Source organism: Stegostoma tigrinum, chromosome 29 (assembly GCF_030684315.1).
Source record: "Stegostoma tigrinum isolate sSteTig4 chromosome 29, sSteTig4.hap1, whole genome shotgun sequence".
NCBI classification, from domain to species: Eukaryota; Metazoa; Chordata; class Chondrichthyes; order Orectolobiformes; family Stegostomatidae; genus Stegostoma; species Stegostoma tigrinum.
Genome location: NC_081382.1, coordinates 2,244,303 through 2,388,481, shown reverse-complemented (window position 1 = coordinate 2,388,481; position 144,179 = coordinate 2,244,303). Strand labels below are relative to the sequence as shown.

Sequence of the window (144,179 nt, the reverse complement as noted above, 5' to 3'; positions counted from 1 at the left end):
ACCTTCGACTCATTTAGATGTTGATTATTTATCAAATTCTCCAGTAACTAAAGCTAAATCAATGCCTGAGGTGATTCTCCAGCATTTTACAAAGAGATAATATTCAGGAGTACATTCTAGCAATTTCTAAACAAGTCGTGTATTCTTGGTCATTGCTGGGTGTAAAGTTGAAGCCTTAAGCTAATATCAACACAACTTGATTCTGGGAGGCAGCACAGCAAAGAATCTAAAATCCAGACGCTAAATAACAGATTCACAGAATTGTCATGGGGCAGAAAGGAGGCCATTCAGCCCGCCCATATATGTGCCAGCTCTCCAAAAGAGCATCAAGACCAAGTGTCTTTCTCCTGCCTTTTCCTCAAATCCTGCAACATTGTTTAATTTGAAACAATAATCTCATATCCTGCTGAATGCCTCATTTGAAGTTGCCACCAGCCCACCTGCAGGCAGTGTATTCCATACCCAAATTACTCTCTGGGTGAAAAATAAACAAGAGTAACAGAGATAACAAAGTGTGGAGCTGGGTGAACACAGCAGGCCAAGCAGCATCTTAGGAGCACCAAAGCTGACGTTTCGGACCCACACCCTTCATCAGAAACAAACAAGAGTAAACCCTCTTTGTGTGATTGCAGATGATCACTTGCTTTAGCTGAAAAAACAAGGTCTGCAAACCTGCATCTTTTTCTGAAGTCAGCATAACATTTCTGACTAATTGTCTCTGAACTTTGTGTCATGAATTTCAGATCAAAGTGCAGCTGTAAAGTGGGAGATAACCCGAGGGACCACCAGGATACTGGGAAGTGATGCAATGCCCCACTACTGGGTGCAGCAGCAGCTTAGGTACAGTTCGTCACAGTGGGTGAGAGGTTTGACACAACCCATTTTGAGAGCCCCTTTCACAATCTCAGGATGCCCCAGAGAATCTCATGGATAATGGGCTATATTTTAAGTGTAGACATTGATGGATCACAGGAGAATTATCAGCCAATATGCATACACAAGCTCCTAGAATGACAATGTGCAAGTTGGGTTTCTAGAGTTATCTCAGGTCCCCTGAGCTTGACCTAAGGACAATAAGTGGAACATCCAGAGGAACGATAGATGAGGACTCAAGTGGGGTTGGACAAGGTTCCCCCAATGTTGACTTTTAGAGTTAAGGCTCACAGATGAGGATTTGGCAGAGGTACAGGGCGCTGGTACAGCCCATGGAACCAGTAACTCAGAAAGTCAATATCTTCAGGGGAGGAACAGTGAAGCAGAGTCAACTTTGCGTAAAGGCAGATTCCACCACAAAGTTGTGTGTTCATCACAAATACAATCAGACTGTAACAAAGTTCAGTGTTGGTAATAAAGTGATTGGAAGATGGAGCCCTCTAAGAACCTGCAAGTTAAGGAGTGCAAAGATAATTAGGTACAAGTTATACAGCCTTGAACACATTTCAAGGACATGGCCAGCAATACTCTTTAAAGTTTACTGTGTTGTTTTGCAACTGCTCAGAATCCTTGGATAGTACCAACTTCCCAAAACTTTCAGTATTGAAGATTTTCCTCATCTCAGCCACAAGCCCTTGAATTTCCTGCCACACCTCCCTTACATGTACCTTCTTCACCCAGGTTTTGATGGCCTGGCTTCATTGTGGCTGTATGTAACTTTCCCTACAGCCATCTAAACATTAATGGATGGTTTCCATTCTCAGTTCAAACTGATTTTGCTGAATATTCTCGCTTGCCCTCATGTGCTGCTGCTACAAGTGGTGTCGAGAGGCATTGAGGGACTGAGTAATCATTTCCTATTCTGAAAGGCTGAGTGAATAACTTGGCTTACTAATGAACAGCTTGGATTAATTTATATCCGTCTCACATCATTATTGAGGTCTCAAATCAACTCCAGAAGGATGCAGCAGTGTACAAATGATTCCAGTGAAATGTAGTGGGGTTTGAATGAAATTCAGCAACATACATGTAATGCTGGCAGGATGCAGTGGAGTAGGTAATTCCAGTGTGTTGAGCAAGTTGAAGTGGGATCTGAATCATTCCAGTGGAATGCAATGGGATAGAAGTGATTCCAGTGGAATGCAGAGGGATATGGGTGATTTCAGTGGATACAAAGGGGCCTGAATTATTCTAGTGGTATGCAGAGGAATACAGGTGATTCCAGTGGAATGTAGAGGGGCCTGAATGATTCCAGTGGAATGCAGAGTGGCCACAGGTGATTCCAAAGAACAAAGAAAATTACAGCAGAGGAACAGGCCCTTCGGCCCTCCAAGCCTATGCTGATCAAGATCCTCTGTCTAAGCCTATCATCTATTTTCTAAGGGTCTGTATCCCTTTGCTCCCTGCCCATCCATATACATGCCCAGATACATCTTGAAAGACACTAATGTGTCTGCGTCTACCACCTCCGCTGGCAACGTGTTCCAGGCACCCACCACCCTCTGTGTAAAGAACTTTCCACGCATAACTCCCTTAAACTTTCCTCGTCTCACTTTGAACTCATGACCTCTAGTAATTGAGTCCCCTACTCTGGAAAAAAGCTTCTTGCTATCCACCTTGTCTATACCCCTCATGATTCTGTAGACCTCAGTCAGGTTTCCCCCTCAATCTTCGTCTTTCTAATGAAAATAATCCTAATCCACTCAACCTTTCTTCATAGTCAGCACCCTCAATACCAGGCAACATCCTGGTTAATCTCCTCTGCACCCTCTCCAAAGCATCCACATCCTTTTGGTAGTGTGGCGACCAGAACTGTACGCAGTACTCTAAATGTGGCCAAAACAAAGTCTTACACAACTGTAGCATGACCTGCCAACTCTTGTACTCAATACCCCGCGCAATGAAGGAAAGCATGCTGTATGCCTTCTTGACCACCCTATTGACCTGCGTTGCCACCTTCAGGGAAAAATGGACCTGAACACCCAGATCTCTCTGGACATCAATTTTCCCCAGGGCTTTTCCATTGACTGTATAGTTTGCTCTTGAATTAGATGTTCCAAAAGGCATCACCTCACATTTGCCTGGATTGAACTCCATCTGCCATTTATCTGCCCAACCTCGGATCTATCTAAATTCTGCTGTAATCTCTGACAGTCCCCTTCACTATCTGCTACTCCCCAATCTTCATGTCATCTGCAAACTTGCTAATCAGACCATCTGTACGTTCCTCCAAATCATTTACGTATATCACAAACAACAGTGGTCCCAGCACAGATCCCTGTGGAACACCACTGGTCACAGGTCTCCAATCTGAGAAACCCCCTTCCACTACTACTCTCTGTCTCCTGTTGCCTAGCCAGTTTTTTATCCATCTAGCTAGCACACCCTGGACCCCATGTGACTTCACTTTCCCCATCAGCTTGCCATGAGGAACATTATCAAATGCCTTACTGAAGTCCATGTATATGACATCTACAGCCTTTCCCTCATCAATCAGCTTTGCCACATCCTCAAAGAATTCTATTGAGATGGTAAGACATGACCTTCCCTGCACAAAACCATGTTGCCTATCACTGATAAGCCCATTTTCTTCCAAATGGGAATAGATCCTATCCCTCAGTATCTTCTCCAGCAGCTCTTCCACCACTGACGTCAGGCTCACTGGTCGGTAATTACCTGGATTATCCTTGCTACCCTTCTTAAACAAGGGGACAACATTAGCAATTCTCCAGTCCTCCGGGACCTGTGGAAGGCAGATGGGTACAGGTGATTCCAGTGGAACGCAGATGGGTACAGATGATTCCAGTGGAACACAGAGGAGCATGGGCGATTCCAGTGGGATACATGTGATTGCAGAGCGATACAGGTGATTTCAGTGGAATACAGAGGGATACAGGTAATTCCAATGGAATGCTGAGGCATCTGAATGAATTCAATGAGATACAAGTCATTCCAGTGGGATGTATTGGAGTCTGAATAATTGCAGCAGGATGTGTGAGGTACTAGTGATTCCAGTGGGATAAAGCCGATAAGCTGTGTGTGTTGCTGAACTACTTTAGTCCTACATATTCACTCATTTCTCTTGGCGTGGTGTAGCTGCTTCAACATTCCTTTTAATGTGGAAGGTGAACTGAGAAAAAAAGTGGGATAGTGAGTGTGGCTATTCAATTCCTTGGGCCTGTTCTGCCATTCAGATCAACAGTACAGCAATTATCATGGGAATTTTAACCGATATACAGACGGGAAAAACCAGGTGGGAAAGGGCAGTCTGGAGGAGAAATTCATTGAATCATTTTGGGACAACTTCTTAGTCCAACATGTTATTGCATTAACCAGACAGCAGGCTACACTGCTAGTAGGAACTGCTGATGCTGGAGAATCTGAGATAACACGGTATGAAGCTGGATGAACACAGCAGGCCAGGCAGCATCAGAGGAGCAGGAAAGTTTGACGTTTCGGGTTGAGACCCTTCTTCAGAAAATGAAGAAGGATCTCGACCCGAAACATCAAACTTACCTGCGCCTCTGATGCTGCTTGGCCTGCTGTGTTCATCCAGCTTCATACCATGTTACAGCAGGCTACACTGGAGCTGGTTTTGATCAACAAGATAGGATTAATTCCTTATCTCAGAGTGAAAGCACTCCTGGGTAGCAATGATCATAATATTATTGAATTTTACAAATAGTTTAAGGGAGAGGAATGGGGTCTAAGACTATTATGTTGAGTTTATATAAAAAAAGTGCAAAGGTTATGAAAGCAGAGCTAGCAAACATGAACTGAAAATTTAGTTGAATGCATTGGTCAATATAAATGCAGTCGTGATCATTTAAGGGGACATTCCAGAAATTGTAGAATATTCCAACAAATAAGAAAAATTCCGCCATCCACTGTTAACTAAAAAAGTGAAAGAAAATATCAAACTCAAAGAAATGGTAATTCTGTAAAGATAGATGATAGGTCTGAAGATTGGACAGGATTTCAAAAACCACACAGAATAACTAAAAGATCAATGAGGAGGGAAACATTACAGCATGAGTGTAAGTTAGCTAAAAATACAAAAACACAGAAAATATTTTTCTCAGATAGATTAGAAAAGAGTTGAAGTAAATGTTGGTCCCATAGGAAATGACTCTGGGAATTAGAGAATGGAAGAGAAAGAGATGGCAGATGAATTGCACAGATATGGCGTTGGTCTTCACCGGAGAGGATATAAGTAGTATCTCAGAAATAGTTTAAAATCACAAATTGAAAGGGAGAAAGAAATGCAAGAAAATTACATTCACCAGGGAAGTGGTCATAGAATCTTTGATCCCTTTTCTACATAGAAAATAGAACAGTGCAGCACAGAAACAGGCCCATTTGCCCACACCGTGGTGCCGAACATGAAACCACATTAATCCCTTCTGCCTGCCATTGGACCATATGCCTCCATTCCTTGCATATTCGTGTGCTTATCTAAATGCCCCTACTGTATCTGCCCCCACCACCACCTCTGATTGTGTGTTCCAAACTCCTACTGCTCCCTATATAAAAAAAACTTTCCCCTCACATCTCCTTTGAATTTTCCCCTTCTGACCTTAAATACATGCTCTCTAGTATTCGATGTTTCAATTCTGGGAAGAAGATTCTGACTCTCAGCCCTATCTATGCCTCTCATAACTTTATGAGCTCCTATCAGTTCTCGCCTCAACCCCTGCCACTCCACAGAAAACAACCTAGGCTGTCTAGTCTCTCCTTTTAGCTCATACCCTGTAATTCAGGTAGCATCCTGGTAAACCACTTCTGCGCTCTCTCCAAAATCTGCACAACTTCCCTGTAATGTGGCAACCAGAATTGAACGCAATACTCCAAGTGTGGCCTAACCAACATTTTACAAAGCTGCAACATGACATCCTGACTCTTGTACCCAATTCCCTGACGAATAAAGGCAAGTATGCCATATGCCTTCTTTACCACCCTATCTACTTGCGTGGCTACTTTCAGGGAGCAATGGACTTGAACCCCAAGATCCCTCCATACACCAATGCTGTTCAGGGTCCTGGCATTAACCATATACTTTTCCTTAACATATGATCTCAAAAATGCAACACCTCACACTTACCCGGATAAAACTCCATCTGCTATTTCTCTGCCCATATCTGCAACTGATTTATATCCTGCTTTATCTTTCGACAATCTTCTACACTAACCACAACAACTCCACCCATCTGTGATAACAAAGTGTGGAGCTGGATGAACACAGCAGGCCAAGCAGCATCTTAGGAACAGGAAAGCTGTTGTTTTGAGCCTAGACCCTTCATCAGAAAGGGTCTAGGCCCGAAACATCAGCTTTCCTGCTTCTAACATGCTGCTTGGCCTGCTGTGTTCATCCAACTGCACACCTTGTTATCTCGGATTCTCCAGCAGCTACAGTCCCTATTATCTCCACCGATCTGTGTGTTGTCTGCAAACTTAGTAACCCACTTATTCACATTTTCATCAAAGTAATTTATATACCACAAACAGCAGCAGTCTCAGAATGGATCGCTACTGAACACCACTAGTCATGGATCTCCAGCGAGAAAAACACCCTCCCACCACTATCTGTCTTCTTTGAGAAGCCAATTCTGAATCAAAGCAGCCAATTCACCATGGATCCCATGCATCTTAATCTTCTGGATGAGTCTACCATGAGGGACTTTATCAAATCTTACTAAAATTCACGTAGACAACATCCACTGCTCTACTCTCATCGATTACCTTCTGTGCTGTATCATTCGTTGGTTCTATAGTTCAGGGAACCTTAAAATCATACAATACAGAAGAGGCTCTTCAGCCCATCAAGTCTGCACTGTCAAAAATATACCACCCATACCAGTCCCACATTTCCACACTGTTATCAATGTAAGTGACACTTTAAATGCTCATCCAAATATTTTTTAAAAAGTTGAGGTTTCTCCCAGGCAGGGCATTCCAAATCCCTACACTCTCCCCCACCCTCAAATCCCCTGTAAACCTTGTGCTTTTCACTTTATTGACCCTTCAACTAAGGGGAACAGCTGCTTTCTATTCACCCTGTCCATCCGACTAATAATCTTGTACAACTCTATCAGGGGCCCCCCCTCAGCCTTCTCTGCTCCAAAGAAAACAATCCAACCTCTCTCCATAACCGAAATGTTCCATCCTAGGCAACACCTTGTAGAATCTCCTTTGGTGACCAGAACTGCATACAGTACTCCAGCTGTGGCCTAACCATAGTTCTGTACAGCTCCAACATGACCTTCCTGAGCTTATAACCTATGCCATTACAGAAAAAGGCAATATGCTTTCTTAACTCCAATATTAACCCATCCTGTCGCCTTCAGGGATATGTGGACAAGCATCCGGAGCTTCTCGATGTCCTGTCATTCATTCAATACTCCTTTGTCTTGTTACTTCTTCCAAAGTGTATCACCTCATTTACCAGGGTTAAATTCCCTCTGCCACTGATCTGCCCATCTAACCAATCCATTTATATTCTCCTATAACCTGAAACCTTCCTCCTCCCTATCAATTACCTCGCCAATCTTTGCGTCATTTGGAAACTTATCATCCCCTCATATTCTCATCTACTTCATTTAGGAATATCACAAATAGTAAAGCACCCAGCATTACTCCCTGTGATACGCCACTGCACACCAACTCCAGACACACAAACAGCTTTCTACCACCACCCTCTGTCTCCTGCTGCTAAGCCAACTCTGGACCCATTTTGCCAAGTTATCCTGGATCCCACATGCTTTTACCTTCTTTCAAAGACTTGTCAACATGCACATAAACTACATCAACTGCCCTACCCTTATCTAAACATGTGGTTCTTTTAGATTGTAGAATAGCTAACATTCAAAAGGGAGGGAGGCAGAAAGCAAGGAACTACAGCCTAGTTTATTTAGCTGCTGTCAGAAGCTATTATTAAGGTAAAGCCACCATAAACATAGTGAACCACAGGTTTACTTATTAGAGATAACTAGTGGTGGTTTAACCAGAGGGTCAATATGCCTCAGGCAAGGGTACAGGTTGAATCCATCATGACACCTTACCCATTGTGCTGGGTGACAAATATTTCTACAAGATGCTCCGCAATTTCCTCCCAAACTTCCAACATCTTGGGGTACACTAGAACAGGTTCCAGCCAGTGACAGAATTGAATGCACACTGCTGGCATTATTCTGAATTTCATCCTAGCTATCCAAGTTAATTGACACTAAATGAATATTTAGCGTCAGTTTTTACTGTGGAGAATGTGTGCCAGAAAACTCAGGGAAATAAACATTGATGCTTTGAAACCAGCTCACAGTACAGAAGTGGAAATGCTGGAGATCTTAGAAAATGCAAATATTATGGTGGATAAATCTCTGGGACCTGATCTAGTGTATTGCAAGATGTTATGGGAAGTTAGGGAGGAAATTATAGGGCCTTTTGCAGAAAATTTGTGTCATCCAGAACAATGGAGTATATGCCGCATGACTGGAGAGTGTGTCTTTGTTAAAGTGATTAAGGAGAAGCCTGAGAATTATAGACCTGTGAGTCTTACTTTGGTGGTGGGTAAGCTGTTGGAAGTGATTCTGAAAGATAAGATTTATATGTATTTGGAGAGGCAAGGAATAATTAGGGATAGTCAGCATGGTTTCGTGCAAGGGAAATCTTATCTCACAAACTTGATTGCATTTTTTGAGGAAGTAACCAAGAAAATTGATGAGGGCAAAGCGGCAGACTTTGTTTACGTGGACTTTCGTAAAGGTTCCACATGGTAGAATAAGATAGAACAGTATAGCACCGGAACAGGTCTGTGCACAACATTGTGCCGAACATGACACCAAATAGAACCAATCCCTTCTGCCCATCGATGATCCATATTCCTCCTTTCCTTCCACATTCATGTGCTTATCTAAAAGTCCCTTAAACAGCCCCATTGTATCTGCCTCTAACACCAGCCCTGACAGTGCATTCCAGACTTCTACCTTCTGTGCGAAAAACATGCCCCTCAAATCTCCTTTGAACTTTCCCACTCTCACCTTAAACGCATTCCCCTTAGTATTAAGCATTTCAACTACAGCAAAAGGATTCCGACTGTCAAACCTATAGAATTTCATAGAATCCCAACCGTGTAGACACAGGCCATTTTGCCAACAGGGCCACACTCACCATCCGAACAGCATGCCACTAGACCCAACCCTGTACCCTATCCCTATAACTCTGCACTTCCCATGGTTAACCCACCTAACCTGCACATTCCTGAACACTATGGCAATTTAGCATGGCCAATCCACCTACCTTCGACATCTTTGGATTGTGGGAGGAAACCAGAACACCCAGAAGAAACCCATGCAGACACGAAGAGAATGTGCAAACTCCACACAGACAGTCATCTGAGGGTGGAACTGAACCGAAGATCCTGGTGCTGTGACGCAGCAGTACTAACCACTGAGCCATTGTGCACTGCCTCTATGCATCTCATAATTATGTAAATTTCTATCAAGTCTCCCCACAGACTCTGCCACTCCAAAGAAAATAACGCAGGTTTTTGTAGTCTCTTCGTATAGCTCATATTCTCCAATCCAGGTAGCATCCTGGTAAACCTCTTCTGCACCCTCTCCAAAGCCTCCATATCCTTCCTGTCATGTGGTGTTAAAGAACTGAATGCAATATTCTTAAGTGTGGCCTAACCAACATCTTATAAAGCTGCAATATGATATCTTGAATCTGGTACTCAATTCCCTGTCCAGTAAAGGCAAGGATGGTTATATGCCTTCCTTACTACCCTATCTACATGCGTGGCCACTTTCAGGGTGCTATGAACTTGAACCCCAACAGAATTGATGTACAGAGGGATGTTAAGGGTCCTGCTATTAACTGTATTCTTTTCCTTAACATTTGACTTCCCAAAGTCTAGCACCTCATATTTACCCAATTAAACTCCACCTGCCATTTCTCTGTCTATATCTGCAACTCATCTATATCCCATTGTATGCTTTGACAACCTTCTATACTATCCACAACTCCCCCAATCTTTGTCTTGTCTGCAAACTTACTAATTCACCCATCTACATTTTCATCCAAGTCATTTATATGAATCACAAATAGCAGAGTCCCAGTATGGATCGCTGCAGAACAACACTATTCACGGACCTTCCAACAGAATAACATCCTTCCACCAACAGCCTCCGCCTTCTATGGGCAAACCAATTCTGAATCCAAGACTAATTAGTAAAGTTAGATAACATAGCATTCAGGGTGAGTCTACTAATTGGATACAAAATTGGCTTAATGGCCAGAGAGAGTGATGGTAGAGGGTAGTTTTCAGACTGGAGGCCTGTGGCCAGCAGTGTTCCACAGGGATCAGTGCTGGGTCCACTTTTGTCATAGATTCATAGAGCTGTACAGCATGGAAACAGACCCTTCAGTCTAACTCGTTCATGCTGACCAGATATCCTGAACTAATCTAGTCCCATTTGCCAGCATTTGGCCAGTTTCCTTCTAAACCCTTCCTATTCATATACCCACCCAGATGCCTTTTAAATGTTGCAATTGTACCAGCCTCCACCACTTCCTCTGGTAGCTCATTCCATATAAGCATCATGGACTGCGTGAAAAAGCTGCCACTTAGGTCCCTTTTAAATCTTTCTCTTCTCACCTTAAGCTTATGCCCTCTAGTTGTGCACTCCCCTGCCCCAGGGAAAAGACCTTGGCTATTCACCCTATCCATACTCATGATTTTTTAAACCTCTAGACAGTCAGGCCTCAGTCTCCAACATTCCAGAGAAAATTCAGCCTCTCCCTACAGCTCAAAACCCCCAACCCTTTTAAACTTTTCCGAACTCTTTCAAGTTTCACAACATCCTTCCTATAGCAGGGAGGTCAGAATTGCACGCTGTACTCTAAAAGTGGCCCAAACAATGTCCTGTACAGCTGCAACATGACATCCCAACTCCTATACTCAATGCACTGATGAATGACAGCAAGCATACCAAACACCGTCTTCACTATCCAATGTAACTGAAACTCTACTTTCAAGGAACTATGAACCTGGATTCTAAGGTCTCTTCTGTTCAGCAAAACACCCAAGGACCTTACCATTAAGTGGCTAAGTCCCACGCTCATTTGCCTTTCCAAAATGCAGCAGCTCACATTTATCTAAACTCTATCTGCTGCTACTCAGTCCATTGACCGATCTGGTCAAGGTACTCTGAGGTAACTGTCTTCACCATCCACTACAGTCCAATTTTCATGTCATCTGCAAACTAACATTGTACCTCCTACATTTGCATCTAAATCATTGGAAAAGCAACCCTCCACCACCACCCTCTGTCTTCTATCTTTGAGCCAGCTCAGTATTCAAACAGCTAATTCTCCTTGAATTCCATGCGATCTAACCTTGCTAACCAGTCTACCATGAGAAACATTGTCAAACACCTTACTAAATGTCTTTATAAACAATGCCCACCGCTCTGTCCTTGTCAATCCTCTTCATTACTTCTATTAATAAAAAACTCAATCAAGTTAGTAAGACTCTATTTCCCAGGCATGAAGCCACGTTGACTATCTCTAATCAGCCCTTGCTTTCCAAATACATGTAAATCCTCTCCCTCAGGATTCCCTCCAACAATTTGCCCATCACTGATGTCAGGTTCACCATTCTATAGTTCCCTGGTTTTTCCTTACCATCTTTTTAAAATAGTAGCACCACGTTAGCCAAACTTCCATCTTCCGGCACTGTCTTTCTGGCTATCGATGATACAAATATCTCAGCAAGGGATCCTAGCTTCCCCGATAGTTCAAGGGTACACCTCATCAGATCCCAGAGATTTATCCACTGTGATGCGTGTTAAGATGTCCAGCACCTTTCCCCTGTAATACGCACAATTTCACGATGTTGCTATTTATTTCCCCATGTTCTCTCTCTCTCTTCCATACCCTTCTCCACAATAAACTCTAATGCAAAATAAGCACCATTTATGTAAATGATTTAGATGAGAATATAGAAGACATGGCCAGCAAGTTTGCAAATGACACCAAAATTGGTGATATAGTGCTCAATGTTAGCTAAGATTACAAAAAGGTGTTTATCAGTTGGGCCAATGGCTGAAGAGTGGCAGAAAGAGTTTAATCTGGATAAATGCGAGGTATTGCATTTTAGTAAAAATAACAAGGGCAGGACTTATATAATTAAAAGTAGACCCTTGGGTAGTGTTGTAAAGCAGGGAGATCTAGGGGTTCAGGTACATAATTCTTTGAGTTTGTATCACATATTGATAGGGTGCTTAAGGCAGCATTTAGCACACTTGCCTTTATTGCTCAGATCTTTGAGTATAGGAGTTGGAGCATTGTGTTGAGGTTGTACAGGATGCTAGTGAGGCCTCTTCTGGATTAGTGTGTTGGTTCTGGTCACCTGTTATAGAAAGGATATTATTAAATTGGACAGGGTTCAGAAGAAATTTACCAGGATGTTGCCGGGAATGGAAGGCTTGAATTGTACGGAGAGGCTGGACAGGCTGGGATTTTTTTCCCCCCCACTGGAATTTTGGAAGTTGAGGGGTGACCTTATAGAGGTTTATAAAATCACAAGGGGTATACATAAGGTGAATGACAGATGTTTTTCCCCCCCTAGGGTGGGTGATTTCATGGCTATAGGGTATTTTTTAAAGGTGAGAGGGAAAAGATGTAAACAAGGGGCAATTTTTTTTTTACATAGTGGTTTGTGTCATTTGAACTTCAAGGAAGTGGTGGATGCTTAAGAGACATTTGTTTAAATGTTAGAGACATTTCTTATTCATGAGTTTATCTAAATATTTGGAGGGATATAGGCAAAATGCAGGCAGATGAGTCTAGTTTAGTTTGGGATTACAGTCAGCATGGACAGGTTCGATCGAACAGTTTATTTCTGTGTTGTATAACTCTACCTTGAGCATATTTGAGAACCTGTCATAATCAGAAGAAGCCAACTTTTTTTGTAAAGGGAAATCACTTCTAACTAATTTATTGAAATTCTTTGAAGTAACTTGAGCTTTTGACAATGGGAAACGAATGCATACATTGAACTCCAATTTCCAGTCAGCATTTGATAAGACGCTACATTAAAGATTACTGTGGAAAACTAAAGCTCAGTGTTAGGGGTTACAGATTAGCATGGATAGAAGACTGGCTGGTTCACAGGAAGTAGACAGTAGGAATAATAGGTCTCTTTTCAGGCTGGCAGGACGTTATAAGTAGTGTGTAACTGGGGTTGGTGCTGAGGCATCAGATCTTTACAGTTGTATAAATAATTTGAATAAAAGGACTAAAGGCTCAGTAGTTAAATTTGCTGATGACACAAAGACAGCAGAAAGGTAAGTTGTGAAGAGGATATTAGGAGCCTACAAAGGGATACACAAGTTGCGGGTGAGCAAAGATCTGACAAATGGAGTGCAATGTGGCAAAGTGCGAAATTGTCCATTTTGGTAGGAAGAATTTAAAAGCCTATCATCTAAATGGTGGAAGTTGTAGAGAAGTGGATGCTCCAGTGTATTAATTATAGAAGCTTAATTTGCAGGTTCAGCAAATAATCAGGAAAGCTAGTAGAGTGTTATGGTCTATTGCAAAGGGACTCATATGCAAGGCCAGGGTGGTTATGCTTCAATTACACAGAGCATTGGTGAGACCACATCTAGAGTACTGAGCACAGTACTGCTCACCATACATATCTTAAGAATATTACTGCACTAGGAGCAGTTTCAAGGTTTACCGAACTAATACCTAGAAAGGGCAGACTGCCTTATGAAGAAAGATTAGGCAGACCAGGCCTGCATCCTCTGGAGTTTAGAAATAATTAAAGGTGACTTAATTGAAATATATAAGATCCTGAGGGTATTTGACTGGCTAATGTCAGAAGGATGCTTCCTCCTGTGGGAGGGTTTAGAAACGCGGGTTTGTAGTTTAAAAATAAGGGGTCACCAGTTTAAAACAGAGATGGGGTAAAAAATTTCACCCTGAGGGTTGTAAGGCTTTAGAATCCCTTACTCCAAAGGCAGTGGATGCAGAATCTTTAAATACTTTTAAAGGCAGAGGTAGACAGATTCTTGATTAGCAAGGGGATGAAAGATATCAGGGATATGTAGGAATATAGAATTGAGGTTAAAATCAGGTCAGCATAGTCTTACTGAATGGTGGAACAAGCTCGACTGCTGAGTGGCCTACTCATGTTCTTTTTCAGGTGTACATTCAATCATATTTTGCTGATCTGAATCTTAACTCTACCTAACTGATTTAGTCCCATTGACTCAGTAACATTTAATAAAGTGATCCATCTCAGATTTGACATCTTCTGCCTCACCAGCTGTTTGGAGAATTCCAGATTTCCACTAGACTCTATGCAAGTACATGCATCAGGCCAAACAATGTAACAATTCTGGCATTTTGAACTGCCTGGTTCAAATTTAAAGGTCTCGCTCCCTTATTCCAGATCCTCCCATCACAGGAAATGGAATCATTTAATCATCTTAAGCAGCTCAATGGGATCATCCTTTAATCTCACGTTCAGGGAACACTAATCTCATCTGTAACCTGTGCGCCCAGTTTAATCTTTGAGCCCCCGATCTCATTCTAAGGAATCAATACGGCATCCTGCCCAAGGCACTGGGTCCAGGGCTGGACACAGTCTTTCCAGCTGCAGGCTGGAGAAGAGCTCTGTAAAACTGGAATGCAATTTCAAGCTTTTAACTTGCATCTCCATCAAGCTGGAATTAAACTTCCATCCACCTTTCTCATTCTAGTTTGTATCTGCTCACTTGTTTTTAGTGATTTCTGCACTTTGGCCCATATATCTCTGCTTGCCCACAGGTGTGAACTTCTCCCCATTGAGGAAACCCCCTTTCTTGCCACCAAAATGGATGAGGTCCCACTTTCCCAAATCGAATGCCATCTGCCAAAATTTGAGTTACTCACCAAGTCTATTGTGTGTGGGTCTGGGGTTTTGATTGTAAATACTTATCTCCACACCGACAGAGACCAATGTACCCTGCCACAGTTCAGGAAAGTTCAGTGATAATTTACTTTAATTCAGATTGCAAACAAACATGATCAGTGCATCTCCAACAAGAGGCTTCAGAGCCAAGGGAAATAAGTTGAACCGCTGCCAAGGCTCCATACACTAGAATAGCTGCATGGCAGTCAGGCCCAGGCCACATGTCAGTAACCCTCATTCGCCCAGGTCACATTGTAGTCTAGATACTTGGTTTTCAGGATCTCTGTTGTGATTTCATGCTTTGCACGTCCATAACCCTGTGCACAAAAGAACAAGATGTTGTGATAAACTTATTACTCAGTTCCTGAGACAGAAATCCTTTACAAATTTGGACAGTTAAGGATATACCATATGATGTATTGCATTTACTTCCTAAAAAAGTTGATTCAAAGGTTCCACTCATTTGATTCAGCAGCTTTTCAGTGAGTTACTCTGCCCCATGGCCAAACTCTTTCCTGAGGTTCTGACTGTGTCCACAGTCTACTCTCAAGAGAAACAGCCTCAAGAAATGCCCATATCAGAAACCCATCCACCCTCCCAGGTCTCCTCACTACCCAGCAACCTCAATGAACCCCCCACTCAACTCCAAACACTGTCCCCCATCATGACCACCCCCATTACCAGTGGGACAGGGCAAAGGAGAAATGATCAATCTACCAGCTGAACAGGCGCTCCATGTTGCTAAATGTTCAACACCATTCTCCCCTTCAGACAGATCTCAAAACCGCACAATCTTGGTCTCAGCTCTGTCCTCTGCAAAGGTATCCTCAGCTTTCTGACCCACAGGCCACAAATCAGTGAGGATAAGTAACTGCACCTCCTCCACAATAACACTCAACACTGGAGCCCCCCCCAAGGATGTGTCCTGACCCCCCCTACTGTATCCCTTATACACCTATGACTATGTTGCCAGATTCCAAATGAACACCATCTACAAGTTCGGATATCTAACAAGAATGAGTCAAAACACACAAGGGAGATAGAAGGCTTGGTGATGTGGTGCAATGAAAACAAATCTCTTTCTCACTGTCAGCAAAACTAAAAAACTGATCGAATTAAGATAGGAGGAAAACACACCCCCATCTACATCAACGGAACTGAATTGAGAGGGTGAAGAGCACAAAGTTCTTCAGAGTGACAATAACTGACAACCTGTCCTGAGATTCTCACGCAGATATGTCAGTCAAGAAGGCACAACAACGCCTCTTCGTCCTCAGGTGGCTCAGGAAATTTGGCATGTCTATAAAGTTCCCGCACCAACTCTACAGATGCACCATTGAAAGCTTACTGTCCGGGTGCGTAATGACATGCTACGGCAACTGCTCTGCCTGGATCATAAGAAACTACAGAAGGTGGTGTGCACAGCCAGGACCATCACGGAAGCCAACCTTCCATCCATGGACTCTATTTATATGGCTTGCTACCGCAGAAAGGCAGCCAACACCATCAAAGGCACATCGCACTCTAGTAATGACTGCCTACAACTTTTTCCATTCGGCATAAGATACAGAAACCTGAACATACACACAAGCAAGTTCAGGAACAGCTTCTTTCCAGCTGTTATCAGACTGTTGAATAGGCTCTAGCCTCACAATGTAATCTGCAATATAACCTGTATGCCTCTAAGTATTTTTGATTTGCCCATTCTTTGCTTTCTGTGAACTGCCTGTACCACTCATAAACAAAGCTTTTCACTGTACTTCAGTAAACTTGACAATAAAAATCAATCAGGTCATCAACTCAGTCATTTTAGAAGAGCTTACATGATTTGAATGGAGTGGTCAGCTGTATCATAACCAAGTTAGCTGATGACATGAAAATAGGAAACCAGCTGGTGAGGTTAGGAGGAGTTTCAAAGAGATAATGGAGAGGATCAATGAGTCAGTTAAAAATATGTGGGAAAATGCAAATTTTTGCAAGAAGAATAGAAAAACAGTATACTGCTTAAACAGAGAGAAAGAGACTACAGAATACTGTAGCACAGAGGAATCCGGGTGTATTTGCTCATAGAAAATAAAAAGTGCAGGCCATTCAGCCCTTTAAAGGTTGTTCTATAATCACAGCTGATGTTCTACATCAAAGTCATTTCTCTATCTCCATAATGTCTTGATATCTTTGATCAAAGCTAGTTAGGAAGCAGATACAGCAAGTAATCAAGAAGGCAAACAGCAGGTTGGAATAGGGATGGGCTATGTAAGTGAGAGATCTTTCTACAACTAAACAGCATGTTTGTTAAGACCTCACCTGGAGTACCATGTAGAGTTTTGGTCTTCTTACTTAAGTTGGAATATACTTGCACTAAACCATTTGTGAGAATGTTCACTCTGCTCATTCCTGGGATGAAAAGTTAAATCTCTACTCAAATGAGAATTAGAGCTGAGCTTATTGAAACTTAGAAAGAGAGTGCAGTCTAACAGGGTATATGCTGAGAGGATGTTTTATCTGTAGAACTGTCAAGAGCTGGGCACGCAATTCAAAGCTAATTTATAAAGTTGGAAATGAGAATAAATTTCTTCAGGGGTCACCAGTCCTGTACACACTGACTGTTCACATACATCCGTCTCCATCCTAACAACGCACATACGCCTCACCCTCCCAGAACACACTCCACCCTGAATACTGGAACAACCTCCTGCGCTCTCTTCATAATGGGATCACCCCAATGATTATGTCTGACAATGAACACTCCCTGTTGACATAGACTCTGCAGCACCTCTGACATATTGTCCCCTGTCAGTGCTGTAATAAACTACACGTATGCCCTTTGTACTTACCATGGAGTATCCGTACACGTGGATTGTCTTCTTGGCGCTGTTATGGTTAATACGACCACCGCCTTGGCACTCACACTGCAGACCATGCTTCTGAATCCAGCTAGACACTTGCTCATAGATATCAGCTGTAGTTATGATGAAGCACAAAACCATTTCATGACTGTTGTGTATTTTGTAAGTATAGTGGACTGTCACTTTACTGGTCCTTCTTGAACAGTTACAGTGATTGGAGGACTGTATAATTCACTGCAAATATTTCCAAAAAGGCTTCATGAAAGCTCCTTCCACACCAGGGGAGTGGTCACAATTATACACGATCCAGATCCTAATTTGTAAATAGCACGTATATATACAATCCCCAGATTCAGACAGCTGACAACAATTGATAAGGCATTATCAATTATTCCAAATCTTTTCCTCAATCACTTGGAATATCTTTGATAAAACTGCTTTGATTGCTTCAATTCAGCCATATTCAGAGTTTCTGATAAACACTCCCACAGTGCATTTCCTCTAAAAGTTGCCTGTTTTCATCAACTCATTTCACAGCTCAGAAGCATACACGTTCACCTGCTCCATTCAGTCCACTGCTGTTTGTACTTTTTAAATGTGGTTTATTATTTCATCATAATTTTCATTGATTTGTTGTCAGTGACATTTTAGGAAGTTGAACGTTATCACCGAATTTTAATTTGAAGAAAAAATACCAACACCAACTAAGCTAAATGTTATTCGCCAACCGGTTTGAATTCTGATTTTTCCAAATTCTCGCCCTATTAGATTCATTTATTTTCCAGCTTAAAGAAACCCCCTTATTCTCTCTCTCATTGGAAATCTTATTCATACTAAGGTGCGTCCATTAAACCCAGGTGAGTACATAAAGACACATCACAGTTGGCACAAACTGTGTCAAATGCGATATGGGAGCCTCTGGCTCAATGAGGAATCTATCCAAATGGCAATGAGTAGGTTATTTCAATAAACGTTTAAGTGTGGGTTAGACACTATTTCTCCATAAACAATAACAAATTCAATGTCCAACTACACTGGCACTTTTCCACAGACTCCCACTGATGAACTGGCTTAATGCGTTAACCCAATAATGACACTAAACAGGCTGGCCCAGTCAGATACTCCAATTCAAAGAGCTGAGAGAAGTTGCCAGGGTAAAACAAGGTCAGATAGGATTTGCTACTTCTCTTTCCTCCTCTGAAACACAGAGCCTGTTCCTGTGCTGTACAGTTCTTCAGCCTACGACGTTGCGCTGAACGTGACACCAAATTGAACTAATCTCTTCTGCCCACCCTTGGTCCATATCCCTCCATATTCGTGTGCCTATCTAAAAGCGCCTTAAACACTCTTATCGTATCTGCCTTCACCACCTGGTAGCACATTCCAGGCACTCACCACTGTGTAAAAGACTTGCTCATCACAGCTCATTTGGACTTCCTCCCTCTTACTTTTAATGCAAGCCCTCTAGTACTAGACATTTCAACTCTGGGGAAAAAATTCTATCAGCCCTTCCTATGCATCTCAATTTACAAATTTCTGTCAGGTCTCTCCTCAGCCTCTGCCACTCCAGAGAAAACAATCCTAGGCTGTCCACCCTCTCCTTAGAGCTCATACCTTCCAGCACAGGTAGCATGCTGGTAAACCTCTTCTGCACCCTCTCCAAAGCCTCCACATCCTTCTTGTAGTGTGGCAACCAGTTTTGAACACAACATTCGAAGCGTAGTCTCACCAAAGTGTCAAAGCTGCAACATCACTTCCTGACTCTTGTACTCAATTCCCTGACCAATAAAGGTAGGCTTTCATTACCACCCAATCTACTAGAGCTGCCGCTTTTAGCGAGCTATGGACTTGAAGCCCAAGATCTCTCTGTTGTGTTTGTGGTCCTGCCATTAATTATATACCTTCTCAAAATTTGACCTCCCAAAGTGCAACACCTCACTCTTATCTGGATTTCACTCCATCTGTCATATCAGCAACTGATCTATATTCCGCCGTATCCTTTGACAACCTTCTACACTATCCACAACTCCACCAATCTTTGTGTCATTAGTCATTGGCCTCCAGCAGAAAAACACCCTTCCACCACTACCCTCTGCCTTCTATTGGGAAGCCAATTCTGAATGCAAGCAGCCAAGTCACAGTGAATGCCATGCATCTTAATCTTCTGGATGAGCCTACCATGAGGGACTTTGTCAAAAGCCTCACTAAAATCCATGTAGACCACACCCACTGCTCTACCCTCAATTATCTTCGTCACCACCTCAAAGAAAAATTTAGTTACTAAGTCATGACCTGCCCTGCACAAAGCCATACTAACTGTCCCCAATTAGGTCATCTTTTTCCAAACGTGTGTAAAGCTTATCACTGAGAAATTTCTCCAATAGCTTCCCAACCACTGATGGGAGGCTCACCAGTCTATAGTTTCGTGGATTATCCTCATTTCCCTTCTTGAGCAGGGAAACAGCATTAGCTACTAGCCAGTCCTTCAGGACCATTCAGTAGCTGGCAAGGGTACAAAGATCTTGGTCAAGGCCCTAGCAATCTTCTCCCCTGCCTCTCTCAATAAACATGGGATAGACTCCATTGGTCCGAGGACTTATCCAATTTAATGTTCTTGAAGAGATCCAACACTACTACCTTCTTTAACTTTGACTTTAACTTTCCCAATATCGACTCCTTTAGTCCCAATGTGACTCCTTTAGTCGTCCAATTGCCACAGCATATTAACATGCCACACATTAGTCTCACTAACTTCCATAACCTTTTCCCAACTGAATTTGGGCGCAAGGTGCCCATATAGGATCTTGCCCACATCCTCTCACTCCAAGCACAAGTTCATTCTTTTATCCTTCAGTGGTCCTACCTTCTCTCTAGTTATCCTCCTACTCTTAATAGGTGTACAAAATGCCTTGGCATTCTCTTTAACCCTACTTGCCAAGGTCATTTCATGGCCCCTTCTTTGCTCTCATTATTCCCTGCTCAAGTTGTTTCCTGCTTTATATTCATCATGGGCTCTGTCCAATTTTAGCTTCTAAACATGCTTCCTTTCACTTTTTGAGTAAATTCATAACCTACTTCATCATCTAAGGGTCCCTTACCTTGCCATCTTTATCCTTCCTGCTTAGTGGAATATGCCGGTCCTGAACTCTCATCAGTATGACTTTTGAACAATTCCCACATATCAAATGTAGTCTTGCCTGCTAACAGCTCTTCACAATTAGCACTCCCTTGCTCCTGCCTAAAACTGACATAATTTGCCCTCCCCCAATTTACTACCTTCCACGGTCCTGACTTATCCTTATTTGATAACTCTCTTAAAACTTAGGGGGTTGTGATCACTGTTTCCAAAATGCTCTCCTACTGTAAAGTTAGTTACCTGGCCAGGCTCATTACCCAGTAGAAGGTCCTGTGGCCCCTCCTCTAGTTGGGCTATCCACAAAAGTTTTCAGGAAATCCTCTCAAATGCACCTAATAAATTCTGACCTGTCTAAGCCTCTTGCTCTAAGGGAGTCACAGTCGATATTGGGAAAGTTAAAGTCACCTACTTTGATAACCCTGGATAATAAAATGTGAGGCTGGATGAACACAGCAGGCCAAGCAGCATCTCAGGAGCACAAAAGCTGATGCTTCGGGCCTAGACCTTTGGGTCTAGGCCCGAAACGTCAGCTTTTGTGCTCCTGAGATGCTGCTTGGCCTGCTGTGTTCATCCAGCCTCACATTTTATTATCTTGGAATTCTCCAGCATCTGCAGTTCCCATTATCTCTGATACTTTGATAACCCTATTGTTGTTGCATCTTTCCATAATGTGCCTACATATCTGTTCCTCAATATCTTGGTGGCTGTTGTGCGGCCTACAGTGTAACCCCATCACTGTTTGCGCATTTCTTATTTTTGTGTTCTACTAATATTGCCTCAGTGGATACGTCCTCTACTATGTTCTCTGAGAGCTAGTGCGATTTTGTCCCTGATTAGTAATGCAACTCCTCCACCTCTCACCTCCCTCTCCACCTCATCTAAAACATCGAAACCCTGGAACGTTGAGCAACCAATCAACCCTCTCTCACCCAAGTCTCGAATGGACACAATATCATAGTCCCATGTACTGATCCAGGATCTAGGCTCATCTGCCTTACCCATAACAGTCTATGCATTGAAATAAACACACTAAAGACAATTTGGATTTGATAAAATTTGTACAGTTTTGTTAAACTAATGGAGAAACTGATGAGAGCTGTGATCAATTAATTTTCAAGGCTTTCAACAAAGTATTCCTGGTCAGGAGACCTGATGATGAAAATAAAAATCCATAAATTAAAAGAGGTAATAACTAAATAGATTTAAAATTGGTGGAGACACTTGGTTGAACAGGAAGGTGAACAGTTGTTTTTCAGACTAAGGTAAGGTACCCAGTAGTTATCTTTTGGGTTCAGTCCAAGCGACCGTTACTGTTTGATAGATCTGAATGACCAGCATCAGAGGCACTGAGCACAAGTTCAAAACCTGCAGCTAATATAGCTTGAAAGTGAGGAAAGTGACTGAAATGAGCAGTGAAATGCCAATTAATCCACACAAATGCAAATTGCTGATTTTGGGGTGGAGACTGAGAAGAAGTGGTAGAGCCAAGTACAATTACAACAAGACATTTAGACAGGTATATGGATAGGAAAGGTACAGATAGCTATAGTCCAAACGTGGGTAAATGGGTAGTTTAGAAAACCAGGTCAGCATGGACAAGTTGGATTGAAGGGACTGTTTCCATGCTGCATGACTGTATGCAACTTAGAACAAACAGGACAATCTAAAGGGCCAACTGGAGCTAAGAGTCCTGGGCACGCAGATCAAACGCAGACCGTTAGGCAGAATGTTAAGGCTTGAGAGAGGGTGTAGAAATTTGCTAAGATGCTATCAGGGATGAGTTTTCAGTTATGTGGAGAGTTAAGAGAAAGTGGAGTTGCAGGCCATAGAGCAAAAAAAAAGTTAGACAAGTTGACAGTGGCATTCAAAATCTTGTAGTAGTTTTCAAGATTTTCTTTGTACCAAGCAGTAATGGAAGGCTTGGTAATCATTGGACACAAGGTTTACGACACTGATAAACATGTCAGAAGGCACAAAGGAACCGTTTTTGATACAAGCTGTGATCTAGAATGTTATGCCTGAAAGGGCAGAAACAGATTCAATAGGAACTTTCAAAAGGGATAAATGCTTGAAGGGGAATTACGAGACACAATGTAATAGTGCCTCCACAGGGTCCCTTCAAACATTCCTGAGTGACCAATATCACTGCACGGTGCATCCTGACACCCAAACTGCTGCCGTGCATTCAACTCGCCACCTCCCCATTTGCCATCAACTGGGCAGCATTGAAAATTTGCTGTATTGGATATAGCCAGCCATTCAGTCCATCATGCCTGTTCTGGTTGAGCAAGTGTCATCTATCCTCTCTGATGAAGGGTCTAGGCCCGAAACGTCAGCTTTTGTGCTCCTGAGATGCTGCTTGGCCTGCTGCGTTCATCCAGCTCCACACTTTGTTATCTTGGATTCTCCAGCATCTGCAGTTCCCATTATCACTGTCATCTATCCAATTCCCATTTCTCAGCTCTTAGTCTGTATCTTAGGATTTCAGGTACATATCCTAGTATTATTAAATTGTGGCAAAGGTCCCTAAATTTAGTACCATTCAGACAGGAGATCCTGCCCCAAACCCCTCCTCCCAAAAGCCCAATCTATCCAGTCATTGCTTAGATCTAACATCACCCCTAGAAATCTCCTCTATAATTACTTCAACAGGATCATATCTTTCCGACCAAACCATCCATCTCACCGATTCCTCTCTCCTACCCAGTTTCCTGACTCTGCTCCACTTTCCACTCCTCATTGCCCCTCTCTACCATTGCACATCTCTCCCCCTCATTCCCCCCCTCACCTAATTCCCTCCACCCCACTCCTTCATTCCCTTTATCCAACCCTGTCCACTTTCCCACCCTCTTCCCTTCCTCACCCCTCATTCAATCCCCTTGAAGGAGAACAAGATAGAGGCAGACTAGGGGCTGAGCTCAGGATTTGGCTGCTTCCATTATCCTTCCTTCATTTTTTTTCTTTTTACTTTTGCACTTTTCTTTTAAAGGCTAGAGAGTGGTGAATGGATGAAGAAGGCTCTAGCAGCAGCCATGCCAGGCACGGGTCCACCCTAGCCTAAGGTCTCCCAGCGAGCAAAGAGCAGCTTCCATGCTGACTCCCCTGGCCTGGACTCACAGGCAAGCCTGATGCACTGGTTCTGCAGCTAGGTCTGGGCACCTGAAGGAGCGGAAGCATCAGTGAACAGGATGGATGGTGGATCAGCGACAGTGTCTGAAGGAGTGTCAAGTGGGGAAACACGGAGCTTCTCCGTGGCCCAACACAGTGGTGCGCTGCTGCAGTGGTTGTGTCCCAGCATGGAGGTCTTTTTCATCTTTGGCATCCAGGTATTCCAGCCACCTGCATGGCGGTCTCAACCCAGCTACATCTTCAGGGTTTTCCATCGTTACTTACTTGGCTTTCCCCAAGCCCAGGAGCTGTTGACTGCGCACTGATGGACTTTATTTTGATTTTACTTTTTAACCTATTTATGCCCTCCATCATGAATACAGGCATTGTAGTACAGGGGCATAAAGCTTTTCATTGTGTTTTTCATGTAAAAACATATGTAATGATAAAGTTCTATTTTTTTCACTAGAGCATTGGATGTTGAGGTTTATAAAATAATGAGGGGCATGGACAAGGTGAATAACCAAGGGCCTTTACCCCTAGGGTCAGGGGATCCAAAACTAGGGAGCCATTTTTTAAGGTGTGAGGAGAAAGATTTGAAAAAAGACACGAGGGGAAATTTTGTTTTATATAGAGAGTTGCGTGTGTTTGGAATGAACTTTCAGAGAAAGTGGTGGATGCGGGAACACATACAACATTTAAAAGACGTAAGTACAGGAATGGTAAAGATGTTCAGGGATAATGGGTGGGGAGCAGGCAGATGGGTCTAGTTTAGTTTGGAATTAGGGTCAGCATGGAGTGGATGGCCCGAAGGGGGCTGTTTCCGCGCTATTCGTTCCCTCTCCCTCCTATTTACCGTGATACTCGGCCGAAGCCCAGCCGCGGACGATGGTCTTCTCCTGGGGGTTGTCACTTTCGCTCCAGACACGAATGAGGACGTATTTAAAGACGCCGCCCGGATCGATGAGGACATCCTCGAGCTCCGCCAAAGTGAGCGCCATAGAACCGCCACAGTGCGAGACACCGCTACTGCACAATGAGCATGCGCGTGGCCGGCACAGGCGTTATGCATATCGAGCATGCGCATGTCCGGCAGGGACATTGGACGAAGTGCATGCGCGTGACCGGCGAGGACGTTATGCTCACCAACCATGCCTGGTGACCGGGACGGCGGTAATCATAACGCGCATGCGCTTGATCGGCACGGACACGTTCACACAACGCGTTCCACCAATCGGAGAGGTGGTTATGAACACCGAGTATGCATATGCGCGGCACGGCCGTAGACACAAAGAACACGGGCTTCAGGCATAGTAACAACTACCGATGCTGGAGTCAGAAATAGCACAGTGTGGAAACAGAGATGACAGTGTGGAGCTGGAGGAGGACAGCAAACAGCACCAGCCGAAGGCATACTGAGCACGCGCACTGTCGCCGCTCCGGACCCCACTCACAACCTCCACTAAGCATGCGCATTATTTCTACACTCTCTGGGTAATTCCTAACATTGGCCAAAGGGGCGGTGCTGATAGAGGGACCCAGCGCTAACTCCCACACAACATACCCAGCTCCCACAGGTACACACCCAACCCCCGGTACAACATACCCAGCTCCCCCTCTCCCTATTTATTCCAGAACCCTCTCCACATCCCCCTCTCTGATGAAGGGTCTCGGCCCGAAACGTCATCTTTTGTGCTCCTGAGATGCTGCTTGGCCTGTTCTGTTCATCCAGCTCCACACTTTGTTATCTTGGATTCTCCAGCATCAGCAGTTCCCATTATCACTTATACACATGTTGTACCAGGGGTTGGGTTTGCACCTGTGGGAGCTGGGCATGTTGTACCGGGGATAATGGGAACTGCAGATGCTGGAGAATTCCAAGATAATAAAATGTGAGGCTGGACGAACTGGGCTGGTTTAGGGATGCGGTGGGGGAAGGGGAGATTTTGAAGCTGGTGAAGTCCACATTGATACCATTAGGCTGCTGGGTTCCCAAGCGGAATATGAGTTGCTGTTCCTGCAACCTTCGGGTGGCATCATTGTGGCAGTGCAGGAGGCCCATGATGGACATGTCATCTAGAGAATGGGAGGGGGAGTGGAAATGGTTTGCGACTGGGAGGTGCAGTTGTTTGTTGCGAACCGAGCAGAGGTGTCCTGCAAAGCGGTTCCCCAAGCCTCCGCTTGGTTTCCCAATGTAGAGGAAGCCACACCGGGTACAGTGGATGCAGTATACATCGCCACAATGATGCCACCCGAAGGTTGCAGGAACAGCAACTCATATTCCGCTTGGGAACCCTGCAGCCTAATGGTATCAATGTGGACTTCACCAGCTTCAAAATCTCCCCTCCACCCACTGCATCCCAAAACCAGTCCAACCTGTCTCTGCCTCCCTAACCTGTTCTTCCTCTCACCCATCCCTTCCTCCCACCCCAAGCCGCACCCCCATCTCCTACCTACTAACCTCATCCCACCTCCGTGACCTGTCCGTCTTCTCTGGACTGACCAATCCCCTCCCCACCCCCCACCTATACTCTCCACCTATCTTCTCCTCTCTCCATCTTTGGTCCGCCTCCCCCTCTCTCCCTATTTATTCCAGAACCGTCACCCCATCCCCCTCTCTGATGAAGGGTCCAGGCCCGAAACATCAGCTTTTGTGCTCCTGAGATCCTGCTTGGCCTGCTGTGTTCATCCAGCCTCACATTTTATTCCCCCGGTACAACATGCCCGGCTCCCACAGGTACAAACCCAACCCCCGGTACAACATGCCCGGCCCCCACAGGTACAAACCCAACCCCCGGTACAACATGCCCGGCTCCCACAGGTACACACCCAACCCTCGGTACAACATGCCCGGCTCCTACAGGTACACACCCAACCCCCGGTACAACGTACCCAGCACCCACAGGTACAAACTCACCCCCTCCACACAACATACCCAGCACCCACAGGTACAAACTCACCCCCTCCACACAACATACCCAGCTCCCACCGGTACACACCCAACCCCCCCCACACAACATACCCAGCTCCCACAGTGAAAACCCCCCACACAACACACCCAGCTCCCATAGTGAAAACCCTCCACACAACATACCCAGCTCCCACAGTGCAAACCCCTCCCTCACACAACATATCCAGCACCCACAGTACAAACCCCTCCCCCTACACACAACATACCCAGCACCCACAGTACAAACCCCCACAGAATATACCCAGCACCTACAAAACCAACTCCCCCACATAATGTATACCCAGCATCCACCATACAACCCCCCCCAACATACCCAGCACCCACAGTACAAACCCCCACAGAACATACCCAGCACCTACAACACCAACTCCCCTACAAAATATACCCACCACTCCCACATAACATACCCAGCGGTCACAGCGCCGACCTCCCACATAATATTGAGGTTGTTGACTTGCTTGCCGAGCTGGCTTGTTCTTGTTCAGATGTTTTGTCGCCATGCTAGGTGATATCATCAGTGAAGCCTCTGATGAAGTGATGTTATTCTTCTCCACTTGGAATTTATACAGTTTGGTCCATTATGGTAAGTAGTATCATTTCTGGTTTTAATCAGCATGGGTTTGTATATGGGCTCCAATTCTGTATGTTCATTGATTGCAGTTCTGGTGGAGGACCATGCCTTTAGGAATTCCTATGTAGTCTATGTTTGGCTTGGGCTTCTGTGGTTACCTTGTCCCAGTTAAACTGATGGCCTTCATTGTCTGACTGTACTGATATTAAGGAGAGTTTGTCGTGCCATTTTGCTGCGAACTGATGTTCGTGTATCCTGATGGCTAGTTTCCTTCCTGTCTGTCTGATGTATTTGTGGCAGTTGTTGCATGGTATTTTGTAAATCATGTTGGTTCTGCATGTTGTGGGAATGGAACCTTTAATCCTTGTAAGTATTTGTCATAGAGTGGCTGTGGGCTTGTGGGCCCCATGATTCCGAGTGGTCTTAGGAGTCTTGTCAATTCTGATATGTTCTTGATGTAGGGCAGTGTGGCCAGTGTGTAAGGGAATACTGTGTCCTCCTGTTGTTGTCTGTTTAATCGGTATCTGTGAATGAAGTTGTGAGGATGTCAGTTAATAGCGAGCATTTTGTGTAGGTGCTCTTCCTCTTTTGTGCATAGTTCCTCCCACATAACTCACCCAGAACACCGACCACCAACATAACTCACCCAGCACCCACAACACCGACCACCTACATAATATACCCAGCACCCGCAACACTGACTGCTCACATAATATACCAGGCACCACCACCTACATAATATACCCAGCACCCGCAACACTGACTGCTCACATAATATACCAGGCACCACCCACCTACATAATATACCCAGCACCCGCAACACCGACTGCTCACATAATATACCAGGCACCACCACCTACATAATATACCCAGCACCCGCAACATTGACTGCCACGTAATACATCCAGCACCCACAATAGCTACCACCCAAATAATATACCCAGCACCCACAATACCAACCCGCCCACATAATATACCCAGCACCACAATACCAACCACACAATAACACACCCTACACTCATAATATCAACCACCCAAATAACACACATAGCGCCAAAAACCCACCCAACACACAGATCTCACTGGATCTGAGAACCCCAAGCGCCAAAGATTTGCAGGACCCAAAAAAAACAGCTATCATGCAAAAAAAGCACCCGACACCCAAATTGAATACCTAGCACCCAAAACAAACACACGCAGCATCAAAACCCACCCAGCACCCAAAAACACAGCCAGCACCCAAAAACACAGCTAGCACCCAAAAACACAGGCAGCACCTGAAAACACAGCCAGAATCCAAAATGTAACTAGCACCCAAAAACACAGCTCGCATGCAAAACCCACCCAGCACCCAAAACCCACCCAGCACCCAAAACTACAGCTAGCACCTAAAACCCACCCAGCACCCAAAAACACAGCTAGCACCCAAAACTTAACTAGCACCCAAAAACACAGCTAGCATCCAAAACCCACCCAGCACCCAAAAACACAGCTAGCATGCAAAACCCACCCAGCACCCAAAACCCACCCAGCACCCAAAAACACAGCTAGCATGCAAAACCCACCCAGCACCCAAAAACACAGCTAGCACCCAAGACTTAGTCCGTGCCTAAAACGCACCCAGCACGCTGCTACCATCCAAAAATCACCCTGGTGCATGTTGCGCATGTCAGTGTCACACATCAGTGTCATACTAATATGTGTTACATGTATTATTATGTGTCATTGTTACCAATACTAGTGTTACACATACCAGTGTCCTATTTTTGTATATTCACACATACGTCTGTTATATATGTTGGTGTTACACATGTTACTATTAAGCTTTTCTGATGAAGGGTCTAGGCCCGAAACATCAGCTTTTGTGCTCCTGAGATACTGCTGGGCCTGCTGTGTTCATCCAGCTTCACATTTTATTATCTTGAATTCTCCAGCATCTGCAGTTCCCATTATCTCTGCTCACATGTTCCTATTATGTCAGTTTTACACACTTCAGAGTTATGTGTCAGTGTAATATGTTACATGTCAGTCTTACACACATCAATGTTACATGTGCCAGTGTCACTCCCCGAGAGCATTTTTAAGCCTTTACTATTTTATATTGTTGAGATATTCTCACAGATCCCAACTCACTAATTTAACAAGAAAATCAGATGGCCTTGAGATGTTTCAAGGTACTGTATAAATGCAAGTTGTGGTCACTTGAAGGTTTGTCTGACAGCCCAGTGAAGGGACTGACCCATCTGACTCTGTTTGGTATGAATTAGCTGAAATCAGCATTAAGGTGGAGGCAGCAGAGATACACACAAATGGAGCAGATGTATTCTCTATTGTTCTTATGCCTGACTAGTTATTGTTAATTATATCTATTGTTATCATGCAATAAACTAACCTGTTATATAAGATGAGTGCCTCTTTAGTTTGGACTGTGCAGAGTGAGTGATGTTCTACCATTGAACATTAAACAGGCTCAGCATTGAGAAAGAACTATTTGTGGCAACAAACTGTCCTGCACAGAATACCACAGTATATGATATCTGAACATACAAGTTTAAAGTTTAAAATAAGGAGTCCAGATATTTCAACACCAAATGAAATAATAATTATCCTGTTGGATGTTTAGATTAGAATTTCTGATATTTCTTGGTTAAACAATATGAATCCAACTCTGATTTAATTTTGTACACACATCATCTGAGTCGATGCCACATGATGAGTTTGAGATAAATTGCTCAAGGATAAAACAAAGCCAAGAATAGTCTTCAGACTTAGATTTCAGAGTAACAATATTTATTATACATTAAGACTAAATAATGCTGTACAAGGTAACTGTTGATATACCACACTCTGATCTTATAGTTACATTAGGCAAGGGCTAATTGGTCTCCTCCACATGTTCATGTCCATGTTGTAGTCTGGTCAGAAGTGGAATGGTCTATCCCCAATCACACTGTACTATTTATACTTGGTGATGTTTAGCTCCATAACATCATTGCAAGGTTGCTTCAGGGTCCTGAATGCCTTACACAGCAAGAAAGGCTGTATTTTCCTGCAGCTATCTTGAGATTGGCTTGTGTATTGTGTAGCCACTCCCTGAAAGTGTTGCCACGTTGATGTCTCAATTAGCTTTGTGTTCTAAGTTAATACTGCATTTCTGCTGCTGTGGCCAACATTTGTTGAATTCAAAAGGGCTGTTGTTCAAGAAGTCAAAAATATAGATAACCACTGGATAATAAATTGGTATTTCAGTTAACACTTTTTTTTACAAAACCTCACATGGATCTTGAGAAACCGTAAGGAACTGACAAAGCATGACAACCCAAAAACACACACAAATGTTAATACAAGCATGAGCAAACTTTGACACATTGAGAAATTCACCAGAATGTTGCCTGTGCTGGACAGTTTCGGTTATGAGGAGAGATTGTACAAACTGGGGTCATTTTCCTTACAGCAGAGAAGATTGAGAGGGGACATGATTGAGAGGTGTAAAATTATGAAGAGCATAGATAAGCTAGACAGCAAGAAACATGTCCACTTGATGGAGGGATCAACCACTGGGGGCACAGATTTAAGGTAAGGGATGGAAAGTTTAGTGAGGTTATGAGGGAAATCTTTTTCACAAAGAGGGTGGTGGGAGTCTGTAACTCTGTGTCTGTAAGGATGGTAGAAGCAGAAAACCTCATTACATTGAAGAAGTATTTAGAAGTGCACTTGTGATGCCAAATCATACAAGGTTGGGAAATGGGATTAGAATAAATAAGTGGTTGCCTTAGACTGGGGCAGACTAAATAGATCATAGGGTCTTTTTCTGTGCTGTGGACCTCTATGACTCTGAGTCCATTTCTACCCTTTACTTTCAAGAATGCACAGTGTTACATTTCCTTTGTATGTGTGAATTATATTGTAGTGGTTCTGCAACAGGCCTGATCACCCAGAGATGTCAGTTCACTTATCATCACAGTACCCAGGAATGTAGTTAATTAAATCAAATTTAACCAATGAGCTTATCTCAGAGTGCTGAGCATGGAACAACTGGATTTTTGTAAAGGTCCAACTGATCCAACAGTCTGGTATAGAAGGTCTCTGGTAAAGAGTTCACTACCCAGCCTCGTCTAAACGTGACTCCATACCCACAGGAATATGGTTAAGTTTCATCTGCCCTCTGAAATAACTCAGGAAGCCACCCAGTTTCATCAAACCGTGACACAAGAGTGAAAACAGAACTGGAAGGACCACCACAGCATTAACCTAGGCTTGAGAAATAACTAAGTCCTGCCCTGTTGACCCTGTGTGTTTCTGTGTTTTAATACCTGGGGTTTGGGACAAGATTGCAGGAGCTGACCCATAGATTTGTCATAGATAATAAAATGTGAAGCTGGATGAACACAGCAGGCCCAGCAGCATCTCAGGAGCACAAAAGCTGACGTTTCGGGCCTAGACCCTTCATCAGAGACCGAAATGTCAGCTTTTGAGCTCCTGAGATGCAGCTGGGCCTGCTGTGTTCATCCAGCCTCACATTTTATTATCTTGGATTCTCCAGCATCTGCAGTTCCCATTATCACCATAGATTTGTCAAGCAACTTTGGAAGAGAGCATAAATTTTCTTTCTTTGGGACAATCCACTGAAATAGAAGTTGAATTGCTGTTAACGTGAAGTACCAGGAAAGGTACCAGCTGCAGATTTGTGAGCTGCTTTTGACTGGCAGACAAGTCTGGCACTCTCAGACACAGTGAGAAACCATTACATGCTCTCAGGCACACTGACACAGCAATACACATGGACCAACACACTGACAGAGGCATGCTGAAGACCAACACACACTCACAGACATTGTGATTGATGAATATAAACTCATAGACACACTGATAGACCAGCATACACTCACAGACACATTGACAGACCAATACATATTGATAGAACGAGCGATACACCAACACACACTCTCAGAAACACTGACAAACCAATACATATTGACAGAATGAATGATAGACCAACACACACTCACAGACACACTGACAGACCGATGCACCTGACTGATAGAGAGATTGACCAACACACACTCAGAGGCACACAAATAGACCACACATATAAATAGATTCATGAACATACAATTAGGTTCAATAAGAAACAATTAAACAAAACAGACAGACTGGCAGTCTAATAGACACTCAGACTCACTGACAGACCAGTACACATACTCTCAGATACATTGACAGTCCAACAGACACTCAGATTCACTGACAGACCAATACACACATTCACAGATATCTGACAGACCAATATGCACACACTCAGACTCACTGACAGACCAGTATACACACACACAGATACACTGACAGAACAATACACACAACCTCAGATACACTGACAGACCAGTACATACACACACAGATACACTGACAGAACAATACACACACTCACAGATACACTGATAGACCAGTACACACAATCTCAGCTACACTGACAGACCAGCACACACACCCACAAATACACTGACTGACCAGTACACACACTCACAGAGACACTGACAGAACAATACACACACTCACAGATACACTGACAGACCAGTACACACATTCACAGATACACTGACAGAAGAATACACACACTCACAGATACACTGACAGACCAATACTCACACACTCAGATACACTGACAGACCAATACATACACACACAGATACACTGACAGACCAGTACACACAATCTCAGATACAGTGACAGGCCAGTACACAGACTCACAGAGACACTGACAGAACATTACACACAATCTCAGATAATCTGACAGACCAGTCACACAATCACAGATACACTGACAGACCAGTTTAACAATCTCAGATACACTGACAGACCAGTACACACAATCTCAGATACAGTGACAGGCCAGTACACAGACTCACAGAGACACTGACAGAACATTACACACAATCTCAGATAATCTGACAGACCAGTCACACAATCACAGATACACTGACAGACCAGTTTAACAATCTCAGATACACTGACAGACCAGTACACACACTCACAGAGACACTGACAGAACAATACACACACTCACAGATACACTGACAGACCAGTACACACATTCACAGATACACTGACAGAACAATACACACACTCACAGATACACTGACAGACCAATACTCACACACTCAGATACACTGACAGACCAATACATACACACACAGATACACTGACAGAACATTACACACAATCTCAGATAATCTGACAGACCAGGCACACAATCACAGATACACTGACAGACCAGTACAAACAATCTCAGATACACTGACAGACCAGTCACACATTCACAGATACACTGACAGAACAATACACACACTCACAGATACACTGACAGAACATTACACACAATCTCAGATAATCTGACAGACCAGGCACACAATCACAGATACACTGACAGACCAGTACAAACAATCTCAGATACACTGACAGACCAGTACACACATTCACAGATACACTGACAGACCAGTACAAAGACTCACAGAGACACTGACAGAACAGTACACACAATCTCAGATACACTGGCAGACCAATACATACACACAGATACACTGACAGACCAATACACACATTCACAGATACACTGACAGACCAGTACAAAGACTCACAGAGACACTGACAGAACAGTACACACAATCTCAGATACACTGGCAGACCAATACATACACACAGATACACTGACAGACCAATACACACACTCACAGATACACTGACAGAACAATACACACAATCTCAGATACAGTGACAGGCCAGTACACAGACTCACAGAGACACTGACAGGACATTACACACAATCTCAGATAATCTCACAGACCAGTCACACAATCACATATACACTGACAGACCAGTTCAAACAATCTCAGATGCACTGACAGACCAGTACAAACAATCTCAGATACACTGACAGACCAGTACACACATTCACAGATACACTGACGGACCAGTACACACATTCACAGATACACTGAGAGAACAATACACACACTCACAGATATACTGACAGACCAGTACACACACTCACAGATACACTGACAGAACAATACACACACTCACAGATACACTGACAGACCAGTACACACATTCACAGATACACAGACAGACCAGTGCACACAATCTCAGATACACTGACAGACCAGTGCACACAATCTCAGATACACTGACAGAACAATACACACACTCACAGATACACTGACAGACCAGTACACACATTCACAGATACACTGACAGACCAGTACACCCAATCTCACATACACTGACAGACCAGTACACCCAATCTCAGATACACTGACAGAACAATACAAACACTCACAGACCAATACGCACACTCGCAGATACACTGACAGACCAATACACACACACACAGATACGCTGACAGACCAGTACACACAATCTCAGATACACTGACAGACCAGTACACACACACTCAGATACTTTAACAGACCAGTACACACAATCTCAGATACACTGACAGACTAGTACACAGACTCACAGATACACTGACAGACCAGTACACACAATCTCAGATACACTGACATACCAGTACACACACTCACAGATACACTGACGAACAATACACACACTCACAGATACACTGACAGAACAATACACACACACACAGATACACTGACAGAACAATACACACACTCACAGATACACTAACAGACTAATATACACACACACACATACACTGACAAACCAGTACACACAATCTCAGATACACTGACAGACCAGTACACACACTCACAGATACACTGACAGAACAATACACACACTCACAGATACACTGACAGAACAATACACACACACACACACACACACACACACACACACACACACAGATACACTGACAGAACAATACACACACTCACAGATGCACTAACAGACTAATATATACACACACACATACACTGACAGACCAGTACACACAATAGAACATAGAACATAGAACATAGAACAGTACAGCACAGAACAGGCCCTTCAGCCCACAATGTTGTGCCGACCATTGATCCTCATGGATGCACCCTCAAATTTCTGTGACCATATGCATTTCCAGCAGTCTCTTAAATGACCCCAATGACCTTGCTTCCACAACTGCTGCTGGCAACGCATTCCATGCTCTCACAACTCTCTGCGTAAAGAACCTGCCTCTGACATCCCCTCTATACTTTCCACCAACCAGCTTAAAACTATGACCCCTCGTGCTAGCCATTTCTGCCCTGGGAAATAGTCTCTGGCTATCGACTCTATCTATGCCTCTCATTATCTTGTATACCTCAATTAGGTCCCCTCTCCTCCTCCTTTTCTCCAATGAAAAGAGACCGAGCTCAGTCAACCTCTCTTCATAAGATAAGCCCTCCAGTCCAGGCAGCATCCTGGTAAACCTCCTCTGAACCCTCTCCAAAGCATCCACATCTTTCCTATAATAGGGCGCCCAGAACTGGACGCAGTATTCCAAGTGCGGTCTAACCAAAGTTTTATAGAGCTGCAACAAGATCTCACGACTCTTAAACTCAATCCCCCTGTTAATGAAAGCCAAAACACCATATGCTTTCTTAACAATCTCAGATACCCTGACAGACGAGTACACAGACTCACAGATACACTGACAGACCAATACATACATACACACAGATACACTGACAGACCTGTATACACATTCACAGATACACTGACAGACCAGTACACCCAATCTCAGATACACTGACAGAACAATACAAACACTCACAGATACACTAACAGACCAATACACACACACACACAGATACACTGACAGACCAGTACACACAATCTCAGATACATTGACAGACGAGTACACAGACTCACAGATACACTGACAGACCAATACATACATACACACAGATACACTGACAGACCTGTACACCCAATCTCAGATACACTGACAGAACAATACAAACACTCACAGATACACTAACAGACCAATACACACACACACACAGATACACTGACAGACCAGTACACACAATCTCAGATACAGTGACAGACCAGTACACAGACTCACAGAGACACTGACAGACCAATACACACACTCACAGATACACTGACAGACCAGTACACACAATCTCAGATACACTGACAGACCAGTACACACACACTCAGATACACTAACAGACCAGTACACACACTCACAGATACACTGACAGAACAATACACACACTCACAGATACACTGACAGAACAATATACACATACACACACACACACACACACACACACACACACACACACACACACACACACACACAGATACACTGACAGAACAATACACACACTCACAGATGCACTAACAGACTAATATATACACACATACATACACTGACAGACCAGTACACACAATCTCAGATACCCTGACAGACGAGTACACAGACTCACAGATACACTGACAGACCAATACATACATACACACAGATACACTGACAGACCTGTATACACATTCACAGATACACTGACAGACCAGTACACCCAATCTCAGATACACTGACAGAACAATACAAACACTCACAGATACACTAACAGACCAATACACACACACACACAGATACACTGACAGACCAGTACACACAATCTCAGATACAGTGACAGACCAGTACACAGACTCACAGAGACACTGACAGACCAATACACACACTCACAGATACACTGACAGACCAGTACACACAATCTCAGATACACTGACAGACCAGTACACACACACTCAGATACACTAACAGACCAGTACACACAATCTCAGATACACTGACAGACTAGTACACAGACTCACAGATACACTGACAGACCAGTACACACAATCTCAGATACACTGACAGACCAGTACACACACTCACAGATAGACTGACAGAACAATACACACACTCACAGATACACTGACAGAATAATACACACACACAGATACACTGACAGAACAATACACACACTCACAGATACACTAACAGACTAATATATACATACACACATACACTGACAGACCAGTGCACACAATCTCAGATACACTGACAGACCAGTACACACATTCACAGATACACTGACAGACCAGTACACACAATCTCAGATACACTGACAGACCAGTACACACACTCACAGATACACTGACAGAACAATATACACACTCACAGATACACTGACAGAACAATACACACACACAGATACACTGACAGACTAATATATACACACACACATACACTGACAGACCAGTAAACACAATCTCAGATACACTGACAGACCAGTACACACACACACAGATACACTGACAGAACAATACACACGCTCACAGATACACTAACAGACTAATATATACACTCACACATACACTGACAGACCAGTACACACAATCTCAGATACACTGACAGACCAATACACAGACTCACAGATACACTGACAGACCAGCACACACATTCACAGATACACTGACACATCATGACACAGACTCACAGAAACACTGACAGAACAGTACACACAATCTCAGATACACTGACAGATCAATACACACACACACAGATACACTGACAGAACAATACACACACTCACAGATACACTGACAGAACAATACACACACTCACAGATACACTAACAGACTAATATATACACACACACATACACTGACAGACCAGTACACACAATCTCAGATACACTGACAGACCAGTACACACATTCACAGATACACTGACAGACCAGTACACACAATCACAGATACACTGACAGAACAATACACACACTCACAGATACACTGACAGAACAATACACACACTCACAGATACACTGACAGAACAATACACACGCTCACAGATACACTGACAGAACAATACACACACACACACACACACACACACACACACACACACACACACAGATACACTGACAGAACAATACACACGCTCACAGATACAGTAACAGACTAATATATACACACACACATACACTGACAGACCAGTACACACAATCTCAGATACACTGACAGACCAGTACACAGACTCACAGATACACTGACAGACCAGCACACACATTCACAGATACACTGACACATCATGACACAGACTCACAGAAACACTGACAGAACAGTACACACAATCTCAGATACACTGACAGATCAATACACACACTCACAGATACACTGACAGACCAATACACACACTGACAGATACACTGACAGACCAATACATACATACACAGATACACTGACAGACCAGTACACACAATCTCAGATACACTGACAGACCAGTACACACATTCACAGATACACTGACAGACCAGTACACACAATCACAGATACACTGACAGAACAATACACACACTCACAGATACACTGACAGAACAATACACACACTCACAGATACACTGACAGAACAATACACACGCTCACAGATACACTGACAGAACAATACACACACACACACACACACACACACACACACACACACACACACAGATACACTGACAGAACAATACACACGCTCACAGATACAGTAACAGACTAATATATACACACACACATACACTGACAGACCAGTACACACAATCTCAGATACACTGACAGACCAGTACACAGACTCACAGATACACTGACAGACCAGCACACACATTCACAGATACACTGACACATCATGACACAGACTCACAGAAACACTGACAGAACAGTACACACAATCTCAGATACACTGACAGATCAATACACACACTCACAGATACACTGACAGACCAATACACACACTGACAGATACACTGACAGACCAATACATACATACACAGATACACTGACAGACCAGTACACACAATCTCAGATACACTGACCGACCAATGCACACACTCACAGACACACTCACAGACCAGTACACACAATCTCAGTCACATGACAGACCAATACTCTCACACATCACATTGACGGATCAATACATTAGCACAGCAAGAGATAAATCCGCCCTCAGTGAGATACAGAGTGAACAATATATTTTGATAGACACAGTGACAGATCACACTGACTGACAAATACAGACACTGATGGACCAGTGTGCACTTAAAGATACACTGACAGGCCAAAGCACACTCTCTGAAACACTGACAGACCAATATACACTCAAATAACATGATCAAGTACACTAACAATTCAAGACACAAAATATGGTTCAGTAACAGGATGAAGGCATCACCTGCTAGACCAGAACATATTGCCCATCCCCTAATTCCCCAGTGGGCAGTCAGGAGCCAACTGCATTGCTCTGGGTCTGGAGTCACAAGGGACAAGTGTAGTCTATTTGTATGTCCCTGAGTTTGTATTGGTCGATCACTCTATCAGTCAGTGTACATCGGTCTGTGAGTGTGTGTTGGTCTATTGCTCGTTCTATCAATATGTATTGGTCTGTCAGTGTGTCTGTGAGTGTATGTTGGTCTATCAGTGTGTCAATGAGTTTATATTCATCAATCACTATGTCTGTGAGTGTGTGTTGGTCTTCAGCATGCCTCTGTCAGTGTGTTGGTCCATGTGTATTGCTGTGTCAGTGTGCCTGAGAGCATGTAATGGTTTCTCACTGTGTCTGAGAGTGCCAGACTTGTCTGCCAGTCAAAAGCAGCTCACAAATCTGCAGCTGGTATCTTTCCTGGTACTTCAGGTTTACAGCAGTTCAACTTCTATTTCAGTGGATTGTCCCAAAGAAAGAAAATTTATGCTCTCTTCCACAGTTGCTTGACAAATGTATGGGTCAGCTCCTGCAATCTTGTCCCATCATGTAGGCCATATCAGTTAAGGATGGCAGTTTCCTTCCCTAAAGGACATTAGTGAACCAGATGGGTTTTGTTTCTGGCAATTGACCACAGTTTCACAGTCATCATTAGACTGTTAATTCCAGGTTTTCATTGAATTCACATTCCACCATCGGCTGTAGTGTGATTCAACTCAGGATCCCAAAACATTATCTGGGACACTTGTTTAACAGTCTGCAAGAATACCACCAGGCCACCACCTCCCCACTTACACACTGATGGACCAATACGCACTTATAGACACAGTGTCAGACCAATACACACTCAGGTCACACACACATCAATACACACGCAAAGATACACGAGAAAACAATACACATTTGGTGACACACTGACAAAAAAAACACACACAAAGACCAACTGACAGACCTCAGTGATGCACAGATACACACTGACAGACCAACACATACTCAAAGATGCAGTGACACAGCATTACACTCTCACAGATACACAGAGAATGGGACATACTCAGAGACCCATTGACTGGAGAATATACTCTCAAAGATGTATTGAAAGACCAAAACACAATCATAGATGCACTGACAGACCAACACACTCTCAGCGACACACTGTCAGACCAAGACACACTCGGGGACACCCTGTCAGACCAAGACACGCAGACACAGTGACAAAGCGAGCGCATTCAGAGACACACTGTCAGACCAACACACTCTCAGGGACACACTGTCGGACCAACGTGCACACAGGGACACATTGTCAGACCAACACACTCTCAGAGACACACTGTCTGACCAACACACACTCAGGGACACACTGTCAGACCAATACACCATCAGGGACACCCTGTCAGACCAAGACACACAAAGACAGACTGACAGACCAACACATACTCAGGGACACACTGACAGACCAACACACACTCAGGGACACACTGACAGACTGACACACTGACAGAGCAACACACACTCAGGGACACCCTGTCAGACCAAGACACACGCAGACACAGTGACAGAGCGAACGCATTCAGAGACACAGTGACAGACTAACACACACTCAGGGACACACTGTCAGACCAACACACATTCAGAGACACTCTGTCAGACCAAGACACACACAGACACAGTGACAGACCAACACACTCTCAGGGACACACTGACAGACGAAGACATACTCGGAGACACACTGACAGACCAACACACATGCAGACACAGTGACAGAGCGAACGCATTCAGAAACCCAGTGACAGACAAACACACCCTCAGGGACACACTGTCAGACTAACACACACTCAAGGACACATGGACAGACCAACACACACTCAGGGACACACTGTCAGACCAACACACACTCAGGGACACACTGTCAGACCAAGGCACATGCAGACACAGTGACAGATCAAACGCATTCAGAGACATAGTGACAGACCAACATACACTCAGGAACACATTGTCAGACCAAGAAACACTCAGACCCAGTGACAGACCAAAACACACTCAGAGACACACTGTCAGACCAACACACGCTCAGAGATACACTGTTGATGAATGTACATTTATTATGGACCCACTGATAGACCAACACACACACACAGACACACTGTCAGACCAACACACAGGCAGACACAGCGACAGAGCGAACGCATTCAGAAACCCAGTGACAGACTGACACACACTCAGGGACACACTGTCAGACCAACACACACTCAGGGTCACCCTGTCAGACCAAGACACACGCAGACACAGCAACAGAGAGAATGCATTCAGAGACACAGTGACAGACCAACACACACTCAGGGACACACTGTCAGACCAACACATACTCAGTGACACACTGACAGACCAACACACAATCAGGGACACCCTGTCAGACCAACACACTCGGAGGGACACATTGTCAGACCGACACACTGCCAGACCAACACACTCGCAGGGACACACTGTCAGACTAACATACACTCAGGGACACACTGTCAGACCAACACACACTCAGGGACACACTGTCAGACCAACACACTCTCAGGGACACACTGTCAGACCAGTACACCATCAGGGAAACCCTGTGAGGCCAAGACACACGCAGACACACTGACAGACCAACACATACTCAGGGACACACTGACAGACCAACACACACTCAGGGACACACTGACAGACCAACACACACTCAGGGACAGACTGACAGACCAACACACACTCAGGGACACCCTGACAGACCAAGACACACGCAGACACAGTGACAGAGCGAATGCATTCAGAGACATAGTGACAGACCAGCACACACTCAGGGACTCACTGTAAGACCAATACACCTTCAGGGACACACTGTCAGACCAAGACACATGCAGACACAGCAACAGAGCGAATGCATTCAGAGACACAGTGACAGACCAACACACACTCAGGGACACACTGTAAGACCAATACACCATCAGAGACACACTGTCAGACCAAGACACACTCAGAGATACACTGTTTATGAATGTACATTTATTATAGACACACTGACAGACCAACACACACTCAGGGATACCCTGTCAGACCACGACACACACAGACACACTGACAGACCAACACACACTCAGGGATACCCTGTCAGACCACGACACACGCAGACACACTGACAGACCAACACACACACACAGACACACTGTCAGACCAATACACTCTCAGGGACACACTGACAGACCAACACACACTCAGAAACCCAGTGACAGACCAACACACACTCAGGGACACACTGTCAGACTAACACACACTCAGGGACACACTGTCAGACCATCACACTCTCAGGGACACACTATCAGACTAACACACATGCAGACACAGTGACAGAGCGAACGCATTCAGAAACCCAGTGACAGACCAACACACTCTCAGGAACACACTGTCAGACCAACACACACTCAGGGACACACTGACAGACCAACATGTACTCAGGGACACACTGACAGACCAACACACACTCAGGGACACCCTGTCAGACTAACACACATGCAGACACAGTGACAGAGCGAACGCATTCAGAAACCCAGTGACAGACCAACACACTCTCAGGAACACACTGTCAGACCAACACACACTCAGGGACACACTGACAGACCAACACACACTCAGGGACACACTGTCAGACCAACACACACTCAGGGACACACTGACAGACCAACACACACTCAGGGACACACTGACAGACCAAGACACACGCAGACACAGCGACAGAGCGAACGCATTCAGAGACACAGTGACAGACCAACACACACTCAGGGACACACTGTCAGACCAATACACCATCAGGGACACCCTGTCAGACTAAGACACACTCAGACCCAGTGACAGACCAACACACACTCAGAGACACACTGTCAGACCAACACACACTCAGAGATACACTGTTGATGAATGTACATTTATTATGGACACACCGATAGACCAGCACACACACTTGTACACACAGTGAGAAAACAGAACGTGCAGCCAGGGACATAGTGACAAGCTACGACACACTGACAGATACAGTGACAGACCAATACACAATCTCAGACATACACAATTATGTGCATTAGGAAAGCATTACACAAACACAGATAAACTGACAGATTGACACACACTCAGAGACAGAGGTGAGAACCGTACAAACAAACATTCACAAACACACTGCCTGGAAAATACACACTCAGAGATGCACTGACAAATCAATACACACACGGGCTTACAAACGATAGACCAGCACACACTCAGACACACACTGGCATGCTATTTCACATTCAGAAGTGCAACAATAAAACACTTACAAATATTATGAATTTTATGGGCATAATCAATAACATATAAATATCACGTATGATAATGTGAATACTGGGAATGACTACAACCTGGCAACCCCATACATTCCTTCACCCATCTACAAACACACATATGAACTCACACATAAACATACACAACCATACAGACACCTTTTTATTAAAAGCAGATGAACCTGTTATATTAACATAAATCTTTGCAAACTAGTGTGTGATGATTGTTAACTCTAAGTAAAGATCCTATCTATTGAGAAGGATGCCCCCCCCCGCCCAAGTAGAAGGATGCATGATCCATAGATAACTGAAAAAGTTTAGAATGGATTCAAATTTAGAGAAAGCTTGTACAGTGCTGCAAAGATTAATAGTCAGCCAGAAGAACAGGAATTTTCCAGAAACCAGCAAAGAATGACTGAACGTCCTGATCCTTTCCGATTTCCCAAAGGATAAATTGAACGTTGAAAAATTTGGCAGAAAACGTATAAAGAAAGAGTAAAAGCTGCTTGAAGGATATAACAAGGAAGCGAGCTATCAAAGACGCAGTGAGAGACAAATACACAGACACAAATACACTGACAAACATACTCACTGTTGACAGACCAATACACAGTCACAGATATTCTGACAGACCAATACACCATCTGATACACACTGACAGGCAAATACATACTGACAGGTCAATACTGTCACACATTGCACAGACAGATCAATACACAGACACACTGAGAGAGCAATACACACTGATAGACCCAGTGATAGATCAGTATACTGTCAGATCACACGGACTCTCAGACGCACACGCGCACACGCACACGCACTCAAATTGGCACATTGACAGACTGATACACACTCTGAGACACACTAACACCTAACTGCACAGTGCTAGACCAATACACACACTCACTGTCACACTAGATCTTTCCAAGGTGGCGGCGGTGGAGTAGGCAATATTTGGATTCCTGAGCCCAGGCCTTGTCTGCTCCTTTTCCCATCCACTTTTCTTTCTCTTTATTTTTGTTTTCTTTTCTACCTTTCCATCAAGTCCACACTGACCCTCACAGCATCCCACCCAGATCCAACCTTCTATAACCCGCCTAACCTACATATCCCTGAATACTATGGGCAATTTAGCATGGCCAATCCACCTAACTTGCACATCTTTGGCCTGTAGGAGGAAACCGGAGCACCTGGAAGAAGCCCATGCAGACACGGGGAGAATGTGCAAATTCCACAGAGTCGGCCGAGGCTGGAGACAGTCCCCCGAGGTACCTTAGCAATGGTGACAATGGGATCCCTAGTGAGATTTTCTCATAGCAAAACATCTCTGGTGTATGGAGTTTATGGGATTCCGAGAGATCATTTGGTAGAAATACAAGATAAGGAATTGTTCAGAAAAGTCAGCCAGAGAATGAAAGAGGAAATGATGCTATAGATGGCAGGAACACTTATTCTGGTGCATTGCAGTAACTGGGTGTTTGTCTATGGCTGTATGTGTAGACATTCTTCCTACAATCCCTCCTGAACTGTCTGGCCCTAATTTTCAGACTGCGCCCCTAGTTCTAGAGTTTCAAACCAGTGGTAATGGTTTATCTTTATCCTGTCTCCTCCCGTTCCTTGAAGACTTCAGTCAGATCACTCCTTGACATTCTGAACTCTAGCGAAAACAGGCCTAATTTGTGTAACCTGTCCTCATAGGTTAAATCCTGAAGCTCAGGTTTCATTTTTGTAAACCTACACTGTACTCCCTCCAAAGCCAATCCATTCTTCCTAAGGTATAGTACCTAGATTACTCAGCATTCCAGTATTCCAAATGGCATCTAACCAGGATGTTGTATCACTTGCAACATAACCTCTATCCTTACACTTCAGTCCTCTTGATATAAAGGCCAGCATTTCACACTTTCTCGATCATTTTCTGCATTTGTTCGTGACATTTTAAAGAACAATGCTTCTAAACCCCAAAGTCTCTTTGGACATCCACTGCATTGAACTTCATACCATCTAGAAAATACCCTGATCTATGCTGTTTCAGTCCAAATTGGAAAACCTCACGCTTGCTTACATTGAACTCCATCTGCCATGGTTTTGCCCATTCAGTTAGTCTGTCAACACTCCTTTGTAATTTAATGCTATCATCTACACTGTCTATGATGCAGCTTAACTTTGTGCCATCAGCAAATCTGGACATTAGACTTTTTGTGGCATTATCCAAATTGTTAATAATGTGAATAATTGAGGCCCTAACCCAGATCCATGGTCTCATCCTTCCAATTATCTCTACTTTCTGTTGCCTGTCACTCAACTAATTTCAATAATTTTCCCTCAATTCTGTAGGGTTTTACCTTAGTTAACAAGTCTCTTTTGTGGGCCTTTATTAATTGCCTTCTGGAAGTCCAAACAAACAATATGCATCGACATGTTCCTGTCCACTACCTTAGTCACTTCTTCCAAAAATACAAAGAGCTTTGTCATACATGACCTGCCTGTCATAAATCCATGCTGGTTCTCCCTGAAATTGTTAACTGAAATTGTTTGAGAGGTTCAGTTACTTCCATCCTTGACCTGCATTATAGACTTGCAACAATTTCCTCACCAAGGTATTAGACGAACTGATCTGTAATTCCCTTGTGTTTCTCCTTCACCTTCCTTAAACAGTGAAGTGATGTGCAATTCTCCAGTGCAGAGGAATGGCTCCTGTATTGTCGGAACTCTGAAAGGTTATAGTTAGGGCATCGACAATGTATTCCCCTACTTCCTTTATCACTCACGGATAGAAACTGCCAGTTCTTGGGGAGCCTTGTCACTCTTTAGTTCCATAAAATTCCTCATCGTCAATGTTTTACATACATTAATTTTACTCAGTCCCTGTCCCTGATCCACTATTAATTTTCTCTAGCAAGGCCTTCTAGCAAGTTGTCCTCCTTTACTAATGTAAATGCTGAGGTAACGTAATTTTTCAATGTGTCTGCATTTCTCCATAAGTCATTGATAATATTCCCACTACCAGTCTTTAGTGGGCCAACCTGCTTTCCCTTTATGTAACTATAAAACTTCTTTTTTATGGATTCTGATGTTTCTTGCAAGCTTCCTTTCATCATCACTTCTAGTAAATATTATCGACTGCTTTTTGGCCCTTTACTGGTTTTTGTTCCTTTCCGAAATTAAGCAGGATCTGTGCTGTTAATTTTGCAATTTTGTAAGCCCTTTCTTTTAGTTTTATGCTGTCTCTTATCTTGTTAATTGTCCACGGCTATTTTCTCTGTGAAGCGGAGCTTTTCCCTCTTGGGGGTATAAACTGGTTTTGTTTTGTGTTATATGTTTCTTTAAACATCCTCCACTGTTCTTCAGTTGTTTTATCTATGAACAGATTTTCCCAGTTTACTGTGGACAGTCTCTGTCTCATCTTCTTAAAGTTGGCCTGATCCAAATCTAAAATTCTAGTAGCTAATTCATGCTTTTCACTTTCAACACCTTGAACTCGATTATGTTATGATCACTATTTGGTAAATGTTTATGCACAATCAGGTTACTAATTAAATATGAATTATTACCACATACAAAATTGCTTGTCCCCATGTTGTATCCAGGATATATTTCCGCAGGAAATTCGCTACTTTTCTGACAGGCGCTTGTCTGCCTCTCCCAAACTATACTAAAGTTAAAGTTTCTTTTTAATGCCACTCTTTATTTGTTGCAAACTTGACTAATTTCAGTGTTTATACAATTGAGCACTTCAGAGCTGCTACCAGGAGTATGTACCCAACGCCTGTTACAATTTTAGATCCTTTACTGTTCCTCAGTTCTATCCATACAGTCTCCATTGAATACTTTCTCCTCCTGTATAGCCTCCTTCATCAATTATGTAATTTTGTTTCTGATCAGTAAGTCTCCGTCTACTTTGCCATTTCCCTGTCTGTCCTGTAAACCTTACAATCTTCTATATTTAATTCCCAACCTCGACCTTCCTGCAGCTATATCTCAGCAAAGGCTACTGTATTGTTGTCTCCAATTTGCATTTGTGCCTGCACCTCATTTAAAGTAATGTTCATACTCTGTGCATTCATCTAGAAAACTCTTGGGTCATACAGTATAATCTGTCTCTCAGTACTGATGTCATGTGTTTTTGTCTCTGTTTTCCAATTTAATCAATACACTTCTTCAATTTGTGAATACCTGCTATTACCTGAAGTAGGATTCCTGTTTTTTTTTTAAACTTGATTTTGAAACTGTACTGACTCCCCCTAGCCTTTTCCGCACTCCCCCCAACCTACCACTTACTAGGTTAAAGGCCTTTGTGACCACCCTATTTATCCTTTCTACGAGGACATTGGTCCCAATTCATTTCTGGTGGAGCCTATCCCAGCAGCACAGTTTGTTCTTGTCCCAATAATGATGTCGGTGCCCCAACAAATGGAACCCTTCTTTCCCACACCGCTCCTTTCTCAACACATTAACTTCCTTAATTTTCTTACCTCTATGCCAATTTCCACATGGCTCAGGTAACAATCCAGTGATTATAACCCTTGAGGTACTGTTCTTTAATTTTGTTCCTAATTCTCCATATTCTCCAACAAGGTCTCTTGCCTACTTTTGCCTATGTTGTTGGTCCCAACATGGACCACAACAACTGGGTTCCTGCCATTCCTCCATTCCAATATCCTTTTATGTTGGCTTGAGATGTCACTCCATGCAGGACTCTCTATCCTCCTTACAAAGGATGCTGTCTATATCCCTAATTACAGAATCTCGTACTACTAACACTATTCTGTTTGCTCTCCCCACTTTAATGGCCTCCTGTATAATGGTGGTTAGTGTGCCCTTCCTTCTGACTGTCCTTGTCTTTATCCACACAGGGAGCACAAACCTCATACCTGTCAGATAAGGTCGAGAGTTGAGGCTCCTTCATTGCTAAGTTTGGGAACCCACTACCAGCCACACCTGTAGTCACACTCTGCCATCCCTGACCACTGGCCAAATTTGAAGTATTTAACCTACAGGGTGTGACTGCCTCCTGAAACACAGTATCCAGATAACTCTCCTCCTCTCTGAGGTGTCGCAAGCTTTGAAGTTCGGACTCCAGGGTCTGAGTCGGAGCTCCTCAAGCTACAAACACGTAGCACTGATGCAGTCACTGTGAAGCACAATGGGGTCCACTAGCTCCCATGTCGTACAGGTGATGGGTCTGTATGCTAGAGTCGAGGGGCCAAACGGCATACTCATGTTCCCATTCCTTATGTCATCTGCACATGTGAACACACACAAGATATACAGATTTATAGCATTTTTAAAGAGCCTTTTACAATGTAAACCTTTCCAAGGCACTTTGTAAAAATGTTCAACCAAAACAGTCTCTGAGCCAGCTATAGGCAATATAACAAAAAATAACAGAGAAATATGGCATAGGAACAGGCCCTTCGGCCCTCTAAGCTTGTGCCAATCATCATGCCCTGACTAAACTAAAAAAACCAGCCTTCTGCCCTTATTCGGTCCATATTCCACTATTTTCTCCCTATTCATATAACCATCGAGGTGCATCTTAAATGTCACAATGTGCCTGCTTCCACCACCACCTCCTCTGGCAGTGCATTCCAGGCTCCTACCACTCTCTGTGTGAAAGATTTTCCTCGCACTTCTCCCTTAAACTTTTGCCCTCTCACCTTGAACCTGTGTCCCCTTGTAACTGAAAATTCAACCCTGGGAGAAAGCCTCTGACTATCTGTGAAGTATATGAGAACTAAATGAGGTCACATTCTTGAAGAGATTGACAGGAGAGGATAGTTCCCCTCATGGGAGAGTCTAAGATCAGAGGGCATAGTCTCAGAATAAATTGAAAACCGATAGGAAAAGGCATTCATCTTCTGAGAGGGTTTTGAGTCTTTGCCACAAACAGCAGAGGGGATCGCTTAGGACGAGATAGAAGTCAAGAGATAGACAGGAGTAACAAGAGTCCCCAAGCGTAGGTCGAAGTCATGGTCACCAATAGCAGAGTGATTAAAATTGAGATGCCCAACAGGCCAGAAATAGACGATTGGGGTTGTGGGGGGATGGGTTGAATGTGTGCCGGGAGGCATTTCCAGACATGGGGAGAAATGAGGCCTTGGATCAATTGAAAAATGTTAATGAGAATTTTAAAATTAGAATGGAAAATAAAACCTAAGCTGACAGCTAATGTTGCTTAGTGAGCACGTAGGTGATTGGTGAGCCAGACTGGTGTGAGTTAATACATGGACAATAAAGATTTTCAGGAACCAAGTTCACAGAGGGTAGAACATGGGAGAGAAGGCAGGAGAATGTTGGGATAGTTGAGTCTGGAGGTAAGAAAGGCAGGAATGAGCATTTCAGCAGCAGGTTGGGGGCAGATGTTACAGGGTGGACACTGGTGCCCAGATTACAGAGGGTCTGGTTCAACCTTAGAACACATCCAAGGAGAGGGAATGTGTTGGAGACTGGACAAGGGAGCACGGACCTAAAACAAAGGAGGCAGCTCATGTTCCCACACAGAGAGACACATGCAAAATGTAAGGGATCACACCATTTGGGACTATAAACCAAGATGGAAGTTGAATTATAATACTGAAGTACAAGGAGATCATTTTATACCTTCAAAATCAAGTGCTACATAATGTTTAACAGTGCAATATTTAGTTCCCGAACAGATTCCCTACATTCATTTTCTAAGGGGCCTATGGTCACTTTGATCTCTCTGTTCCATTTTGTGTATTTAAAGAAGCTCTTCTTGTCAGTTGTTATATTCCTAACTACTTTGGCCTCCTGTTTTATTTCCTCTCTATGATATTTTCGATCCATCTTTGTTGGATTCTGAAGTTATCTCAATCTTTGATTGTATCACTGACTTTGGCCTCCATATTACCTTTTCCTATCTACTTGGTCTTTAACTTCTTTGATTATGATTTATCTTTCTCGTAGAACCTTTCCTGCTTGTTGGGATGCAGTTTTGCTGAAAGTCACAATTTCTTCCTTAAATGCCTGCAATTTCTTACTACTGTCATTCTTGATAATTTGTCCACCCAGTTCACTTTGGATAAGTCTATCCCCATTTCACTGTAATGCCCTTTATTTAAGTTAAACACAGTTGTTTGTGACCCAGGTTTGTCACTCTTGAATGGAATATTAAATTCTATTATGTTATGATCATTACTTCCTGTGGAATCTTCTACTTTGAGGTCATTTATTAAACCTGCCTCATTCCCCAGTACCAGATTCAGGAATGCCTGTTCTTTAGTTGGTTCCATGGCACATTGCTCTATGAAACTACATGCAGTCTATGAATTTATTATCATAGCTACTCCATTGAATTTCATTATTCCAACTAATGTGAAGATTAAAGTCACCCCAAAAATATCTCTCTATTCTTTTTACATTTGTCAATTGTCTTTTCCACAGAGTGGCTACTGTTTGGGAGTCTGTGTAACTACTCCTACCAAGATCTTTTTGCTGTATCTCCTCAAAAATGCTGCATGTCATCTGAGCCTGGATCATCTCTCACAACTGTTCTCACTTCATCTTTTATTAACAGTGCTACCTCACCACCTTTTCCATTTCTCCTTTCTCTCCGAAAGGTCAAATATCCCTGAATGGTGAACTCACAGTTTTATCTCCTCTGAACCATGTTTCCGTGATGGCTGTGAGATCATATTCATTTACCACAGTTTCCACCATCAGTTTCTCTACCTTACTCTGAATGCTTTGTGCATTAAGATACGAAGCTTTTAAGAGTGTCTGATTATCGAGTTTCTCTACACTTTTATGTTTCCTTGGTAAAAAGACTCAATGACACATTATGACCCTTTCTTTTATTTGCTGGTAACAATCAGCCCCGTCAATAACCTGCAATCTGTCCTCCTTTACCTTTGATTTTCTAATTTTTCGAACAACTGAACCCACCGTTACGCTGTTTAGCTTAAAGTACTAACCACAGCACTAGTTATGCATTTCACCAGGTGTCTGGTCCCAGCTTGATTCCATTGGAACAGCTCTCTCCTTACCTAGTACCAATGCCAGTGTTCCATGAATTTTGACCCATTTCTCCCACACCAATCTCTGAACCATGCATTTATCTCTTTAATCTTGTTAATCCTGTGCCAATTAGCTCATGGTTCAGGCAGTAATCTGGAGATTATTACCTTTTGATTCTGCTTTCTAGTTAGCCCCTAGCTGATCATTTTCCGTCAGCAGAACCTTTTTCCTCATTTTACTATTATACTGATACCGATGTGGACCACGACAACTGGATCTTTCCCCTCCCACTCCAAGTTCCTCAGCAGCTCAGATGAGATATCCTGTACCCAGGCACCAGGCAGGCAACACAATGTTTGGAAGTCTTGATCCTGGCTAGAGAACAGTATCTATTCCCCTGATTACACTATCCCCGATTACAGCTACATTTCTCTTTACTCCCCATCTTGTATGGCTCCCTGTACCTCAGTGATACGATCAGTTTGCTCATCCTCCCTACAGCCCCACTGTTCTCCACACAGGAAGTGAGAATCTCAAACCTGTTTGACAGGTTCAAGGCCTGAGGCTTCTTCAGCAATACTTCCTAGATCCCTCTACCTACCTCACTCATGGTCACACCCTCCTGTCCCTGACCATTGACGAAATTAAGGGGCATGACTACTTCCTGAAACATAGCATTTAGGGAACTCTCCCTTTTTTTAAATTTCAAAAATATACTTTATTCATAAAAGAAATCTTTGTATATCTACATTGAGACTGAAGCAGTTTGGTTCTGCACAGTTGCATATTAAGTAAATACAAAAAATTGGAGTTGGACTATACACAAAACCAAAGACCTCTCTTACACGTACACAACTAATATTTACATATATTTGACACACTAGAGGGTCCAGTAACTGAAAGGATCTCCATTTACCTTCAGCAGGAAGACCTCAGACCATATGTCTTGGTGACAGCTGCCCCAAGCTTTAGTGTGTCCCTCAGCACATAGTCCTGGACCTTGGAATGTGCAAATCTGCATCAAGGTAACTCTTGCCCCTCCTTGGTAGGTCGCAGGGTTCTAAGCTCAGACTCCACTAATCACTCCAAGCCAGAGTTCCTCAAGTGACCAACACTTGTTACAGATGTGGTCATTATGAACCACAGTGGGGTCCACCAGCTCCCACATCATGCAGGTACAATACATCACCTGGTCTGGCATCTCTATTTTGTTTATTTAACTCTTAGTTTGTTTTGTTTATTAACTTTTCTGTTGGTCTTTTAGTTTTAACCTGTAAGATATTTCTTCTAATTGCCTTTAATCTGAAAACATCTTACAGTAGATAGTCAAATTAGCAGTTAGTACCAACCAGTGAACTTATGGTTTACCTCTGTCAGTGTTTGTGTTCAGTCCCTAATGCTGGACTTTGATTTACCCTGTTTAAAAAAAACTTGCAAACTATGAGCCAATGAAAGCAAGAAGATGCGCCTCTTCCCCTTCGCACTGAACTCCCACACTGCTTCCAACGTCCCTGAACTACATACTTACTAGGGCTGTCTCTCACTCTGGATCTGAACTCTTCTTCCTGACCGTGCAAAGTTTACTGATGAAGGGGTACGGTTTAAGTTGCACAAACTAGGAATCCTTTCTTTTCGCTGCTCTTGATAAAATTACAATCAATAGAATGAGTTTTACTGTTCAGGAGTGAATTGATTTTGTCCTGAATAGCAGTTAACCAGGCAAGTTGGTCATCTTGGTGATCAAATCTGAGTTAATACATATTTTTTGGGATGGCTTGTTAAATAGGGGGTGGGGGCTAGATTATTGGCACACGCTTCCCAAATAAGTTCCCAGTAGGTCATCCTAGATATCCAGATACACACAGGCACATTAATACAGGTCAGTGCATATAAACACACATTTATTCAAAGACAGAGTCCCATCCAATGTGGATATTCACTCAGTCACATACATAAGCATACTCACACAGCTATATGTTACAGAAACATACAGACTTTAAAAATTATGCATTTGCATAAAGGGTACTATCCTACAGTAGTTTTGCTATTGAACAACATCCTAAGATCTTGAGTTCAATTCCTAATATGACGGTTTTAGCTGTTTATGAAATTAATTAAAATCTAAAACTAAACTGCTAGTGGCACTAAGAATAATCATAAACCTGTCATGAATTGTTGTAAAATCTCATCTGATTCACCAATGACTTTTAGGGAAGAAATCTGTATTCCTTTCTCAGTCTGGCCTACGTGTGACTCCAGACCCAAAGCAATGTGGTTGACTCGTAACTGTCACTTGGAATGGCCCTAAGCAAGAATGATGGTATGGCAACAGTGATGCTAATGTCCCAAGGTCAAGTACAAGGTGACTCATCAAGTGCCTTCAACATAAAACATAGAACAATACAACGCAGAACAGGCCCTTCGGCCCTCGATGTTGCGCCGATCTGTGAACTAATCTAAGCCCCTCCCCCTACACTATCCCATCATCATCCATATGCTTGTCCAAGGACTGTTTAAATGCCCTGAATGTGGCTGAGTTAACTACATTGGCAGGCAGGGCGTTCCACGTCCTTACCACTCTCCGAGTAAAGAACCTGCCTCTGACATCTGTCTTAAATCTGTCACCCCTCAATTTGCAGCTATGCCCCCTTGTACAAGCTGAAGTCATCATCCTCGGAAAAAAACTCTCACTGTCCACCCTATCTAATCCTCTCATCGTCTTGTATGTCTCTATTAAATCCCCAGTTAGCCTCCTTCTCTCCAATGAGAACAGACCCAAGTCCCTCAACCTTTCTTCATTGGGCCTGCAGTCCAGACCAGGCAACATCCTGGTAAATCTCCTCTGCACCTTTTCCAATGCTTCCACATCCTTCCTGTAATGGGATGACCAGAACTGCACACAATATTCCAAGTGAGGCCGCACTAGTGTTTTGGACAGTTGCAGCATGACATCACGGCTCTGGAACTCAGTCCCTCGATCAATAAAACCTAACACACCGTAAGGCTTCTTAACAGCACTATCAACCTGGGTGGCAACTTTCAGGGATCTATGTACATGGACACCACGATCCCTCTGCACATCTACACGACAAAAAGAATCTTTCCATTGACCTGGTATTCTGCCTTCCTATTATTCCTCCCAAAGTGAATCACCTCACATTTATCCGTATTAAACTCCATTTGCCACCTTTCGGCCCAATTCTGCAGTTTATCCAAGTCTCCCTGCAACCTGCAACATTCTTCCACACTGTCCACCACTCCACCGACTTTAGTATCATCTGCAAACTTACTAACCCATCCACCAATGCCTGCGACCAAGTCATTTATAAAAATGACAAAGAGCAGTGGTCCCAAAACAGATCCTTGAGGCACACCACTAGTAACTGGACTCCAGGCTGAATATTTTCCATCAACCACCACTCGTTGCCTTCTTACAGAAAACCAGTTTCTAATCCAAACTGCTAAATCTCCCTCAATCCCGTGCCTCTGTATTTTGTCCAATAGCCTACCGTGTGGAACCTTATCAAAGTCTTTACTGAAGCCCATGTACACCACGTCAACTGCCCTACCCTCATCCACATGCTTGGTCACCTCAAAAAACTCAATGAGGTTTGTGAGACACGACCTGCCCTTGACGAATCCATGCTGACTATCTCCAGTCAAATTGTTGCTTGCTAGATGATTGTAAATTCTATCTCTTATAATCCTTTCCAAAGCTTTTCCTACAACAGACGTAAGGCTCACAGGTCTATAATTACCTGGGTCATCCCTACTGCCCTTCTTGAACAAGGGCACAACATTTGCAATCCTCCAGTCGTCTGGTACTAAACCTTAGACAATGAGGACTCAAAGATCAAGGCTAAAGGCTCCGCCACCTCCTCCCTAGCTTCCCAGACAATCCTTGGAAAAATCCCATCTGGCCCAGGGAATTTATCTACCTTCACACCTTCTAGAATTGATAACACCTCCTCCTTACTAACCTCAATCCTTTCAATTCTAGTAGCCTGTAACTCAGTCATCTCCTCTACAATATTCTCCTGTTCCTCAGTGAAAACAGATGAGAAATAATCATTTAGCACCTCCCCAATCTCCACAGCACCTCTCAAACCCACAGTTTCTACCATCTAGATGAGATTTAGGCAGCAAACCTCAGCAAACACCATCCTTAAATATCTCTTTGCAAGTTGCTATTCCTTCAATATATCTCAGTCAAAATCCTGGAATTCTCTGTCTAGCATTGAGGGACTAAACCCAAGATACTGCAACAGTTCAAGAGGCGGCTCGCCTCTCCTAGTGATGTCTCATGAGTAATTTCTTCTTAAAAATCCAGACACACTATGTGAGAGAAACACACTTGCAGAGAGACTTCTGGATAGACAAATGATCATATGCAGCTTATTTTCTCAAACATACACACATATACAGTTGAACCCATACACACTCAATTAAAACCAGTTCCATACATGGAAATATGTAGAGAAGAACACATGAACAACTGTACAGAATCGAAAACAACACACAATGAGCAACTGAACCTGAAGTATTAGTTTTTTAATCACTGCTGTCTTGACAACTAGAAATTACAGTCATCCTGGAAGTTGTGATATAAAGAAACAATGCAGCCATGATCAGGAATAGAACCAGAATAGAATCAACAACCTGGCTCGGACCAGAACTAGGACCAGGACTTGGATCATGAGGAGGAGTAATCCCAAAACTAAAGCCAGAACTGGAATCAAATCATGACCAGGACCAGAATCAGGACTGGACTGCTTCGCACAGATCAATGGAAGATTGTAATTAACAAATCAGTCTCTGCCGTCCACTAGGTGTCCTCCTTCATCCCTGACCTCTCAGAATCCCACTGTATCCTGGATCACTGGCTGATTTAATCAGGATCACCAGCTGAATGGATCACTAGCTAAATGGATCACCAGCTAATTCAACTGTGATCACTGGCTGATTTAACTAGCTTGCAGGCTAATTCAACCAGGATCACCAGTTGATTAAACTGGAATTATTGACTGATTTAACTAGATCACTGAGTGACTTAACAGGCTAGTGGCTGATTAAACCATCACTATTTCTCCAGGATCACTGGCAGATTTCACCAGGTTCACTGGCAGATTTCAGTGGAATCATGGGATGTTTTCACTGGGATCATTTCCAGGTCTCTAAGCCGTACATCGAGACCATGCTCTGGACGTCCGGAGAGAGAATAAAAGCAGTCTAGTCCAGTTATGGTTCCAGTTGGTTCAGCAACTCTCGCCGGGTGCGCGCTGTATAGACCGGGTCATTGGAATCCAGAGTCAACATTCTCTGTCACTTTAAAATACTGTACAGACCATCGATACAACAGAACAATAACATCCCATACACGGGTAGAAATTGAGAGAAGGGATGATGGGGGACGTAGGCCAGATAAGGGAGAGGAGGTGGAGGGGTGGGGGTGGAATGGGATGGTGAGGAAGTTTGAGTGAGGGGGTGTGGAACTGAAGTGAGGGCAGAAGGAGATGATGCAAGGAGAAATCGATGGAGTGATGTAACTGGAGCATAGTATGAGGGAACAGCAAAAGGAAATGGGAGAGGAGGTGAGGGAGAGGGCAGGGATCAGAAGGCAAGGAGGGAACAGGTGATTCATGGAGGGCTAGAACAGCAGGGGATGGAGCATGGAAAATCACCTGAGACCATGAGTCATTGACTGTCCACACTTGGTGTGGGTTGGAGGGACAGGGCTGCTCAGACTCACTGCGGACACTGGGACAAAAATTCAACCATGTCTCATAAAGAAAAGCTCTTCTGATGCTGCCTGGCCTACTGTGTTCCTCCAGCTCCACACTGTGTTATCTCTGACTCCAGCATTGACAGTTCTTGCCATCTCATAAAGAGAAGGGGCAGGGGATCACAGCAGAAAGCTGCAGACCTGGCGAGGAGCAGGCCTCCCTCACCACTTTCCGGGCGAGCTCTGTGGCACATTCTGCTGCCCCTCCAGGCATGAGTGGCAGGCTGCGATAGTGGCCTTACAGGAGAGGGAGGGGGAGATGCTCAGAGCCAAGGGTGGGGTAGGGATGGCTGGCTGTGTCTCAGCAGGACTCAATTCCTAATGCTGGCCTACTCAATCGGGCATCTGCCCATGCCCTTGATCATTTAATCACCAGCTAGCACTGCTGTCAAACATCCCATCAGTTTGCCGATCATGTTCTCTATTGACTGAGACCAGCCTGACCACTGGCTGAATGCCAGCAAAGGCCCGAGAACAAGACTAGGCTCCAAAACACTCTTAGTTACCTCTTAAGGACCTCAATTGATTGGGTAGGAGGGCAGGGTACTAGCCTTCACTCTGCAGACCCCATCAAGCAAAGCACAGTGACCCAACTTGTCACCCTCCCACCTGATTAAACACACACCCACCACCAAACTCACCAGAGAATAGGCCGTTATATTCTCCATTCATGTCCAGGACCAGGAGCCACACTGTTGGAGAGCCTGTCTTTTAAACAAGGGTTAAACCAAATGCCCTTTCCCCCTCCTCAGGATAGAAACTGAAAGTTTACACTGTCCCCATCAAAAACTCCTAGGACAGGTACAGCATGGGATTAGATATAGTGTAAAGCCTCCTCTACAGTTTAAAACTGAAAGTAAAACCTCCTCTGCACTACCCCCATCAAACACTGATTAGAAATAACAATTGTCAAAATCATATTATTTTTGTCTGAATGTGGAAAGTGTGTGAGATCGGGACGTTAAATGTCTTCAAGGCAGAGATCGACAAATTCTTGATCTCACAAGGAATCAAGGGCTACGGGGAGAGTGCAGGGAGGTGGAGTTGAAATGTCCATCAGCCATGATTAAATGGCAGAGTGGACTTGATGGGCCGAATGGCCTTACTTCCACTCCTATGTCTTACGGTCATAGTGTGTGAGCAGTCCCAATGTGAGAGCCATTGTCCAAGTATGTGAAGCAGCAGTGTGCAATGAACTGTCAGTGTGTGAAGTGTGTAACCTGCAGTATCAGTGAAATGTCAGTGTGTGATTCACAGTCCCAGGCTGTGAAGTCAGATTGTGTGATTCACAGTCCCAAATGGTTTGTAACACACAGTTCTAGTGTGTGAAATGACAGTGTGTCAAAAGTGTGTGTAAAATTACAATGTGTGGTCCGCAGTGTTTTTTAAAATTTTTTATTTTCTATTCATTTGTGGGATGTGGGCATTGCTGGCTGGCCAGCATTTATTGTCTGTCCCTAGCTGCCCTTGAGAAGGTGGCGGCAAGCTGCCTTCTTGAACCGCTGCAGTCCACCATCTGTGGGTTGGCCCACAATACCCTTAGGCAGCACATTCCAAGACTTTGACCTAGTAACAACGATACTATCAAGTCAGGATGGTGAATGGCTTGGAGGAGAATTTGGAGGTGGTGGTATTCCCAATATGTCTGCTGCCCCTGTCCTTCTAGATGGAAGTGGTCCAGGGTTTGGAAGGTGCTGTCTGAGGGTCTTTGGTGGATTTCTGCAGTGCATCTTGTAGATAGTACATACTGCTGCTACTGAATGTTGGTGGTGGAGGGAGTGGAGCTTGTGGATGTAGTGCCAATCAAGCGGCTGCTTTGTCCTGGATGGTGCCAAGCTTCTTGAGTGTTGTTGGGGCTGCACTCATCCAGGCAAGTGGGGAGTATTCCATCACACTCCTGACTTGTGCCTTACATATGGTGGACAGGCTTTGGGGACTCAGGAGGTGAGTTACTCGTCGCAATATGAAATAAATGGTCCTAGTGTGTGAAATGTGAATGAGAGTGCGTCCAAACCACGGTTCCAGCGTGTGAAATGATAGTGTACAACCCACTATCTCACATTGGGAAATGTCAGTATGTGACTCATTGTCCAAGTCTATGGCCCACTGTCCCAGTGTGTGAAATGACAGTGTTTGACCTACTGTCCCAGTTTGTACGTAAACAGTATGGCTAAGTGTTCACTCCTGACTTCTATATTTCAGATTGTAACACAGTGAGCTCGGAGTTCCATTCCCGACTGGGGTGTAGGAGGGACATATATGTTCCTATTTTAGCTTTGGTAAGTCTTTTTGTCAATGTGCGGCTGAGACCACTGTCGGAAATATCTTCCCACTTTCCCAACTCTTGGCAGCACTCAGCAAGCTGTAATCTAACAGTCTATGAAGCCCATGGCCTTCTCCCTAAACTCCATTCTCAGTTTCTGCTCCCCCCCCCACCATGGCTCACAACTGTGATTGCGTTGTTGAGGAACAGAAAGAGGCCATGATGGACACATTATTACCGTAATAACTCACTCGACAAAAGATACCCTGAAACCTCCTTCCCTTTGCAGCGACAGCTTTATGGATATTAGTTTCAAATCCACCACTTGCCTCTGGGCGCCACACAAACCCACCCCCATTTCGACCTGACTGGAACTTTGCATGCTCCTCAGAAAGACAGGAACTCACTCTGACATTTGAAAACAGTGGATCAGGAGGGGAACAGAAGGTTCACTGCAACTGGGAGAGATTGGTCTAGCTATGGCAGCGAAAGCCCAGTTTTCTCGCCTTTTACAGTTTTCCCATCCACAGGAACTTGAGTTTCCCAGACACTTCAAATAAAAGCATCCCGGTTGTAAACACAACGTGGCAGTTTCTCTCTATGGCCTCAGTTGCTCTGCTAGGCCCAGTTGGGGTTACAGGGTGGCAAGGCTGTGTGGAGAGGAGAGTGAGGGGGGTGGGGTGCGTGTGAGAAAGCCCACCCTGGGAATTGGCCTTCTCCCTTTCAGATCACGCCCAGCTCCTTGGCAGAGAGTCCTTGTATAAAATACAATATCTACAAAGATATTAAACAGGAGCTGCCTCACATCATGTCCTCCAGCAGATTGGGTTTGCGAACCCACTCGAGAGTCAGTGGCTCGGAGGCGGCCATGATCATACACATGAACTGTTTGCCCGTTCTCTTGTCAATGGGGTAAATGGTCGTGGGGGTAAATCTCTTATTGTTCTCCACAAACTCGCAGAGATCCTGGTAGATTTGGGGGTATTCATGTCGCAGGAAAACCCCTCGGATACGGAGCTCCCGCTGGACATTGATGAAGCATACCTCTCGTGCCCTGCGGCCTGCTTCATCCTCCTGTGCAATGTCACTGGTCCCTGGCGGCGGTGTCAGGATGAGGGTCTCCATCTCGTCGTCGGCCCTAAATGCCTTGCCCTTCTTCTCAGGGCTGCTGGAGGCCAGCGCGATCTTGGCGAACCTGCGGACCGTCGGCGTCTGGAGCCGGGGGGACGGGTTCTCAGGCACCTTCTGACCCAGGGCGATCGACACGTTCAGCAGGAAGCACTCATCTGGGTCGTAGAGTTGGGCGGCCTCCTGGATCTCCCTCAGGTATTCGCCCAGCGGTTCGGCGTAGCCGTCCAGCTCTCGCAGCGACAGGTAGGTGGGGGCCAGCAGCAGGCTCTCCAGGCCATACTGCAGGAAGTTGTCGGCTGAGCCTGGGTTGGGAAAGCCCTGGAACAGGACCCCCTTGCCCCGGGACAGGTAGCCCATCCTGGCGATGCGGGAGAAGGCCTTGTGGGCCGCCTGGTTCTCGCGGCAGCTTCTGAGCACCCGCTTGCAGGTGCTGCTGACCCGGCCGTAGACGCAGGCCTCCTTGTGCATCTCCCAGTCGTCCTTGCGACAGTTCCGCGAGCAGTAGTACGTGTAGCAGCTGTGGCACGACTTGAAGTAAAGCCTCGCGTTGAACAGAGTCTCCGTCAAGCCACACTTGAGGTTTGAGCACATCATGGTGTCCACGTCATCTGAGGCGCCACGCTCTTGGGGAGGCCCATTGCAAGGACTTGGGTAGCTGGGGCTCCGCGACAGGCCCGGGCCCAGGCCTAGGCCCAGTCCAAGGCCGTGGGGCTCCGGGCCTGGGCCTGGGCCTAACATCCCTGGATGGGCCTTGGCCTTTTGCGGCTCGCTGGTGTGCACCAGCACAGTCCTCACACCGCGGTCACCAGACAGGTCCTCAGCCGCGATCAGCCTCCTTAGCTGGTCGACCAGAGCATCCGAGTCGCTGGGTTTGGCGGCTGGGGTCTTGCAGGTGTCGATCACCAGGTCGGCCAGCACGTCATCCAGCTGCTGCTGCTTCCCAGGCCTGTGAGGGCAACCTCCCCCTCCCCTTCCACCTCCTCCAACCGCCGACGATGATGCGGGGCCCAGCCCCGGCTCCAGGTTACACGAGAGCAGGTCATTGAAGGAGGCGCTGAGGCCATTGCCTCCATCCAAGGCTTGCTGTCGGCTCGGTTCGGGTCTACCACGGGCCTGCGCTGGCCCATTAGCCCGCAGCTCATTGTCAGTGATGGTGATCTCGGGGGTGATGTACCAGGCCCGCCCCTGGCCTCCCCTGCCCCCGTCCCCCTGGAGTTTGTCAGCCAGGGAGCTCTCGGACAGAGACAGCGCCGCGTAGCGCTGGGGGGACCGTGACAGGTTGACCACGGTGGGCCGGCGCCTGGACTCGGCTGAGCGGCCGGGCCTCTCCTGAAGGGGCAGGGTCTCGTAGCTGCGGCAGTCGGTGGCTGGGAACTCGGCCCTGTGCCGACTCGGAGACAGGATATTATCCCAGGACTTGGAATAGTAACGGGACTCTGAGCCCAGTCTGTGCTGGTCGATGCCGTAGTAGGAGCCGTGAGGGGAGAGGGTGCCCGCTCTGCCCTCCCAGTAAGGAGGACATGGAGATATGTAACCCTGGTGGGCATGGGCAGCTCGGTACGTGCCCCACCAGTCATGGTAATGCATTGGCGAAGTGTAGCGATGCTGTGAGGGCCTTGCTCGCTCCTCCGTGCAGTAGATATTGGGCTGTGGCCCTGGACGGGACTGCCTCCTGGGTTCAGGGTAAGGCTGCTGACTGAAGCCTGGCACTGTCTGGACCAGCTGCGGGATCCCCCTCCTGCCCTCGTCCTGGTGGTAGTACCGGTGTGGGGAGCAGTTGTTGTGAGCGGTGAGCGTCCAGTAATCGCCGCTGAATGACTCGCTTGGAGAGTGAGTCCTTGCTGCCCGTCGGTTAGCTGGGACGGTCAGACTGCGTCCAGGTTGACCATGCCAGCTGCCCACGGTGCTCTGCTTCTGCGGGGTCTTCCACGTCCTTGAGGAGGGGGTCATCACCGGGTCCTCGGGTTTCATGTCGACACGGTACCGCACGTGAGCCCCTGCACCAGGCTTGGCACCTTGCCCTTCCTCATAGCCCTCGGCGCTCTCACTCACAAACAGAGGGGAGTACAGGCTGGCATCGCCTCGCTGGGGCTGCAGCTTGATGGGGTGCACCTCGTTGATCCTGGTCCTGGCCGGGTGAGGCAGATCTCTCCTCGGTGAGGCCTCCATCCTCTTGTGGGAATCCCTGTGTCCCCGCAGGGCCTCACGGCCCCTGCGGGACAGCTCAGGAGATCCTACCTCCACGGGCACAGGCCGGTAGGTGGTCTTTACCCTGGGCGCACTCTTGGATCTGCCTCTCTTCTTGGTCTCGGGTCTGAAGGCCTCCCTGGGCTCCCCCGAGTGGGCACACAGCCGGTTGGCAACGATTTCGGGAGCTGAGGACCGGTAGTAAACCTGCCTCCCCAGTGAATCCCAGGCTGGCTCGGGACTGGTGGGCTGTTGATCAGCTCGCCCGGATGAGTAGTCCTCCATGGGCGCTCCAGAGTCTGCCTGTCCGTCTAGTGACTGCAGGAAGTCGAAGCTTCGACACTGTCGCTTGTGAACGTAGCGCTGGCTGTCCTGTGCAGAGGAGCTGAGCTTAGAGGCATCACACTTACGCTGGGCCTTATAGACTTTGGGCTCGCCTGGCATTGGGCTGACTTTAATCTCTCGATACACGGTAGATACCAGTATGTCCGGTGGGTCTGTCCGTGTCATCTTAAAGGAGCTGTAATCTTTGCTGAATTTCCTCAGACCCTTTCACGATGAATCTACCCTGCAACAGAAACAATTAAAATTTGGGTTTTAAGTCGCTGCTTCTGGTATTGGTTCTTAGCTTTCCTGCTATGTGTGACACACTTGCAGTTTATCAGTCCTGAGATTCACAGGGCCCATTGGAGTAGTGTGTTTGGGCTCTGTTACTGTACATGTGGAACACAGAAAATCAGTGCAGGAATGGGCCATTCAGGCCTTCGAGCCTGCTCCACCATTCAGTATTGACCATGGCTAATCGTCCAGTTTAGTTCCCTGTTCCCACTTGCCCCCCATGCCCTTTAATCCCTTTAGCCCCCAGAACTATAAACATCTCCCCAGTCATTGGGAACAAAATTTCTGAGTATACCCTGTCTAGTTCTGTTAGAATTTTATCGGCTTCTATTACATGCATCTCATTTTTTTGAACTTCGGTGAATATCATCCCAGCTGAAACAGTCTGTCCTCCTACGTCAATCCTGCTATACAGGGAATCAGTCTGGTAAACTTTGTTGCTCTCCCTCTTTAGGCAAAGCATCCCTTCTTAGAAAAGGAGACCAGTGTGTACACACTATTTCAGGTGTGGTCTCAGCAAGGCCCTGTACAATTGCAGCACATTTATCCACATTATATTTCATCTACCATGAAAATGCCCACTCACTCAATGTGTTCAAATTACATTGAAGCATCTGGATCCTCCTCACAGTTCACCTTCCCACCCAGCTTTGTGTTTGTCTGCAAATTTTAGTTCCCTCATCTAAATCATTAACACAGATTGTCAATAGCTGTGGACCAAACACTGATCCTGTGATACCGTACAGTTACTGGCTGCCGCTCAGAGATAGACCCATTCCTACTCATTGTTTCCTGCCTGTCATACTAGTGCACCATCCCAATTCTCATCCACTATAATATTCATGCTAACCTCTTACGTGGGACCTTATGGAAAGCCTTCTGAAAATCCGTGCAAACCACATCCAATGGTATCCCCCTCATGAGCTCAGCTAGTTATATCCTCAACATACATCAGTGGATTTGTTGAGCATGATTTCCCTAATGTAAATCCATGCAGGCTCTGTCCGATCCTGTTACTGTTTCCCAAATGCTCTGCTCTTAAACATTTTTGATGGACTGTAGCAGTTTCCAGAAGTCAGGCCAACCAGTCTTTAATTCACTGCCTTTTCTCCCTCTGTGTAAATAGTGGGGTTACATTAGCTACCCTCTAATCCATTGGAACTGTTGCAAAGCCTATAGAATCTTCAAATATGGGCCATTTCCTTAAGCATTCTGGGATGCCTTCACATGGTCTATCTCTGACAATTGTCTTCCTGTCCGTGTCTTCCATATATCCATTTCTAGGGTTGGATTATTGACCAATCTCAGATATAAGCCCAGGCTCATCAAGTCAATCTGACAGTGATCTCTCATACTCTGCTTACTGTAAGGACTCTATTTGAACCACTCAGTTTCCATGTGTCCATCATACCTGTTCTGATGTTTTCACTTTATCCACAAACATGGATCCTCTACACCAAAACTGATAGGGTCTGTGACTGTGCCCATTTCCCACATCCTCACTTTCACTTCTTCTCCTCCTCCTTCTTGGAATCATATCAGAGTTCCTGTTGGGTTCACCTTCATTTCCAGGAATATCCGTATTTCAATGGATTATCTTCCACCACTTCGTCCAGCACAACGGCATGACCAAACAAATCAACTCCTCTCCTCCCCTGTCAGCATTCCCTCCATGACATCCTCTTCTTTTCTCGTAGCCTCCCCTCTTGCCATGGCACCTTCTATTGAAAGTAAAGTAGATGCGACCCCTGCCCTTTTATTTCTCCCATGCCACTGCCTAAAGCCCCTAATACCCATTCCAGGTGAAGCAGAAATCTTGTTGTACTTGTTACAATCTAGTCTGCAGTATTCATGGCTCACAATATGATCCTCTACATCCAGTAGACAAAGCACAGACTGGGTGACCACTTTGTAGAATATGTCCTCTCAGGACACAAGCAAAACCCTGAACTTCCTCTCGTTGGTCATTGCAGTTCTCCACATTGTTCCCATTTTGAGCTCTCTGTCCTTGGCCTCCTACAGTTTCCCAACAAAGTTTCAAGCAAACTTGAGGCACAGCACTTCTTCTCTGAGCGGATACTTCACTGAACTCAACACACTGAGTTCAATAAGTGATGTAAGATTAGAACCTCTGCCCATTGGATTTCAGTTCTTGTTTTCTTTTATTTCTTAGCATCTGGATTACTGCTTTCCTGCCATTCACTCCTCCCCTTTCTTCATACACATATTGTCTTTTGTTACATGCTCCATTCCCACTTCTTTTGTCCTTTCACTACCATCCTGTCTTGCCATTTCATCTGCCCTGTCTTCTACCTGATCAGAGACCTGCATATTTGTCTTTTTGTTCTCCTCACTGTATGATCCTGAACTTGGCCGACATCTGCTGTAAAGTCACAGACTTGAAGCATTAACTCTTTCTCCCTGCCCCTGCCAATGTTGCAAGATTTGCTGGGGTAACTCCAGTACTTGCTGTTTGCATTTCAGGTCTCTGTTATCAAGTTCACCAGGACATGGAGACACAGCAAATAGTTTACACAAAGTTTCTCCAAATGAAAGACAGAGAGAGCAAGATCCAGAATAATCAGAACTAATTCATCACCAGCTCATTAACAACTGAGGTATACAGCCAGTGATTATCAGGATAAACCAATATTTCCAACAGTGAGACTGAATCAGGAGGTTCAGCTTTGCATTCGGTACAGACCCTGCTTGCTGAGCCCAGACAGCAGTCACCATTCATCCACAAGCGAGATGGATCAAGTACACCTGAATTCATGTATCTTAGCTGTGTTTAATAAACTAATTCCACTGTCCTGCTCTCTTCCCGTAGCCCTGAATGAATCCCAAACAAATCCAACTGTCCCACTCTTCCCATAGCCCCATATTAATCTCAGACTAATCCCATTTTCCCATAGCCATGTATAAATCTCAAACTAATCCCTTTGTACCACACTGTCCCCACAACCCTGTATCAATCTCAAACTAACCCATTTCCTATTCCCTCCTCATAGGCTCATATCAATCCCAAAGTACTTCACTGCTCCATTCTCTTCTCACAACCCTATATCTGGGTGTGGATGAGGCTACGATCGATGGATGATGGTGGAAGTTGAACTGAGGGAGAGGTACACATGCGGAGTGAGGTGTAGGGGAGGAATGATGGTGACTGTTAAGAATAGGCCATTCTGGATTTAGAGATAACACAGCTTGGAGCTGGAGGAGCACAGCGGGCCAGGCAGCATCAGACAAAAGAAGTGGGAATGGGACATGTAACAAAAGAAAATATGTGTATGAAGAAAGGGGAGGAGTGAATTGCAGGAAAGCAGTAATCCAGATGCTAAGAAATAAAAGAAAACAAGAACTGAAATCCAATGGGCAGAGGTTCTAATCTTACATCACTTATTGAACTCAGTGTGTTGAGTTCAGTGAAGTACCCGCTCAGAGAAGAAGTGCTGTGCCTCAAGTTTGCTTGAAACTTTGTTGGGAAACTGTAGGAGGCCAAGGACAGAGAGCTCAAAATGGGAACAACGTGGAGAACTGCAATGACCAACGAGAGGAAGTTCAGGGTTTTGCTTGTGTCCTGAGTGGACATATTCTCCGCTGTGCTCCTCCAGTTCAACACTGTGTTATCTCTGACTCCAGCATCAGCAGTTCTTATTGTCCCATTCTGGATCTAACTCATTTTGGAGAACCGGGGACGTGGTCTCCGGGTAAGGAACTGTCCATTTAGGACTGGGATGGAGACGAATTTCTTCATTCAGACGGTGGTGAATCTGTGGAATTATGACAGCAGTAGAGATTCAAGTCATTGAATCCGTTCATTGAGATTGTTAACTCTTAAAGATTAAAAACATCAGTGGTTATGGGAACAATGCAGGAAAATGATGTTGAAGTAGAGAATGAGCCATGAAGCTTAACTGGAGTCACCACATAAACATAGTGACTACAAGAACAGGTCAGACGCTGGGAATACTGCAGTGAGTAACTCGCCTTCTGACTCCCCAAAGCCTGTCCGCCACCTACCAGGCACAAATCAGGAGTGTGATGGAATACTCCCCACTTGCCTGGATGGGTGCAGCTCCAACAACACTCAAGAAGCTTGACACTGTCCAGGACAAAGCACAACACAAAACGCCCAGATCACTCACTGAAGTGAATCATTCAACTGAATAGGAGTGGGAATTGGATCTGTGAAAGTGTTGAATGCCAAGTGCTATTGCTAGCAAAGTTAGATCAAGTGGAACACCGGGAGAGCTAGCTTTTTGGATACAGACTTGGCTTGAACGTAGGAGACAGGTGGTGGTGGTGGAGGGTTGCTTTTCAGACTGGAGGCCTGTGACCAACGATGTGCCACAAGGATTGGTGTCGGGGCCACTGCTGTTTGTCATTTATGTAAATGATTTGAATGAGTGAGGGGTAAGACTGAGGTGTGAGGGTGAGAGGGGTAAGACTGAGGGGTGAGGTGTGAGGGTGAGGGGTAAGACTGAGGGGTGAGGGTGAGGTGCCAGGCTGTGGGGGTGAGCTGTGGGTTGGTTCCTCACCGTGCTGTGCTCCAGGTGAAGTGTGGCTGGGTGCCGGGCCCTGTGCTAGCACTTACTGTGTCGATAATTAATCTGAAGCTTTTTCCTGCCCAGAGTTATTTATAAAACGATGCCACTGAGAACCAGTGGTTGCTGTAGGAACAGCTGCTCCTCAAGGCACGTCATATCACAGTGTCTGCCTACCCAGGACTACACAGCAAGATCCCAGAATTCCCAAAGAAACATCCACTGCAGCTGGAGGAGCTCTCAATCACCATTTGCACTGATAACAAAATGTGAAGTTGGATGAACACAGCAGGCGAAGCAGCATCTCAGGAGCAGAAAAGCTTTTGTGCTCCTGAGATGCTGCTTGGCCTGCTGTGTTCATCCAGCTTCACACTTTGTTATCTTGGATTCTCCAACATCTGCAGTTCCCATTATCACCATTTGCAGAGACCATGCCAGTTCAGTTTATTCACCTCACTGGAGAGTGAAAAAGGTTACGTCAGAGTACAATGGGACCTTTATCAGATGGGCCAATGACTAAGGAGTGGCAGATGGAGGTTTAATTTAGATAAATGTGAGGTGCTGCATATTGGTAAGGCAAATCAGGGCAGAACTTATACACTTAATGGTAAGGTCCCGACAAGTATGGCTGAACAAAGAGACCTTGCACTGCAGGTTCATAGTTCCTTGAAAGTGGAGACCCTGGTAGACAGGCTGGTCTGTGTATTGAGTATAGGTGTTGGGAGATCATGTTGCACCTGTACAGGACATTGGTTAGACCACTTTTGGAATACTGTGTGCATTTCTGGTCTCCCTAATATAGGACGGATGTTGTGAAAACTTAAAAGGGTTCAGAAAAGATTTACAAGGATGTTGCCAGGGTTGGAGGGTTTGAGCTATAGGGAGAGGCTGAATAGGCTGGTGCTATTTTCCCTGGAGCATCGGAAGCTGAAGGTTGACCTTATAGAGGTTTATAAAATCATGAGGGGCATGGATAGGGTAAGTAGCCAAGGACCTTTCCCTGGGGTGGGGAGTCTAAAACTAGAGAGCATAGGTTTAAGATGAAAAGGGAAAGATTTAAAAGGGACCTGTGGGGCGACTTTTTCACGCAGAGGGTGATGCGTGTGTGGAATGAGCTGCCAGAGGAAGTGGTGGAGGCTGGTACAATTACAACATTTAAAAGGCATCTGAATGGGTATGTGAATAGGAAAGGTTGAGAGGGATGTGGACCAAATGCTGGTTAGTGGGACAAGATTTATTTAGGATATCTGGTCAGCATGGATGAGTTGGACTGAAGGGTCTGTTTCCATGCTGTACTCTAAGACCAGGGACATTTTCCCAGGTATTGTGGCCAGTGTTGATCACTCACTAAAACAGATTTTCCCATTCGTTATTTGGCTTTTGGTCAAACCTTGCTGAGGCTAAATGTGCTGTGTCATTCAGTGGTTGTCTGGGGAATGTGAAGGTTGCTGTGGAAAAACACAGCCTTCCCTTTCTCTGATCTGTCTCAGCCTACTTAGAGGCTGTCAGAGAACAAGAGGTGTCATTTGACTCTGAATATTATTTGGGAGAGAATGTGTTGGAGTGGCGGAGAGAGTGAGGAACGGCAGGTATCACAGACTGGAGTTGTCAGGATCCGTTACTGGCCAGAGAACCTGGAGTTCAGGAATTCAAAAACCCACCAGGACAGACTGGGAAAATCACTTCTGTCTGGTGAGGTGTGGTCTGGCCTGTGACGTAGTGCTTGTTGGTAATGACTCAACGAGCTGCTCTGAGCTGACAGTGAGGTGAATAAACTGAACTGGCATGGTCTCTGCAAACTGAGTTCAGTGCACATGTGATTGAGAACTCCTCCAGCTGCAGTGGATGTTTCTTCGGGAATTCTGGGATCTTCCTGTGTAGTCCTGGGTAAGCAGACACTGTGATATGACGTGCCTCGAGGAGCAGCTGTTCCTATAGCAACCACTGGTTCTCAGTGGCATCATTTTATAAATAACTCTGAGCAGGAAAAAGCTTCAGATTAATTACCGACACAGTAAGTGCTAGCACAGGGCCCAACACCCAACCACACTTCACCTGGAGCACAGCACAGTGAGGGACCAACCCTCAGCTCACCCCCACAGCCTCGCACCTCACCCTCACCCCTCAGTCTTACCCCTCACCCTCGCACCTCACCCTCACCCCTCAGTCTTATCCCTCACCCTCACCCCTCAGTCTTACCCCTCACCCTCACCCCTCAGTCTTACCCCCCAACTTCATCTTTCAGTCTCACCCTTCAGCCTCACCATCACCCCTCACCTCTCAGCCTCACTCCTCGGTCTCACTCCTCAGCCTCACACACCCCTCAGCCTGACACTCAGTCCTCGGTCTCACCCTCAGTCTCACCCCTTAGGCTCACCCTCACCCTTCTGCCTCACCCTCACCCCTCAGTCTCAATCTGACCTTCATACCTCCCCTCTCCTCTCAGCCCTTTATTCTTTCACCTCACTCCCCACTCTCACTTTGACCTTCACCCACGGGGAGGCCGTAGATTAATAATATCACTGATGTCGTAATCTAGGCACCCAAGCTAATGGTTTGGGCAATAAAACCCAAAAAACTGCGGATGCTGTAAATCTGGAACAAAAACAAAGTTGCTGGAAAAGCTCAGCAGGTCTCGCAGCATCTGTGAAGGAGAAAACAGAGTTAACGTTTCAGGTCCTGTGACCCTAAGGAAGGGTCACCAGACCCGAAACGTTAACTCTGTTTTCTCCTTCACAGATGCTTCCACTGTGACTGTCACTGTCACTGAGGGGAGCTGATGGGGATACTGTGATTGTCAGTGTCACTCAGGGAAGCGGGTGGGGACCCTGTGACAGTGTCACTGAGAGGAAGCGGGTAGGGATCCAGTGACAGACAGTGTCACTGAGCAGAGCTGGTGCGGATCCTGTGGCAGTGTCATTGTGGGGAGTGAGTGGGGACCCATTGACAGTGTCATTGAGGGAAGCAGGTGGGGACCCTGTGACAGAGTCACAGAGGGTAGCGGGTGAGGACACTGAGACGGTGTCGCTGACAGGGAGCCGGTGAGGACCCTGTGACAGTGTCACTAAGGGGAGTGGGTGGGGACCCTGTGACATTGTCACTGAGGGGAGAGGGTGAGGACCCTGTGACAGTGTCACTGAGAGGGAGCTGGTGAGGACCCTGTGACAGTGTCACCGAGGGGAGCGGGTGGGGACCCTGTGACAGAGTCAGTGAGAGGAGTGGGTTGTGACGCTGTTATAGTGTCACTGAGAGGAGCGGATGGGGACCCTGTGACAGTGTCACTGAGGGGAACAGGTGTGGACCCTGTCACAGTGTTGCTGAGGGGAGTGGGAGCGGACCCTGTCACAGTGTCGCTGAGGGGAGCGGGTGGGGTCCCTGTGACATTCTCTATGAGGGTTGCGGCGGAGCCCCTGTGACTGTGTCACTGAGTGGAGCTGCTTGGACCCTGTGACAGTGTCACTCATAGGGAGCGGGTGGGGACCCTGTGACAGTGTCACTGAGGGGAGCGGGTGGGGACCCTGTGACAGTGTCACTGAGTGGAGCATCTTGGGACCGTGTGACTGTGTCACTGAGTGGAGCTGCTTGGACCCTGTGACAGTGTCACTGATAGGGAGCGGGTGGGGACCCTGTGACAGTGTCACTGAGGGGAGCGGGTGGGGACCCGGTGATAGTGTCACTGAGAGGAGCGGGTGGGGACCCTGTGACAGTGTCGCTCATGGGAGCGGGTCCGGACCCTGTAACAGTGTCACAGAGGGGAACGGGTGGGGTCCCTGTGACAGTGTCACTGAGGGGAGCGATGGGGACCCTGTGACAGTGTCACTGAGGGGAGTCTGTGGGGGCCATGTGACAGTGTCACTGAGGGCTGTGGGCGGGGGCCCTGTGACTGTGTCACTGAGTGGAGCAGGTTTGGACCCTGTGATAGTGTCACTGACAGGGAGCTGGTGGGGACGCTGTGACAGTGTCACTGAGGGGAGCAGGTGGGGACCCTGTGACAGAGTCACTGATAGGGAACAGGTGTGGACCCTGTCACAGTGTCGCTGAGGGGAGCGGGAGCGGACCCTGTGACAGTGTCGCTCAGGGGAACGGGTTCGGACCCTGTAACAGTGTCACAGAGGGAAAAGGGTGGGGTCCCTGTGACAGTGTCACTGAGGGGAGCGATGGGAACCCTGTGACAGTGTCACTGAGGGGAGCGGGTGGGGACCTTGTGACAGTGTCACTGAGGGGAGTGGTTGCGAACCCTGTGACAGTGTCACTGATAGGGAGCTGGAGCGGACCCTATGACAGTTTCACTGAGGGGAGCGGGTGGGGACCTTGTGACAGAGTTACTGAGAGGAGCGGTTGGGGACCTTGTGACAGTGTCACTGATAGGGAGCGGGTGGGATCTCTGTGACAGTGTCACTGAGCGGAGGATCTCGGGACCGTGTGACAGTGTCACTGAGGGGAGCGGGTGGGATCTCTGTGACAGTGTCACTGATGGGAGCGGGTCCGGACCCTGTAACAGTGTCACAGAGGGGAATGGGTGGGGTCCCTGTGACAGTGTCACTGAGGGGAGCGAAGGGGACCCTGTGACAGTGTCACTGAGGGGAGTCTGTGGGGGCCATGTGACAGTGTCACTGAGGGCTGTGGGCGGGGGTCCTGTGACTGTGTCACTGAGTGGAGCAGGTTTGGACCCTGTCATAGTGTCACTGACAGGGAGCTGGTGGGGACCCTGTGACAGTGTCACTGAGGGGAGCAGGTGGGGACCCTGTGACAGAGTCACTGATAGGGAACAGGTGTGGACCCTGTCACAGTGTCGCTGAGGGGAGTGGGAGCGGACCCTGTGACAGTGTCGCTCAGGGGAACGGGTTCGGACCCTGTAACAGTGTCACAGAGGGAAAAGGGTGGGGTCCCTGTGACAGTGTCACTTAGGGGAGCGATGGGGACCCTGTGACAGTGTCACTGAGGGGAGCGGGTGGGGACCTTGTGACAGTGTCACTGAGGGGAGTGGTTGCGAAACCTGTGACAGTGTCACTGATAGGGAGCTGGAGCGGACCCTATGACAGTTTCACTGAGGGGAGCGGGTGGGGACCTTGTGACAGTGTCACTGAGGGGAGTGGTTGCGAACCCTGTGACAGTGTCACTGATAGGGAGCTGGAGCGGACCCTATGACAGTTTCACTGAGGGGAGCGGGTGGGGACCCTGTGACAGAGTTACTGAGAGGAGCGGTTGGGGACCTTGTGACAGTGTCACTGATAGGGAGCGGGTGGGATCTCTGTGACAGTGTCACTGAGGGGAGCGGGTGGGGACCCTGTGACAGTGTCACTGAGGGGAGCGGGTGGGGACCCTGTGACAGTGTCACTGAGGGCGGGTGGTGGGGACACTGTGTCAGTGTCACTGAGTAGAGCAGGTGAGGAACCTGTGACAGTGTCACTGAGGGGAGCGGGTGGGGACCCTGCGAAGGTGTCAGTCACTGAGGGGTGCGGGTGTGGACCCTGTCACAGGGACACTGTGGGGAGCGAGTGGGGATCCCGTGACAGTGTTATTTGGGGCACGGGTGGGGAACCTGTTACAGTGTCTCCTGAGAGGAGCGGGTGAGGACCCTGTGACAGTGTCACTGAGGTCAGCTGGTGGGGATCCTGTGACATTGTCACTGAGGGGAGTGGGTGGGGACCCTGCGAAGGTGTCAATCACTGAGGGGTGCGGGTGGGGATGCTGTGACAGTGTTACTGAGGGGAGTGGGTGGGGACCCTGTCACAGAGTCACTGAGGGGATCGGGTGAGGACCATCGGTGATTGTGTCACTGAGGGGAGCGATGGATACCCTGTGACAGTATCACTGAGGGAAGGTGTCAATCACTGAGAGGAGCAGGTGGGGATCCCGTGACAGTGTTACTGAGTGGCGTGGGTCGGGCACCTGTGACAGTGTCTCCTGAGAGGAGCGGGTGAGGACCCCTTGTGACTGTGTCACTGAGGGGAACGGGTGCCGACCCTGTGACAGTGTCACTGAGGAGAACGTGTGTGGAACCTGTGACAGTCAGTGTCAGTGAGAGGAGTGGGTTGTGACACTGTGACAGTGTCACTGAGGGTGGTTGGTGGGGATAATGTGTCAGTGTCACTGAGGGGAGTGGGTAGGAACTGTGTGACAGTGTCACTGAGGGGAGCAGGTGGGGACCCTGTGATAGTGTCTCTGAGGGGAGCGGGTGGGGATCCTGTGACAGTGACACTGAGGGCAGCGGGAGGGGACCTTGTGACAGTGTCACTCAGCGGGGCATCTCGGGACCGTGTGACAGTGTCACTGCTTGGAGTGAGTGGGGACCCTGTGACCGAGTCACTGAGGGGAGCGATGGGGACCCTGTGACAGTGTCACTGAGGGGAGCGATGGGGACCCTGTGACAGCGTCACTGAGGGGAGCGAATGGGACCGTGACAGTGTCACTGAGGAGATCGTGTGTGGAACCTGTGACAGTCAGTGTCAGTGAGAGGAATGCGTTTTGACGCTGTGACAGTGTCACTGAGAGGAGCGGATGGGGACCCTGTGACAGTGTCAATGAGGGCAGCGGGTGGGGACCCTGACACAGTGTCAATGAGGCCAGCGGGTGGGGACCCTGTGACAGTGTTACTGAGGCCAGCGGGTGGGGACCCTGTGACAGTGTCACCGTGTGGAGCGGGTGGGGAACCTGTGACAGTGTCACTGAGGGGAGCGATGGGGACCCTGTGACAGTGTCACTGAGAGGAGCATGTGGGAACCCTGTGACAGTGTCACTGAGGGGAGCGGCTGGGGACCCTGTGAGAGTGTCACCGTATGGAGCGGGTGAGGACCCCGTGACAGTGTCACTGAGTGGAGTAGGTGGGGACCCTGTGACAGTGTCACTGAGTGGAGTGGGTGGGGACCCTGTGACAGTGTCACTGAGGGCAGCGTGTAGGGACCTTGTGACAGAGTCAGTGAGATTAGCTGGTGGGGACTCTGTGACACTGTCACTGAGCGGAGGATCTCGGGACTGTGTGACAGTGTCACTGCCTGGAGTGGGTGGGGACCCTGTGACAGTGTCACTGAGGGGGGTTGGTGGGGACACTGTGTCACTATCACTGAGGGGAGCGATGGGGACCCTGTGACAGTGTCACTGAGGGGAGCGCGTGGAGACCCTGTGACTGTGTCACTGAGGGCAGCGGGTGGGGAACTTGTGACAGTGTCACTGAGGGGAGCGCGTGCGGATCCCGTGACAGCGTTACTGAGGGGTGCGGGTCGGGATCTTGTTACAGTGTCTCCTAAGAGGAGCGGGTGAGGACCCCCTGTGACAGTGTCACTGAGGGGAATGGGTGCTGACCCTGTGACAGTGTCACTGAGGGGAGCTAGTGGGTATCCCGTGACAGTGTCACTGAGGTCAGCGGGTGGGGATCCCGTGACAGTGTCACTGAGGGGAGCGATGGTGACCCTGTCACAGTGTCACTGAGGGGAGCGGGGAGGAACCGTGTGACTGTGGCACTGATTGGAGCGCGCGGGGACGCTGTTACAGTGTCACTGAGTGGAGTGGGTGGGGACCCTGTGACAGTGTCACTGAGTGGATTGGGTGGGGACCCTGTGACAGTGTCACTGCCTGGAGTGGGTGGGGATCCCGTGACAGTGTCACTGAGGGGAGCGTGTGGGGACCCTGTGAAAGAGTCACTGAGGGGAGAGGGTGGGGACCCTGTGACAGTGTCAATGAGGCCAGCGGGTGGGGACCCTGTGTGAGTGTCACCATGTGGAGTGGGTGGGGACCCTGTGACAGTGTCACTCAGCGGGGCATCTCGGGACCGTGTGACAGTGTCACTGCCTGGAGTGGGTGGGGACCCTGTGACGGTGTCACTGAGCGGAGCGGGTGGGGACCTTATGACAGTGTCACTGAGGGGAGTGGTTGCGAACCCTGTGACAGTGTCACTGATAGGGAGCTGGAGCGGACCCTATGACAGTTTCACTGAGGGGAGCGGGTGGGGACCCTGTGACAGAGTTACTGAGAGGAGCGGTTGGGGACCCTGTGACAGTGTCACTGATAGGGAGCTGGAGCGGACCCTATGACAGTTTCACTGAGGGGAGCGGGTGGGGACCCTGTGACAGAGTTACTGAGAGGAGCGGTTGGGGACCTTGTGACAGTGTCACTGATCGGGAGCGGGTGGGATCTCTGTGACAGTGTCACTGAGCGGAGGATCTCGGGACCGTGTGACAGTGTCACTGAGGGGAGCGGGAGCGGACCCTGTGACAGTGTCGCTCTTGGGAGCGGGTCCGGACCCTGTAACAGTGTCACAGAGGGGAACGGGTGGGGTCCCTGTGACAGTGTCACTGAGGGGAGTCTGTGGGGGCCATGTGACAGTGTCACTGAGGGCTGTGGGCGGGGGCCCTGTGACTGTGTCACTGAGTGGAGCAGGTTTGGACCCTGTGATACTGTCACTGACAGGGAGCAGGTGGGGACCCTGTGACAGAGTCACTGATAGGGAACAGGTGTGGACCCTGTCACAGTGTCGCTGAGGGGAGTGGGAGCGGACCCTGTGACAGTGTCGCTCAGGGGAACGGATTCGGACCCTGTAACAGTGTCACAGAGGGAAAAGGGTGGGGTCCCTGTGACAGTGTCACTGAGGGGAGCGATGGGGACCCTGTGACAGTGTCACTGAGGGGAGCGGGTGGGGACCTTGTGACAGTGTCACTGAGGGGAGTGGTTGCGAACCCTGTGACAGTGTCACTGATAGGGAGCTGGAGCGGACCCTATGACAGTTTCACTGAGGGGAGCGGGTGGGGACCCTGTGACAGAGTTACTGAGAGGAGCGGTTGGGGACCTTGTGACAGTGTCACTGATAGGGAGCGGGTGGGATCTCTGTGACAGTGTCACTGAGGGGAGCGGGTGGGGACCCTGTGACAGTGTCACTGAGGGGAGCGGGTGGGGACCCTGTGACAGTGTCACTGAGCGGAGCGGGTGGGGGCCCTGTGACAGTGTCACTGAGGGCGGGTGGTGGGGACACTGTGTCAGTGTCACTGAGTAGAGCAGGTGAGGAACCTGTGACATTGTCACTGAGGGGAGCGGGTGGGGACCCTGCGAAGGTGTCAGTCACTGAGGGGTGCGGGTGTGGACCCTGTCACAGGGACACTGCGGGGAGCGAGTGGGGATCCCGTGACAGTGTTATTTGGGGCACGGGTGGGGAACCTGTTACAGTGTCTCCTGAGAGGAGCGGGTGAGGACCCTGTGACAGTGTCACTGAGGTCAGCTGGTGGGGATCCTGTGACATTGTCACTGAGGGGAGTGGGTGGGGACCCTGCGAAGGTGTCAATCACTGAGGGGTGCGGGTGGGGATGCTGTGACAGTGTTACTGAGGGGAGTGGGTGGGGACCCTGTCACAGAGTCACTGAGGGGATCGGGTGAGGACCATCGGTGATTGTGTCACTGAGGGGAGCGATGGATACCCTGTGACAGTATCACTGAGGGAAGGTGTCAATCACTGAGGGGAGCAGGTGGGGATCCCGTGACAGTGTTACTGAGTGGCGTGGGTCGGGCACCTGTGACAGTGTCTCCTGAGAGGAGCGGGTGAGGACCCCTTGTGACTGTGTCACTGAGGGGAACGGGTGCCGACCCTGTGACAGTGTCACTGAGGAGAACGTGTGTGGAACCTGTGACAGTCAGTGTCAGTGAGAGGAGTGGGTTGTGACACTGTGACAGTGTCACTGAGGGTGGTTGGTGGGGATAATGTGTCAGTGTCACTGAGGGGAGTGGGTAGGAACTGTGTGACAGTGTCACTGAGGGGAGCAGGTGGGGACCCTGTGATAGTGTCTCTGAGGGGAGCGGGTGGGGATCCTGTGACAGTGACACTGAGGGCAGCGGGAGGGGACCTTGTGACAGTGTCACTCAGCGGGGCATCTCGGGACCGTGTGACAGTGTCACTGCTTGGAGTGAGTGGGGACCCTGTGACAGTGTCACTGAGGGGAGCGATGGGGACCCTGTGACAGTGTCATTGAGGGGAGCGATGGGGACCCTGTGACAGCGTCACTGAGGGGAGCGAAGGGGACCGTGACAGTGTCACTGAGGAGATCGTGTGTGGAACCTGTGACAGTCAGTGTCAGTGAGAGGAATGCGTTTTGACGCTGTGACAGTGTCACTGAGAGGAGCGGATGGGGACCCTGTGACAGTGTCAATGAGGGCAGCGGGTGGGGACCCTGACACAGTGTCAATGAGAGCAGCGGGTGGGGACCCTGTGACAGTGTCACTGAGGGTGGTAGGTGGGGACTCTGTAACAGTGTCACACAGCGTGGCATCTCGGGACCGTGTGACAGTGTCACTGCCTGGAGTGGGTGGGGACCCTGTGACAGTGTCACTGAGTGGATTGGGTGGGAACCCTGTGACAGTGTCACTGAGTGGAGTAGGTGGGACCCTGTTGACGTTGTCGCTGATGGGAGCATGTAGGGACCCTGTGACAGTGTCACTGAGTGGAGTAGGTGGGGACCCTGTGACAGTGTCACTGAGGGCAGCGGGTGGGGACCCTGTGACAGTGTCACTGAGGGCCTCGTGTGGGGACCCTGTGACAGTGTCACTGAGGGCAGCGGGTGGGGAACCTGTGACAGTGTCACTCAGGGGAGCTGGTGGGTATCCCGTGACAGTGTCACTGAGTTCAGCGGGTGGGGATCCTGTGACAGTGTCACTGAGGGGAGCGGGTGCGGTCCCTGTGACAGTGTCACTGAGGGGAGCGGGTGGGGACCCTGTGACAGTGTCACTGAGGTCAGCGTGTGCTGTGCCTGTGACACTGTCACTGAACGGAGCGTGTGGTGACCCTGTGAGAGAGTTACTGAGGGGAGCGGGTGGGGACCCTGTGAGAGTGTCACCGTGTGGAGTGAGTGGTGACCCTGTGACAGTGTCACTGAGGGGAGCAGGTGGGGATCCCGTGACAGAGTTACTGAGGGGTGCGGGTCGGGATCCTGTTACAGTGTCTCCTAAGAGGAGCGGGTGAGGACCCCCTGTGACTGTGTCACTGAGGGAACGGGTGCGGGCGCTGTGACAGTGTCACTGAGGAGGTCGTGTGTGGAACCTGTGACAGTCAGTGTCACTGAGAGGAGCGGATGGGGACCCTGTTATTTTGTCACGGAAGGGAGCGGCTGGGGACCCTGTGACAGTGTCACTGAGGGCAGCGGGTGGGGACCCTGTGACAGTGTCACTGAGGGCAGCGGGTGGGGACCCTGTGACAGTGTCACTGAGGGGAGCGGGTGGGTACCCTGTGACAGTGTCACTGAGGGGAGCTGGTCGGTATCCTGTGACAGTGTCACTGAGGGTGGTAGGTGGGGACTCTGTGAAAGTGTCACTCAGCGGGGCCACTCGGGACCGTGTGACAGTGTCACTGCCTGGAGTGGGTGGGGACCTGTGACGGTGTCACTGAGGGCAGCTGGTGGGGACCCTGTGACAGTGTCACTGAGGGGAGCGGGTAGGAACCATGTGACAGTGTCACTGAGGGGAGCAGGTGGGGACTCTGTGGCAGTGTCACTAACGGGGCATCCCGGGACCCTGTGACAGTGTTACTGAGGGGAGCGGGTCCGGACCCTGTGACAGGGTCACTGAGAGGAGCGGGTGGGGACTCTGTGACAGTGTCACTGAGCGGAGCATCTCGAGCCTGTGTGACCCTGTCACTGCCTGGAGTGGGTGGGGACCCTGTGACAGTGTCACTGAGGGGCGTTGGTGGGGACACTGTGACAGTGTCACTGAGGGGAGTGGGTGCGGTCCCTGTGACGGTGTCACTGAGGTCAGCGGGTGGGGACCCTGTGACAGAGTCACTGAGGGGAGCGTGTGGGGACGCTGTGAAAGAGTCACTGAGGGGAGCGGGGAGGAAACGTGTGACTGTGGCACTGATTGGAGCGCGCGGGGACGCTGTTACAGTGTCACTGAGTGGAGTGGGTGGGGACCCTGTGACAGTGTCACTGAGTGGATTGGGTGGGGACCCTGTGACAGTGTCACTGCCTGGAGTGGGTGGGGATCCCGTGACAGTGTCACTGAGGGGAGCGTGTGGGGACCCTGTGAAAGAGTCACTGAGGGGAGAGGGTGGGGACCCTGTGACAGTGTCAATGAGGGCAGCGGGTGGGGACCCTGTGAGAGTGTCACCATGTGGAGTGGGTGGGGACCCTGTGACAGTGTCACTCAGCGGGGCATCTCGGGACCGTGTGACAGTGTCACTGCCTGGAGTGGGTGGGGACCCTGTGACGGTGTCACTGAGGAGAGCGATGGGGACCCTGTGACAGTGTCACTGATGGGAGCGGGTAGGGACTCTGTGACAGTGTCACTCAGCGGGGCATCTCGGGACCGTGTGACAGTGTCACTGCCTGGAGTGGGTGGGGACCCTGTGACGGTGTCACTGAGGAGAGCGATGGGGACCCTGTGACAGTGTCACTGAGTGGATTGGGTGGGGACCCTGTGACGGTGTCACTGAGGGGAGCTGGTCGGTATCCCGTGACAGTGTCACTGAGGGTGGTAGGTGGGGACTCTGTGACAGTGTCACTCAGCGTGGCATCTCGGGACCGTGTGACAGTGTCACTGCCTGGAGTGGGTGGGGACCCTGTGACAGTGTCACTGACGGGAGCAATGGGGACCCTGTGACAGTGTCACTGAGGGGAGCATGTGGGAACCCTGTGACAGTGTCACTGAGGGGAGCGGCTGGGGACCCTGTGAGAGTGTCACCGTATGGAGCGGGTGAGGACCCCGTGACAGTGTCACTGAGTGGAGTAGGTGGGGACCCTGTGACAGTGTCACTGAGTGGAGTGGGTGGGGACCCTGTGACAGTGTCACTGAGGGCAGCGTGTAGGGACCCTGTGACAGAGTCAGTGAGATTAGCTGGTGGGGACTCTGTGACACTGTCACTGAGCGGAGGATCTCGGGTCTGTGTGACAGTGTCACTGCCTGGAGTGGGTGGGGACCCTGTGACAGTGTCACTGAGGGGGGCTGGTGGGGATAATGTGTCAGTGTCACTGAGGGGGGCTGGTGGGGATAATGTGTCAGTGTCACTGAGGGGAGCGCGTGGGGACCCTGTGACCGTGTCACTGCCTGGAGAGGGTGGGGACCCTGTGACTGTGTCACTGAGGGCAGCGGGTGGGGAACCTGTGACAGTGTCACTGAGGGGAGCGCGTGGGGATCCCGTGACAGCGTTACTGAGGGGTGCGGGTCGGGATCTTGTTACAGTGTCTCCAAAGAGGAGCGGGTGAGGACCCCCTGTGACAGTGTCACTGAGGGGAACGGGTGCTGACCCTGTGACAGTGTCACTGAGGGGAGCTAGTGGGTATCCCGTGACAGTGTCACTGAGGTCAGCGGGTGGGGATCCCGTGACAGTGTCACTGAGGGGAGCGATGGTGACCTGTGACAGTGTCACTGAGGTGAGCAATGGGGACCCTGTCACAGTGTCACTGAGGGGAGCGGGGAGGAACCGTGTGACTGTGGCACTGATTGGAGCGCGCGGGGACGCTGTTACAGTGTCACTGAGTGGAGTGGGTGGGGACCCTGTGACAGTGTCACTGAGTGGATTGGGTGGGGACCCTGTGACAGTGTCACTGCCTGGAGTGGGTGGGGATCCCGTGACAGTGTCACTGAGGGGAGCGTGTGGGGACCCTGTGAAAGAGTCACTGAGGGGAGAGGGTGGGGACCCTGTGACAGTGTCAATGAGGGCAGCGGGTGGGAACGCTGTGAGAGTGTCACCATGTGGAGTGGGTGGGGACCCTGTGACAGTGTCACTCAGCGGGGCATCTCGGGACCGTGTGACAGTGTCACTGCCTGGAGTGGGTGGGGACCCTGTGACGGTGTCACTGAGGGGAGCGATGGGGACCCTGTGACAGTGTCATTGAGGGGAGCGATGGGGACCCTGTGACAGCGTCACTGAGGGGAGCGAAGGGGACCGTGACAGTGTCACTGAGGAGATCGTGTGTGGAACCTGTGACAGTCAGTGTCAGTGAGAGGAATGCGTTTTGACGCTGTGACAGTGTCACTGAGAGGAGCGGGTGGGGATCCTGTGACAGTGACACTGAGGGCAGCGGGAGGGGACCTTGTGACAGTGTCACTCAGCGGGGCATCTCGGGACCGTGTGACAGTGTCACTGCTTGGAGTGAGTGGGGACCCTGTGACAGTGTCACTGAGGGGAGCGATGGGGACCCTGTGACAGTGTCATTGAGGGGAGCGATGGGGACCCTGTGACAGCGTCACTGAGGGGAGCGAAGGGGACCGTGACAGTGTCACTGAGGAGATCGTGTGTGGAACCTGTGACAGTCAGTGTCAGTGAGAGGAATGCGTTTTGACGCTGTGACAGTGTCACTGAGAGGAGCGGATGGGGACCCTGTGACAGTGTCAATGAGGGCAGCGGGTGGGGACCCTGACACAGTGTCAATGAGAGCAGCGGGTGGGGACCCTGTGACAGTGTCACTGAGGGTGGTAGGTGGGGACTCTGTAACAGTGTCACACAGCGTGGCATCTCGGGACCGTGTGACAGTGTCACTGCCTGGAGTGGGTGGGGACCCTGTGACAGTGTCACTGAGTGGATTGGGTGGGAACCCTGTGACAGTGTCACTGAGTGGAGTAGGTGGGACCCTGTTGACGTTGTCGCTGATGGGAGCATGTAGGGACCCTGTGACAGTGTCACTGAGTGGAGTAGGTGGGGACCCTGTGACAGTGTCACTGAGGGCAGCGGGTGGGGACCCTGTGACAGTGTCACTGAGGGCCTCGTGTGGGGACCCTGTGACAGTGTCACTGAGGGCAGCGGGTGGGGAACCTGTGACAGTGTCACTCAGGGGAGCTGGTGGGTATCCCGTGACAGTGTCACTGAGTTCAGCGGGTGGGGATCCTGTGACAGTGTCACTGAGGGGAGCGGGTGCGGTCCCTGTGACAGTGTCACTGAGGGGAGCGGGTGGGGACCCTGTGACAGTGTCACTGAGGTCAGCGTGTGCTGTGCCTGTGACACTGTCACTGAACGGAGCGTGTGGTGACCCTGTGAGAGAGTTACTGAGGGGAGCGGGTGGGGACCCTGTGAGAGTGTCACCGTGTGGAGTGAGTGGTGACCCTGTGACAGTGTCACTGAGGGGAGCAGGTGGGGATCCCGTGACAGAGTTACTGAGGGGTGCGGGTCGGGATCCTGTTACAGTGTCTCCTAAGAGGAGCGGGTGAGGACCCCCTGTGACTGTGTCACTGAGGGAACGGGTGCGGGCGCTGTGACAGTGTCACTGAGGAGGTCGTGTGTGGAACCTGTGACAGTCAGTGTCACTGAGAGGAGCGGATGGGGACCCTGTTATTTTGTCACGGAAGGGAGCGGCTGGGGACCCTGTGACAGTGTCACTGAGGGCAGCGGGTGGGGACCCTGTGACAGTGTCACTGAGGGCAGCGGGTGGGGACCCTGTGACAGTGTCACTGAGGGGAGCGGGTGGGTACCCTGTGACAGTGTCACTGAGGGGAGCTGGTCGGTATCCTGTGACAGTGTCACTGAGGGTGGTAGGTGGGGACTCTGTGAAAGTGTCACTCAGCGGGGCCACTCGGGACCGTGTGACAGTGTCACTGCCTGGAGTGGGTGGGGACCTGTGACGGTGTCACTGAGGGCAGCTGGTGGGGACCCTGTGACAGTGTCACTGAGGGGAGCGGGTAGGAACCATGTGACAGTGTCACTGAGGGGAGCAGGTGGGGACTCTGTGGCAGTGTCACTAACGGGGCATCCCGGGACCCTGTGACAGTGTTACTGAGGGGAGCGGGTCCGGACCCTGTGACAGGGTCACTGAGAGGAGCGGGTGGGGACTCTGTGACAGTGTCACTGAGCGGAGCATCTCGAGCCTGTGTGACCCTGTCACTGCCTGGAGTGGGTGGGGACCCTGTGACAGTGTCACTGAGGGGCGTTGGTGGGGACACTGTGACAGTGTCACTGAGGGGAGTGGGTGCGGTCCCTGTGACGGTGTCACTGAGGTCAGCGGGTGGGGACCCTGTGACAGAGTCACTGAGGGGAGCGTGTGGGGACGCTGTGAAAGAGTCACTGAGGGGAGCGGGGAGGAAACGTGTGACTGTGGCACTGATTGGAGCGCGCGGGGACGCTGTTACAGTGTCACTGAGTGGAGTGGGTGGGGACCCTGTGACAGTGTCACTGAGTGGATTGGGTGGGGACCCTGTGACAGTGTCACTGCCTGGAGTGGGTGGGGATCCCGTGACAGTGTCACTGAGGGGAGCGTGTGGGGACCCTGTGAAAGAGTCACTGAGGGGAGAGGGTGGGGACCCTGTGACAGTGTCAATGAGGGCAGCGGGTGGGGACCCTGTGAGAGTGTCACCATGTGGAGTGGGTGGGGACCCTGTGACAGTGTCACTCAGCGGGGCATCTCGGGACCGTGTGACAGTGTCACTGCCTGGAGTGGGTGGGGACCCTGTGACGGTGTCACTGAGGAGAGCGATGGGGACCCTGTGACAGTGTCACTGATGGGAGCGGGTAGGGACTCTGTGACAGTGTCACTCAGCGGGGCATCTCGGGACCGTGTGACAGTGTCACTGCCTGGAGTGGGTGGGGACCCTGTGACGGTGTCACTGAGGAGAGCGATGGGGACCCTGTGACAGTGTCACTGAGTGGATTGGGTGGGGACCCTGTGACGGTGTCACTGAGGGGAGCTGGTCGGTATCCCGTGACAGTGTCACTGAGGGTGGTAGGTGGGGACTCTGTGACAGTGTCACTCAGCGTGGCATCTCGGGACCGTGTGACAGTGTCACTGCCTGGAGTGGGTGGGGACCCTGTGACAGTGTCACTGACGGGAGCAATGGGGACCCTGTGACAGTGTCACTGAGGGGAGCATGTGGGAACCCTGTGACAGTGTCACTGAGGGGAGCGGCTGGGGACCCTGTGAGAGTGTCACCGTATGGAGCGGGTGAGGACCCCGTGACAGTGTCACTGAGTGGAGTAGGTGGGGACCCTGTGACAGTGTCACTGAGTGGAGTGGGTGGGGACCCTGTGACAGTGTCACTGAGGGCAGCGTGTAGGGACCCTGTGACAGAGTCAGTGAGATTAGCTGGTGGGGACTCTGTGACACTGTCACTGAGCGGAGGATCTCGGGTCTGTGTGACAGTGTCACTGCCTGGAGTGGGTGGGGACCCTGTGACAGTGTCACTGAGGGGGGCTGGTGGGGATAATGTGTCAGTGTCACTGAGGGGGGCTGGTGGGGATAATGTGTCAGTGTCACTGAGGGGAGCGCGTGGGGACCCTGTGACTGTGTCACTGCCTGGAGAGGGTGGGGACCCTGTGACTGTGTCACTGAGGGCAGCGGGTGGGGAACCTGTGACAGTGTCACTGAGGTCAGCGGGTGGGGATCCCGTGACAGTGTCACTGAGGGGAGCGATGGTGACCTGTGACAGTGTCACTGAGGTGAGCAATGGGGACCCTGTCACAGTGTCACTGAGGGGAGCGGGGAGGAACCGTGTGACTGTGGCACTGATTGGAGCGCGCGGGGACGCTGTTACAGTGTCACTGAGTGGAGTGGGTGGGGACCCTGTGACAGTGTCACTGAGTGGATTGGGTGGGGACCCTGTGACAGTGTCACTGCCTGGAGTGGGTGGGGATCCCGTGACAGTGTCACTGAGGGGAGCGTGTGGGGACCCTGTGAAAGAGTCACTGAGGGGAGAGGGTGGGGACCCTGTGACAGTGTCAATGAGGGCAGCGGGTGGGAACGCTGTGAGAGTGTCACCATGTGGAGTGGGTGGGGACCCTGTGACAGTGTCACTCAGCGGGGCATCTCGGGACCGTGTGACAGTGTCACTGCCTGGAGTGGGTGGGGACCCTGTGACGGTGTCACTGAGGAGAGCGATGGGGACCCTGTGACAGTGTCACTGATGGGAGCGGGTAGGGACTCTGTGACAGTGTCACTCAGCGGGGCATCTCGGGACCGTGTGACAGTGTCACTGCCTGGAGTGGGTGGGGACCCTGTGATGGTGTCACTGAGGAGAGCGATGGGGACCCTGTGACAGTGTCACTGCCTGGAGTGGGTGGGGACCCTGTGACGGTGTCACTGAGGAGAGCGATGGGGACCCTGTGACAGTGTCACTGAGTGGATTGGGTGCGGACCCTGTGACAGTGTCACTGATGGGAGCTGGTCGGTATCCCGTGACAGTGTCATTGAGGGTTGTAGGTGGGGACTCTGTGACAGTGTCACTCAGCGTGGCATCTCGGGACCGTGTGACGGTGTCACTGCCTGGAGTGGGTGGGGACCCTGTGAGAGTGTCACTGACGGGAGCGATGGGGACCCTGTGACAGTGTCACTGAGGAGACCGATGGGGACCCTGTGACAGTGTCACTGAGGGGAGCGGGTGCGGTCCCTCTGACAGTGTCCCTGAGGGTAGCGTGTGGGGACCCTGTGACAGTGTCACTGAGGTCAGCGGGTTGGGGACCCTGAGACAGTGTCACCGTGTGGAGCGGTTGGCGACCCTGTCACTGAGGGGAGCGTGTGGGGACCCTGTGACAGTGTCACTGAGGTCAGCGGGTGGGGACCCTGTCACAGTGTCACTGAGGGGGCTAGGTGGGGACTCTGTGACAGTGTCATTGAGCGGAGGATCTCGGGACTGTGTGACAGTGTCACTGAGGGCAGCGGGTGGGGACACTGTGACAGTGTCACTGAGGGGAGTGGGGAGGAAACGTGTGACTGTGGCACTGATTGGAGCGCACGGGGACGCTGTTACAGTGTCACTGAGTGGAGTGGGTGGGGACCCCGTGACAGTGTCACTGTGTGGAGTGGGTGGGGATCCTGTGACAGTGTCACTGAGGGCAGCGAGTGGGGAACCTGTGACAGTGTCACTGAGGTCAGCGGGTGGGGACCCTGTGACAGTGTCACTGCGGAGAGCGTGTGGGGACCCTGTGAAAGAGTCACTGATGGGAGAGGCTGGGTACCCTGTGACAGTGTCACTGAGGTCAGCGGGTGGGGACCCTGTGAGAGTGTCACCGTGTGGAGTGGGTGGGGACCCTGTGACAGTGTCACTCAGCGGGGCATCTCGGGACCGTGTGACAGTGTCACTGCCTGGAATGGGTGGGGACCCTTTGACGGTGTCACTGAGGAGAGCGATGGGGACCCTGTGACAGTGTCACTGATGGGAGCAGGTGGGCACTCTGTGACAGTGTCACTCAGCGGGGCATCTCGGGACCGTGTGACAGTGTCACTGCCTGGAGTGGGTGGGGACCCTGTGACGGTGTCACTGAGGAGAGCGATGGGGACCCTGTGACAGTGTCACTGCCTGGAGTGGGTGGGGACCCTGTGACGGTGTCACTGAGGAGAGCGATGGGGACCCTGTGACAGTGTCACTGATGGGAGCGGGTGGGGACTCTGTGACAGTGTCACTCAGCGGGGCATCTCGGGACCGTGTGACAGTGTCACTGAGTGGAGTGGGTGGGGACCCTGTGACAGTGTCACTGAGTGGATTGGGTGGAGACCCTGTGACAGTGTCACTGAGTGGAGGAGGTGGGACCCTGTTGACGGTGTCGCTGATGGGAGCATGTAGGGACCCTGTGACAGTGTCACTGAGGGGAGCGCGTGGGGACCCTGTGACAGTGTCACCGAGGGCAGCGGGTGGGGACCCTGTGACAGTGTCACTGAGGGCCTCGTGTGGGTATCCCGTGACAGTGTCACTGAGGTCAGCGGGTGGGGATCCCGTGACAGTGTCACTGAGGGGTGCGGGTCGGGATCTTGTTACAGTGTCTCCTAAGAGGAGCGGGTGAGGACCCCCTGTGACAGTGTCACTGAGGGGAACGGGTGCTGACCCTGTGACAGTGTCACTGAGGGGAGCTAGTGGGTATCCCGTGACAGTGTCACTGAGGTCAGCGGGTGGGGATCCCGTGACAGTGTCACTGAGGGGAGCGATGGTGACCTGTGACAGTGTCACTGAGGGGAGCAATTGGGACCCTGTCACAGTGTCACTGAGGGGAGCGGGGAGGAACCGTGTGACTGTGGCACTGATTGGAGCGCGCGGGGACGCTGTTACAGTGTCACTGAGTGGAGTGGGTGGGGACCCTGTGACAGTGTCACTGAGTGGACTGGGTGGGGACCCTGTGACAGTGTCACTGCCTGGAGTGGGTGGGGATCCCGTGACAGTGTCACTGAGGGGAGCGTGTGGGGACCCTGTGAAATAGTCACTGAGGGGAGAGGGTGGGGACCCTGTGACAGTGTCAATGAGGCCAGCGGGTGGGGACCCTGTGACAGTGTTACTGAGGCCAGCGGGTGGGGACCCTGTGACAGTGTCACCGTGTGGAGAGGGTGGGGAACCTGTGACAGTGTCACTGAGGGGAGCCATGGGGACCCTGTGACAGCGTCACGGAGGGGAGCATGTGGGAACCCTGTGACAGTGTCACTGAGGGGAGCGGCTGGGGACCCTGTGAGAGTGTCACCGTATGGAGCGGGTGAGGACCACGTGACAGTGTCACTGAGTGGAGTAGGTGGTGACCCTGTGACAGTGTCACTGAGTGGAGTGGGTGGGGACCCTGTGACAGTGTCACTGAGGGCAGTGTGTAGGGACCCTGTGACAGAGTCAGTGAGATTAGCTGGTGGGGACTCTGTGACACTGTCACTCAGCGGGGCATCTCGGGACCGTGTGACAGTGTCACTGCCTGGAGTGGGTGGGGACCCTGTGACAGTGTCACTGTCGGGGGTTGGTGGGGACACTGTGTCACTATCACTGAGGGGAGCGCGTGGGGACCCTGTGACAGTGTCACTGAGGGCAGCGGGTGGGGAACCTGTGACAGTGTCACTGAGGGGAGCGCGTGGGGATCCCGTGACAGTGTCACTGAGGGGAGCGCGTGGGGATCCCGTGACAGCGTTACTGAGTGGTGCGGGTCGGGATCTTGTTACAGTGTCTCCTAAGAGGAGCGGGTGAGGACCCCCTGTGACAGTGTCACTGAGGGGAACGGGTGCTGACCCTGTGACAGTGTCACTGAGTGGATTGGGTGCGGACCCTGTGACAGTGTCACTGAGGGGAGCTGGTCGGTATCCCGTGACAGTGTCACTGAGGGTGGTAGGTGGGGACTCTGTGACAGTGTCACTCAGCGTGGCATCTCGGGACCGTGTGACAGTGTCACTGCCTGGAGTGGGTGGGGACCCTGTGACAGTGTCACTGCCTGGAGTGGGTGGGGATCCCGTGACAGTGTCACTGAGGGGAGCGTGTGGGGACCCTGTGAAAGAGTCACTGAGGGGAGAGGGGGGGGACCCTGTGACAGTGTCAATGAGGGCAGCGGGTGGGAACCCTGTGAGAGTGTCACCATGTGGTGTGGGTGGGGACCCTGTGACAGTGTCACTCAGCGGGGCATCTCGGGACCCTGTGACAGTGTCACTGCCTGGAGTGGGTGGGGACCCTGTGACGGTGTCACTGAGGAGAGCGATGGGGACCCTGTGACAGTGTCACTGAGTGGATTGGGTGCGGACCCTGTGACAGTGTCACTGAGGGGAGCTGGTCGGTATCCCGTGACAGTGTCACTGAGGGTGGTAGGTGGGGACTCTGTGACAGTGTCACTCAGCGTGGCATCTCGGGACCGTGTGACAGTGTCACTGCCTGGAGTGGGTGGGGACCCTGTGACAGTGTCACTGACGGGAGCGATGGGGACCCTGTGACAGTGTCACTGAGGAGACCGATGGGGACCCTGTGACAGTGTCACTGAGGGGAGCGGGTGCGGTCCCTCTGACAGTGTCACTGAGGGGAGCGTGTGGGGACACTGTGACAGTGTCACTGAGGGGAGCGGGGAGGAAACGTGTGACTGTGGCACTGATTGGAGCGCGCGGGGACGCTGTTACAGTGTCACTGAGTGGAGTGGGTGGGGACCCAGTGACAGTGTCACTGTGTGGAGTGGGTGGGGATCCTGTGACAGTGTCACTGAGGGCAGCGAGTGGGGACCCTGTGACAGTGTCACTGAGGTCAGCGGGTGGGGATCCCGTGACAGTGTCACTGAGGTCAGCGGGTGGGGACCCTGTGACAGTGTCACTGAGGGGAGCGTGTGGGGACCCTGTGAAAGAGTCACTGAGGGGAGAGGCTGGGTACCCTGTGACAGTATCACTGAGGTCAGCGGGTGGGGACCCTGTGAGAGTGTCACCGTGTGGAGTGGGTGGGGACCCTGTGACAGTGTCACTCAGCGGGGCATCTCAGGACCGTGTGACAGTGTCACTGCCTGGAATGGGTGGGGACCCTGTGACGGTGTCACTGAGGAGAGCGATGGGGACCCTGTGACAGTGTCACTGATGGGAGCGGGTGGGGACTCTGTGACAGTGTCACTCAGCGGGGCATCTCGGGACCGTGTGACAGTGTCACTGCCGGGAGTGGGTGGGGACCCTGTGACGGTGTCACTGAGGAGAGCGATGGGGACCCTGTGACAGTGTCACTGATGGGAGCGGGTGGGGACTCTGTGACAGTGTCACTCAGCGGGGCATCTCGGGACCGTGTGACAGTGTCACTGAGTGGAGTGGGTGGGGACCCTGTGACAGTGTCACTGAGTGGATTGGGTGGGGACCCTGTGACAGTGTCACTGAGTGGAGTAGGTGGGACCCTGTTGACGGTGTCACTGATGGGAGCATGTAGGGACCCTGTGACAGTGTAACGGAGGGGAGCGCGTGGGGACCCTGTGACAGTGTCACTGAGGGCAGCGGGTGGGGACCCTGTGACAGTGTCACTGAGGGCCTCGTGTGGGTATCCCGTGACAGTGTCACTGAGGTCAGCGGGTGGGATCCCGTGACAGTGTCACTGAGGGGAGCGGGTGCGGTCCCTGTGACAGTGTCACTGAGGGGAGCGGGTGCGGTCCCTGTGACAGTGTCACTGAGGTCAGTGGGTGCTGTCCCTGTGACACTGTCACTGAGCGGAGCGTGTGGTGACCCTGTGAGAGAGTCACTGAGGGGAGCGGGTGGGGACCCTGTGAGAGTGTCACCGTGTGGAGTGAGTGGTGACCCTGTGACAGTGTCACTGAGGGGAGCAGGTGGGGATCCCGTGACAGAGTTACTGAGGGGTGCGGGTCGGGATCCTGTTACAGTGTCTCCTAAGAGGAGCGGGTGAGGACCCCCTGTGACTGTGTCACTGAGGGAACGGGTGCGGACCCTGTGACAGTGTCACTGAGGAGGTCGTGTGTGGAACCTGTGACAGTCAGTGTTACTGAGAGGAGCCGATGGGGACCCTGTTATTTTGTCACGGAAGGGAGCGGATGGGGACCCTGTGACAGTGTCACTGAGGGCAGCGGGTGGGGACCCTGTGACAGTGTCACTGAGGGCAGCGGGTGGGGACCCTGTGACAGTGTCACTGAGGGGAGCTGGTGGGTATCCCGTGACAGTGTCACTGAGGGGAGCGATGGGGACCCTGTCACAGTGTCACTGAGTGGAGTGGGTGGGGATCCCGTGACAGTGTCACTGAGGGGAGCGATGGTGACCTGTGACAGTGTCACTGAGGGGAGCAATGGGGACCCTGTGACAGTGTCACTGAGGGGAGCAATGGGGACCCTGTGACAGTGGCACTGAGGGGAGAGGGTGGGGACCCTGTGACAGTGTCACTGAGGGGAGCGGGTGGGGACCCTGCGAAGGTGTCAGTCACTGAGGGGAGTGGGTGGGGACCCTGTGACAGGGACCCCGCGGGGAGCGATGGGAACCCTGTGACAGTGGCACTGAGGGGAGAGGGTGGGGACCCTGTGACAGTGGCACTGAGGGGAGAGGGTGGGGACCCTGTGACAGTGTCAATGAGGGCAGCGGGTGGGAACCCTGTGAGAGTGTCACCATGTGGTGTGGGTGGGGACCCTGTGACAGTGTCACTCAGCGGGGCATCTCGGGACCCTGTGACAGTGTCACTGCCTGGAGTGGGTGGGGACCCTGTGACGGTGTCACTGAGGAGAGCGATGGGGACCCTGTGACAGTGTCACTGAGTGGATTGGGTGCGGACCCTGTGACAGTGTCACTGAGGGGAGCTGGTCGGTATCCCGTGACAGTGTCACTGAGGGTGGTAGGTGGGGACTCTGTGACAGTGTCACTCAGCGTGGCATCTCGGGACCGTGTGACAGTGTCACTGCCTGGAGTGGGTGGGGACCCTGTGACAGTGTCACTGACGGGAGCGATGGGGACCCTGTGACAGTGTCACTGAGGAGACCGATGGGGACCCTGTGACAGTGTCACTGAGGGGAGCGGGTGCGGTCCCTCTGACAGTGTCACTGAGGGGAGCGTGTGGGGACACTGTGACAGTGTCACTGAGGGGAGCGGGGAGGAAACGTGTGACTGTGGCACTGATTGGAGCGCGCGGGGACGCTGTTACAGTGTCACTGAGTGGAGTGGGTGGGGACCCAGTGACAGTGTCACTGTGTGGAGTGGGTGGGGATCCTGTGACAGTGTCACTGAGGGCAGCGAGTGGGGAACCTGTGACAGTGTCACTGAGGTCAGCGGGTGGGGATCCCGTGACAGTGTCACTGAGGTCAGCGGGTGGGGACCCTGTGACAGTGTCACTGAGGGGAGCGTGTGGGGACCCTGTGAAAGAGTCACTGAGGGGAGAGGCTGGGTACCCTGTGACAGTGTCACTGAGGTCAGCGGGTGGGGACCCTGTGAGAGTGTCACCGTGTGGAGTGGGTGGGGACCCTGTGACAGTGTCACTGAGGGGAGCGATGGTGACCTGTGACAGTGTCACTGAGGGGAGCAATGGGGACCCTGTGACAGTGTCACTGAGGGGAGCAGGTGGGGACCCTGTGACAGTGGCACTGAGGGGAGAGGGTGGGGACCCTGTGACAGTGTCACTGAGGGGAGCGGGTGGGGACCCTGCGAAGGTGTCAGTCACTGAGGGGAGTGGGTGGGGACCCTGTGACAGTGGCACTGAGGGGAGAGGGTGGGGACTCTGTGACAGTGTCACTGAGGGGGATTGGCAGGGACAATGTGTCAGTATCACTGAAGGAAGCGGGTAGGAACCATGTGACAGTGTCACTTAGGGGAGCGGTGGAGACCCTGTGACAGTGTCACTGAGAGGAGCGGGTGGGGAACCTGTGACAGTGTCACTGATGGGAGCGATGGGGACCCTGTGACAGTGGCACTGAGTGGGGTTGGTGGGGACACTGTGTAAGTGTCACTGAGAGGAGCGGGTGGGGACCCTGTGACACTGTCACGGAGGGGAGCGATGGGGACCCTGTGACAGTGGCACCGAGGGGAGAGGGTGGGGACCCTGTGACAGTGTCACTGAGGGGTGCGATCGGGACCCTGTGACAGTGTCACTTAGGGGAGCGGGTGGGGGCCCTGTGACAGTGTCACTGAGGGCGGGTGGTGGGGACACTGTGTCAGTGTCACTGAGTAGAGCAGGTGAGGAACCTGTGACATTGTCACTGAGGGGAGCGGGTGGGGACCCTGCGAAGGTGTCAGTCACTGAGGGGTGCGGGTGTGGACCCTGTCACAGGGACACTGCGGGAGCGAGTGGGGATCCCGTGACAGTGTTATTTGGGGCACGGGTGGGGAACCTGTTACAGTGTCTCCTGAGAGGAGCGGGTGAGGACCCTCTGACAGTGTCACTGAAGTCAGCTGGTGGGGATCCTGTGACATTGTCACTGAGGGGAGCGGGTGGGGACCCTGCGAAGGTGTCAATCACTGAGGGGTGCGGGTGGGGATGCTGTGACAGTGTTACTGAGGAGAGTGGGTGGGGACCCTGTCACAGAGTCACTGCGGGGATCGGGTGAGGACCATCGGTGATTGTGTCACTGAGGGGAGCGATGGATACCCTGTGACAGTATCACTGAGGGAAGGTGTCAATCACTGAGGGGAGCAGGTGGGGATCCCGTGACAGTGTTACTGAGTGGCGCGGGTCGGGCACCTGTGACAGTGTCTCCTGAGAGGAGCGGGTGAGGACCCCTTGTGACTGTGTCACTGAGGGGAACGGGTGCCGACCCTGTGACAGTGTCACTGAGAAGAACGTGTGTGGAACCTGTGACAGTCAGTGTCAGTGAGAGGAGTGGGTTGTGACACCGTGACAGTGTCACTGAGGGTGGTTGGTGGGGATAATGTGTCAGTGTCACTGAGGGGAGTGGGTAGAAACCTTGTGACAGTGTCACTGAGGGGAGCAGGTGGGGACCCTGTGATAGTGTCTCTGAGGGGAGCGGGTGGGGATCCTGTGACAGTGTCACTGAGGGGAGTGGGAGGGGACCTTGTGACAGTGTCACTCAGCGGGGCATCTCGGGACCGTGAGACAGTGTCACTGCTTGGAGTGAGTGGGGACCCTGTGACAGCGTCACTGAGGGGAGCGATGGGGACCCTGTGACAATGTCACTGAGGGGAGCCATGGGGACCCTGTGACAGTGTCACTGAGGGGAGCCATGGGGACCCTGTGACAGTGTCTCTGAGGGGAGCCGGTGGGGATCCTGTGACAGTGTCACTGAGGGGAGCGGGAGGGGACCTTGTGACAGTGTCACTCAGCCGGGCATCTCGGGACCGTGAGACAGTGTCACTGCTTGGAGTGAGTGGGGACCCTGTGACAGTGTCACTGAGGGGAGCGATGGGGACCCTGTGACAATGTCACTGAGGGGAGCCATGGGGACCCTGTGACAGTGTCACTGAGAGGAGCCATGGGGACCCTGTGACAGTGTCACTGAGGGGAGCGAAGGGGACCCTGTGACAGTGTCACTGAGGAGATCGTGCGTGGAACCTGTGACAGTCAGTGTCAGTGAGAGGAATGGGTTTTGACGCTGTGACAGTGTCAATGAGGGCAGCGGGTGGGGACCCTGTGACAGTGTCAATGAGGCCAGCGGGTGGGGACCCTGTGACAGTGTCACTGAGGCCAGCGGGTGGGGACACTGTGAGAGTGTCACCGTGTGGAGCGGGTGGGGAACCTGTGACAGTGTCACTGAGGGGAGCGATGGGACCCTGTGACAGTATCACTGAGGGGAGCGTGTGGGAACCCTGTGACAGTGTCACTGAGGGGAGCGGCTGGGGACCCTGTGAGAGTGTCACCGTATGGAGCGGGTGAGGACCCCGTGACAGTGTCACTGAGTGGAGTGGGTGGGGACCCTGTGACAGTGTCACTGAGGGCAGCGTGTATGGACCCTGTGACAGAGTCAGTGAGATTAGCTGGTGGGGACTCTGTGACACTGTCACTGAGCAGAGGATCTCGGGACCGTGTGACAGTGTCACTGCCTGGAGTGGGTGGGGACCCTGTGACAGTGTCACTGAGGGGGGGTGGTGGGGATAATGTGTCAGTGTCACTGAGGGGAGTGGGTAGGAACCGTGTGACAGTGTCACTGAGGGCAGCGGGTGGGGACCCTGTGACAGTGTCACTAAGGGCCTCGTGTGGGTATCCCGTGACAGTGTCACTGAGTTCAGCGGGTGGGGATCCCGTGACAGTGTCACTGAGGGGAGCGGGTGCGGTCCCTGTGACAGTGTCACTGAGGGGAGCGGGTGCGGTCCCTGTGACAGTGTCACTGAGGTCAGCGGGTGCTGTCCCTGTGACACTGTCACTGAGCGGAGCGTGTGGTGACCCTGTGAGAGAGTCACTGAGGGGAGTGGGTGGGGACCCTGTGAGAGTGTCACCGTGTGGAGTGAGTGGGGACCCTGTGACAGTGTCACTGAGGGGAGCAGGTGGGGATCCCGTGACAGAGTTACTGAGGGGTGCGGGTCGGGATCCTGTTACAGTGTCTCCTAAGAGGAGCGGGTGAGGACCCCCTGTGACTGTGTCACTGAGGGAACGGGTGCGGACCCTGTGACAGTGTCACTGAGGAGTTCGTGTGTGGAACCTGTGACAGTCAGTGTTACTGAGAGGAGCGGATGGGGACCCTGTTATTTTGTCACGGAAGGGAGCGGCTGGGGACCCTGTGACAGTGTCACTGAGGGCAGCGGGTGGGGACCCTGTGACAGTGTCACTGAGGGCAGCGGGTGGGGACCCTGTGACAGTGTCACTGAGGGCCGCGGGTGGGGACCCTGTGACAGTGTCACTGAGGGGAGCTGGTGGGTATCCCGTGACAGTGTCACTGAGGGGAGCGATGGGGACCCTGTCACAGTGTCACTGAGGGGAGCAATGGGGACCCTGTGACAGTGTCACTGAGGGGAGCGCGTGGTGACCCTGTGACAGTGTCACTGAGGGCAGCGGGTGGGGATCCTGTGACAGTGTCACTGAGGGCAGCGGGTGGGGATCCTGTGACAGTGTCACTGAGGGGAGCGGGTGCGGTCCCTGTGACAGTCACTGAGGGGAGCGTGTGGGGACCCTGTGACAGTGTCACTGAGCGGAGGATCTCGGGACTGTGTGACAGTGTCACTGAGGGCAGCGGGTGGGGACACTGACAGCGTCACTGAGGGGAGCGGGTGGGGACCCTGTGACAGTGTCAATGAGGGCAGCGGGTGGGGATCCTGTGATAGTGTCACTGAGGGGGTGGGTGGGGATCCTGTGACAGTGTCACTGAGGGGAGCGGGTGGGGACTCTGTGACAGTGTCACTCAGCGGGGCATCTCAGGAACGTGTGACAGTGTCACTGCCTGGAGAGGGTGGGGACCCTGTGACAGTGTTACTGAGGGGAGCAGGTCGGGACCCTGTGAAAGAATAAGTGAGAGGAGCGAGTGGGGACTCTGTGACAGTGTCACTGAGGGGAGCTAGTGGGTATCCCGTGACAGTGTCACTGAGGTCAGCGGGTGGGGATCCCGTGACAGTGTCACTGAGGGGAGCGATGGTGACCTGTGACAGTGTCACTGTGGGGAGCTAGTGGGTATCCCGTGACAGTGTCACTGAGGTCAGAAGGTGACGATCCCGTGACAGTTTCACTGAGGGGAGCGACGGTGACCTGTGACAGTGTCACTGAGGGGAGCAATGGGGACCCTGTCACAGTGTCACTGAGGGGAGCGGGGAGGAACCGTGTGACTGTGGCACTGATTGGAGCTGGCGGTGATGCTGTTACAGTGTCACTGAGTGGGGTGGGTGGGGACCCTGTGACAGTGTCACTGAGTGGATTGGGTGGGGACCCTGTGACAGTGTCACTGCCTGGAGTGGGTGGGGACCCTGTGACGGTGTCACTGAGGAGAGCGATGGGGACCCTGTGACAGTGTCACTGATGGGAGCGGGTGGGGACTCTGTGACAGTGTCACTCAGCGGGGCATCTCGGGACCGTGTGACAGTGTCACTGCCTGGAGTGGGTGGGGGCCCTGTGACAGTGTCACTGAGGAGGTCATGTGTGGAACCTGTGACAGTCAGTGTCACTGAGAGGAGCGGATGGGGACCCTGTGATTTTGTCACTGAAGGCAGCGGCTGGGGACCCTGTGACAGTGTCACTGAGGCCAGCCGGTGGGGACCCTGTGACAGAGTCACAGAGGGTAGCGGGTGAGGACCCTGATACGGTGTCGCTGACAGGGAGCGGGTGGGGACCCTGTGACAGTGTCACTGAGGGCTGTGGGCGGGGGCCCTGTGACTGTGTCACTGAGTGGAGCAGGTTTGGACCCTGTGACAGTGTCACTGATAGGGAGCTGGTGGGGACCCTGTGACAGAGTCAGTGAGAGGAGTGGGTTGTGACGCTGTTATAGTGTCACTGAGAGGAGCGGATGGGGACCCTGTGACAGTGTCACTGAGGGGAACAGGTGTGGACCCTGTCACAGTGTTGCTGAGGGGAGTGGGAGCGGACCCTGTCACAGTGTTGCTGAGGGGAGCGGGTGGGGTCACTGTGACATTCTCTATGAGGGTTGCGGCGGGGCCCCTGTGACTGTGTCACTGAGTGGAGCTGCTTGGACCCTGTGACAGTGTCACTGATAGGGAGCGGGTGGGGACCCTGTGACAGTGTCACTGAGCGGAGCATCTCGGGACCGTGTGACTGTGTCACTGAGTGGAGCTGCTTGGACCCTGTGACAGTGTCACTGATAGGGAGCGGATGGGGACCCTGTGACAGTGTCACTGAGGGGAGCGGGTGGGGACCCTTTGACAGTGTCACTGAGCAGAGCATCTCGGGACCGTGTGACAGTGTCACTGAGGGGAGCGGTAGCGGACCCTGTGACAGTGTCGTTCATGGGAGCGGGTCCGGACCCTGTAACAGTGTCACAGAGGGGAACGGGTGGGGTCCCTGTGACAGTGTCACTGAGGGGAGCGATGGGGACCCTGTGACAGTGTCACTGAGGGGAGCGGGTGGGGACCTTGTGACAGTGTCGCTGAGGGGAGTCTGTGGGGGCCATGTGACAGTGTCACTGAGGGCTGTGGGCGGGGGCCCTGTGACTGTGTCACTGAGTGGAGCAGGTTTGGACCCTGTGATAGTGTCACTGATAGGGAACAGGTGTGGACCCTGACACAGTGTCGCTGAGGGGAGCGGGAGCGGACCCTGTGACAGTGTCGCTCAGGGAACGGGTCCGGACCCTGTAACAGTGTCACAGAGGGGAATGGGTGGGGTCCCTGTGACAGTGTTACTGAGGGGAGCGATGGGGACCCTGTGACAGTGTCACTGAGGGGAGCGGGTGGGGACCTTGTGACAGTGTCACTGAGGGGAGCGGGTGGGGACCTTGTGACAGTGTCACTGAGGGGAGTGGTTGCAAACCCTGTGACAGTGTCACTGATAGGGAGCTGGAGCGGACCCTATGACAGTTTCACTGAGGGGGAGCGGGTGGGGACCCTGTGACAGAGTTACTGAGAGGAGCGGTTGGGGACCTTGTGACAGTGTCACTGATAGGGAGCGGGTGGGATCTCTGTGACAGTGTCACTGAGCGGAGGATCTCGGGACCGTATGACAGTGTCACTGAGGGGAGCGTGTGGGGACCCTGTGACAGAGTCCCTGAGACGAGCGGTTGGGGACCCTGTGACAATGGCACTGAGGGGAGAGGGTGGGGACCCTGTGACTGTGTCACTGAGGGCAGCGGGTGGGGAACCTGTGACAGTGTCACTGAGGGGAGCGCGTGGGGATCCCGTGACAGCGTTACTGAGGGGTGCGGGTCGGGATCTTGTTACAGTGTCTCCTAAGAGGAGCGGGTGAGGACCCCCTGTGACAGTGTCACTGAGCGGAACGGGTGCTGACCCTGTGACAGTGTCACTGAGGGGAGCTAGTGGGTATCCCGTGACAGTGTCACTGAGGTCAGCGGGTGGGGATCCCGTGACAGTGTCACTGAGGGGAGCGATGGTGACCTGTGACAGTGTCACTGAGGGGAGCAATGGGGACCCTGTCACAGTGTCACTGAGAGGAGCGGGGAGGAACCGTGTGACTGTGGCACTGATTGGAGCGCGCGGGGACGCTGTTACAGTGTCACTGAGTGGATTGGGTGGGGACCCTGTGACAGTGTCACTGCCTGGAGTGGGTGGGGATCCCGTGACAGTGTCACTGAGGGGAGCGTGTGGGGACCCTGTGAAAGAGTCACTGAGGGGAGAGGGTGGGGACCCTGTGACAGTGTCAATGAGGGCAGCGGGTGGGAACCCTGTGAGAGTGTCACCATGTGGTGTGGGTGGGGACCCTGTGACAGTGTCACTCAGCGGGGCATCTCGGGACCGTGTGATAGTGTCACTGCCTGGAGTGGGTGGGGACCCTGTGACGGTGTCACTGAGGAGAGCGATGGGGACCCTGTGACAGTGTCACTGATGGGAGCGGGTAGGGACTCTGTGACAGTGTCACTCAGCGGGGCATCTCGGGACCGTGTGACAGTGTCACTGCCGGGAGTGGGTGGGGACCCTGTGACGGTGTCACTGAGGAGAGCGATGGGGACCCTGTGACAGTGTCACTGATGGGAGCGGGTGGGGACTCTGTGACAGTGTCACTCAGCGGGGCATCTCGGGACCGTGTGACAGTGTCACTGAGTGGAGTGGGTGGGGACCCTGTGACAGTGTCACTGAGTGGATTGGGTGGGGACCCTGTGACAGTGTCACTGAGTGGATTGGGTGCGGACCCTGTGACAGTGTCACTGAGGGGAGCTGGTCGGTATCCCGTGACAGTGTCACTGAGGGTGGTAGGTGGGGACTCTGTGACAGTGTCACTCAGCGTGGCATCTCGGGACCGTGTGACAGTGTCACTGCCTGGAGTGGGTGGGGACCCTGTGACAGTGTCACTGACGGGAGCGATGGGGACCCTGTGACAGTGTCACTGAGGAGACCGATGGGGACCCTGTGACAGTGTCACTGAGGAGACCGATGGGGACCCTGTGACAGTGTCACTGAGGGGAGCGGGGAGGAAACGTGTGACTGTGGCACTGATTGGAGCGCGCGGGGACGCTGTTACAGTGTCACTGAGTGGAGTGGGTGGGGACCCAGTGACAGTGTCACTGTGTGGAGTGGGTGGGGATCCTGTGACAGTGTCACTGAGGGCAGCGAGTGGGGAACCTGTGACAGTGTCACTGAGGTCAGCGGGTGGGGATCCCGTGACAGTGTCACTGAGGTCAGCGGGTGGGGACCCTGTGACAGTGTCACTGAGGGGAGCGTGTGGGGACCCTGTGAAAGAGTCACTGAGGGGAGAGGCTGGGTACCCTGTGACAGTGTCACTGAGGTCAGCGGGTGGGGACCCTGTGAGAGTGTCACCGTGTGGAGTGGGTGGGGACCCTGTGACAGTGTCACTCAGCGGGGCATCTCAGGACCGTGTGACAGTGTCACTGCCTGGAATGGGTGGGGACCCTGTGACGGTGTCACTGAGGAGAGCGATGGGGACCCTGTGACAGTGTCACTGATGGGAGCGGGTGGGGACTCTGTGACAGTGTCACTCAGCGGGGCATCTCGGGACCGTGTGACAGTGTCACTGCCGGGAGTGGGTGGGGACCCTGTGACGGTGTCACTGAGGAGAGCGATGGGGACCCTGTGACAGTGTCACTGATGGGAGCGGGTGGGGACTCTGTGACAGTGTCACTCAGCGGGGCATCTCGGGACCGTGTGACAGTGTCACTGAGTGGAGTGGGTGGGGACCCTGTGACAGTGTCACTGAGTGGATTGGGTGGGGACCCTGTGACAGTGTCACTGAGTGGAGTAGGTGGGACCCTGTTGACGGTGTCACTGATGGGAGCATGTAGGGACCCTGTGACAGTGTAACTGAGGGGAGCGCGTGGGGACCCTGTGACAGTGTCACTGAGGGCAGCGGGTGGGGACCCTGTGACAGTGTCACTAAGGGCCTCGTGTGGGTATCCCGTGACAGTGTCACTGAGTTCAGCGGGTGGGGATCCCGTGACAGTGTCACTGAGGGGAGCGGGTGCGGTCCCTGTGACAGTGTCACTGAGGGGAGCGGGTGCGGTCCCTGTGACAGTGTCACTGAGGTCAGTGGGTGCTGTCCCTGTGACACTGTCACTGAGCGGAGCGTGTGGTGACCCTGTGAGAGAGTCACTGAGGGGAGCGGGTGGGGACCCTGTGAGAGTGTCACCGTGTGGAGTGAGTGGTGACCCTGTGACAGTGTCACTGAGGGGAGCAGGTGGGGATCCCGTGACAGAGTTACTGAGGGGTGCGGGTCGGGATCCTGTTACAGTGTCTCCTAAGAGGACCGGGTGAGGACCCCCTGTGACTGTGTCACTGAGGGAACGGGTGCGGACCCTGTGACAGTGTCACTGAGGAGGTCGTGTGTGGAACCTGTGACAGTCAGTGTTACTGAGAGGAGCGGATGGGGACCCTGTTATTTTGTCACGGAAGGGAGCGGATGGGGACCCTGTGACAGTGTCACTGAGGGCAGCGGGTGGGGACTGTGTGACAGTGTCACTGAGGGCAGCGGGTGGGGACCCTGTGACAGTGTCACTGAGGGGAGCTGGTGGGTATCCCGTGACAGTGTCACTGAGGGGAGCGATGGGGACCCTGTCACAGTGTCACTGAGTGGAGTGGGTGGGGATCCCGTGACAGTGTCACTGAGGGGAGCGATGGTGACCTGTGACAGTGTCACTGAGGGGAGCAGGTGGGGACCCTGTGACAGTGGCACTGAGGGGAGAGGGTGGGGACCCTGTGACAGTGTCACTGAGGGGAGCGGGTGGGGACCCTGCGAAGGTGTCAGTCACTGAGGGGAGTGGGTGGGGACCCTGTGACAGGGACACCGCGGGGAGCGATGGGAACCCTGTGACAGTGGCACTGAGGGGAGAGGGTGGGGATGCTGTGACAGTGTCACTGAGGGGAGCGGGTGGGGACCCTGCGAAGGTGTCAGTCACTGAGGGGAGTGGGTGGGGACCCTGTGACAGTGGCACTGAGGGGAGAGGGTGGGGACTCTGTGACAGTGTCACTGAGGGGGGTTGGCAGGGACAATGTGTCAGTATCACTGAAGGAAGCGGGTAGGAACCATGTGACAGTGTCACTTAGGGGAGCGGTGGAGACCCTGACACAGTGTCACTGAGAGGAGCGGGTGGGGAACCTGTGACAGTGTCACTGATGGGAGTGATGGGGACCCTGTGACAGTGGCACTGAGTGGGGTTGGTGGGGACACTGTGACACTGTCACGGAGGGGAGCGATGGGGACCCTGTGACAGTGGCACCGAGGGGAGAGGGTGGGGACCCTGTGACAGTGTCACTGAGGGGTGCGATCGGGACCCTGTGACAGTGTCACTTAGGGGAGCGGGTGGGGGCCCTGTGACAGTGTCACTGAGGGCGGGTGGTGGGGACACTGTGTCAGTGTCACTGAGTAGAGCAGGTGAGGAACCTGTGACATTGTCACTGAGGGGAGCGGGTGGGGACCCTGCGAAGGTGTCAGTCACTGAGGGGTGCGGGTGTGGACCCTGTCACAGGGACACTGCGGGAGCGAGTGGGGATCCCGTGACAGTGTTATTTGGGGCACGGGTGGGGAACCTGTTACAGTGTCTCCTGAGAGGAGCGGGTGAGGACCCTCTGACAGTGTCACTGAAGTCAGCTGGTGGGGATCCTGTGACATTGTCACTGAGGGGAGTGTGTGGGGACCCTGCGAAGGTGTCAATCACTGAGGGGTGCGGGTGGGGATGCTGTGACAGTGTTACTGAGGAGAGTGGGTGGGGACCCTGTCACAGAGTCACTGCGGGGATCGGGTGAGGACCATCGGTGATTGTGTCACTGAGGGGAGCGATGGATACCCTGTGACAGTATCACTGAGGGAAGGTGTCAATCACTGAGGGGAGCAGGTGGGGATCCCGTGACAGTGTTACTGAGTGGCGCGGGTCGGGCACCTGTGACAGTGTCTCCTGAGAGGAGCGGGTGAGGACCCCTTGTGACTGTGTCACTGAGGGGAACGGGTGCCGACCCTGTGACAGTGTCACTGAGGAGAACGTGTGTGGAACCTGTGACAGTCAGTGTCAGTGAGAGGAGTGGGTTGTGACACCGTGACAGTGTCACTGAGGGTGGTTGGTGGGGATAATGTGTCAGTGTCACTGAGGGGAGTGGGTAGAAACCTTGTGACAGTGTCACTGAGGGGAGCAGGTGGGGACCCTGTGATAGTGTCTCTGAGGGGAGCGGGTGGGGATCCTGTGACAGTGTCACTGAGGGGAGTGGGAGGGGACCTTGTGACAGTGTCACTCAGCGGGGCATCTCAGGACCGTGAGACAGTGTCACTGCTTGGAGTGAGTGGGGACCCTGTGACAGCGTCACTGAGGGGAGCGATGGGGACCCTGTGACAATGTCACTGAGGGGAGCCATGGGGACCCTGTGACAGTGTCACTGAGGGGAGCCATGGGGACCCTGTGACAGTGTCTCTGAGGGGAGCCGGTGGGGATCCTGTGACAGTGTCACTGAGGGGAGCGGGAGGGGACCTTGTGACAGTGTCACTGATAGGGAGCGGGTGGGATCTCTGTGACAGTGTCACTGAGCGGAGGATCTCGGGACCGTATGACAGTGTCACTGAGGGGAGCGTGTGGGGACCCTGTGACAGAGTCCCTGAGACGAGCGGTTGGGGACCCTGTGACAATGGCACTGAGGGGAGAGGGTGGGGACCCTGTGACAGTGTCACTGAGGGGAGCGGGTGGGGACCCTGCGAAGGTGTCAGTCACTGAGGGGACTGGGTGGGGACCCTGTGACAGGGACACTGCGGGGAGCGATGGGGACCCTGTGACAGTGGCACTGAGGGGAGAGGGTGGGGATGCTGTGACAGTGTCACTGAGGGGAGCGGGTGGGGACCCTGCGAAGGTGTCAGTCACTGAGGGGAGTGGGTGGGGACCCTGTGACAGGGACACCGCGGGGAGCGATGGGGACCCTGTGACAGTGGCACTGAGGGGAGCGGGTGGGGGCCCTGTGACAGTGTCACTGAGGGCGGGTGGTGGGGACACTGTGTCAGTGTCACTGAGTAGAGCAGGTGAGGAACCTGTGACATTGTCACTGAGGGGAGCGGGTGGGGACACTGCGAAGGTGTCAGTCACTGAGGGGTGCGGGTGTGGACCTTGTCACAGGGACACTGCGGGGAGCGAGTGGGGATCCCGTGACAGTGTTATTTGGGGCACGGGTGGGGACCCTGTGACAGTGTCACTGAGGGGAGCGATGGGGACCCTGTGACAATGTCACTGAGGGGAGCCATGGGGACCCTGTGACAGTGTCACTGAGGGGAGCCATGGGGACCCTGTGACAGTGTCTCTGAGGGGAGCCGGTGGGGATCCTGTGACAGTGTCACTGAGGGGAGCGGGAGGGGACCTTGTGACAGTGTCACTCAGCGGGGCATCTCGGGACTGTGAGACAGTGTCACTGCTTGGAGTGAGTGGGGACCCTGTGACAGTGTCACTGAGGGGAGCGATGGGGACCCTGTGACAATGTCACTGAGGGGAGCCATGGGGACCCTGTGACAGTGTCACTGAGAGGAGCCATGGGGACCCTGTGACAGTGTCACTGAGGGGAGCGAAGGGGACCCTGTGACAGTGTCACTGAGGAGATCGTGCGTGGAACCTGTGACAGTCAGTGTCAGTGAGAGGAATGGGTTTTGACGCTGTGACAGTGTCACTGAGAGGAGCGGATGGGGACCCTGTGACAGTGTCACTGAGGCCAGCGGGTGGGGACACTGTGAGAGTGTCACCGTGTGGAGCGGGTGGGGAACCTGTGACAGTGTCACTGAGGGGAGCGATGGGACCCTGTGACAGTATCACTGAGGGGAGCGTGTGGGAACCCTGTGACAGTGTCACTGAGGGGAGCGGCTGGGGACCCTGTGAGAGTGTCACTGTATGGAGCGGGTGAGGACCCCGTGACAGTGTCACTGAGTGGTGTGGGTGGGGACCCTGTGACAGTGTCACTGAGGGCAGTGTGTATGGACCCTGTGACAGAGTCAGTGAGATTAGCTGGTGGGGACTCTGTGACACTGTCACTGAGCAGAGGATCTCGGGACCGTGTGACAGTGTCACTGCCTGGAGTGGGTGGGGACCCTGTGACAGTGTCACTGAGGGGGGTTGGTGGGGATAATGTGTCAGTGTCACTGAGGGGAGTGGGTAGGAACCGTGTGACAGTGTCACTGAGGGCAGCGGGTGGGGACCCTGTGACAGTGTCACTAAGGGCCTCGTGTGGGTATCCCGTGACAGTGTCACTGAGTTCAGCGGGTGGGGATCCCGTGACAGTGTCACTGAGGGGAGCGGGTGCGGTCCCTGTGACAGTGTCACTGAGGGGAGCGGGTGCGGTCCCTGTGACACTGTCACTGAGCGGAGCGTGTGGTGACCCTGTGAGAGAGTCACTGAGGGGAGTGGGTGGGGACCCTGTGAGAGTGTCACCGTGTGGAGTGAGTGGGCACCCTGTGACAGTGTCACTGAGGGGAGCAGGTGGGGATCCCGTGACAGAGTTACTGAGGTGTGCGGGTCGGGATCCTGTTACAGTGTCTCCTAAGAGGAGCGGGTGAGGACCCCCTGTGACTGTGTCACTGAGGGAACGGGTGCGGACCCTGTGACAGTGTCACTGAGGAGTTCGTGTGTGGAACCTGTGACAGTCAGTGTTACTGAGAGGAGCGGATGGGGACCCTGTTATTTTGTCACGGAAGGGAGCGGATGGGGACCCTGTGACAGTGACACTGAGGGCCGCGGGTGGGGACCCTGTGACAGTGTCACTGAGGGCCGCGGGTGGGGACCCTGTGACAGTGTCACTGAGGGGAGCTGGTGGGTATCCCGTGACAGTGTCACTGAGGGGAGCGATGGGGACCCTGTCACAGTGTCACTGAGTGGAGTGGGTGGGGATCCCGTGACAGTGTCACTGAGGGGAGCGATGGTGACCTGTGACAGTGTCACTGAGGGGAGCAATGGGGACCCTGTGACAGTGTCACTGAGGGGAGCGCGTGGGGACCCTGTGACAGTGTCACTGATAGGGAGCTGGTGGGGACCCTGTGACAGAGTCAGTGAGAGGAGTGGGTTGTGACACTGTTATAGTGTCACTGAGAGGAGCGGATGGGGACCCTGTGACAGTGTCACTGAGGGGAACAGGTGTGGACCCTGTCACAGTGTTGCTGAGGGGAGTGGGAGCGGACCCTGTCACAGTGTTGCTGAGGGGAGCGGGTGGGGTCACTGTGACATTCTCTATGAGGGTTGCGGCGGGGCTCCTGTGACTGTGTCACTGAGTGGAGCTGCTTGGACCCTGTGACAGTGTCACTGATAGGGAGCGGGTGGGGACCCTGTGACAGTGTCACTGAGCGGAGCATCTCGGGACCGTGTGACTGTGTCACTGAGTGGAGCTGCTTGGACCCTGTGACAGTGTCACTGATAGGGAGCGGGTGGGGACCCTGTGACAGTGTCACTGAGGGGAGCGGGTGGGGACCCTTTGACAGTGTCACTGAGCGGAGCATCTCGGGACCGTGTGACAGTGTCACTGAGGGGAGCGGTAGCGGACCCTGTGACAGTGTCGTTCATGGGAGCGGGTCCGGACCCTGTAACAGTGTCACAGAGGGGAACGGGTGGGGTCCCTGTGACAGTGTCACTGAGGGGAGCGATGGGGACCCTGTGACAGTGTCACTGAGGGGAGCGGGTGGGGACCTTGTGACAGTGTCGCTGAGGGGAGTCTGTGGGGGCCATGTGACAGTGTCACTGAGGGCTTTGGGCGGGGGCCCTGTGACTGTGTCACTGAGTGGAGCAGGTTTGGACCCTGTGATAGTGTCACTGATAGGGAACAGGTGTGGACCCTGACACAGTGTCGCTGAGGGGAGCGGGAGCGGACCCTGTGACAGTGTCGCTCAGGGAACGGGTCCGGACCCTGTAACAGCGTCACAGAGGGGAACGGGTGGGGTCCCTGTGACAGTGTCACTGAGGGGAGCGATGGGGACCATGTGACAGTGTCACTGAGGGGAGCGGGTGGGGACCTTGTGACAGTGTCACTGAGGGGAGCGGGTGGGGACCTTGTGACAGTGTCACTGAGGGGAGCGGGTGGGGACCCTGTGACAGTGTCACTGAGGGGAGCGGGTGGGGACCTTGTGACAGTGTCACTGAGGGGAGTGGTTGCAAACCCTGTGACAGTGTCACTGATAGGGAGCTGGAGCGGACCCTATGACAGTTTCACTGAGGGGGAGCGGGTGGGGACCCTGTGACAGAGTTACTGAGAGGAGCGGTTGGGGACCTTGTGACAGTGTCACTGATAGGGAGCGGGTGGGATCTCTGTGACAGTGTCACTGAGCGGAGGATCTCGGGACCGTATGACAGTGTCACTGAGGGGAGCGTGTGGGGACCCTGTGACAGAGTCCCTGAGACGAGCGGTTGGGGACCCTGTGACAATGGCACTGAGGGGAGAGGGTGGGGACCCTGTGACAGTGTCACTGAGGGGAGCGGGTGGGGACCCTGCGAAGGTGTCAGTCACTGAGGGGACTGGGTGGGGACCCTGTGACAGGGACACTGCGGGGAGCGATGAGGACCCTGTGACAGTGGCACTGAGGGGAGAGGGTGGGGATGCTGTGACAGTGTCACTGAGGGGAGCGGGTGGGGACCCTGCGAAGGTGTCAGTCACTGAGGGGAGTGGGTGGGGACCCTGTGACAGGGACACCGCGGGGAGCGATGGGGACCCTGTGACAGTGGCACTGAGGGGAGCAGGTGAGGAACCTGTGACATTGTCACTGAGGGGAGCGGGTGGGGACCCTGCGAAGGTGTCAGTCACTGAGGGGTGCGGGTGTGGACCTTGTCACAGGGACACTGCGGGGAGCGAGTGGGGATCCCGTGACAGTGTTATTTGGGGCACGGGTGGGGACCCTGTGACAGTGTCACTGAGTGGAGTAGGTGGGACCCTGTTGACGGTGTCGCTGATGGGAGCATGTAGGGACCCTGTGACAGTGTAACTGAGGGGAGCGCGTGGGGACCCTGTGACAGTGTCACTGAGGGCAGCGGGTGGGGACCCTGTGACAGTGTCACTAAGGGCCTCGTGTGGGTATCCCGTGACAGTGTCACTGAGTTCAGCGGGTGGGGATCCCGTGACAGTGTCACTGAGGGGAGCGGGTGCGGTCCCTGTGACAGTGTCACTGAGGGGAGCGGGTGCGGTCCCTGTGACAGTGTCACTGAGGTCAGTGGGTGCTGTCCCTGTGACACTGTCACTGAGCGGAGCGTGTGGTGACCCTGTGAGAGAGTCACTGAGGGGAGCGGGTGGGGACCCTGTGAGAGTGTCACCGTGTGGAGTGAGTGGTGACCCTGTGACAGTGTCACTGAGGGGAGCAGGTGGGGATCCCGTGACAGAGTTACTGAGGGGTGCGGGTCGGGATCCTGTTACAGTGTCTCCTAAGAGGAGCGGGTGACGACCCCCTGTGACTGTGTCACTGAGGGAACGGGTGCGGACCCTGTGACAGTGTCACTGAGGAGGTCGTGTGTGGAACCTGTGACAGTCAGTGTTACTGAGAGGAGCGGATGGGGACCCTGTTATTTTGTCACGGAAGGGAGCGGATGGGGACCCTGTGACAGTGTCACTGAGGAGGTCGTGTGTGGAACCTGTGACAGTCAGTGTTACTGAGAGGAGCGGATGGGGACCCTGTTATTTTGTCACGGAAGGGAGCGGATGGGGACCATGTGACAGTGTCACTGAGGGCAGCGGGTGGGGACCCTGTGACAGTGTCACTGAGGGCAGCGGGTGGGGACCCTGTGACAGTGTCACTGAGGGGAGCTGGTGGGTATCCCGTGACAGTGTCACTGAGGGGAGCGATGGTGACCTGTGACAGTGTCACTGAGGGGAGCAGGTGGGGACCCTGTGACAGTGGCACTGAGGGGAGAGGGTGGGGACCCTGTGACAGTGTCACTGAGGGGAGCGGGTGGGGACCCTGCGAAGGTGTCAGTCACTGAGGGGAGTGGGTGGGGACCCTGTGACAGGGACACCGCGGGGAGCGATGGGAACCCTGTGACAGTGGCACTGAGGGGAGAGGGTGGGGATGCTGTGACAGTGTCACTGAGGGGAGCGGGTGGGGACCCTGCGAAGGTGTCAGTCACTGAGGGGAGTGGGTGGGGACCCTGTGACAGTGGCACTGAGGGGAGAGGGTGGGGACTCTGTGACAGTGTCACTGAGGTGGGTTGGCAGGGACAATGTGTCAGTATCACTGAAGGAAGCGGGTAGGAACCATGTGACAGTGTCACTTAGGGGAGCGGTGGAGACCCTGTGACAGTGTCACTGAGAGGAGCGGGTGGGGAACCTGTGACAGTGTCACTGATGGGAGTGATGGGGACCCTGTGACAGTGGCACTGAGTGGGGTTGGTGGGGACACTGTGACACTGTCACGGAGGGGAGCGATGGGGACCCTGTGACAGTGGCACCGAGGGGAGAGGGTGGGGACCCTGTGACAGTGTCACTGAGGGGTGCAATCGGGACCCTGTGACAGTGTCACTTAGGGGAGCGGGTGGGGGCCCTGTGACAGTGTCACTGAGGGCGGGTGGTGGGGACACTGTGTCAGTGTCACTGAGTAGAGCAGGTGAGGAACCTGTGACATTGTCACTGAGGGGAGCGGGTGGGGACCCTGCGAAGGTGTCAGTCACTGAGGGGTGCGGGTGTGGACCCTGTCACAGGGACACTGCGGGAGCGAGTGGGGATCCCGTGACAGTGTTATTTGGGGCACGGGTGGGGAACCTGTTACAGTGTCTCCTGAGAGGAGCGGGTGAGGACCCTCTGACAGTGTCACTGAAGTCAGCTGGTGGGGATCCTGTGACATTGTCACTGAGGGGAGTGGGTGGGGACCCTGCGAAGGTGTCAATCACTGAGGGGTGCGGGTGGGGATGCTGTGACAGTGTTACTGAGGAGAGTGGGTGGGGACCCTGTCACAGAGTCACTGCGGGGATCGGGTGAGGACCATCGGTGATTGTGTCACTGAGGGGAGCGATGGATACCCTGTGACAGTATCACTGAGGGAAGGTGTCAATCACTGAGGGGAGCAGGTGGGGATCCCGTGACAGTGTTACTGAGTGGCGCGGGTCGGGCACCTGTGACAGTGTCTCCTGAGAGGAGCGGGTGAGGACCCCTTGTGACTGTGTCACTGAGGGGAACGGGTGCCGACCCTGTGACAGTGTCACTGAGGAGAACGTGTGTGGAACCTGTGACAGTCAGTGTCAGTGAGAGGAGTGGGTTGTGACACTGTGACAGTGTCACTGAGGGTGGTTGGTGGGGATAATGTGTCAGTGTCACTGAGGGGAGTGGGTAGAAACCTTGTGACAGTGTCACTGAGGGGAGCAGGTGGGGACCCTGTGATAGTGTCTCTGAGGGGAGCGGGTGGGGATCCTGTGACAGTGTCACTGAGGGGAGCGGGAGGGGACCTTGTGACAGTGTCACTCAGCGGGGCATCTCGGGACCGTGAGACAGTGTCACTGCTTGGAGTGAGTGGGGACCCTGTGACAGCGTCACTGAGGGGAGCGATGGGGACCCTGTGACAGTGTCACTGAGGGGAGCCATGGGGACCCTGTGACAGTGTCACTGAGGGGAGCCATGGGGACCCTGTGACAGTGTCTCTGAGGGGAGCCGGTGGGGATCCTGTGACAGTGTCACTGAGGGGAGCGGGAGGGGACCTTGTGACAGTGTCACTCAGCGGGGCATCTCGGGACCGTGAGACAGTGTCACTGCTTGGAGTGAGTGGGGACCCTGTGACAGTGTCACTGAGGGGAGCGATGGGGACCCTGTGACAATGTCACTGAGGGGAGCCATGGGGACCCTGTGACAGTGTCACTGAGAGGAGCCATGGGGACCCTGTGACAGTGTCACTGAGGGGAGCGAAGGGGACCCTGTGACAGTGTCACTGAGGAGATCGTGCGTGGAACCTGTGACAGTCAGTGTCAGTGAGAGGAATGGGTTTTGACGCTGTGACAGTGTCACTGAGAGGAGCGGATGGGGACCCTGTGACAGTGTCACTGAGGCCAGCGGGTGGGGACACTGTGAGAGTGTCACCGTGTGGAGCGGGTGGGGAACCTGTGACAGTGTCACTGAGGGGAGCGATGGGACCCTGTGACAGTATCACTGAGGGGAGCGTGTGGGAACCCTGTGACAGTGTCACTGAGGGGAGCGGCTGGGGACCCTGTGAGAGTGTCACCGTATGGAGCGGGTGAGGACCCCGTGACAGTGTCACTGAGTGGTGTGGGTGGGGACGCTGTGACAGTGTCACTGAGGGCAGCGTGTATGGACCCTGTGACAGAGTCAGTGAGATTAGCTGGTGGGGACTCTGTGACACTGTCACTGAGCAGAGGATCTCGGGACCGTGTGACAGTGTCACTGCCTGGAGTGGGTGGGGACCCTGTGACAGTGTCACTGAGGGGGGTTGGTGGGGATAATGTGTCAGTGTCACTGAGGGGAGTGGGTAGGAACCGTGTGACAGTGTCACTGAGGGCAGCGGGTGGGGACCCTGTGACAGTGTCACTAAGGGCCTCGTGTGGGTATCCCGTGACAGTGTCACTGAGTTCAGCGGGTGGGGATCCCGTGACAGTGTCACTGAGGGGAGCGGGTGCGGTCCCTGTGACAGTGTCACTGAGGGGAGCGGGTGCGGTCCCTGTGACAGTGTCACTGAGGTCAGCGGGTGCTGTCCCTGTGACACTGTCACTGAGCGGAGCGTGTGGTGACCCTGTGAGAGAGTCACTGAGGGGAGTGGGTGGGGACCCTGTGAGAGTGTCACCGTGTGGAGTGAGTGGGGACCCTGTGACAGTGTCACTGAGGGGAGCAGGTGGGGATCCCGTGACAGAGTTACTGAGGTGTGCGGGTCGGGATCCTGTTACAGTGTCTCCTAAGAGGAGCGGGTGAGGACCCCCTGTGACTGTGTCACTGAGGGAACGGGTGCGGACCCTGTGACAGTGTCACTGAGGAGTTCGTGTGTGGAACCTGTGACAGTCAGTGTTACTGAGAGGAGCGGATGGGGACCCTGTTATTTTGTCACGGAAGGGAGCGGCTGGGGACCCTGTGACAGTGACACTGAGGGCAGTGGGTGGGGACCCTGTGACAGTGTCACTGAGGGCCGCGGGTGGGGACCCTGTGACAGTGTCACTGAGGGGAGCTGGTGGGTATCCCGTGACAGTGTCACTGAGGGGAGCGATGGGGACCCTGTCACAGTGTCACTGAGTGGAGTGGGTGGGGATCCCGTGACAGTGTCACTGAGGGGAGCGATGGTGACCTGTGACAGTGTCACTGAGGGGAGCAATGGGGACCCTGTGACAGTGTCACTGAGGGGAGCGCGTGGGGACCCTGTGACAGTGTCACTGATAGGGAGCTGGTGGGGACCCTGTGACAGAGTCAGTGAGAGGAGTGGGTTGTGACACTGTTATAGTGTCACTGAGAGGAGCGGATGGGGACCCTGTGACAGTGTCACTGAGGGGAACAGGTGTGGACCCTGTCACAGTGTTGCTGAGGGGAGTGGGAGCGGACTCTGTCACAGTGTTGCTGAGGGGAGCGGGTGGGGTCACTGTGACATTCTCTATGAGGGTTGCGGCGGGGCTCCTGTGACTGTGTCACTGAGTGGAGCTGCTTGGACCCTGTGACAGTGTCACTGATAGGGAGCGGGTGGGGACCCTGTGACAGTGTCACTGAGCGGAGCATCTCGGGACCGTGTGACTGTGTCACTGAGTGGAGCTGCTTGGACCCTGTGACAGTGTCACTGATAGGGAGCGGGTGGGGACCCTGTGACAGTGTCACTGAGGGGAGCGGGTGGGGACCCTTTGACAGTGTCACTGAGCGGAGCATCTCGGGACCGTGTGACAGTGTCACTGAGGGGAGCGGTAGCGGACCCTGTGACAGTGTCGTTCATGGGAGCGGGTCCGGACCCTGTAACAGTGTCACAGAGGGGAACGGGTGGGGTCCCTGTGACAGTGTCACTGAGGGGAGCGATGGGGACCCTGTGACAGTGTCACTGAGGGGAGCGGGTGGGGACCTTGTGACAGTGTCGCTGAGGGGAGTCTGTGGGGGCCATGTGACAGTGTCACTGAGGGCTGTGGGCGGGGGCCCTGTGACTGTGTCACTGAGTGGAGCAGGTTTGGACCCTGTGATAGTGTCACTGATAGGGAACAGGTGTGGACCCTGACACAGTGTCGCTGAGGGGAGCGGGAGCGGACCCTGTGACAGTGTCGCTCAGGGAACGGGTCCGGACCCTGTAACAGTGTCACAGAGGGGAACGGGTGGGGTCCCTGTGACAGTGTCAATGAGGGGAGCGATGGGGACCATGTGAGAGTGTCACCATGTGGAGCGTTGGGGACCATGTGACAATGTCACTGAGGGGAGCGATGGGGACCTGTGGCAGTGTCATTGAGGGGAACGATGGGGACCCTGTGACAGTGTCACTGAGGGGAGCGGGTGAGGATCCTGTGACAGTGTCACTGAGTGGAGTGGGTGGGGACCTGAGACAGTGTCACTGAGCGGACGATCTAGGGACCGTGTGACAGTGCCACTGCCTGTAGTGGGTGGGGACCCTGTGACTGTCACTGAGGGGGGTGGGTGGGGACACTGTGTCAGTGTCACTAAGGGGAGCGATCAGGACCCTGTGACAGTGCCACTGAGGGGAGCGAAGGGGACCCTGTGTCAGTGTCACTGAGAGGAGCGTGTGGGGACTCTCTGACAGTGTCACTGAGCAGAGCATCTCGGGACCTTGTGACCCTGTCACTGCCTGGAGTGGGTGGGGACCCTGCGAGAGTGTCACTGAGGGGTGCGAGTGGGGACACTGTGTCAGTGTCACTGAGCGGTGTGGGTGGGGAACCTGTGACAGTGTCACTGAGGGGAGTGATGGAGACCCTGTGACAGTGTCACTGAGGGCAGCGGGTGGGGACCCTGTGACAGTGTCACTGAGGGGAGAGGGTGGTGACCCTGTGACATTGTCACTGAGGGGAGTAGGTGGGGACTCTGTGACATTATCACTGAGCGGAGGATCTCGGGACTGTGTGACAGAGTCTCTGCCTGGAGTGGGTGAGAATCCTGTGACTGTCACTGAGGGCGGGTTGGTGGGGACACTGTGACAGTGTCACTAAGAGGAGCGATGGGGACCCTGTGACACACTCAGTGACGGGAGCGCGTGGGGACCTGTGACAGTGTCACTGAGGGGAGCAGGTGGGGCTCCCGTGACAGTGTTACTGAGGGACGCGGGTGGGGACCCTTTGACAGTGTCACTGAGGGGTGCGGGTGCCGACCCTGTGACGGTGTCACTGAGGGGAGCAGGTGCAGACCCTGTGACAGTGTCACTGAGGGGTGCGGGTGCCGACCCTGTGACAGTGTCACTGAGGGGAGCGGGTGGGGACCCTGTGACAGTGTCACCGTGTGGAGCGGGTGGGGAACCTGTGACAGTGTCACTGAGGGGAGTGGGGAGGAACCATGTGACCGTGGCACTGATGGGAGTGGGTGAGGACCCCGTGACAGTGTCACTGAGTGGGGTGGGTGGGGACCTCGTGACAGTGTCACTGAGTGGAGTGGGTGGGGACCCCATGACAGTGTCACTGTGTGGAGTGGGTGGGGACCCCGTGACGGTGTCACTGAGGGCAGCGGGTGGGGACCCTGTGACGGTGTCACTGAGGGGAGCGGGTGCAGTCCCTGTGACAGTGTCACTGAGGGGAGAGGGTGGGAGTCCCTGTGACGGTGTCATTGAGGGCAGCGGGTGGGGACCCCGTGACAGTGTCACTGTGTGGAGTGGGTGGGGACCCAGTGACGGTGTCACTGAGGGCAGCGGGTGGGGACCCTGTGACGGTGTCACTGAGGGCAGCGGGTGGGGACCCTGTGACGGTGTCACTGAGGGGAGCGGGTGCGGTCCCTGTGACAGTGTCACTGAGGGGAGAGGGTGGGAGACCCTGTGACGGTGTCACTGAGGGCAGCGGGTGGGGACCCTGTGACAGTGTCACTCAACGGGGCATCTCGGGACCGTGTGACAGTGTCACTGCCTGGAGTGGGTGGGGACCCTGTGACAGTGTCACTGAGGGGAGCGATGGAGACCGTGTGACAGTGTCAGTGAGGGGAGTGGGTTGGGACTCTGTGACGGTGTCACTGAGTGGAGTGGGTGGGGACCCTGTGACAGAGTCAGTGAGATGAGCTGGTGGGGACTCTGTGACACTGTCACTGAGCGGAGGATCTCGGGACCGTGTGACAGTGTCACTGCCTGGAGTGGGTGGGGACCCTGTGACAGTGTCACTGGGGGGGGGGGGGGGGTGGGGTTGGTGGGGACACTGTGACAGTGTCACTGAGGGGAGCAGGTGCGGATCCTGTGACAGTGTCACTGAGGGCAGCGGGTAGGGACCCTGTGACAGTGTCACTGAGGTCAGCGGGTGGGGGACCCTGAGACAGTGTCACCGTGTGGAGCGGTTGGCGACCCTGTCACTGAGGGGAGCGTGTGGGGACCCTGTGACAGTGTCACTGAGGGGAGCGGGTGCGGTCCCTGTGACAGTCACTGAGGTCAGCGGGTGGGGACCCTGTCACAGTGTCACTGCGGGGGCTAGGTGGGGACTCTGTGACAGTGTCACTGAGCGGAGGATCTCGGGACTGTGTGACAGTGTCACTGAGGGCAGCGGGTGGGGACACTGTGACAGTGTCACTGAGGGGAGCGGGTGGGGACCCTGTGACAGTGTCACTGAGGGGAGCGGGTGCGGTTCCTGTGACAGTGTCACTGAGGGGAGCGTGTGGGGACCCTGTGACAGTGTCACTGAGGGCAGCAGGTGGGGGACCCTGAGACAGTGTCACCGTGTGGAGCGGTTGGGGACCCAGTGACGGTGTCACTGAGGGGAGCGGGTGGGGACTCTGTGAAAGTGTCACTCAGCGGGGCATCTCGGGACGTGTGACAGTGTCACTGCCTGGAGTGGGTGGGGACCCTGTGACAGTGTCACTGAGGGGAGCGGGTGAGATCCCTGTGACAGTGTCACTGCGGGAAGCGGGTGCGGTCCCTGTGACAGTGTCACTGAGGGGAGCGTGTGGGGACCCTGTGACAGTGTCACTGAGGGCAGCAGGTGGGGGACCCTGCGACAGCGTTACTGAGTGGAGCTGGTGCAGTCTCTGTGACAGTGTCACTGAGGGGAGCGGGTAGGAACTGTGTGACAGTGGCACTGATGGGAGCGGGTGGGGATGCTGTTACAGTGTCACTGAGTGGAGTGGGTGGGGACTCCGTGACAGTGTCACTGCCTGGAGTGGGTGGGGACCCTGTGACAGTGTCACTGAGTGGAGTGTGTGGGGACCTGAGACAGTGTCACTGAGCGGACGATCTAGGGACCGTGTGACAGTGCCACTGCCTGTAGTGGGTGGGGACCCTGTGACTGTCACTGAGGGGGGTGGGTGGGGACACTGTGTCAGTGTCACTAAGGGGAGCGATCTGGACCCTGTGACAGTGCCACTGAGGGGAGCGAAGGGGACCCTGTGTCAGTGTCACTGAGAGGAGCGTGTGGGGACTCTCTGACAGTGTCACTGAGCAGAGCATCTCGGGACCTTGTGACCCTGTCACTGCCTGGAGTGGGTGGGGACCCTGCGAGAGTGTCACTGAGGGGTGCGAGTGGGGACACTGTGTCAGTGTCACTGAGCGGTGTGGGTGGGGAACCTGTGACAGTGTCACTGAGGGGAGTGATGGAGACCCTGTGACAGTGTCACTGAGGGCAGCGGGTGGGGACCCTGTGACAGTGTCACTGAGGGGAGCGGGTGGGGACTCTGTGACATTATCACTGAGCGGAGGATCTCGGGACTGTGTGACAGAGTCTCTGCCTGGAGTGGGTGAGAACCCTGTGACTGTCACTGAGGGCGGGTTGGTGGGGACACTGTGACAGTGTCACTAAGAGGAGCGATGGGGACCCTGTGACACACTCAGTGACGGGAGCGCGTGGGGACCTGTGACAGTGTCACTGAGGGGAGCAGGTGGGGCTCCCGTGACAGTGTTACTGAGGGACGCGGGTGGGGACCCTTTGACAGTGTCACTGAGGGGTGCGGGTGCCGACCCTGTGACGGTGTCACTGAGGGGAGCAGGTGCAGACCCTGTGACAGTGTCACTGAGGGGTGCGGGTGCCGACCCTGTGACAGTGTCACTGAGGGGAGTGGGTGCAGACCCTGTGACAGTGTCACTGAGGGGAGCGGGTGGGGACCCTGTGACAGTGTCACCGTGTGGAGCGGGTGGGGAACCTGTGACAGTGTCACTGAGGGGAGTGGGGAGGAACCATGTGACCGTGGCACTGATGGGAGTGGGTGAGGACCCCGTGACAGTGTCACTGAGTGGAGTGGGTGGGGACCCCATGACAGTGTCACTGTGTGGAGTGGGTGGGGACCCCGTGACGGTGTCACTGAGGGCAGCGGGTGGGGACCCTGTGACGGTGTCACTGAGGGGAGCGGGTGCGGTCCCTGTGACAGTGTCACTGAGGGGAGAGGGTGGGAGACCCTGTGACGGTGTCATTGAGGGCAGCGGGTGGGGACCCCGTGACAGTGTCACTGTGTGGAGTGGGTGGGGACCCTGTGACGGTGTCACTGAGGGCAGCGGGTGGGGACCCTGTGACGGTGTCACTGAGGGCAGCGGGTGGGGACCCTGTGACGGTGTCACTGAGGGGAGCGGGTGCGGTCCCTGTGACAGTGTCACTGAGGGGAGAGGGTGGGAGACCCTGTGACGGTGTCACTGAGGGCAGCGGGTGGGGACCCTGTGACAGTGTCACTCAACGGGGCATCTCGGGACCGTGTGACAGTGTCACTGCCTGGAGTGGGTGGGGACCCTGTGACAGTGTCACTGAGGGGAGCGATGGAGACCGTGTGACAGTGTCAGTGAGGGGAGTGGGTTGGGACTCTGTGACGGTGTCACTGAGGGCAGCGTGTATGGACCCTGTGACAGAGTCAGTGAGATGAGCTGGTGGGGACTCTGTGACACTGTCACTGAGCGGAGGATCTCGGGACCGTGTGACAGTGTCACTGCCTGGAGTGGGTGGGGACCCTGTGACAGTGTCACTGGGGGGGGGGGGTGGGGTTGGTGGGGACACTGTGACAGTGTCACTGAGGGGAGCGGGTGCGGATCCTGTGACAGTGTCACTGAGGGCAGCAGGTAGGGACCCTGTGACAGTGTCACTGAGGTCAGCGGGTGGGGGACCCTGAGACAGTGTCACCGTGTGGAGCGGTTGGCGACCCTGTCACTGAGGGGAGCGTGTGGGGACCCTGTGACAGTGTCACTGAGGGGAGCGGGTGCGGTCCCTGTGACAGTCACTGAGGTCAGCGGGTGGGGACCCTGTCACAGTGTCACTGCGGGGGCTAGGTGGGGACTCTGTGACAGTGTCACTGAGCGGAGGATCTCGGGACTGTGTGACAGTGTCACTGAGGGCAGCGGGTGGGGACACTGTGACAGTGTCACTGAGGGGAGCGGGTGGGGACCCTGTGACAGTGTCACTGAGGGGAGCGGGTGCGGTCCCTGTGACAGTGTCACTGAGGGGAGCGTGTGGGGACCCTGTGACAGTGTCACTGAGGGCAGCAGGTGGGGGACCCTGAGACAGTGTCACCGTGTGGAGCGGTTGGGGACCCTGTGACGGTGTCACTGAGGGGAGCGGGTGGGGACTCTGTGAAAGTGTCACTCAGCGGGGCATCTCGGGACGTGTGACAGTGTCACTGCCTGGAGTGGGTGGGGACCCTGTGACAGTGTCACTGAGGGGAGCGGGTGAGATCCCTGTGACAGTGTCACTGCGGGAAGCGGGTGCGGTCCCTGTGACAGTGTCACTGAGGGGAGCGTGTGGGGACCCTGTGACAGTGTCACTGAGGGCAGCAGGTGGGGGACCCTGCGACAGTGTTACTGAGGGGAGCTGGTGCAGTCTCTGTGACAGTGTCACTGAGGGGAGCGGGTAGGAACTGTGTGACAGTGGCACTGATGGGAGCGGGTGGGGATGCTGTTACAGTGTCACTGAGTGGAGTGGGTGGGGACTCCGTGACAGTGTCACTGCCTGGAGTGGGTGGGGACCCTGTGACAGTGTCACTGAGTGGAGTGGGTGGGGACCTGAGACAGTGTCACTGAGCGGACGATCTAGGGACCGTGTGACAGTGCCACTGCCTGTAGTGGGTGGGGACCCTGTGACTGTCACTGAGGGGGGTGGGTGGGGACACTGTGTCAGTGTCACTAAGGGGAGCGATCTGGACTCTGTGACAGTGCCACTGAGGGGAGCGAAGGGGACCCTGTGTCAGTGTCACTGAGAGGAGCGTGTGGGGACTCTCTGACAGTGTCACTGAGCAGAGCATCTCGGGACCTTGTGACCCTGTCACTGCCTGGAGTGGGTGGGGACCCTGCGAGAGTGTCACTGAGGGGTGCGAGTGGGGACACTGTGTCAGTGTCACTGAGCGGTGTGGGTGGGGAACCTGTGACAGTGTCACTGAGGGGAGTGATGGAGACCCTGTGACAGTGTCACTGAGGGCAGCGGGTGGGGACCCTGTGACAGTGTCACTGAGGGGAGCGGGTGGGGACTCTGTGACATTATCACTGAGCGGAGGATCTCGGGACTGTGTGACAGAGTCTCTGCCTGGAGTGGGTGAGAACCCTGTGACTGTCACTGAGGGCGGGTTGGTGGGGACACTGTGACAGTGTCACTAAGAGGAGCGATGGGGACCCTGTGACACACTCAGTGACGGGAGCGCGTGGGGACCTGTGACAGTGTCACTGAGGGGAGCAGGTGGGGCTCCCGTGACAGTGTTACTGAGGGACGCGGGTGGGGACCCTTTGACAGTGTCACTGAGGGGTGCGGGTGCCGACCCTGTGACGGTGTCACTGAGGGGAGCAGGTGCAGACCCTGTGACAGTGTCACTGAGGGGTGCGGGTGCCGACCCTGTGACAGTGTCACTGAGGGGAGTGGGTGCAGACCCTGTGACAGTGTCACTGAGGGGAGCGGGTGGGGACCCTGTGACAGTGTCACCGTGTGGAGCGGGTGGGGAACCTGTGACAGTGTCACTGAGGGGAGTGGGGAGGAACCATGTGACCGTGGCACTGATGGGAGTGGGTGAGGACCCCGTGACAGTGTCACTGAGTGGAGTGGGTGGGGACCCCATGACAGTGTCACTGTGTGGAGTGGGTGGGGACCCCGTGACGGTGTCACTGAGGGCAGCGGGTGGGGACCCTGTGACGGTGTCACTGAGGGGAGCGGGTGCGGTCCCTGTGACAGTGTCACTGAGGGGAGAGGGTGGGAGACCCTGTGACGGTGTCATTGAGGGCAGCGGGTGGGGACCCCGTGACAGTGTCACTGTGTGGAGTGGGTGGGGACCCTGTGACGGTGTCACTGAGGGCAGCGGGTGGGGACCCTGTGACGGTGTCACTGAGGGCAGCGGGTGGGGACCCTGTGACGGTGTCACTGAGGGGAGCGGGTGCGGTCCCTGTGACAGTGTCACTGAGGGGAGAGGGTGGGAGACCCTGTGACGGTGTCACTGAGGGCAGCGGGTGGGGACCCTGTGACAGTGTCACTCAACGGGGCATCTCGGGACCGTGTGACAGTGTCACTGCCTGGAGTGGGTGGGGACCCTGTGACAGTGTCACTGAGGGGAGCGATGGAGACCGTGTGACAGTGTCAGTGAGGGGAGTGGGTTGGGACTCTGTGACGGTGTCACTGAGGGCAGCGTGTATGGACCCTGTGACAGAGTCAGTGAGATGAGCTGGTGGGGACTCTGTGACACTGTCACTGAGCGGAGGATCTCGGGACCGTGTGACAGTGTCACTGCCTGGAGTGGGTGGGGACCCTGTGACAGTGTCACTGGGGGGGGGGGGGTGGGGTTGGTGGGGACACTGTGACAGTGTCACTGAGGGGAGCGGGTGCGGATCCTGTGACAGTGTCACTGAGGGCAGCAGGTAGGGACCCTGTGACAGTGTCACTGAGGTCAGCGGGTGGGGGACCCTGAGACAGTGTCACCGTGTGGAGCGGTTGGCGACCCTGTCACTGAGGGGAGCGTGTGGGGACCCTGTGACAGTGTCACTGAGGGGAGCGGGTGCGGTCCCTGTGACAGTCACTGAGGTCAGCGGGTGGGGACCCTGTCACAGTGTCACTGCGGGGGCTAGGTGGGGACTCTGTGACAGTGTCACTGAGCGGAGGATCTCGGGACTGTGTGACAGTGTCACTGAGGGCAGCGGGTGGGGACACTGTGACAGTGTCACTGAGGGGAGCGGGTGGGGACCCTGTGACAGTGTCACTGAGGGGAGCGGGTGCGGTCCCTGTGACAGTGTCACTGAGGGGAGCGTGTGGGGACCCTGTGACAGTGTCACTGAGGGCAGCAGGTGGGGGACCCTGAGACAGTGTCACCGTGTGGAGCGGTTGGGGACCCTGTGACGGTGTCACTGAGGGGAGCGGGTGGGGACTCTGTGAAAGTGTCACTCAGCGGGGCATCTCGGGACGTGTGACAGTGTCACTGCCTGGAGTGGGTGGGGACCCTGTGACAGTGTCACTGAGGGGAGCGGGTGAGATCCCTGTGACAGTGTCACTGCGGGAAGCGGGTGCGGTCCCTGTGACAGTGTCACTGAGGGGAGCGTGTGGGGACCCTGTGACAGTGTCACTGAGGGCAGCAGGTGGGGGACCCTGCGACAGTGTTACTGAGGGGAGCTGGTGCAGTCTCTGTGATAGTGTCACTGAGGGGAGCGGGTAGGAACTGTGTGACAGTGGCACTGATGGGAGCGGGTGGGGATGCTGTTACAGTGTCACTGAGTGGAGTGGGTGGGGACTCCGTGACAGTGTCACTGCCTGGAGTGGGTGGGGACCCTGTGACAGTGTCACTGACGGCGGGGTGGGGGGTGGTTTGGGGGGACAATGTGTCACTGTCACTGAGGTGAGCAATGGGGACCCTGTGACAGTGTCAGTGAGGGGAGCTGTTGGGGACCCTGTGACAGTGTCAGTGAGGAGAGCGCGTGAGACCCTGTGACAGTGTCACTGAGGGGAGCGGGTGTGGACTCTGTGAAAGTGTCACTCAGCGGGGCATCTCGGGACCATGTGACAGTGTCACTGCCTGGAGTGAGTGGGGTCCCTGTGACAGTGTCACTGAGGGGAGCGGGTGTGGTCCCTGTGACAGTGTCACTGAGGGGAGCGGGTGGTGACCCTGTGACAGTCATGAGAGGACCGGTGGGGACTCTGACAGTGTCACTGATAGCAGCGATTGGGGTTCCGTGTAAAACATGTACACGAGTGCATAATTCGTTTAGTGCTGGAATGTTTGACGATCCCTAGCCCATTGCCACTCTCTGCGAAATCCTGGATAAATGATTTCACGTGCATCTCCCAGCTGGAGCAGCCTGAACTCTGGGTTTTTATTTTGGGCCATGATGGTGTATGCACCAGTGTGAGATGTTCCTGGATCGCATCGTTGAGGAGTGGCCATCCCGCAGGTTAAAGGATTGCAGGCAAAAGCGGAATGGCCAGGGAAAAGATGGCCTGGTAGCTAGTGCATGAAGTCACTGAGTGCATCTCTGTGGTGACTTGTTAGAGGCTGGACCATGACAGTCAAACTGTATAGTGGGCTAAGGGGTATGGAAGGGCAACAGAGTAATGGGAGTAGGTCGGTGCTTCTGCAGCCGTAGATGTGAGCAGTGTTCCCTCAAAGTTTTCCAGCTACAGTGTGACCTCCAAGTGTGTGGTACTGGCTGGAGAAACCACGAGTAAATACATTGACATAACATCTGCACGCTAATCTTGGACTGACTGTAAGTGAGTAGTGAATGTGACTCCAGGTCATTGCATTGCCACATGAGTAGCAGGGTCAAGGATGATATGGAACCACTGCAGTGCTTTTTGAATAGGGAGTATAAACAGGCAAAGGTCATGGTCCATGCTGGGACCGATGACCTAGTCGAAAAGAGAAATGAGGTACCGCAAACAGAGTTTAGGCAGTTGTGAAGGAAATGCGGGTGATGCTAACGAGCTGCCATAGGAAGTAGATGAGCTATCAGAATGGGCAGATTAGTAAGTGATGGATAGAGTTTAATGCAGAGAAATGAGAGGTAATGCATTTTGGCAGAAGGGGTAGAGGGAGGCTTCATGGCAAAGTTCTGAAGAATTGTAGGAACGTAGGGTCTTGGGTTGCACATGCAGTGATCTTTTGACATGACAGGATACTGACAGCCCAGACCGTCACACAAGCCAACCTTCCATCCATTGACTCCATCTACACTTGCTGCTGCCTTGGAAAGGCAGCCAACATTACCAAAGACCCCTCCCACCCAGGTTATAATCTTTTCCAACCTTTAGCATCTGGCAGAAGTTACAAAAGCTTAAACACATATATCAACAGGTTCAATGACAGCTTCTTCCCTGCTGTTATTAGATTTCTGAATGGACCTCTCAAATTTCAAATCTAATATTGATCTTGCTTTTTGTGCAATTTCATGTCACTTTGTATTCCTCACTGTGTTCAATCACGCTATGATCTTTGTATGGTAATGATCTACCTGTATTGTATGCAAAACAAAACTTTTCACTGTTCATCGGTACATGTGACAATGATAATTCCAATCAAAAATTATGAACATAAGCAGAGGAGTTAAGACAAATTTTTATAAGGCTCTGCTTAAGCCCCAAATAGATTTTTACATTCAGTTCTGGACATCACACTTTAAGGAAAGATGTGAAGATCTTTGAGAGGGTACAGACAGCATACACCAGAATGGCTCCGGGGCAAGGAATTTTAGCTAAAAGGTCAAGATGGAAAATCTTCTCCTTGGAGTAAAGGAGGGCAAGGGATATTTGATCGAGATGTACAAGATTATGAAGGGTTTGGATACGATAAATACAGTTTCAATTAGCTGATGGTGCAAGTTCTGGGAGAGACAGATTTAAGGATTCTGGCAAGAGACATGAGGGATGTGAGGGTGAATGCTTTCAAGTAGTATGTGGTGATAATGCAAGAATTGGTGTCCATGCAAGAAACAAATTCACAAGGCTATAAGGATAGCATGGGGGAATGGGAGTGCTTTGATTTCTACAAAAGGATCTAGCATAGAAGACAGGGCAGAATGGCCTCATTCAGTACTGTAATGACTTTGAGGGGGATAGGTTTTAAAGGGTCTGAAAGGAGAGAAAGGGTTAGAGAGTGATGGGTGCAAGGAAAGCTGCTAGTGGCTGAGTGGGAACTGGAAATGTTTCCAGTGGCGGAACAAGAGGATTGCAGACATCTCAAGATGGGTTGTGGCTGGAGGAGATTACAGGAGGCTGGGAGAGCTGAGGCCATGAACTGATTTCAGACAAGGATGAAAATTTGAAATTGAGGTGTTTCAAACAGGTGACAGTGTTCCTTTGTGAAAGCTGAGGCAATCAGTGAACAAGGCTTTGAGAATTGGATAAAATCCAGTTTACGCAGGGTCAGGGATGACAGAGCAACTACTCACACAGTGTAACCGTCCCCTAATATAGACTTCCTCTTCCTCAGTAACACACTGATAAACATTCCTAAAAGATTTCATGTTGGCCACATCCACCTAGCCAAACCATCTCCTGATTACTCTGAATATGCACAAACCTCAGGAAATGGATGGCACTGTGGCTCAGTGGTTAGCACTGCTGCCTGTCAACACCAAGGACTGGGTTCAGTTCCACCCTTGGGTGACTGTCTGTGTTGAGTTTGCATGTTCTCCCTGTGTCTGTGAGGGTTTCCACTGGGTGCTCCAGTTTCCTCCCATAGTCCAAAGATGTACAGGTTAGGTGGATTGGCCATATTGAATTGCCCATTATGTTCAGGGATGTGCAGATTAGGTGTGTTAGCCAAGGGAAATGCAGGGTTACAGGGAAAGAGCAGGGGAATGAATCTGGGCCGGGTGCTCTTTGGAGGACTGGTGTTGACTTGTTAGGCCAAAAGGCCTGTTTCTACACTGTGGGGATACTATGAAATCTCACAGGAGGAGGTCAATAAGTCACTTGAGTCTCTTCCAAAATTCAGCCACTTCATGGTTGATCTGCTACATCATTCTATCTCCCACATTCTTAATACATCTAGATAAGAAAAAATCCACAAGCCTCAGGCTAAAATCGTACAATTAAACTGACATCAATTGCTCACGGTGGAAGGGATTTCAAAATTTCATTTCTCTTCCCTGTGCTGAAGTATTTCCTGATTTTAAACCGTGTCTCCCAAGTCCTTAGATTGCTAATCAGCAGAGTTCATCATTTAATATTCAGCCAGAACATAGGTATCAGTGGTATTGCCAGAATTTCATTGTCTGTCTCCAGGCCCCTAGAGAACAAGGTAGTGAGCTGCCATCTTGAACCACTGCAATCTTCAGGTGTGCTGGCAGAATAATGAAGATTTCAGAGGTAGCAGAAACTGCAGATGCTGGAGAATCTGAGATAACAAGTTGTAGATCTGGATGAACACAGCAGGCCAAGCAGCATCAGAGGAGCAAGAAAGCTAAAGTTTCGGGCGGGCCTAGACCCTTCTTCAGAAATGGGGGAGGAGAAGGGGATTCTTAAATAAATAGGGAGAGGTGGGAGGTGGATAGGAGATGGATAAAGGAGAAGATAGGTGGAGATGAGAAAGACAGGTCAAAGAGGCGGGAACGGAGCCAGTGTAGGTGGGGAGTTAGGGAGGGGATAGGTCAGTCCAGAGAGGACGGACAGGTCAAGGGGGCGGGATGAGGCCAGTAGGTAAGAGATGGGAGTGAGGCTTGAGGTGGGAGGAGGGGATGGGTGGGAGGAAGGACAGGTTAGGGAGGTGGGACGAGCTGGGCTGGTTTTGGGATGTGGTTGGGGGAGGGGAGATTTTGAAGCTTGTGAAGTCCACATTGATACCATTGGGCTGCAGGGTTCCCAAGCGAAATATGAGGTTCTGTTCCTGCACTCTTCGGGTGGCATCATTGTGGCACTGCAGGAGGCCCAGGATGGACATGTCATCTAAGGAGTGGGAGAGGGAGATGAAATGATTCGCGACTGAGCGGTGCAGTTGTTTGTTGCAAACAGAGTGTATGTGTTCAGCAAAGTGGTCCCCAAGCCTCCACATGGTTTCCCCATTGTAGAGGAGGCCACATCTGGAACAGCAGATACAGTATACCACATTAGCAGATGTACAGGTGAACACCTGCTTATTGTGGAAGGTCTTCTTGAAGCCTAGGATGGGGGTGAGAGGGGAGGTGCAGGGGCAGGTGTAGCACTTCTTGCGGTTGTAGGGAATAGTGCTGGGTGTGGTGGGGCTGGAGGGGAGTGTGGTCACTGAGAGTGGTCCATCCAGAAAGCAGATAAGGGTGGGGAGGGACAAATGTCTTTGGTGGTGGGGTTGGATTGCAGATGATGGAAGTGTCAGAGGATGATGCATTGGATCCGGATGTTGGTGGCGTGGTGCGTGAGGACGAGGGAGATTCTGTTTTGGTTGTTATTGTGGGGAGGGATGTGTGAGGGATGAGTTGCAGGAGACATGGTCGAGGGCATTCTTGACCACAGTGGGGGAGGGGAGGAATGTTGAGGTCCTTGAAAAACAAGGACAAATGAGATGTGCGGGAGTGGAATGCCTCATCCTGGGAGCAGATGTGGCGGAGGCAAAGGAATTGGGGATAGGGGATGGCATTTTTGCAGGAAGGTGGGTGGGAGGAGGTGTATTCTAGGTAGCTATGGGAGTCAGTTCAGACCCCATCTATGCACGAAACATCAGCTTTCCTGCTCTTCTGATGCTGCTTGGCCTGCTATGTTCATCCACTCTACACCTTGTATTCTCAGAATAGTGATAGTGGTGAACCTATCGAGTGTTGCTGGAGCTGTACCTATCCAAGTGGGGAGTATTACTTTTTTTTATTCATTCATGGGATGAGGGCATCGCTGGCCAGGCAGCATTTATTGCCCAGAGAGCAGTTAAGAGTCAACCTCATTGCTGTGGGCCTGGGGTCATATGTACGCCAGACCAGTTAAGGGTGGCAGTTTCCTTCCCTAAAGGGGCATTAGTGAACCAGATGAGTTTTTCCAATAATCAACAATGGGTTCATGGTCATCCTTAGGTTCTTAATTCTAGGTATTTATTGAACTCAAATCCCACCGTCTGCCATGGCAGGATTTGAACTTGGATCCGCAGAACATTATCTGGGTCTTTGGATTAACAGTCCAACAACAATACCACTAGGCCATTGCCTCCCCACTCTCCTGTCTCATGTCATGTAGATGATGAACAGGTTTTGGAGAGACAGCAGGTGAGTTACTCGCTACAGGATTCCTAGCTTCTGGCCTATTCCTGTAGCCGCAGTATTTATATGGTTATGTAGATCAGTTTCTGGTCAGTAGTAAACCCCAGGATGTGGGTGAGTGAGGATTCAATCATAGTGATGCAGTAGACTGCAGTGGGATGATGCTGGGGCTCTCCTTCATTGGAGATGGACATTGCCTGGCTGCTGAATGTCAGCTTCACATCTGCCCAAGCTTTGATTTTGTTAAATTTTGGACATGGACTGTTTCAGTATCTGTGGAATTGTGAATGGTACTGAACACTGTGCAATCATTGGCGAATATCCCCACTTGTGACCTTATGATGGAGGGAAGGTCATTGATGAAGCAGCTGAAGATGGTTGGGCCTAGGACCGTACCATGAGTATCTCCTACAGTGATGCCCTGGAGTTGAGATGACTGGCCTTCAAAGATCACAATCATAGAGTCATACAGCATGGAAACAGACCCCTAGGTCTAACCAGTCCATGCCAACCATAATCTCAGACCAAATTAATCCTGCCTGCGTGCCCTGTACAACCTCAATATATCATCCCAATCCCTACAGCCTTTGCAGTATCCACTGCCTCCAACAGTTTCTTGATATCACATGGAGTGAATCGATTTGGATTTAGACCAGTATCTGTAATCCTGGGGACCACTGCAGCAAGGGATGGGATAAGAGGATTAGAGAGAGGGAGGGAGGGAATGGGAGGTGGGTGGGAGTGATGGAGGTGGACAGAATGTTGGAGGAATGTGGAGGGAGGGTGACAGCAGGCGGGAACAATGGAAAGAGATCAGGGAAGGAGGGATGGAGAGACAGAGGAAGGGAGACAGGGATGGAGAAGAAGGAGGTGGGGATGGAGAGAGGAGGGAGGAACATGGAGAACTGGGAGAGAGGAAGGGAGGAGTAAAGAGAGGAGCAAGGAAGACAGGGATAGAGGAGGAAGTGATAGAAGGAGAGGGGGATGGAGGAATACAGAATGAGAGAGAGAGTGAGGGGATTGAAACAGGATGCAGGCAGGTGGAGAGATGGAAACTGGAGGGATGTAATGAGGAAGGAGTGGGCAAGGGATGTAGCAAGGGGGGAGGGACTGTTGGAGAGAAGTAGGTACTAAGGAAGGAATGAAGAAGTGGTGTGGGGTTTGAGGGAGGTGGGTATGAATGAAAAAGACGGAGAGAGGATGGAGGGAGGGCAGGCTAGTGAGATAGCGGAGGAAGGGAGAGATGGAGACAGGATGATACAAGGGATTGAAAAAAGGGCAGGAGGGATGGAGAGAGAAAAGTGGAGGGAGGGATAGTGAGAGAGAAGGAAGGACAGGTGGTTTGAGAGGTCAGAGCGGGAAGGGAATGCGTACAGCAGATGAGTGGAAATGAGGAAGGGAGGGAATTGTGGGGAAGGCAAAGGCAGAGAAAGGAGGAGCATGGGCACATGGGCGTGATGTAGAGGACGGGGAGGGTGGGAAAGAGGAATAGAGTGTGCAGGAAAGGAGGGAGGAATAGAGATGCACATGGGAGGGAGAGAGATGAGAGATGGCAAGAAGAGGGATGGAAAGAGGAGGGAAGGAAAAATGGAGGCTCAAGAGGATGGGGAGAGCGCAGGCAGGGTGGGTGAGAAACAGAGATGAGGCTGGGGTGAATGTGGGGGGTAGAGGGAGGAATGGTGAAAGAAGAGGGAGGGAAGGATGGAGAGACATGCAAGGGAGGGGTACAGAAAGGAGAGAGTGAGAGATAGAGAGGGGGGGAAGCAGGTGGCAGGGAGGGACCGTGGAATTCGTGAGGTTTGGACAGACAATGGTCTGAGAGAGTGGGGTGGAGAGAAGTGGCCAGGAGGGAGGGAGAGAAGGACAGAAAGTGGAGGGAGGAGAGATGGGGGAGTGGAGGAGAGAAGGGGGAGGGGATGAGAGAAGGGGGAGGGGATGAGAGAAGGGGGAGGGGATGAGAGAGGGGGGAGAATATGAGAGAAGGGGGAGGGGATGAGAGAAGGGGGAGGGGAGGGGATGAGAGAAGGGGGAGGGGAGGGGATGAGAGAAGGGGGAGGGGAGGGGATGAGAGAAGGGGGAGGGGAGGGGACGAGAGATGGAAGGGGGAGGGGACTGGAGAGGGGGGGAGGGGACTGGAGAGGGGGGGAGGGGACTGGAGAGGGGGGGGAGGGGACTGGAGAGGGGGGGAGGGGACTGGAGAGGGGGGGAGGGGACTGGAGAGGGGGGGAGGGGACTGGAGAGGGGGGGAGGGGACTGGAGAGGGGGGAAGTTGGAGGAGAGCATGGATGGAGGGATGGAGAGAGTGGTGGAATTGAAAGAGGAAGGGAGGCTAGATGGAGGGAGAAGGTCGGGAAAGAGGTGGGGGAGAAGACAGTGTGGAATGGGGTGGGAACAGAGGGACGGATGGGGGAATAGGGTAGATGCAGAGAAGGATAGAGAAAGGAAAGAGTATGGATAGGAGTATAAGGGTAGAGGGGAGGAATAAGAGGTGGAGACAGCGGAGAGGGATAGAGAATGGAGGGAGGGAGATGGAGGGAGGGAGAAAGAGGGAGGGAGAAAGAGGGAGGGAGAAAGAGGGAGGGAGAAAGGGGGAGGGAGAAAGGGGGAGGGAGAAAGGGGGAGGGTGTGTGGGGGGGGTAGGCAGGATGAGGATGGGATGGAGTGAGGGGGTCCAGACAGAGAGGGGGGGTTGGGTGTGGGGGTGTAGAGTATGGGGGGGGGGTTCAAGTTGAGGGGCAGGGTACGGAGAGGGTGAGAGAGATGGGGCTCGGTGTAGGGGGGCAGGGTTGGGGTTGCAGGGTGAGGCAAGTAGGGTCGGGAGAGAGAGGGGATTGGTGAGTGTGGGAGGGGAGGTTGTGGGAGGGGAGGTTGTGGGAGGGGAGGTTGTGGGAGGGGAGGTTGAAGGAGGGGGAGGAGTGGTGACGAGGGAGGGAGGTTCGAGAGAGGAGGGATGGAGACTGGAGTAAGGGAAGGAGGAAGAATGAGGGAGGGAGGAAGAATGAGGGAGGGAGGGAGGGAGGGAGGGAGGGAGGGAGGGAGGGAGGGAGGGAGGGAGGGAGGGAGGGAGGGATAGTGAGAGGGAGGGAGGGATAGTGAGAGGGAGGGAGGGAGGGAGGGAGGGATAGTGAGAGGGAGGGAGGGAGGGATAGTGAGAGGGAGGGAGGGATAGTGAGAGGGAGGGAGGGAGGGATAGTGAGAGGGAGGGAGGGAGGGATAGTGAGAGGGAGGGAGGGAGGGATAGTGAGAGGGAGGGAGGGAGGGATAGTGAGAGGGAGGGAGGGAGGGATAGTGAGAGGGAGGGAGGGAGGGAGGGATAGTGAGAGGGAGGGAGGGAGGGAGGGAGGGAGGGAGGGAGGGATAGTGAGAGGGAGGGAGGGAGGGAGGGATAGTGAGAGGGAGGGAGGGAGGGAGGGATAGTGAGAGGGAGGGAGGGATAGTGAGAGGGAGGGAGGGAGGGAGGGAGGGATAGTGAGAGGGAGAGAGGGAGGGATAGTGAGAGGGAGGGAGGGATAGTGAGAGGGAGGGATAGTGGGAGGGAGGGAGGGAGGGATAGTGAGAGGGAGGGAGGGAGGGATAGTGAGAGGGACGGAGGGAGGGATAGTGAGAGGGAGGGAGGGAGGGATAGTGAGAGGGAGGGAGGGAGGGATAGTGAGAGGGAGGGAGGGAGGGATAGTGAGAGGGAGGGAGGGATAGTGAGAGGGAGGGAGGGATAGTGAGAGGGAGGGAGGGATAGTGAGAGGGAGGGAGGGAGGGATAGTGAGAGGGAGGGAGGGAGGGATAGTGAGAGGGAGGGAGGGAGGGATAGTGAGAGGGAGGGAGGGAGGGAGGGATAGTGAGAGGGAGGGAAGGAGGGAGGGAGGGAGGGAGGGAGGGATAGTGAGAGGGAAGGAGGGAGGGAGGGAGGGATAGTGAGAGGGAGGGAGGGAGGGAGGGAGGGATAGTGAGAGGGAGGGAGGGAGGGAGGGAGGGATAGTGAGAGGGAGGGAGGGAGGGAGGGAGGGATAGTGAGAGGGAGGGAGGGATAGTGAGAGGGAGGGAGGGAGGGAGGGAGGGAGGGAGGGAGGGAGGGAGGGATAGTGAGAGGGAGGGAGGGAGGGATAGTGAGAGGGAGGGAGGGAGGGATAGTGAGAGGGAGGGAGGGAGGGAGGGAGGGAGGGAGGGAGGGATAGTGAGAGGGAGGGAGGGAGGGAGGGAGGGATAGTGAGAGGGAAGGGTTGGAGAGAGGAAGGAGGCATAGTAGGATGGATCGGGGCGGGGGGGGAAGGGAGGGGCTGTGTATCAGCGATAAACTCTGGATCCGCCGTTATTTCCCTTCTCGCCTTCCTGGCCCTGATCTTCCGTATCCCCTCCCTGGGCTCCCTCTTTACCCCCTCCCCGGGGCTCTGTCTGTGCCCCCTCCCCGGATCCCTCTTTATTCCCCACGTCTCTCTCTGCCCCCTCCCCAGCTCTGTCTTTACCCTCTCCCCAGCGCTCTCTTCCACCCCCCGGTCTCTCTCTGCCCCATCCCCGGGTCCCTCTTCACCCCCCCCCCTCCCCGGGTCCCTCTTCACCCCCCCCCCTCCCCGGGTCCCTCTTCACCCCCCCCCCTCCCCGGGTCCCTCTTCACCCCCCCCCCTCCCCGGGTCCCTCTTCACCCCCCCCCTCCCCGGGTCTCTCTTCACCCCCCCCCTCCCCGGGTCTCTCGCTGCCCCCTCCCCGGGTCTCTCTTTACCCCCTCCCCGGGTCTCTCGCTGCCCCCTCCCCAGGTCTCTCTTTACCCCCTCCCCGGGTCTCTCGCTGCCCCCTCCCCGGGTCTCTCTTTACCCCCTCCCCGGGTCTCTCGCTGCCCCCTCCCCAGGTCTTTCTCCGACCCGGGTTCCGCGGTGTCTCACCTCCTGCTTCCTCCTTCATTGGTGCCACTCTCCATCAATGCGCTGCTGCTGCCATCGCCGTCTCCCTGTACTCGGGATCTCCCTGTGCCCGGGGGCTGCCTGTGGCCGCAATCCGCCTGTCCTTCGCCTCCTCCCGCACACTGGCTGCAGCCTCCGCCCCCCCCCCACCTCTCTCTCTCTCTCTCTCGCTCTCTCTCTCTCTCGCTCTCTCTCTCTCTCTTTCGCTCTCTCTGGGTTGAGCTCAGTGAAGCTGTCAGTCCTACATCTGCTGGATGCTGGGGGAAGACAGCTTCCGGGTGTGATGTGTACTGCCCCTGCCGGCTACAGGCAGGCTGACAGATAGAGGGAGTGTGGAACAGAGAGAGAGAGAGAAGGTGGGGATAGAACAGAGAGGGCTGGGGATATGGAACACAGAGAGAGAGACGGGATGTGGAACAGAAAGAGAGGGGATGTGGAACAGAGAGGGACAGAGGGAGATAGGGTATGGAACAGAGAGGGACGGGGGGTGTGGAACAGAGAGAGATATAGAGGGAGGGGTTATGGAACAGAGAGATCGAGGGAGGCAGCGTGTAACAGAGAGAGAGAGACAGGAGAGAATGGTGTGGAAGAGAGATAGAGAAGGGGGGTGTGAAACAGAGAGAGAGAGAGATAGTGGGAGGGGGTATGGAACAGAGACAGGGATAGAGGAAGGGGGTATGGAACAGAGAGAGGTCGAGGAAGTGGGTATGGAACAGAGAGAGGTAGAGGGACAGAGAGAAATAGAGGAAGGGGTATGAAACAGAGTGGGATAGAGGGAGCAGTGTGGAACAGAGAGAGATAGAGAGAGGGGTGTGGAACAGAGAGAGAGACATGTTTGGGAGAGAGTAGAAAAGAGAGGGGGGTGGAAGTGGAAGAAGGGAGTCAGAGGGCAATGTTGGTGTGTGAAAGAGGCAGAGGCAGAGGGTGTGTGAAAGGGAAAGGCAGATTCACCAAGAGGGGAGAGAGGCATGTGGAGCATCAGGAAAAAAAAAGAAAATAAATGTAGCTATATAAAGAGGGAGAAAAGGCATCTGATAAAATACATTCGCAAAGATTCACTGACGTTCATGTCGGTGGGAAATTATTGACTTAATTAAGTAGCAGGAAGGATAATGGGTGTCTTTCGATGAGGGGTCACAGAGCTGATATATTAACCCCTGTCTCTCCATAAACTAGATGCTGCCAGACCTGCTGAACATTTGCAGGGTTCCTTCTATATCAGCCATTCAAAGTCCCAGTTAGAACATATCTAGGATTCCACATACAGAAAGGTAAAGTGACCTTCATGAGAGTGACTCACCTGAATGATACTGGAATTCAAGAGTTAATTTACAAAAATAGACTAAATAATCCAAGGATTTATTTCTGGGATTTAGAAATTTAGCAGGGATTTGATTAAAGTTTTTGAGATACAAATGGTAAATGATGCCAGATCAAGTGTAAATATTAAATTTGACATTGATGGAGTTTGTTAGCCTCCTTTTTCCCTTATCTCCCCCTCCTTCATCTTGGGGATTAGAGGCAAAGGGGTGTGTAATGATTGGAACAAGATCAGCTAGGTGGATCCACAGAATATGTGTTCCCTGATTGGAGCTGTTATCCTGGGAGTCCTGACTGACATATAAACATGAGTGTCCAGAAGTTCTGTTCACTCTGAGAGCAGTCTCTGAGGAAGTTGGATCAGTGTCAAGGACTCTCCATGTGTAAATTAAGGGTGACTTGGTGACAGGATACTGGCCTCTGTCAAGTTATTTTGGGGAATATATAGAATTGGACTGTAGACCAAAGCATGTTCTGGTTAAATGGTAAATCACACTGGTGATTCACCAGGACCCTGGTCCTAGCAATATCAGCATGGCATAGATGAAAGACAGAAAGAGTGAGAGAATAGTACAGGACTACATAAACATATTCACAGAGATGTACACAGCAATGAATCTCAGAATTCTCTGTCCATTCATAGCATCATGCTATTAGAAGGATTTGTTTTTAACATAAACTGGAATTTAGGAATGAGCTGGAACAGCAGCATCTCCCTAATGTATCCAATGTGGCAAAAGCCCCTCAGGAATCTGCTGTTTAAGGCCTGAGTTTTAGACAGAACACAATGAAGTTTCAAAGGAAAAATGGATGGACATTTCCATTGGAATTTGATGGACAAAGGCATTTCATTTTGAATGACACAGGTTTATTGGAAGAGGATGAATTTAAGTTCAGATTTGGATTGCCTGAGCTTACTAAATTGTCCGTCATGTTTCTCGCTCCTGCTTGAATCTCAGCTATCTCCATGTCTCGTGCCCCAGCCCATCCCCAAGCTCGGCTTGCCAAGAAGACCCAGTTCCTGTTCCCTCAGTTCTAATCCCAATATTGCCTGCTGTTCTGCATGTCAGCCAATCACAGAATTGTTATGGCACAGGAGGACGTCATTTGGTCCATTGTGCCTCCACTGGCTCTTCAGACGACCAGCATTACCTAATGCCAATCTCCCACACCTTTGCATTCTAACCTTAGATACTGCTCTCCATTCCTTCAAAACTTCCATTATCATCATCTTCCCTCAATCTTATTGACATTGGAAACTATCATCCCATCTCACAGGTTCTTGAAAGTGATGTTGTCACCTCCTAAACCTGTGTTGGCATTCCTCCAATCAGGTCTTTACTCCTATGTTCTGGAAAGAGCCCTTATCAATCTCCTTCAATGACATCTTGCAAGAGGAGTCACAGAGTAATACAGCATGGAAACAGGCCCTTCAGCCCATACTGGTCCATGCTGACCATGATGCCCACTCAGCTAGTTCCAATTGCCCACATTTGGTCCATATCCCTCTAAAGTCTTCTCATCCATGTACCTATCCAAATTTTTTTTTAACTGTTGCTATTGTAACTGCCTCAACCACTTTCTCTGGCAGCTCATTCCATTCACACACCACTCTCTGTGTGAAGAAATTGCCCCTCAGGTCCTTCTTAAATCCTTCCCGTCTCACCTTAAACCTACGCCCTCTAGTTTTCAATTCCCCATCCCGGGGAAAAAGACTATATGCATCTATCCTATCTAAGCCCCTGATGATATTATGCACTTCAGTAAGGTCAACCCCATTCTCTTAAGTTCCTTGGAATCCTATCCTGGCCAACCTCTCCCTATAACTCAGGCCTACTAGTCCTGGCAACATCCTTGTAAATCTTCTTTGCACACTTTCCAGTTTAACTATGTCTTTCCTATAACAGGGTGACCAAAACTGTGCACAACATTCCATGTGCAGACTCAACAACAGATTATACACCTGTAACATAATGTCCCAACTCCTATACTCAATGCCTCAACCAATGAAGGCCAGCATGCTAAATGCCTTCTTCACCTTCTACAAACTGTGATGCCGCTTTCAACGAACTATGTACTTGTACTCTTACATCCTTCTGTTCCACAACACTCCTGAGGACCTTACCATTTACTGTATAAGTCCTATCTTGGTTTGAATTTCCAAAGTGCAACACCTCACACTCATCTGTATTGAATTACATTTACCAGTCCTCAGCTCACTTCCCCATCTGATCACAATTGCTCTGTAATATTTGATAACCTTCTTCACTGTCAATGATACCTCCTTATTTTGCATCTTCCACAAATTTACTAAGCATGCCTTGTACATTCACATCCAGATCATTTGTTAAATAACAAATAAACAAAGGTCCCAGCACTGACCCCTGTGACACACCACTAGTCACAGGCCTCCAGTTTGAGAAACAACCTTCAACCATCACCCTCTGCTTCCTGCCATTGAGCCAGTTTTGAATTCAATAAGCTAGCTCTCCCTGGATCCCATGTGATCTAACATTCATGACTATCCTGCCATGTGGTGCCTTGTCAAAAGCCTCACTAAAGTCCATATAGACAACATCCACTGCCCTATCTTCACCTGTTCTATAAGTTACCTCTTCAAAAAACTCTAAAAGATTTATCAGACATGACGTCTTGCACACAAACCCATACTGACTATCCCTAATCAGACCGTGACTATCCAAATGTTGGTTGATCCTGTCCCTTAGTATCCTCTCCAATAACTTGCCTACCGCAGATGTCAGGCTGACTGGCCTATAGTGCCATGATTTGTCTTTGCTACCTTTCTCAAACAGCGCAAGAACATCAGCCAACCTCCAGTCTTCACCAGTGGCTAAAGATGAAGCTTGTATGTTCTACATTCTAAAATCTCTGTAAGGGCCTCTGCAATTTCTCCCTTAGCCTTCCACAATGTCCGAGGATGGACTTGATCAGGCCCGGTGGGATTTATCCACTATAGTGCAATCTATGGATGTCAAACACCTCTCTGGTAATATGTATGTGGTCCAAAACATCCCCACTTATTTCCCTTATTTCCTTAACATCCATGATTCTCTCCTCAGTAAACACTGAGAAAAAATATTCATTAAAAAGCGTTCCCATCTCATGTGGCTCCACACATAGAGAAAGGTAAACCTTCCCTCCTCGCTCTACCTACAGCCTTGGACACTCTGACTCCCCTGTTCCTCCTCCAGCCTTGCTTCCACTATTGCAGTGCAACTGCTCTCCCTGGCTCCATCATCATCTGTTTGATCATCGGCAGGGAATCATTTACAATGGCCTCTCTTCCTGCTCCATTACCTTTGCTGTGCGCAGAATCTGTCCTTAGTCCCTCCTTCAAGTCTTATCCAACCCTTAATGCAGCCCCATGAAGGTATCATCCATAAAGCTGTCCATTTCAAACCAGGCATTGGTGTCACTCAGCTCTAACCGAGCGGCACCTTTCTAAATTGACCGACTGTTTTTCATCTGATGTCAGGTCTGGACAAATAAAAAAGTCTTTCAATTAACTATGGGAAAGACCAAAGTTTTTGTCTGTAGTCCCTGGCACTCACTCCATTCCCTCACTCACTCCTGCACTGATTCCCTCCCTGTTCCTGGTCACTGCCTGACACTGAACAAGACACTTTACAACTTGCTGTCCAGTTCCATTTGCCACCTTCTTGATGTGAGAGTGAACTTCTAACTCCACATCGTTCCATCACTAAAAGTATTTATTTTAATCTCTGCAATACCTGTAGTATAGGCCTTTGTCTTTGCCTCAGCCCAACTTCCACTAAAACTCATGGCCTTGCCTTTTTTGACAATTCTAATGTTCTCCTGGTCAACATTCCGTTTTAAACAATTAACCCTTTCTCCAGGCACTATGACCCCTACTTCTAGACTGACCATCTGAGATAAGGGGGAGAGAGAAAATCTCAAAGTTAAACCTATCAAACCTATTAAGAACCTTATCTTTGAAAGGTCACATCTCAGTCTCCTAAACACGATTGTATGTAGGATATCCTGATCTATTTGAGGTCTCCTCTGTCCATACGAATTAGCTCGCTGGGCCTTCATTGTACCTGTTCTTTGACATAAGGAACTGCTACAACTCACCAGGGCTCTTTAGACTGCACCATCCAGACCCATGACCACTTCCATCTAGAAAGACAAGGGCAGCAGGTACAGGAGAACACCACCCCCTGCAAGTTTCCTTCCTCACCACTCACCATCCTGACATGGAAATATATCACTGTTCCTTCACTGTCACTGGGTCAAAAACCCAGAATTCCCTCCTTCACCGCATTGTGGATCTACCCCAAGGACTACAGCGGCTCAAGGAGGCAGTTCAACACCACCATCTCCAGGGTAATTAGGGATGGATGATAAATGCTGGCCCAGTCAGCAATGCCAACATCTCAAACAAGAATAAAATGACCTCTTCCTTAGGTTTAGACCCACTCTACATTATTCCTGGTGTAAACTCACCTAAATCCTACACAATCACAGTGAGACCTCTGGACTCATGCCACTTACATTAAAAGCTAATGAACAATTTGCCTTCCTCAAAGCTTGCCGTAACTAATTTTCCTACTTTCTGTGACTCAAACATAAGGACATTCAATTTGTTCTGAACATCAACATCTCTCTCTCCTTTTCAAAATAATCTGCTTTTTCATGGCAAAGTTGCTAATTTCAGATTTTCCTCATTGAATTCCATCTTGAAATTGTCAGAAATCACATGACACCAGGTTATAGTCCAACAGTTGTATTTGAAATCACAAGCTTCCACAGCACTGCTCCTTTGTCAGGTGAAGTGGAGGGATGCTCACAGACACAGAATATGTAGGTGGAGAGATAATAGCAAGATAATTCCAGGTCATTAAGAGTGTCAACAGATAAGTACAAACACCTTGAACATTGACACCTTCTTATTCAATCTCTTAGTCCATCTATATTCCTCTGCAGCCTCTTGTGTAGTTTCCCATTAAGATTTGTATTGTCAGCAAACTTGGATACATTGCAGTTGGTCCATTCATCTGCGTCTTCTAATTTGAAATAGTGGAGGCCCAACATGGATTACTGCAGCAACCAAATAGTCTGAAAATGACCTATTTGTTCATTTTCTCTTTTCTGTTGTTACACATTTCCCAATCTGTGTGTGTATATATAAAACCCCCAAATCCATCAATCCACTTCTGAAATAAACACAGGAAGTACTAAAGAAACACAGCAGACCTGGCAGCATCTGTGCAGACAGAAACAGAGTTAACAGTTTTAAAAGCCATTTTGACTAAAACGTGAATATGTAGATGGAGATTTCAGATTTTTATTTCAGATTTATTTCAGATTTCCATCATCTATGGTATTTTGCTTTTATTCCTATTAATCCTCATATTGTGTGGCATCTTCTGCGAATCTAAACATATTCCATCCACTGGCACCTGTTTCATCCATCTGGCTGGTTACACCCTCTTATACACTTCAGTAGGTTTGTCAAATGTAATTTCCCCGTCATAAATTAGTGTTCATTCTGCCTAATTACATTATGGTTTTCTAATCATTCCACAGCATCAGTAATAGATTCAAATAGCTGTCTAGGTTTATCATAAGGGCAGTGTTTCAGTGTGTTGTCTCTGCTGACAAGGAGATTGATTAAAAATGACAATGCTATTTTGACCTGGGAGAGGCCACACAACCCTTACTCAGGGGGCATTCATTCCCAGACTAATCCTACTTCCCTGATCTCTTCTTTCAATCTCAAACCAATCCCACTACCCCTCCTATCCCCATAGCCCTGCATCAATCCCAAACTAATTCACTATCCCATTCTCTCCCTATTACCCTGTATCAATCCCAAACTAATCCCACTACCCTGCACTCTCTCCATAGTCCATACAAATCCCAAACTAATCCCACATTCCTGTTCTCTCCCATAGCCCTGTTTCAATCCCAAACAAATCCCACTGCCCAGCTCTCCTCACAGCCCTGTATCAATCCCAAACTAATCCCATTGCCTCTCTCTCTCTCTGTGGATCTAGATCACTTCTAAATTAATCCCACTTTCTTGCTCTCTTCGTGTCACCCTGCATCAATCTAAACTAATCCGCTGTCCAGCTGTCCTCATAGACCTGTATCAATACTCAAATTAATCCCACTTCCCTGCAACTTCCTCTTGGGCCTGTGTGAATCTAACATTAGTTTGCATTTTAAAATAGTTAAACATTCTAAAATACTAATCTAGTGATTGTAACAATGTCAGCTGGATGGATTAATAGAACAGGAGTTCCCTGATTGGGGTGATTAATCTGGTCCAATCAGGGAGCCCTGGCTGACAGATATTAACGGGAGGGTGTGGACTTCAAACAGGCCCAGAATGTGGAAAGAATGTGTTTTTTTAGGCAAATGGCATGGGGGCAGATGAAAAGCAATGAGTAATTCTGCTGATGGCTTGTGGACCCACTGCTTTTTCGGTTACTAGGAGCCTTACTTTCCCTGAGGCACCAGACACTAAATCCATTCCAGAGTTGTCAGATTTAATTAAGGAATATTACGACCACAAGCCTCCTCTAATTCTGTGATGTTATTTGTTTTATTCAGAAATTTGAGAACAATGGGAACCTGTATCAGGATTTTTGATTAGGTTGAGAACAACTGGCAGAGTTGTGCCTTTGGTTTAACCCTTAATGAGATGCTGAGAGACTGCTTGGAATGTGGGATTAATGGGGTAACCATGCAAAAGCTAAAGCCCAACTGGACTTCAAACATACACTACAACTGGCTTTATCATTAGAAAATGCAGCGGATGGAGTAAATGCATTGCAGGGCATTCCAATGGAAATGGACACCCTTGCCAGTCCGACTGAGCTTGAGGAACCCCACTTGAGTGAAGGCAATTGCACAGCCTCACTCAGGACATTTCCTAATCAGAGGGTCTCTAGATCGGCCCGCATCAAAGCCGCAAAACAAAGCCAAACCTCAGCCAAACAGTGAAAATTATCTTCAGGATCTGGGCCAGCAAGCCATTTTTAGTTTCTGCTGGTATGCAAGACTTGAGGCAGCAAAGGAGTCCCACTTAACCTAAATTGATTGAGACAACTCATAGGCCGGTATCCAGGAGACCGCACACCCTGGAAACTCTGCATTTATCTGGCTTGGAATAGTTACATTGCTTAGCAACTCCCAAATCAGGACCACTCAAAATAAATGTCTGGTTAAATGGTCACCTGGTTCTAACTGAGGTTGATACCGGCGTGGCTGTTTCAGTGATTGCAGGGTGAGTCTTTAACAAAATTTGCTCTTGACTCCAACTCTTGTGTTCACACAATACCTCAGCTAAACTGAGAAACTGTACCAGGGAAACCCTACAGATTAAGGGTATAGCTTTGGTCTGGTCTGCTATGAGAAACAGCTGGTTCAGCTACCACCGATTGTAGTAAAAGGCCCGGGCCCAAGCCTGATGGGATGGAATTGGTTGAGAAAGATTCACCTTGGTTGCCTGAACATTTTTCGATTAGAAAATGGCTGCCTGAGTGAAGTCCTAATTAAATACACAGATGTTTTTCAGGAAGTTCTGGGGATGTGAAAGGGGCTAAGACCACCTGGCATGGGAAGCAGTTCTACGATTCTGCAAGGTCCACTCAGCGCCATTTGCCTTACAGGCAAAAGTAAAGGCTGGAAAGCGAAGGAATCAGCAAACCAGAGATAATGGGAACTGCAGATGCTGGAGATTCCAAGATAATAAAATGTGAGGCTGGATGAACACAGCAGGCCAAGCAGCATCTCAGGAGCACAAAAGCTGACGTTTCGGGCCTAGACCCTTCATCTGATGAAGGGTCTAGGCCCGAAACGTCAGCTTTTGTGCTCCTGAGATGCTGCTTGGCCTGCTGTGTTCATCCAGCCTCACATTTTATTATCTTGGAATCATCAAACCAGTCCAGTTTGCGGAATGGGCAGTGCCAATCAAACTCATTTTGAAGCCCAATGGGTTAGTTCACCTTTGGGGAGATTTTAGACAAATAGTAAACTGTTTTTTATAGCTGGATAAATGCCCAAATCTTTGCATAAAGGATTTAAATATAAAGCTGGTTGGGAACTGTGTCCTTCATGAAGCTGGACATGAGCCATGTGTACGTGCAATTGCAGACAGATGAGTATTCCCAGACAAATACTGCAATTAATACCCATAAGGGTTTGTACCAGTCTATGAGAGTCTCACTTGGTGTATCTGTGCACTTTTTCAGTGAATGATGGAGAACATGACACAAGGGCTACCCCAGGTCTCCATTTTTCTGGATGATGTGCTAACAAGGGAAGACCAATAAAGAGCACTGGGAGAACTTGGCCATAGTCCTTCGACATTTCTCCTGGGCAGGCTTTGAAGGGAAAATTGTGTATCCCAGCCAGCCCAAGTAACCTACATGGGCTACAGAGTCAACAAGACCCTTTGAAAGATAAAGTGAGAGTGATCAAAGATGCCCCAGCTCTCTGTACTGAAGCTCTGGTCTTTCATTAGGCTGGTGAATTATTGAGGAAATTTCATACATAACCTGGCCTCCATCCTGGCACCTTTGCATCAACTCTTGAAAAGAGGGTCAGCCTTGGACAAACCATAGTTTTCACAGAGGTGAAGAAACAGTTTTCATCCTCTGAGTTATTGGCACACCATGATTCCAAATGAGATCTGTTTGTGACATGCAATGCCTCCTCATACAACATTAGGTAGTACGGTCCAATGGAGAGGAACAACCAATAGTGTATGCATCCAGGACTTCTGCTAATGCAGAGTGTAAATATCCACACATAGAGAAGGAATGTTTGGTGGTCATATTTGGAGTAAGAAAGTTACACCAATATCTTTATGGACGTAAATTAGTAGCAATAACAGACCAGAAACCCCTGTTAGGTGTACATAAAGAGGGCAAGGCAGTGCTGCCCATAGCTTCAGGCCAAATTCAGCAGTGGGCTCTAATACCCATAATTACAAGGTGGAATCAACATGCAGAAGGCCAAGTAGTGAATGCAGATGCATTGAGCCACCTCCCATTGGCAGATACATCACTGGTGGTACTGCCACTGGTGGACTCCGTGATGGTTTTGAATTTTCTGAACATACTTTCAGTCACAGCTGACAATATCAGACCTTGGACGCAGAAAGATACGGTCCTGGCAAAACTGAAACAGTTGGTGGTGATGGGGGAAACTAAAGAGCTGTCCAACCACAATTGGAATCTTTTTGGATTCAGAGAGACCAGATTACAGTAGAGGTTGGCATATTATTTTGGGCAGCAAGAGTGATTGTCCCAAGCAAATGTCGCCCACAGTTACTGGCTGAAGTCCACCAGAATCATCCCAGGGTTTCCAAAATGAAGGATGTTGGTGACACATTATGTCTGTTGGCCAGAGTTGGATGCCAACATAGCCGCATGGGTGGGGCAGTGCCCAGAGTGCCAACAAGGACAAAAATTACTGCCACAGCTTCCCCATATTCATGGGAATGGCTGGGTAAACCCTGAGCTTGGTTGCATGTTGATTTTGCCAATCCTTTTATGGGCTCAATGTTCTTATGGGCTCAGTGTGGACTCCCAGTCAAAGTCGCTGCACGTGTATAATGTTCATTTGTCAAACATGGTGACAATGGAAAAATTGCGTGCATCTTTTGCAATACACAGACTCCTGGAAGTGTTGGTCACAGATAATAGGCCATCGTTTATCAGCAGGGAATTGGAGTATTTCCTAAACTCGAATGGTATTCGACATATAAGGGCAGATCCATACTATCCATCGTCCTTTAGTCTGGCAGAGACAGCAATCCAAACTTTGAAGGCAAGCTGATAGAAACAGCTGATGGCTTCACTCAATAGCAAACGGGCACCCCCCCCCATGCCAATTTAATTATAAGGCCACCTTTCATGCAACTACAGCGATAGTTCCAACAGAGTTGCTCATGGGGAGAAGACTCTACACCAGGCTAAATCTGATTTTTCCAGACCTGGGCAGGTGGGGGAAGGGTGGGTGAAACAGCATCAGGAATACCACTACTGGATGCGAGGCTCCACTGAGAGAGTAAACTTCAGGAGATGAAGTTTGGTGTAGGCACCACAGGGATGCCTCCACATGGGTAACCATATTCAATGTGAGATTAGGTCCACCAACTGATAAAGTTTGGGTAAGTACCATGGTCCTGAACACACACATGGGCCTTATGAAAGATGCTAACTCACAAA

The 144,179-nt window shown here is 51.3% G+C and overlaps 2 protein-coding genes across 2 annotated transcripts; both read right to left on the bottom strand.

The window, feature by feature from the left end:
* Positions 1–14,963: 14,963 nt before the first annotated feature.
* Positions 14,964–25,406, bottom strand: phpt1 (phosphohistidine phosphatase 1). Its single transcript, XM_048558816.2, has 3 exons — positions 24,837–25,406; positions 17,725–17,849; positions 14,964–15,207 (listed from the first exon to the last, which is right to left on the bottom strand). The coding sequence occupies exons 1-3, from the start codon at positions 24,979–24,981 to the stop codon at positions 15,115–15,117; spliced, it is 363 nt and encodes a 120-aa protein (XP_048414773.1). The 5' UTR covers positions 24,982–25,406; the 3' UTR covers positions 14,964–15,114.
* Positions 25,407–52,886: 27,480 nt separating this feature from the next.
* On the bottom strand, positions 52,887–132,818 carry ajm1 (apical junction component 1 homolog). The gene is made up of 2 exons (XM_059638285.1): positions 132,616–132,818; positions 52,887–63,975 (listed from the first exon to the last, which is right to left on the bottom strand). The coding sequence occupies exon 2, from the start codon at positions 63,915–63,917 to the stop codon at positions 60,891–60,893; it is 3,027 nt and encodes a 1,008-aa protein (XP_059494268.1). The 5' UTR covers positions 63,918–63,975; positions 132,616–132,818; the 3' UTR covers positions 52,887–60,890.
* Positions 132,819–144,179: the final 11,361 nt, after the last annotated feature.

Bases quoted from the DNA above. Each gene is read 5' to 3' on its own strand.
- phpt1 (XM_048558816.2), bottom strand. From the start codon at position 24,981: ATGGCGCTCACTTTGGCGGAGCTCGAGGATGTCCTCATCGATCCGGGC. The intron at 17,850-24,836 runs GTAAATAGGAGG...TCATAACTACAG, and splicing joins GGCTTCGGCCGAGTATCACG to CTGATATCTATGAGCAAGTG. The intron at 15,208-17,724 runs GTAAGTACAAAG...TTTTGTGCACAG, and splicing joins ACGTGTACGGATACTCCATG to GGTTATGGACGTGCAAAGCA.
- ajm1 (XM_059638285.1), bottom strand. From the start codon at position 63,917: ATGACACGGACAGACCCACCGGACATACTGGTATCTACCGTGTATCGA.